This window comes from Electrona antarctica, assembly GCF_951216825.1.
Source record: "Electrona antarctica genome assembly, chromosome: 8".
NCBI lineage: Eukaryota > Metazoa > Chordata > Actinopteri > Myctophiformes > Myctophidae > Electrona > Electrona antarctica.
The window spans coordinates 10042910-10187088 of NC_136789.1; positions in this window are offsets into that span (position 1 = coordinate 10042910).

A 144179-nucleotide genomic window follows, 5' to 3' on the forward strand; every position below is an offset into this window, starting at 1 on the left:
CATGTGATTGTTTGGGGTTCAATTAAATTATGTTAATTTCAGATCCAGGTAGATCCATATCACAATTATACAACACAACGGTAACTATCGTTTTATTAGGATATAGGTGCAGTACACTGTATCGTTTTATATAGCTTTGGTTTGTACACTATCATTTTTGTGTCTGGGTAGCTCAGTCAGTAGAGCTCTCGCCTTTGGACCACACGGTCATGGGTTCGATCCAGGGCACCGCCAACTCAGCTTGGTGCAGCAAGTCGTGCGGGAAGTACTGGGAGCTGATGGTAGGTGTGGCGCTCCACTTCAGCAATCCATATCCCAGGGGTCTAGCACATTGTAACGAGGATAGACTCCTGCGTGTTACCGGCTGATACCGACTATAAGCCATTCCAGACCTACTTCTTCTGTATCATTTAATTAGAATATCAATATACAGTACACTGGGTTGGAAACCTTCCATCCCATATGGCATGAGGCTTTGCTGTAGGATTTACCTACGGCCCAACGGATAGAAACATTGTTCAGATACTATTTTGGGCTGTAGACTAATGATCCTAGATTGTATTTATCTTTGAGAAATAAGCAGCTTGTAACATGCTATCATTGGTAATCCCATTTATCATGTCACTCATGCTGAAATTATTTCTTGTTTTGCTTGTGCCTATATGTGTATTCATGACTTATAAATAATGTCATTCCATTTCATGACATTTTTGAGTCCATCATCAATGTCTTTTAGCAAACATTAAACAAGAAGGGTCAAGGGACTGCAACAGTACAGCATTAAAGGGACACTTCACCCTTTTTGCAAAAAAATATGTTCTTTTAAGTTGTGTTCGCGAAATATTTCACTCTATGGAAGGTTTTCCTTGCAAAACCGAGGTGCAGAACTTCATTTTAATGAACTTCTGCCCTGTGGGTTTAAGAGATGTGTGACGTCAGACGCCAAGACCCTCAGGGCTTAAAAGGGGCGTCTACGTCACCGGCTCTCATTCGCTTTCCTTCTGCCAAGAGGTACCGCAAGAACTTTGTTAGCCAAGTTTGTTTGGAGTGATTAACGTCTCGAAAATCGGGCAAGAGAAGGCCTCGAGCTCCGTGAGACTCTCCGAACATCCCTGGATACTGAACTTAAGTACAGAATTGCAGAAAGAAAAACTTTTACCGCTTTTTTTCCCTAGCAAGTTATTTGTTTGACGCGCTTTGGAAACTAGTTTTCTTCACAGCTAGCTTGCCGCTCGAGCGGGAAGCTAACTAGCTTTTAGCTAACAGTTTAGCTCGGGCTGCCACCGCCGAAGCTTCACTTATTAGCTTTTATAGCTTTTCCAGCTAACTTTGTTAGCCTAGAGCTCCGGGCGGCCAACGCCTGCTCTCTCAGCTTAGCTTTTTTCGCCGGGCCGCCAACGCCTAGCGCCTAAACGCTAGCTTTTTCTTCTCCGACAGAATGTCCAAACGCCTGTCGAAGACCAAACACACTTCTGAGGACCGCCGTGTTCGTCGTGGACACGAGGGAAGACCCCAGAAGAGATGCGCCGTAGGAGCATGCGGCAACACGATGTCCGGACAGGACGAGCACCAGGTCTGTCTCTACTGTCTGGGCGTCGCTCATGCCCGTAACGCGGTCAACGGGGAAGGACCGACCTGCTCCCCCTGCGACCACACCAACGACGCCACCAAGAAGTCTCGTCTCCTCCGGGTCACCGAATACTTTGCTAAGTTCGAGTACGAGAAACCCGCTGACCCGTGGCCGTCTGCAGTCCTGGCAACCGGAGGACAGCCACGCGCAGCCCCGAGAAAGAGAGTGGACTTCCCGCCGCTAGCACGCAGCACCCCGGTGCCACGTGCGAGCGACGCTACCCAGGAGCAGCCTGTCCCGGCCCCACGGACCCGCACTCCAGCCACCGCCACCTCCTCCCAGGCCTCGACAGTCAGGGCTGCCAACGCCCCCGACTACGAGGCTCTTGGAGCGAGGCCTAAAGTGACAACCAGGCCTCGCCAGCCAGCCAACGGGAATAACCTTCCTCCAACAGGGCAGCCAAAGCCCGCGGAGGATTTTCCTCCCGCTCCAGTGGCCAGACCTCGCCAGCTGCTCGTCAGAGCCACGGTGGAACCCCCGCCTAAACGCGCAGCACCCGCTGTCACGGCTCGCCTGGATCTTTCCCCACCACGCTGGGCCGACGAGGAGGAGGAGGAAGAAGGGGAATATGTCCCTTCCTACCAGGCGCCCTATGACGAGGACTTCCTTATCGTCGACGAGGCTAGTTACCAAGACTACGAGTACTACAACGACGATGAGGAACATGATGGCCATGACGACGACATGCCCCGTCTCCCCTTCGACGAGGATGACGACGGCACCATGCAGGTCGAGCAGCAGCAGCAGCCAGAGGCACAGGACCCCACTGACATGCTCATGGATGACTCCAACGTCATGGGCATTTACAAGAAGGCGGTCCAGCGCTGCAACCACGAATGGCATGAATCCACCACCAAAAGGCTGAAGTGGGAAGGTAGGAATGAGAAACATCTCAACATCTCAGCAGAGTGCTCCTCCCGCAGCACCAGGGGTGTTATGGATGTGGTGGGCATGGAAGACATGTGCCTGAATTCTATGCCTCCCATGGACAAGGCCGTGGCTTCCTACCTGGCCAACCCTTCAGTCCCATGGGTGGTCCCCATGGACAGAGAGCCTACTTTCTCCACCACAGCAGATAAAGATCTGTCCAAAATCAACAAATGGCTGCATGGCCACCTGTGCTTCGTGGCCAAAGCAGTTAATGCTGGAGCTCTCCTACAGGGATCTGCAGAGAAGCTCCTGCTCGAGATGGGGAACAAGTCCGAACCAGAGCAACTGGCTGAGCTCCGCCGTCTCAATCATGAGATGGCGTCTCTGCAGTGCGAAATAGCGGACCACACAGGGAAGGCCCTTTTGTCCACCATCCTACAAGAGAGGATGAGATGGGTCAACCTGGCCCCCCTCTCCGACTCTGTCAAGAGGGACATGGTGGCAGGCCCCATCGCCCCTGATAGCCTTTTCCACGGGGCCCTTGAAAAGATGTCCATCTCCATCCAACAGGCCGAGACCTCCAATAAAACAATGAAGGCTCTAGAACCTCTGGCCACCCAGACCGCTTCCAGCCGCCCTAACAAGGCCAAGAAGGCGCCATGGAAGGCCAGGACGGACAACAACAAGGCCCCGCCCAGGAACCAGGACCGTGGCGGGGACAGACAGCAGCAGCAGAGAGGCCCAGGACGTCCCAAGGCCGACAGCCGCCGCTCTCCCCCGCCCTACAAGAAGGACGTTCCCAGAGGACGTGGCTATGGGAAGCGTAAATGATCCGCCCGGCCGGGTTCAGAGGGGGGTCAAGGCCGCACCCCCCCTTCCTCCTACAGTTCAGAGTTCAACGGCGAGAGTAGTGGTCTCGGACCTCACTCTCGAGCCGAGACTCAAGTGTTTCAAGAGGGACGTACATGCAGATGCTGCCTCTGTACTAATCCCTCTTACAAATGTTGTAATGTGCAATTCACATGTGTCTGTTTTATTGTCAATAAAGAAAAAACAAAAAAACACAAAAAACAACAATGAAACAAACTCTGAAGGGCATAGGCCCAAATGTGGGAGGCATAACCCGCTCTGTGTCAGCTTTAAAAGCTGTCACAGGCCAGAGCCGTCACGCCAAAATTTTCTTTCACTCTCTCACAAAGATAAAAATAAATATCAGGCCATGCCTCTACGCGCCCAAGCCACTAGAGGGCACCAGAGCCTCACAGACAGAGCCTCCCTCGAGAACAGGGAGCCCTCTGTCCTGTCACCTGTCACAGTGGCAGAGCTGTGGGACTTCCCCGTGGATCATGCGCACTATAGCGACAGGGTACAGGCTCCAGTTTGCCTCGAAACCACCCACCTTCGAGAGGATTATTTTCTCTCGAGCGAGTGGAGAGATGGTGCACATTCTGCAGGAGGTAATCATTTCCCTCCTACAGAAAGGCGCCATTTCAGAGGTCTCTGCCAACCAGTCTCTCAACGGATTTTACTTCCCGCCGCTAGCACGCAGCATCCCGGTGCCACGTGCGAGCGACGCTACCCAGGAGCAGCCTGTCCCGGACCCGCGCTCCAGCCACCGCCACCTCCTCCCAGGCCTCGACAGTCAGGGCTGCCAACGCCCCCGACTACGAGGCTCTTGGAGCGAGGCCTAAAGTGACAACCAGGCCTCGCCAGCCAGCCAGCGGGAATAACCTTCCTCCAACAGGGCAGCCAAAGCCCGCGGAGGATTCTATCCATCACAGCATGTCACGTCCCGGGTATTCTAAACACAGGGGCGGACCTGCTGTCCAGAGGACCCCTCCGCTACGCAGACTGGTCGCTACATCCCCAGGTAGGTTCGGGACACCCGAGGCGGACCTTTTCGCCTCAAAACAGAACAAGAAGTGTCCTCTCTTTTTCTCGATGGGGGGACCATCGACGTTGGGGCTAGACGCTCTAGCACACCAATGGCCCAGGTCTCTCCTCTACGCTTTTCCCCCACTGAATCTCATTCTTCCCACTCTGGACAGAGTGAGAACTCGGGGTCTGATGGTACTACTAGTAGCACCAGCCTGGGGCGTCTGGAGGTCGGAAATAGCCCCCCTCCTCTACAACCAGCCATGGCAGCTCCCTCTACGAGCAGATCTTCTCACGCAAGCGGGACGAGAAATCTTCCACCCTTGCCCAAAGGATGGAGGCCGGCCTCCCTCCGAATGTTGTTGCAACAATTCAGAGAGCCAGAGCCCAGTCAACAATGACCCGCTACGAAACAGCTTGGCGTATCTTCGAGCAGTGGTGCTCAGAACGACCTAACCAGGTTATCCCATTCCAAGCTTCAGTAGTCGACGTCCTAACATTCCTGCAGGAGTTCCTAGACAGAGGACTAGGCCTCTCCTCAGTCAAAACCCACTTGGCAGCTATCTCAGCCTGCCATGTGGGTATTAACAACCAGACTGTATGGAAATATCCTCTGGTTTGTGAAGGGCGTACGCAGGGAGCACAAGGTCAACAGGTCCCTGGTCCCTTCATGGGATCTGTCTCTGGTCCTCAGGGCTCTAACCAAGGTCACCATTAAAGCAAACCCAGCCTTCTTACCAAAGAACACTTTTTCAGTTTGTGTACCGGTAGATCTGCAGGCTTTCCACCCCCCTCCCTTCGCTACCGAAGAAGATAGGAGGCTGAACTGCCTCTGTCCAGTGAGAGCCCTTCGCACTTATATGGACAGAACAGGCCCCTCCAGGATAGGTCAACAGCTGTTCGTATCCTGGGGCGCCAGAACCATGGGAAAGCCTGTCACAAAGGTTACTATCTCAAACTGGATAGTGCAGGCCATTCGCCTGGCCTACACTACCCAGGGAGTGGAGCCCCCACTAACACTGAAGGCTCATTCCACAAGAGGTATGGCAGCATCCTGGGCACTCCACAAGGGTGTCTCAATCCAGGATGTCTGTACAGCGGCAAGCTGGTCCTCCTCCTCGACCTTCGCCACATACTATAACCTAGATGTGGCAGCGCCCTCACTGGCGCATGCGGTCTTAGGAGCTGCGACTGCCGCACCCTAAATGTACTTCAGGTAAGTCCATTTCATAAGAGCTCTAGAGGAAATAAGGCAGTACCCCCCCCCGCCAGCTCCCTCTATAAAACCCAAGCTGCCCAGGGCAGACTCCACCCTGCCCTATTCAGCCGCTCTGGAAAGACACGTGACAGTCTAAGACTGGCACCTTTCCACCCTGTGGGACCGGGCTACGAACCTAAGGTTCCCTAGCCCTTACTTATCCTAAAGTCCTAGGACTCACTTGGCTAGTTCAAGATACGGGAGTTCATAAGGTCCCATAGAGCGAAATATTTCGCGAACACAACTTAAAAGAACATGAAGGTTACTTTAGTAACCATGGTTCTTTAAGTAAGTGAGCAAAATATTTCGCTGAACACCCTTCTGTCTTGCTCTTGGCAGAAGGAAAGTGTTCGAATGAGAGCCGGTGACGTAGACGCCCCTTTTAAGCCCTGAGGGTCTTGGCGTCTGACGTCACACATCTCTTAACCTGTGATGAGTTCATTTAAATGAAGTTCTGCACCTTGGTTTTGCAAGGAAAACCTCCCATAGAGCGAAATATTTCGCTCACTTACTAAAGTAACCTTCATGTTAATGACGTTTAGAAGATTTAGAACACTTTCCTGGAGTCTTTGTGTGTAATATGTAATATGGGGTTTTAGTTATTTTAGATTTTAGACACTGGTCTCACTTCCTTCCTGGACTACATGTTGTCTCAGTAAGACAGCCCTCCCCATAGAGACACACAGGGACTACAAATTTCACGCCCCCAAATGAGACAGCGGCCCCACTTCTGGTCCATTTCAACGGTGTACTGCAGCTTGTTTGTTTGTGTTCTAATAAAGTTTCCCATATGTTTGATTTGTCCTTTTCAATGTCACATACCTTCCATCTGAATATACAACCCACAATGTACTATAATATACTCCATCAGAGATTCAAAAGTGCTAGCATTGTAAATCTCAAGTTAAAGGGGTCGCACGGTATATACGCCACGGTCGCATCCCTTGAGGTTTTCAATACCCAGATATATTTGTTGTGTTTCGTTGTATATGCTATGTATTTGAGGAAAATTATCTAAACAGCATCTTGCAAGACTAATTATTAATACTCATCTGGAGAATTCACTAGTTGAAAATGTCAGGATATGCCACTCCTCCATTTAGCTGGGTTATTTTCCAAACTATTCAGCCAAGTTAATTATAGTTTATAGTCTACAACAAGTTGACAATGGTAAAACACACCGTCGGAGCTCCGCAGTAGGAGAGCATATAAGCCCATGACATACATGTTCAAAATATAGACATGAATGAACAAAGTCAGTTGGGATCGGGGTTTATTATTGAGAATTCCACTTTTCAAAGTCGGCGCTCGTAGCCTCGAAAAGGCAGTGACGTCCCTTAAAAGCGACAGGTTCTCTGTCTGCCGTCTCCCCTCTGCTCTGTTAACATTATGGGTAACTCATTCAAGTGGTAAATTAAATGTGAAATACATCCTCTATTGAGAAAACGTAATAGAGGATGTTAAAAGTAGGCTAACTACAGTTGAATTTCAATGGACTTCTATGGGCTGGCCTGCAGTACACTGTTCTAACGGACCAGAAGTGGGGCCGCTGTCTCATTTGGGGGCGTGAAACTTTATACCTCATACTTTAAATGCTTAGTATGAGGTATAAAGTACAGCAGCCTTGTGTTCATAAAACAGAAAGATTGGGTATTTGGTAAGACTGACGTTCTGTATCTTTCAGGACCTTTCACTGCTTTGTCTCAACCATTACTCTATGGCTCTGCTCTCAGCCACCGCAGTGGATATTTTGACATTTCATTTTTTTCTTTTTGGAATGTTGCCACTACTGTTGGAGCAGCCATAAACTACACAGGTTCATCCCGATGTTCTGGGCATCTTTGTAATGTTAGTGTTAGTAAAAAGCAGGTAAAAGAGTAACAACTGACTACATCAGTCACCTTAGTAGAAGAGGTTTTTTAAGGCAGGTTTACCCCGCAGTTATGTCGGCTCCGCCTACAGGAAATACGTAAGCTGCGACCATGAGACCCATTTCTGAATTCGTCTATAAGGAGGAGCAGTGCAGCAAATAATTATGGGAATTGTAGTCCAGGAAGGACTCTGGCTGATTTCTGCACACATTTTGAGGCCCAAAATAGATTGGGCTACCCGTCATATATGTCTCTATCCGTCAGACACAGGTAGACAGGCAGAAACAGACATCTACATATATGGTGTGGCGTCTCGGTCCGGGTCCGCGCGCCACGGGTAGACCAACCCGGAGAGAGAGAGAGGGAAAAGGAGGCGGAGTGAAGCGCTGTCAACTTGGCTTAGTCCTGGAAGGACGCTACATACCTAATTACCTCTTCATGGACCAAATCAACGCCACAGGCTTGAAGCCCAGGCTTTCATTTATGAGCCGAATGCAAACGAAAATAAAGTCCTGGGTACCGGGCAGTGCGATCAGCATTGTGACGTACATAGCAGTAGCCTACTGCAGTGCATATTTGGGAGATGTGTCAGTCAGAGGATGCAGTCTGCTTACCTTGGTAAGATTTTAAGCCAAATAATGCGATAGTGTGATAATGTAGCATCACTCTAGACATTGTGGAGAAATGCTCTTGCGTGAACCTGGACCATAATTGTAGTCTAATTGGCTCAGTGTGATGTGAGGGTCACAGATGGCTGACTGCATTGCCAGTTGATAAAGCAATGTTGATGCAAGAAGATCAATCCATTGATCTTATCGATCTAGCTGTCTTAATAACTGATTGAATATTCCTGTTTGCCTGCCAGTCTAATAATAGAACATAGATCATAGAATATAAATACATAATTCTACATTTTACACACACACACACACACACACACACACACACACACACACACATATATATATATATATATATATATATATATATATATATATATATATATATATATATATATATATATATCCTTATCAGACAGCTGAAGACCTCTATAGGGAACATGAACTGTGATTTCACGTTGCTTTATTGCTAAATAAAATCATGTGTTTATCACAGATATGGCAGCAGTGTGATGCTACTGAACTGGAGCAGAGTCACTGCATTCTGCTGGAAGATAGTCACAGCTGTGTCTTTGAACTATATAGCTATACCCCTTGCTGACTATACATATTTATGTAATCACATTATCTTTTTTGTCTGACCAAAATAGTGCACCCATTGGTGTATTTGAGGACAAGGAGCACAATCTATTTTGCGCCTGAAAAACAGAGGATCTGTCCTATCTCTCCCTTTTCCAATCTTGATCGCTGCAAATGCCTCATAATGTCATATCCACTACTGTTATGGAAGATATTTCATCATTATTTCATACAAAAGCCAATGCAAATGATTATAAAATGGCCATTTCATAACAAACATCCATTATAGAAGCTTTATTTGTTCATGTACACATTATACAAGCAGGGCAAAAAATAACCTAATTTAAATGCAAAAGACAGAATAAGAGCTTGCTAGTGTAAACGTGAAGCTGCTATCAATTCTGTTTCCATCTGTGGGCCTATTTCTCCATTCTGCCAGATGTAAAACAAGACAAAATGCACTAATGTCAAGATGCCCAATAATTATTCTCTTAGTTCTCTTAATTTTGTAGAATTCTGTTTTGGATATTTACTCTTCAAGTGTACACGCACGCTCGCACATGGAACATTTACAAAATAATAATTGGAGCTCTGAAAAAAGCAATTTAAAAACAAAAGGAATGTTCATTTATCACTTGCTTGAAGAGCTAATTGTATTTTTATTGATTTAATTTTTTTGCTTGTTCCCCATGCATGAAGAGTGGCTAAACATGTGGTTAGTTTATTGAGACAACATGGACTAGTGTATAAGAAGAGAGGTGCTGAGCCAAGGAGCGGCCACTTGGTAAAGGGAAGGTTCCCGTTCGATCCCTGGCTCATGCACCCAGAGTTACTGTGGAATTTCTCCCGATGAGCAGGTTGGTGACTTGCAGGGTTTCACCTCTGCCATCAGTGTATGAATTGGTGAATGTAATGCTTTGACAAAGATACTATATAAATGCACCATTAGGCCTGAGATCCCACCAGTGCCTAGCCTTGTTCTACTTAAACTCAGCATGGTTAACAAGGCATCTGTCAGAGAACTGGCTATGTCTTCATTCACTGTATGACCCATCAAGAATACTGCCTCTGAGCAGCAAAAACTAATATAAAGGTAAAGTGAGCTGTGGCTGCTTTTATTGCTATCTCTAGAAAGAGAGAGAGAGAGAGAGAGAGAGAGAGAGAGAGAGTGTTAAACAAAGCTAGCGTATCGCGTCAGATTCAACAACAACCAAAGCTAGCCGGAAGCATTACAGAGGGACAATAAGGAGACTCAGAGAGCAGATGTGGGTTTGCTTCCTTAGACCATGGCTGAGAGAAGCGAGTGTTTATTTTACTCATTATATACACAATTGGCACATCCGGCATCCGGTTTCAGTATAAAAGCATATATAAATATACATACAGTGACAATGATATATTTATATACACAGACAATTAATGATCATTTTTAATACATCTCAACACCCCCACTTGATCGTGAATTGGTAAACATAAAGATAAATAACCAAACAAAAAACAAAGAACCCTTGAAAAAAAAACTTTGGACTGTGTGTTATTCTCCAAACATGAAACCCTCAAAATGTCTCAATTGACACAGCCGGGCTGGTTTTGTCATAACATCGGCAACCATTTGTTCAGTTGGACAATACTCGAGAATCACTTTACCATCATTGACAGTTGATCTTACAAAGTGGTATTTTATGTCAATATGTTTTGACCTCTGTCTCTGTACAGGATTTTTAGCTAACGCTATTGTACCTTGATTGTCCTCGTAAAACTTTGGCTGCATGTAATGAAATTCATCAATACATTGTAACAATTGAATCAAATACAAACACTCTTGTAGAGTTGCCGCTAAAGCCATGTACTCAGCTTCACAAGTTGAAAGTGCTACGGTGTATTGCTTTTTAGACCTCCATGAAATCAAAGGGCCCTCTGGGTTTAGGCTGACACAATAACCACTAGTGCTACGTCTGTCACTTGCATCCTCTGCCCAGTTTGCATCACTATATGCTATCAAGCCTAGTTCCTCACATTTCCTATAGCATAAGGATTTTTCCCTGGTTCTCTTCAGATATCTCAGCACATGTTTCACTGTGATCCACTGCTCTTCTGTTGGTTTAGAAAAATATTGTGAAAGTTTTCCCACTACAAAACTCAGATCTGGCCTGGTACAAGTAGTCAAGTATATTAGACTACCCACAACTTCCCTGTACTTTCTCACATCCCCCAATGACTCACTGCTGTCAGTGTAGTTCAATTTTGCCTCACAGGGTGTTGTTCTTGGCTTGCAGTCCTGCATGTCAAATCTAGTCAATATTTTGTCAACATATTTCCTTTGTGACATAGTCACATAATGTTCACCTTGTTCAAAATCAATACCAATGAAATGTTTCAATTTGCCTAAGTCTTTCATTCTGAATTTTGCTGTAAGCATTTCTTTGACATCAATCATCACATTGTCATCACTTGCTGCAATTATTATATCATCGACCCAAAATAAAATGAATACCTTTTGATCCTTCATTTCCCTTGTGTAAACACAATAATCAACTGGGTTCTGAATAAATTGATTTTTAGTTAAAAAATCATGCAACATCTTGTTCCAATTTCTCCCTGATTGTTTTAAACCATACAAAGATTTATTTAGTTTACACACCAGCATGTCCCCATTCTCAGATGTAACTTCATATCCCTCTGGTTGTCTCATGTAAATCTCAAAATCTATTGGTGCATGCAAATAGGCCGTTTTGACGTCCATTTGGTGTAAGATCATATTCTCTTGTGCTGCCTTTTGCATCAATACCCTCACACTAGTCTGGTTTGCCGTTGTTGAAAAAGTCTCTTCATAATCCACCCCTGGTTTTTGATTGAAACCTTTGGCTACATAACGTGCCTTGAATTGTTTAGATTCATCTGCATTTGTTTTTAAAGCATACACCCATGTACCCCCCACTATTTATTTGCCTTCTGGCAGTTTAGTCAGGGTAAACGTGTCATTTTCCTTTAGTGATTCAATTTCCTCATCCATAGCTCTTGCCCATAACTTAGAGTCAGGTGATGCCATTGCCTGCTTTACTGTGTGTGGCACATCACAAATGACTCTATAACAATAATCAAAGGTTATGTCATCTAGGTCATCAGATTTTACTTGACACTCATAATCCTCCAAATACTGAGGTGGTTTCACTTTTCTTCTGGGATATGTTGCACTCTGGCCACTGTCACCTGCCTGAGCACTGACCAAATCATCCATCTCCCCTGCTTCTTGTTCCTGTATCTCACTGGTTTGGCCATCTTCACCTGCCTGAACATTTGCCAAATCACTCATTTCAACAACCACCTCTTGTTCTTGTGTCTCGTTAGTTTCCCTATCTTCAGGGAGGTGGTTTACAGTCCTTCCCCCACTGCAATCATCATCCCACTCTGTTTGGGTCTGAATCTCAATGACATTCCTTTGAATGAACTTTACCAATCTGTGCTTAGTTATCTTCCCAGTGTCGGGACAAAACACTAAATAGGCTGGGCTATTCTTATCATATCCCACAAATATCCCTTTTTCACATCGTGAATCCAACTTTTTCTTATTTTGTTTATATGCATAGCATGGGGACCCAAAAGTTCTCATTCTTGAAAGGTTTGGCCTCTTTCCTGTCAGCATGTAATATGGGGTCTGTCCTACACGCTTATTGAAACATCTATTTCGAATAACAGCAGCCGTCATTACCGCATATGTCCACAATTCCCTTGGTAATTTGCACTCAATCAGCATACATCTGGCCATCTCAAACAGCGTTCGCCAATTTCTTTCAGCTGTCCCATTCTGATGGGGTGAGTATGGAGCTGAGGTCTCATGTCTAATGGACTTTCCGCTTAACAATGCCTGAAAGTGACCAGAAGTATACTCAGTACCATTATCCGAACGAATACACTTAATTTTCCCATAAGGTGAAACATCGGCAATGTACTTTAGTAGCTCCTGAATAGTCGTCAGTAAATGCTAAAGCATATTTGAATCCGTCTTTAGCCGTTGGATCAATTGGTCCAGATAAATCAGTGTGTACAAGTTCTAATGCTGCTTTAGCTCTTTGGTCTGGTTCTCTATTTCGGCTCTGAGCAAATTTACCTTCTATACACACATCACATGACAACTTGGAAATATCAACCTTGCCTTTAATTTCCATACCATCAGTTACATTCTGCAGTTTTAACACATCTTCATAGTTGCAATGTCCCAGAATCTCATGCCACGTCTTGATGTCATAGCATCCATTACATTCATCAACATCAATACTCTCATCAACGGTGTTTACATAAAACAACCTGTCATGTACCTTAATGTCGAATGTCGTGCCGTCTCTCTGGATGAACTTGTTCTGTCCCTCTTTGAAGATGAATGTGGCTCCATTTGATGTTGCTGCGTTGACTGAGAAAATGTCTTGGGGAAAGGATGGAACATACAGCGCCCCCTTCAGCATCGTTTCCACCTCTCGTCCCTTGGTATCTCTCAGGTAAAACACTGCAGTACCTCTCTTCAGCGCTACGCCAGAGGCCCTCACTCCATCAGCCATCTCCAGAACATTCCTCCGTGGCTCGAAATTCTCATCGAAGTTTCGGAACTTCTTCACGTCGGTCACAATATGTGACGTAGCCCCGGTGTCGACCATCAGCCCTCTGCTCAGAGTATTACTCCGACAAAGTCTCTGCTTCGGTCTTCCGGCGCCGTCCGAGTCGCGGTTCACCTGGCCCACCTTGAAGGCGAACGCGTGCTCCTCTTCATCCTGCGTCACATTGACGTTGTCTTTCCGTCTTCTTCGTCTGCAGTTGGTATCATTATGTGTTGAACTTCTGCAAAGACTGCACCACTGTCTCTGTTCTTTCTGACCAGCAGCATCTCCGCACTCAAACGATTTGTGCCCTCTCTGGCCGCAGTTATAACAGGACAGTCTCACGTCGTTGTCCTTGCTTCTTAGTCTCATCACGCTGTCATCCCCGGAACTGCTACTGAACCTTTCAGTGATCTCGTAACTCCTCAGTTTGGACTTAAAGTCGGCGAAGGTGATCCTGTCATCACTTTGTGCGATGTGGATGGAAAATGGCTTATAAGATTCTGGCAGCCCCTTCAGAACCATTGCTGTTAGCAAGCCATCACTCAAAGTCTCTTCCGCATTTCTCAGTGCCGTGATAGCTGTTTCTGCTCGTATAATATATGCTGTCATTGTTTCATCTGCAGTTTTCCGGAGCGACGTCAGCTCTGTGTACAAACTGATCACCCTCGGTTTCCCCTTGCCCGCATAGTGATCTTTCAGAATCTGTAACGCCTTTCTTCCGTCATCTGCTGCCTCACGCATAACTAACGACAAACTCGTATCATCGAGCACTTGAACCAATTCAGCGTAAGCATTTTCATTTTTCTCGGCGTCCTCAGCGGCTTTTACCTCGGCTGCTGCGTCTCTTACTGCGGCCTCATCTCCATCGAGTATTTCTTCGTCGATATCGGGCTCGTACAGTATGGTGTCTTTCAGCCCTTTCAGCCGGAGGTAACCGAGAAATTTCACCAACCATAATTCAAAGTTCCCTTCATCTCCGTCAAAGCGAATACGGTTCCATTGGTTGTTGCCTCTACCACTGGGCTCCATGACCTGTTAAACAAAGCTAGCGTATCGCGTCAGATTCAACAACAACCAAAGCTAGCCGGAAGCATTACGGAGGGACAATAAGGAGACTCAGAGAGCAGATGTGGGTTTGCTTCCTTAGACCATGGCTGAGAGAAGCGAGTGTTTATTTTACTCATTATATACCCGTCAACACAATTGGCACATCCGGCATCCGGTTTCAGTATAAAAGCATATATAAATATACATACAGTGACAATGATATATTTATATACACAGACAATTAATCATTTTTAATACATCTCAACAGAGAGAGAGAGAGAGAGAGAGAGAGAGAGAGAGAGAGAGAGAGAGAGAGAGAGAGAGAGAGAGAGACACACACACACACACACACACACACACACACACACACACACACACACACACACACACACACACACACACACACACACACACACACACACACACAGAGAAGAGTCTGTGTATTTGACAAGGAGATAGAGCAATACATTGACAATGGCAAAATGACTGAGGATCCCTCCTCTCTGTCTAATATCTCCCGGAGCAGAGGGTTGGGATGGGGATACCAATTAACATCTGGGCTCCAACGTGCAGTCCCACTGCCCCGGGCCATTCCAAGCACTCAGGTTACCATCTTTAAGGCAATGTAGCCCGCTGAGAAAATTTAATTTTAAAGTTTGAGCAGCCAATTAAAAATTACTCACATGGGGTCTCTTTCTTATTTATTTATTTATTTATTTATTTATTTATTTATTTATTTATTTATTTATTTATTTATTTATTTATTTGGGGGGGGGGGAGTGGCTAATAGTGGTGGAGTTGTTCCCTCTTGAGAGCTCATGAGGCACAGGCTGTGGCCAGTGGTGACCATGAACAAATGGAATGACTCAGTACCGTATGAGTCTCGACCTGAAGCAAGCGTCATCATCGGACACGATGGACAGCTAAGAGAGGTGTGCGCGGACTGTGCGCATGCGTGCATGAGTTCAATACAGTATGGCCTAGCATAGGCCTATAGTCATTATACATGTAAATAACAGTTCATTGGTGAGCCAGCATGGTGCTTTATAGCATGCCTTTCCTCTCAGCGTGGGACCCTTTGCACATTCTCTATCAGTGTGGGTTCTGTTTCTCACCATTTTAATGACTTAGAATGGTGACACGCACGCACATGCACATGCACATCCACACGCACACGCACACACACACACACACACACACACACACACACACACACACACACATACACACACACTGCATGCACTGTTCGTTTCAATCAAAGGCAGTAAATCAGGCATTTAGGAGGGGCATGCTAGACTCTGTCTTCTCGGGCCTAGTTCACACGTACCAAACACCAATCAAGCAAATATTTGGTCGTTTTTTTGTTTTTTTGTTTGATCAAACCATGTGACTCCCAAGCATTGTGGTGGCCCAAAAAAACAAAAAAACGACCAAACATTGCTTGATTGGTGTTTGGTACGTGTGAATGAGGCCTCGCAGAACTTCACCTCATCAAGGTGAGAAGAGCTCCGGCCCACCGTGCATGCTCTCCTGTGATGGGGGGCCTCCCCCAACACTTTAATCATCACCAGTGACCTCACTCATCACCGCCAGATTAAAAAATCAATCATGCCTCCACCTCGCCACTGCTAATAGCTCCCCTACACTTTTATTTGTTCACTGCTGCTAACTATGATAATATTTTCATGTGTCCATCATGTCCATCAGCAGCCATAGATATTGGCACAGTGAAGGCCAATAACAAGTGGCACAGTGCAACTCTCAAAGGAGCTAATACACTTGTGATTTTAACTCATAAACCTAAGCGGCCTAAGATGCAAGACAGGCTCAGATGCAATTTTATTTGAGAACGTTGACGCGTTTCGGCAGTAGCCTTCCTCAGAGGAATTTTTTTCTCAAATTGAGAAATTGAATCTGAGCCAGTCTTTTGGAGTGCCGCTTTTTCCACTTAGTTGGGTTATGAGTGTAGTTGTTTTCGGAGCTGAGCACCCACTGCCTTAACTGGGGGCAATTTCCAGAGGAAGTGCACCTGCTTTTCTTTCTTTATCTGTAACACTTTTGATGGTGTCATGAAGTTAGCTGGATGATCCCCTTAAACATATAATATTGCAATATCAACAAGGGAGATGCCAGTCACCTGTCGAAGAAAACTCATTTCGGCCGCTTGTATTCGCAAACTTATTCTTTATTATCTTTATCTTTATACCTTTATTCTAGTCATGACCCACACTTCCCTTAGAGATAGGGTGAGAAGTTCAGTCACACTAGAGAGACTCAGTGTGACTCAGTGTGGCTCAGTGTGGATTCTTTGCCTGGAAAGGAGCCAGCTTAGGTGGTTCTGGCATCTGGTTAGGATGCCTCTCGGGCGTCTCCCTATAGGGAGGTCCTCGAGGCACGTCCCACTGGGAGGAGACCCCGGGGCAGCGAAGGCGCAGTTGGAGGAAATACATCGACTCACTGGCCTTGGAACGTCTCGGGATCCCCCAGGAGGAAGTCACTAATGTTGCTCTGGAGAGGGAAGTCTGGAGCACTCTCGTGGAGCTGTTGCCCACACGACCCGACTACGGATAAGCGGTTGAAGATGGATGGATGGATGGATGGATGGATGGGGCAGACCAAGGCGCAGTTGGAGGAAATACATCGACTCACTGGCCTTGGAACATCTCAGGATCCCCCAGGAGGAAGTCACTATAATGTTGCTCTGGAGAGGGAAGTCTGGAGCACTCTCGTCGAGCTGTTGCCCACGCGACCCGACTACGGATAAGCGGTTGAAGATGGATGGATGGATCGATGGAATGCACTAATTCAGTTGTAAAAATGATCTACTACGCACATTAAAGATAGCCGTTTCAACTGAAGTCAACTTCTCAGTAATCAATTCAGACCAAAATGCTCCTACTTTCTGCCTGTGGGATAGAGTCTAGAGTCAATGCTTTAGGCAGAGCTTTTGTGGTATTTACTTGCGGTTGCTTGGTCTGAGAGGCTTGGGGCATATGAAGGGGAACAGGACGCTTAGGATAGGATTCATGAGCCTTCTTCTGACTGGATTTAGTCAATCCGTAGACATGTGTTTTTCCTCTACAGCCTACAACTGTAATGCAAAATGTCTTGTTTTATTTATTTATTTATTTGACATTATTTTATTTAACTTATTGCCTCCCCTATGTTTTGTGTAATTGTAAATGATGGCATAAAGAACAATCCCCTGAATGGGGTGCAAATCCCTACCTCACTCCATTTCAATAAGGAGAGATCAAGTTGAGTTTAAAAACTCATTTAGGCAATTAGATAGGAGAGAGAACCCCAAAAACATTAATGATTTCTTGCTGAGGCAGAGATGAAGCTGAATGCTGAAGAGAATACACATAAATTATGATAAATGCACTACATGAATAAAGCAAATACAAACAAATGAAAGAACAAAACATTTTAGTAAAGAAACGTCAAGGTGGTGGATGTTAAAGTGCGAACGAAGGACAGCGTAAATATAACCGCTGTGTCGAAATGTTAAAGGGCCATCGAAATGCAAAATGTCCATCCAAAATGTCTAAATGTCCAAGGCCTGCAATGAGGTGGAATTGCCAGCATGGAAGGCTAAATGGTTGTCAAACACCAGCAGTAATTAGAATGTATCCAGTGATAGAAGGCTAAAGGCCACCAAGGCCTGCATGAATTCAATTAAACAATGACATGAAGAATACCACCAGACAGAACTCGAGCCTCGAGTATATGAGGCATATGCAGACTAGAGAAAGACCATTGTGTCTGAAATTCAATGCATGACAGCAGAAGTAACAGCACCTATTCTAAATTAATTAATGAATACAGTTAACAGTAAGCCCAGGAAAGTATAGTTCAATACAAGGTCTGCTAAGAGGATTTAACCCCAAGAAAGCCTATTGGCTTGTTTCCATTGGGGTCCCATTCAATTCATCGAAAGTGAAGCATTAGTGTCTATGAAGTCCTATGAGATTAAGACATTTTCACCATGGAAGCGTATTGGCTGAATGGGGAGTTGAAAATATACTCTCCAACAAAGCATTAACATGGATTATCAAAGCATATTTGAAGAATGGAAAAGGTCATGAGGAGTCTACTGTCAGAGACAGGAGCGGGTGCTTGAACTATACCTTTAACTCATTAAAAACAGGAAAGCATCTGTTGTCATTCTAGATTTTAGTGTTGGCAGTTCAAAAATAGCAAATATGTAAGCTCACAGTGTCTGCAAGCTTGTGTCTGAAAGCTTTTACATCTGGTCTTAATGGTTTAAATAGTAATTTTAATTGAAGGATGAGAAAAAAGCCTAAAGAAGGAAGGATCATTATGCCTAGCATTAAATTGAACCCCAGCAACCAAGCTTTGAATATATGAAGGCCTTCAATTCCTTGCATCCTTGCAATAACAATTGAAAGCACAAACTGTAGAAATGAGAACAGATTGAAGTAGCATTATGCTAACAGAGAGACAGAAAGAGGCAAATGTTTTCCAAGCGAAATCATATGAGGGTTGATGCAGCTAAACCTTTCCTCATGAAACCTGGCTGACTCTAGAAAATTGCCTATGAGAGGATTAGTGCTGTGTTGAACAGGTGTAGGCGCTGAATTGGCATCTGGGGCACAGCCCCCTGAAAACCTGAAATTTAAAGTGAGAAAAAAAATGGCTATTACACTCACCATGTGGCCAGGAACATGACGAACTGTAATGATGAAATTGGATTGACAGATGGCCAGGTGAAGGGCCTCACGGACAATAATATCCTGAGAAGCAGAACACCCTGACTACGACTTATTTGTCACAGAGAACTGCTATGTGCTTATATGACACCATTGCCCATTGCGGACCCCAAACAGAACATGCCATGACGATAGGATCAATTTAAAAAATCACCTGTGTGAAGTGAGGGGCGCTCTTATCATTATACATCATCATAAATCATCTTATCTCATTTGGTTGGTTAAATCTACGTCATTTTTGGCAGACACTAATTTCTCCTTTCATTGTCAATGGCAAATATGAGCCGTGTGGGGAGAAGATTTATGTCATATTTGGCGGACATTTGACCTAATTTCTCCTTTCATTGTCAATTGCAAATATTGAGACGTGTGGGGACTGGGGACAAAAGCTGTATATGACGTCTACATATGACGTACATATTCCCTTCATTGTCAATGGTATTTAATGTTTGTGTTGCCAAAAAGTTATGTCATATTTGGCGGATATTTGACCCAATTTCTCCTTTAATTGTCAATGGCAAATATTGAGATGTGTGGGGACAAATATAGGAGGGGCTAGCGCCCCTCAAACATCACACCTGTGTGAAGTGAGGGGCGATCTTATCATCGTACATCATCATACATCGTCAGAATTTGCGTCCTCACCGTCGTCTTCAATGTTTGTATTACGCAATGTTTGTGTTTATACAAACACTCAAAATTGTCAATTCATTGTCAATGGGATTTAATGTTTGTGTAGGACGTTTGTGCACATACACCAAAAGCTGGACATACGAAAAAATGTCCAGCAAAAAGAGCAGAAAGTGACATATTGTCAGACTTCTATCCCAGGTAAGGATCCAAAATGCAGAACTCACAAGGACACAAGGAATAACTTAAAGTCTTTACTTGGCAAAGTAGAAATCAGGTACACCTTACAAGGCAAGAATACAAGGCAGGAATAAACTTATAAACCAACAACCACATGAGAGCATCAAGGGCTATATATAGACTAGGTTCAATAGGGAGCAGGTGAGGTGAGACACACAGGTGGGGCCAGGTAGTCATCAGGGCAGTGGATGAGTGGGTGTGGCACAGACTGTGGCCAGGGCTGTGACACATATGGTGAAAATGTGAAAGTTGAATTAATAATACATACAACCTAAATAAAACCTAAATGTATGTAGGCTATTGTGCCTGTGGCTATTTGAGGTGATGGAACACCTTTTTCTTTTCTTGAAGATTTATTGAAGTACAGCAGGCAGAGCTGGGCTTTGGTCAACACATTAAGCCCTTGTGGTGGCCCTGTGGGGCTTCACGCCTTACGTACTTCCAACGGAAACTGTCTGTTTTGATCAATCACAACACAGATTTCATGCACAGGGAATGTAAACAGATCTGTCAAGCCTCAACGTAACTTCCTTGGGCATGCAGTACTTACTGTACAGTGTACACCAAATTCCAGTACTTCCATTTAGACACAACGTTGTTATTGACAGATATACCTAGCTCTGGTCCATAGCTCTAATGCGTTGCATTTAGAGCTATGTTACTCTCAACTTCCACCGTTCGCATGAATGCAGATCAGCCTCTCATCTTTAGCGTAAATAAAAATAACGTTTTTGCTACTCACCAAAACAAAGGCGGGTTGTGTTATTAGAAAGCCTACTTTCCTTAGTGAGAGCACTCTGAGCCCCCCACCACACGTATAAACGGTACTTTTTGGCCAAAAGAGGATTTTCTTTCCACCGGGAAAAAAATACTTTTAGTTACTCCACTGCGCCTTCTACCGATATTGCCCAGAGAATTGCCTCATAGAGAATATTTTTCCTCCGGTGAAAGAAAATCCCTTTCTGGCAAAAAAAAGTACCGTTTGGTTACCGTGTGGTGGGGGGCTTCCACTAAGGAAAGTAGGCTTTCTAATGACACAACCCACCTTTGTTTTGGTGAGTATGTCGTGTATTATGGACACGAGACCATACAAACTTAACCAAAACGGGAGAGCAAGAGAATTGTGACGGCACGACAGACAGCAGATTAGATGTTCCTCAGAGATGTTTTATTTCGGAGTACACAGCAAAGCATACAGGCTCCTCCGGCGGCCTTACGCCGTCCCAGACTGACTGACTGACTGACATAGAAATCAACTAGCTTAAGTACAGTTTTACACAATACACATAGCTCCAAACAGCTGGCCCCCTAGATAGGTAGAGACCCTTTGAACCATTTACCATTTGATCAACCATTCTGTTCCTTCATGTCACAAACTCCTTTTGTCATACAAATAGCACAGGAAGGCAAATGGCAAGGCCCTCACCACATGGGATCGGGTGTGTGGGAACCTGAAGTGGAGACGAACTGACTAGTGCAATTAATTATACCTAAACAGTTGTCGAGCATTTGTTCACATAGCCTATGTTCAAGAGAATTATTGATTCATAATTCACCACATTCCCCCTTTGACAAACTCAGTCTGTCACTATGAAATATGAAACCATAATTCTCTTCCCAGTTACCACCCCCCTTGATCCTCAGCTTAACAATACATTCAAGACACCAGAATAACAGCGTTACCCCAACATGGTTTTCAAACAGACATTCAAGATTACACAACTCGACATAAATGATTTCATTTACAGTAAGTACAAATACAATTTCGTATCAGTGGAGAATTCATAAATGGTTTCCATTACAGTAAGTACAAATACAATTTCGTATCAGTGGAGAATTCTCTTTGCGTTATTTCAAACTCTTATGGCTAAAAATGTTACAGAATAACATACAGGATAATTTCCCTGTTGTTACTCAAATCTAGGATAACATGTTTATAAGCACCAGATCACATGAAACTCTCTTTGGAGTTTCACAGGACCGAAATCAAAATAAGTCTTAGACTTATCCTGACCATAACACACCAAATCACATAAACCCCTCTTTTTGGAGATTCACATTAAAAAATAAGAAAAAGTAAGGAAGAACACGTTACCCCAGAAGCCAACAGAAATTTTAACCCCTCACTAATAACTCCCATCCCGTAATTTAAATCACATTTTAACCCCTAGAGAACCACAAAAAGTCAAATTAAACCCTCTTTAAACACTGTCGGCACTACACGACTACCAATTAATTACCCTGTAATTTAATCACTATCTGACTTTTAACACTGTCGGCACTAAACGGCTGCCAATTGCACTATCCTGACAAATAAATAATCCTAAACAGTGAAAATGATTAGTACAAACGAACGTGACGCACAATTGTAATCAGAAAGAAGGAATGTGCATCCCCTCCGATATATGGACAAAGGAAATTCTTCTGCATTCTGCATTCCGTTACCTCAAAGTTCGCTTCAACCGCACGGACCAAGTTGAGAAAATGTTCACCGCTGTTTTCGCTGAAAGTTCTCGAAGCAAACGCTCTCCATCATCATCATCTCCCCCCCCTCCCAGCTCTGAAACAACAGAGATGGGAAGACGAGAGAAAAAGGCAACATCCTCAACACAGACCCCTGCTCAGGTCCGTGAAGGCCCTCAGCTTGTGTTGTCAGCCGGCCATGGAAAGCCAAGCCACCGCCGCCACGGAGACGTGTCCCTCTTCGGCCCGTGTCGTGTGTGCAATGTGTGATCAGTACACCGCATATCACACGGCCGCCGTTTGACACTGTTCTCCTGTCCACTCCGAAATGAATTCTCGAAAGTGGAAACCGCCGCGCCAAGCGTCGAGTGGTCGCCTCCCCCCGTCGTGGACCTCCGCTGGTGTCCCCGTGCCGTGCCCCGCTGCATCGCTCCTCTGCTCGCCGTCCCCAGCGTAGAGTTGATGATCGAAGGCCCCCGTGTGGCTGTTCGCTCCCCGTCGACCGCTCCCCTTGTCCACCGGCCGGTTGGAAAGAGACGCATGTCGCCGCCGCGCAACACTCCTCATCGCGGTGGTCCGCCGCCATCATCGCCGCTGGAACACGTCGTCGTCGTTCACAATAACCCGCTGATTAGACCGAATAAAAAAGCCGCTGATTCTTCCTGTCTGGCGCTGGAACGCACCAAAGACACCGGTTTCGTCGCACCACATGTCGTATCTTATGGACACGAGACCATACAAACTTAACCAAAACGGGAGAGCAAGAGAATTGTGACGGCACGACAGACAGCAGATTAGATGTTCCTCAGAGATGTTTTATTTCGGAGTACACAGCAAAGCATACAGGCTCCTCCGGCGGCCTTACGCCGTCCCAGACTGACTGACTGACTGACATAGAAATCAACTAGCTTAAGTACAGTTTTACACAATACACATAGCTCCAAACAGCTGGCCCCCTAGATAGGTAGAGACCCTTTGAACCATTTACCATTTGATCAACCATTCTGTTCCTTCATGTCACAAACTCCTTTTGTCATACAAATAGCACAGGAAGGCAAATGGCAAGGCCCTCACCACATGGGATCGGGTGTGTGGGAACCTGAAGTGGAGACGAACTGACTAGTGCAATTAATTATACCTAAACAGTTGTCGAGCATTTGTTCACATAGCCTATGTTCAAGAGAATTATTGATTCATAATTCACCACAGTAGCAAAAACGTTCTTTATATTTACGCTAAAGACGAGAGGCTGGTCTGCATTCATGCGAGCGGCGGAGGTTGAGAGTAACATACTGTAGCTCTAAATGCGTCGCATTAGAGCTATGGACCAGACCTAAGATATACCCATCTATTTATTAATAACCATACCGCCAAGCTCAAACTTGAGGCGGCCATTCTCCAAAGAAAGAGATCCCATTCTGGAACGGAACGGAACGGAACGGAACGGAACGGAACGGAACGGAACAGAACAGAACAGAACAGAACAGAACACTTTATTGGCATACAGGTGAAACACTGCCTCTGTGCCTTGGTGGTGGTGGTGGTGGTGGGGAGGACTTGTTGGTCCTTTTTCTCCCCAGAGATGGCCTGGAACAATCTGGGCTGGATCCAGCATGAGCAGCAGTGGTCGTCAGCAGGAGGAGCAAGGCCATGTCGTGACACATCATGAGCCTGGGATTGGTGAGTGAAGTTAGCAAAGCCTTGATGTGGGAGGCATAGCCGCAGGGCCACATTAACATTCTGCGCTGCTAACTGTTGATACAGCGATCCCATATCAGGCCTTTGCAATTGCAGAGCAGATAATAATACTCTATCAATCCTCCTAGGGGACCAGCCGACAACACGGAAGTATAGGATCCTTTGCCCTGCACTGATAATTCTTCGTCTGCGATCTCATAGTCGGAGTCAGACGGCTATACAAGCACACTTACAACTAATATGAACTGATTGAATGAAAGGTTTTGAAGTGTGAGATAGAGGAAGTGACACAGAGAGATGCCCCAGCAAGAGACTTAAGTGCAATGAAAGAAAGTGTGACAGAAAATATCTTATATTAGGGTTTATAATGCGTTATGGCCACATTTATAATGCATTATAATGTGCTTAAAATACTTTATAACACACAATGTTAATAATAATGCATACCAACTTATAACAAAGACACTTTAAAACTAATAAAGTTAAAATGTTAGGAATCCCCGACTTTATGTGCATATGCACCTTCTAAAATATAATGATGCCCCTGGCAAGCTGATGATGTGGGCCCTGTGATTGTGCTAGAAGATAGTTCCAGTCCACGTGAGTCAGAATGAGCCCAGTTGTATGATTTCACTGGATGTTAGAAAGAGAAGATTAGAGAGATTGGCTCTGCATCAGAAGATAATTGATTTATAATGCATTAGCCAGGACAGCAGTGGGCTGCTGAATACATGACAGAACAGAGGGGTGGATAGAGGGCGAGTGGAGGTTAGAACCAGGAGGCCTACAGGTAAAATCTGTAGGGAATACTGCATGTTTCTGCTGCCAACAGAAGCAGACCACATGAAATAATTACAAGCCTTGCAATTTTAGTATCTATCCTGCCTTTATCAAGTCTGCGAACAGCTACCCTCAGAACCGATCAGCCTGAAACTGTGCATTCACAATCCCAGTAGACCAAGGAATAACATCCACCCCCAAACTTTTCAAATCAGTCTTATGGCTCGCACACACTGCACGATATTTGCTCCGATTATGCTGTCGGGGACCATTTTTGGCGCGAGCGCGTCCCGAGAATGAGAGCACTCACTGACACTGTCTGTCTGTCTACTCTGTCCGTCGGTCGTCGACTGTAGATGATCAGATGGTAATAATATATATAACCTTTATTCCTTGGGTAAATACCTGTCCTGTGTCGTACAATGGTAGCTATATTAGCCCAATGTTGCTGTAAAATAAACCAACTAATTTCACTTGAATAATGTTGATAAAACCGCATCGGAGCAAACTTTTGGACCTCGTGCGCTCTCTCTCTGTGTGTGTGTGTGTGTGTGTGTGTGTGTGTGTGAGACGGAGTTATTTTATGAAAATCAAGATTTAACGTCCTGTCTCGCTGCAGCCCACGTAGGCTACACGCTATCACAAACATTTCACCCTGTGTAGCCTGGCTATCCTGTGTGTGTGTAGCGTGCACACAGAGAGAGAGAGAGAGAGAGAGAGAGAGAGAGAGAGAGGCGTCCTGTGTCGGTCTCACACTTGCATCACGGTATCCTGCACGTGCGTGAGATGTCAAAATTAATTTGAATAAAAAACAAATGATGTAGCCTATATCGGGTCTGGATAGCATCTTGGTGAACTCTTGCAGTGTGTTATCAGCGACCAATCGTTTAGTGTGAAAGACACAAAGATATAATGACAGCCGATTTAAAAAAAAAAAGACTCCTGTAGTGTGAAATACATGACGATCTGATGACTCCTACAGGGGCCATTACGCTTCACATTTTGGCCTACAATGTGGCCTAGAATTCTTAAACCGTACACACCAAAACATTTCCCTAGATTTATTGGATCATACCGCCATTTCCTATATGCCACTGTGATATCTGGGAACCAATAATTCTCTTGGACATATGTGTGTTCCAGTGTACTCATCCTGTTGTCACCTATGGTGTCGGCCTGTCTGAGACATTCTCAGCCGGGACCCCCACTGGTGATGGCTTGTTTATACTGCCTTTTGTCTGAGTTCAGTTCCTGAGTCAAGGACAGTGGATCAAAGGGCTACAGTGATCCCAATTCTACCTTCCAGGGGGGTGGGTAGTAGGGGTGTGCTGAAATATCAATATTGCGATATATATCGATACGTCATCCTGCGATAAATAATCGATATCGATTATTAAGATATCGATATCGAAATAAAATAATCTTGTTCATAATGAAGTGATGAACAACATGTTTAGAAAAGGAGGAAATGACAGCTAAAATAAAGCAAATCCCACTCTCACATTCCACAGCAACCAGAAGTACTGAATTACTGGATGGTGATTTGTCCAAACAGCTTTGTGGGAATACAAAATGCAGAATGCATTTCCCCAGCAGTGGACAAGTCCACTGACACCAGTGATAATGGTCAGTTGGTGGTGTTTGTGAGGTATTATAATGATACCAGTGATAATGGTCAGTTGGTAGTGTTTGTGAGGTATTATGATGAGGGTATGAGTCAAAGGGGGAGTTTATTGAGTATTAATTTAGTGTTTGAGTGGTGCAACCACTCCTATAGACAGCTATGTGTGTGTCCCTCCCTGTGTCCGAGCACGAAAATAGCGTTTTTTTCAGTTCCAAGTATTTTGTAGTTGCAGATATTGTGATATATTATCGTTGATGAAATTTCATACAATATATCGATATATCGCAAATATCGCAATATATCGAATATCGTGTTATTATCGTTATCGAGGGCCTACTATCGCGATATATATCGTATCGTGAGGTACCCATATCGTCCCACCCCTAGTGGGTAGTGGCCAACTGTCTGGAGTAAAAGTGTATTGTAACTCTTTATAAAACAGTTAGATTTCAATGTAACTTGGTCAGTCAGTTGGGCTGGTCACTGTACCGGTGGCCAGCTGGCGCCTGTGTGAGCCTTAACCTGTATGTTATGCTGTGCTGTACTACGCTGAATAAACACATCGGAACATCTCATCTGCTCTGTCGTGCCGTGTCACAACTTTTCTCGTGCTCTCCAGTTTTGGTTAAGTCTCCGTGTACAGTGTATGGTATAAAACCAGATACCACACCACCATGGCCATTTCCCCCTTCATTTGCGGGAGGGGCCTGTGCGAAATAAAATACAACAAATTAAGTTAATTTGATGGTTCATTCATGACCCCCTTTAAACTTGATGTTAACTCAGGGTCTTTGTCTTGAAGACGCTTGTCTGTACCTAGGACCTAGGATTAGGAGTCGGACTCAACCCATTGAGGTTTACAGCCTTGGATAAATAACAGTGGTGCATGTTCAGTCTGAGTGAAATAACTAAACGGATCATGCCGCGAATAATTAAACTCTCCGGGTCTTTGACATGCTCTGTAAACACTGTGGTGGAGTGGTTTAAACCCACAATAAGCAAGCTGCTCTAAAGTCTAACCATGCGGCAACCCTGTTTATCTCTGTGTTTTATGGTACTGTAGCTGTGCTTGAACAGAGACACTGTTTATTTATTCCCCAATAAATAATGTTAACATGGTCCTTTATTTAAGTAATGTGTTTAACTTGAATGTGATGTAGACCTAAAAAGAGAGTGCAGTTAGTCTTTTGGGACTGTCATTGCCTCATATAGGTCACGTTAGCTTTTAGTATCTATATCACTCTGAATATTTCACTTTTCCCAAAATTTCACACCAGGATATTCTCGCGTTTGTTTATGTAATGAAACTTTGATCTTGACCGGCTTCTTCATACAATCAGAATTGCTGTTTTTGTCTTAAAGCACAAAAGCAACAGATAAAGATGATCAATAATATTTGAACTTATTCCACATCAAATTTCAAAATTGCTTTACCTGATTTTAATCAGATTCCATGCGAATCTTTAACACGGACCAGCTGTCACAGTCTCAAACTCGAGTGGGATATAAAGGTATTTCTTCAAGGCATTGCACATTGTGACGTTATATTTATGAGCCACTTAAATGGCCAGTGACGGATCAACCCCTCTCAAGGCCCTGGCGCTTCACCAAATCAAAAGGCCCTACAGATTCAGCCAATTAATTCATTAATTAATTAACATGCATGCGTTTAGCGCATATCCACTACTGCCTGCGCTGCCCGCTGACACACAAGCCACAGCCAGGCACTGCCGTACTGGGCACAGCCTTTCCAACTTCAGTCTCTGCTAAACTATTATGTAAGGACTAGGAGATTACTTTATGGTTATTAATACAGTCATTAACAAGAAACATGCATGGCAATGATGGATGGGGAAAAAACGATGCTGTTTCATGTATTTTTGTCTCCACCAGGCCGAAGGCATGGGGAGAGAGTATGTTTTGCACTCCGTCCGTCCGTGTGTGTGTCCGTCCGTCCGTCCGTCCGTCCGTCTTTCCGTCTGTGAACAGCTAATCTCCGGCACCGTTAACCCGGTCGATGCCAAATTTTGCACACACACTCCCTGGATGCCAACGATGAACCTCTGCCCCAAAATTTCCAGAACGGCCTGTTATAGCGCCACCAGGAGGCCGCTTTGTGCAAAACAAGTTTTTGGACAGTACACCTACAGATTTTGTCACATGTTAGAATGCTTTAAAAGAAAACTCTGCTCCACTAAGGTAGTACATAATAAATGACAATAATATAAAAATACATTAACAGGCCAGAGTCTAAGCAGTATTTAACTAATACTCTCTACACGTCTCGAGGAAAAAACCTCATTGATTCATAATATAGGCTACTCATGAACCAACTTATCTAATCATACGACAAAACACACAATCAACATGATGCCTTTTCATTCATGTTGAAAACAAACGCTGACGTACAATTTCGAAATCAAAGTGAAGGAATATCCATCTCCCCTCTGATATGAACAAAGGAAATTTCTTCTGTATGCTGCTTTTCAGTTACCTCGAAATGTTCGCTCAGCTGCACGGATCAAGTTGAGTGAGTCTGTTCGCCGCTGTTTGTCGCTGAAAGTTCTCGAAGCAAACGCTCTCATCATCATCTCCCCCCCTCCCAACTCTGAAACGACAGAGCTGGGAATACGAAGAGAAAGGCCACAACGTAACTTCATCACAGACGCCGCACAGACGACTGCAAGGCCCTCAGCTTGTGTTGGTCAGTTGGCCATGGAAAGCGTAAACCACCGCCGCTGCCGCGCCATGCGTTGCGTCGGGACGAGTGGTCGTCTCTCCCCCGGGGAACTCCGCTGGGGCCCCGCTCGCTGTGCTGCTCTGCGTTTAGTTCCATCTCCCCGCCGTCCACCGCCAGTGCGCTGATGCAAAGACGCAGGTCTCCGCCACCCGCAGCCGCACACCGCTCACCGTCTCCCCGCTGTCGATGCGACCGCTTCTGTCCATCCTCTTGCAGGGCAGGGCTGTGAGGCAGCCCGTAGCTGGTGAAGGCCTCCATCTCCATGTAGACGCACAGAACACCGGAACACGTCCCCGTCGTCGCTCACAAAAACTCGCTAATTAGACTGAATGAAAAAAGCTGCTGGTTATTTTTGTCTGGCGCATAAAAATGTCCAATGACAACAGGTTTCGGTCACCATCTGCAAGTCAGTTCGTCTCCAAGGCCTGTCTTTGTTCTACTGATATTCAAGGCTCACCTGGGGACAGGAGGGTGATTTTTGTTGATGTTTACGGTTTGGAGTCTTTTCCTGGGCAATTTGTGTAACAAAGCAATTTGTGTTGATAGCTGAGAGCAAATGGTTGATCAATGGCTAAGCATCTCGTCTTCAGAGAAGCAGTGAACATGCCTATATTCTCACCTCTGTCTGTGAAATTGTACTTAAATACCATTACTTTGTATGAGACTCAGGTAAGTTGGGGCTGTGGCGAGCAGGCCCTGCGTGAGCCTATGCTGTGTGCTTTGCTGCTGTGTACTCTGAAATAAACATCGGAACATCTCATCTGCTGTCGTGCCGTCTCAACTTTCTCCGGGGCTCTCCCATTTAACAGTATTTTTGTATGGTATAATACCAGATACCACAAATGCTTTCAAGCACATGAGCACATGTGTGGAAATGCAAAATAATTTCTGTGGTTCTGCAGTAGTAGAAAGCAAAGAAGCCTGGAGGATGGAGGTACTGTTTCATATCACGCCATGTTGTATTTCTGAGCATGCCAATGTGTATGGCCTTCAGGCTGTCATCTAAGAAGAGTCATTTTCGGGCCATAGATGATTATCAAGAAATAGGCCTGACTGTTGCACTTCACGTCCATTAAAAGGCAGTCATGGACGAAATGCAGTATGCATTCACTGCATTAACCAGCTAAAACAAACTCAATAGGATGGAACGCATTTCCATTTGAGCACAATCTGCTGTTGCTCTTGAGACCAGCCCATTTATTTTCACACTGAGGTGTGTTCAAACCTCTCACTTTGACAGTTTCTGTCCTCCGTTGGCTCTTGTGCACTTATCACGCTTCCCTGTTTGCTCGCTCTCTTTGACGTGACTTAATACAGCACACTTGATTTGTTTTATTGAGGACGTGTTCAGACATGGGAAATTAATCAGCAATATAAATTCCTGTTACCTACTGTATGTCTTTCCTTTCACTCTCTGAAGTAAGAAAACCAATACAGCATGCTTGCTCGTTCATGCACAACGGACAGCTATAGTATATTTGGCATGTTACGTGTCGCCTGTTACAAGGTCATTACAAGAACAAATGTGATTTACAGAGCCAACAAAACTTTTTTTTTGTCCAGCAGCAAATGGAATGCCCATCCACATAAATGTATTGATTTCTTTCTTTTTTCAGGAAGGAAAAAGGAAAAAATGTCTCATAGGCCTTGATTGAAAACCAAACTGTATGAGCAAACACAAACCAACTCTCAGGCTTTGTGGTTGACCCTGCATGTCTCTTCTGTTTACTGCAAGGCCATCAGTGGTAAACTGTGTAAAATATCATCATTATCATGGCATTTCATGGCAGAGTCTGAACATTATCGTACCTCCTATCTTTACTGTTCTGGCTTTCAGTGCATTCAGTTTTACGTTTGTTTCATTACTTAACAAAAACACACATTTTTGACTTTTTTTTTTGACAGTATGGTAGCATCAAATACAAATAAAATAAAAACATCTGGAATCAATCAATGATTGTGGCACATGTCTAATTAGCATGTTTGTGTCACAGTTACAGTTCACAGCCGAACAAATAATTAGAACGAAGAAAATCAACAAAAAAGGTGTTGTATACCCTGCCTTTTTTTCTTCTTTCTAATTATTTGTTCGGCCCATTTTTTGTTTGTTTATTGTCATGATTTGTCAGCAGCCGAGGCTTTTAAAGGTCTTTAAATAAATACTTTCTGAAACGTCTATGGGAAAAATGAATGGGAAATTCTCTTCCGGGCCGCTCGTCAGGGGTCGGACTCTATAGGATCCACCGGCTGTTTTCGCCAACAAATTGAAATCACACATGGCCTGGACAATGCATCAGTCCAATCCCGATTTACGAATGTCCTGAATGTTCTATAGCCTACATTTAAAATAAAGGCCATAAGCTCTCAATGCACCGCAACACAGGACACATCACCGCGATACCAATTTAATTTAAAATAATCACACCGTGTGAAGTCAGGGGCGCTCTTGTAATCGTACAAATCTGCGTCATATTTGGCGGACATTTTACCTAATTTCTCCTTTCATTGTCAATGGCAAATACTGAGACGTGTGGGGACAAAAGCTGTATATAGGAGGGGCTAGCGGCCCTCAAAAATCACACCCGTGTGATTTGATTTGATTTTTATTAAGGATCCCCATTAGCTGGTGCCATAGCAACCAGCTAGTCTTCCTGGGGTCCACATAAGAATAAACAATACAGTAGACATACAATTACAAATACACATGTGTTAAAAAGTCAGTATTCAACTTACATTAGTTCTGATAAAATAAAAATAAAAATTGCTAAGATTATAAGTGAGAGCATGAAAAAAAAAAAAAAAAAGGAACACAACACTTTTGTAGATGCTTTTTAAACGTTAATTTACTGTAAATGCAACAGAGGTTTCGAGGCAGGTTATTCCAAAGTGTCAATGATCTATAAATAAATGATCTCTTTAGAAAATTACATTTTGGGCGAGGTAACACAAGCTGCCCATTACTGGAACCTCTAGTGTCATGATCATGCACAGTATTACTAAAAACAATCTGTGAAATTATGAAAACAGGAGTTTTACTACTCATGATTGTTTTGAACAACACAAGAGTATTAAAAGATAACCTATTCTCAACTGTAAGCCAGGAGAGGCAGGCATGCATACGACTCACATTTGTTCTGAAAGGGCAACCAATTACCAACTGTGCAGCCCTGATCTGGACAACAGATCAGTTAATGTGGTGTGACCAAGACAGAGAGCAGTCAACCATCACTCCAAGGAGTTTAGTACTTTCAACTTGTTGTTCATTCAGTACATTGCAAGACGGAGAAGCATAATACATCGAATCATCTGCATAAAGAACAGTAGTGGCATATTTTGTAGTCCAGGACAGGTCGTTAGTAAATATAGAAAATAATAAGTGTGAAGTGAGGGGCGCTCTCATACATCATCATACATCACATTCCGGCCAATCACAATTGCCATCTTCACTTTTCTGTCCTCACTTTTTATCCTCAATATGTACATTGCTCAGCCAATAAAATCATCGCTATGGGGTGCTCAGCCAAATCATTGCTATGGGTACACACAAACACACAAAGCTGGGCATAGGAGGGGATGACCCCATAATGCCAAGAAGCTTCAACAATAATATTTTCTTGTAGTAAGAGAAATCTATGAAAATCTGGGAACTAAATCGTTACCAAGAAATTTCTTCACCAATGTGTTTCTAAATGTGTCTAATAACATGTACTAAAAGTTTGAAATTCAACTCCTGTGGGAAATTGAGTTATTAGCATAATATGTGACCATACCCCTTAACATCCTATATAATGCAAAAAAGTCCAAATTTCATCATTCTTTAAGTAGCATGTGACATATGAAACTATAGGGTTTTCATGATTCTGAATCCATTCCAAGCATTAGTTTTGCACAAAAAACACTCCTTGGGAGGAAAACGGCCTCACAAACGTGATGAGGTCAGCACATTTGGTCAAGTGGATATGGCCTAATTTAGCCCAAGGAGTGTTTTTTGTGCAAAACTAATGCTTGGAATGGATTCAGAATCATGAAAACCCCCTAGTTTCATATGTCACATGCTACTTAAAGAATGATGACATTTTGACTTTTTTGCCTTATATAGGATGTTAAGGGGTATGGTCACATATTATGCTAATAACTCAATTTCCCACAGGAGTTGAATTTCAAACTTTTAGTATATGTTATTAGACATATACATTGTTATTAGAAACACATTGGTGAAGAAATTTCTTGGTAACGATTTAGTTCCCAGATTGGTCAAATACCTGATAAAATGCCCTTACTATTGGCAGTTGTAGAACATCAAATATAAACACGGAATATGAGAGAGAGAGAGAGAGAGAGAGAGAGAGAGAGAGAGAGAGAAAGACAGAGAGAGAGAGAGATGGCCGTTTCAGCACCATGGACAGCGACACAGTGGGCTGGGCTTACTGTTTGGCAGTAGGTTATTAATAGATAATAAATAGATAGATAGGTAGGGAAAATGGCCTACAGCACATTGCTAATTCTAGGACACAACGTATGTCTGTGTAGTCAGAAGAATACCTCAATAACAACGTTGTGATATTTGCATCCAGTTCACAGCCATCTGTGTCACCTGCTTAGATTGTTTCATTCAAACTCTGTTTGTTGACTCCATGCTGTGCTCCTCCATGCTGCAACTACTGAATGCTCCACCATACATTGCATGTTTCAAGTGCTCTATTTCCTGGTCACGTTGGGGCAACACCTAAGCGGTCGAATGTCTAAACCGAAGTACTGAAATTTGGTGGAAGTACCACCTAAGGAAGTTACGTTGAGGCTTGACAGATCTGTTTACATTCCCTGTGCATGAAAACCATGTTGTGATTGATTGAAAAAAGACAGTTTCCAGTGGAAGTACATACGACGGAAGTCCTACCCCAGGGCTCAATTCTGGCCAGTCCTGCACTGTTAGAAAAATGGTTGTGCCATTGAGCTGGCTGATCTGACTCCTATATGCTAACTATATTTTAGTTGCAGAGGACTCCGCAAATAACGCGAAGGCCCCGCCTTCCCCTCAGGTATACATTAGATAAGCAAGCTTTGCTCCTCTGAGATCAGGAAAGCCAGGGAACAAGGTTACTGCCAGGTTATTGCAGAATAATACTTTAATAGTACTTTTTTCCCACCCACAGCAATAAAATATCAGCCACTCCCGTGGGATTTGAGTTGGATCCCAGACAGAAGTGTTTCCAGTAAGAATGGATGGTGATTTAATGCTAGAGGTGATTTTCAGTCAAATTCTTCTTGGGTTGAAGCAGCTCTCTCTAGATCTCTGTTTTGACATCAGTGATCTCGCTGATGCCAAGATGAGGGAATTAAGATGTGCTTCTTCCTTCATCCCTGCATCATCCTTTTTATGCTGCAGTGCCAGGAGACTTGAACCCCTCTTCAGAGTCAAATCTCTGAGCTACATTCCACTCAGTTATCTTCTCTGTTGTGAACTTGTTAAGAGAGGAAAACGCATGACTGACACCGGAAAACAGAAGTCCCCAACTAAGGGATGAGCGATAAAAATAACATTTCACACAATATTGTTACCCCAAATACCTCAACATCGATTTTGAGGGAACACTGTTGGTGCCTTCACAAAATGTGCACACAGTTTTAATACAGAATCATCAGTACTGCTTGTAATAAACCAGAACAGTTAGGTAAGTTTATAAATTGATATCCCTTTACTGTAATGCAGCCTAAACCAAGTGGTGCATGGGAGGAGCAACACTCATTTCACAGCTAATTGTATTACAGCACATTTATTTTATATACTCTCAGTGATCATGGCTAGCCTTGGTCAAGACTGACTGACTGCGTTCCTGTGGGTATGGAAGTTCCGGGGACCCCCACATGGAGTTGCACCACTCAGTTCACACAGGTGTGATTTCCAGATGATTTCTGGGTCGTTTTTGACATTGTATTATTCACTTTGGTTATTCCATCCATACTGATTATCCCTGTGTTCTGATTTTGACACGTGCAGGGAAAGAGATATTGTTATCAGTCATTATTATGGATTGAATATACAAGCACAGTAAAAACGTTGCTACTGTATCCTCAGACACAAACAAGGATGTTTGCATTGTGTTCACATTGAACTATGCGATACGTAAATAAGTAAAACAATAAGCATATAGGTTTGGATTGTTTGAGTTTTCATAAGACACATTTCACAAGTGTGGGTTTTGTGGGACATGCATAATAACATCTTTCCTGGGGCAATATACTACCAATATGCAAAGAGGTTTCGAATAATATTACCATGTCTGGGAACCAGACAAATGTTCTCCTTTAAACGTAGGAAGTCAGTAAAAGTGGACAGTGGACTTTACAAGAAAGAGGGCTCGGTAATACAGATTTTTGCACCATGCACTTTCTCATTAGCCAGCCACTGACCTCTTTATTGTCTTGTGTAGCCTATAACAACACATTAAGTGATAGCACATCTGGGAAGGCAGAATTATAATGGTGCTCCTACACAGCTAACATTAAGACAAATTCCCAGAGGAAAAGAGTGTATCAAGGCAGTCTTATCAGAAGCATGCTTTACTCACTTTTAATGTCTCATGTGAAGTTGATAGCTAATAGAACATGAATAACCAAATCACACAATGCACATGCATTGCATATACTAACAGAGTATCTTTATCCAATGCAGGATGTGTTTTGTTGTGTTTAGAGCTGGTAGCACAAGAAGAAGAAGACTGTTAGGGAAGGGACAGATAACTGGGAAAAAAGGTTGACATGAAGGAAGCTGAGCACTAAAACCAATGTAATGTTATCACCAGCTCTCATCTGTAGTGAGTATAAGGACCTCCTCTTAGGCAGTCAGAGATCGACCCTGTTTACACCTAGTATGCATTATGCAATCTGTATCTGGATATGTTATCTGGAAAGTGAACAATCTGATTGTGTCTTTGCATTTATTTGTATGTATGTGTTCTTGTTATCAGCATTGTGATTTGATCTCATATTCCCCATGCACTGTGTGAACACCAGGCAAGTGTTTTTTTTATTGTCAATAGAAACAAACATACATGGTAGGTGTACAGTTGAATATTTAAATGCTGCTACAGTTTTAAAATTGGATCCCAGTGTTCATACGAATGTAATTGTGTGTGTGTGTGTGTGTGTGTGTGTGTGTGTGTGTGTGTGTGTGTGTGTGTGTGTGTGTGTGTGTGTGTGTGTGTGTGTGTGTGTGTGTGTGTGTGTGTGTGGGCTGCATGTGTGAATGCGTGCGGGTGTTTCTCTCTTTACGGTAATTTTATGCCTTTCTTTTATGCCTATCTTTGCCTCTACAACTGGTTAATGGATATAATAAAATCAGAATTTGGTAAGAAAATGGCTACTCCTGAATTGTCCTTTAAAGTAGCTATAAGCAATAATATGTCAAAATGCCAGCAATGAGTTTTCGCTACCAAAAATGTTTTTGTCTCTGTGACACATCTAGGTAGCCTGGTGGAACCACTCCCCCTGCTGGACAACATTTAAATTCTGCCAGAAGGGAGAGTCTGGTCTCTCTCGGGCAGAGACGATGTACTCCGATCCAAATCAGACCGGAGCGATATGCGGCCGTATGCGGCCGCTAGAGGGATCAACGCGAGACTGGTGACATATTGAAGCTGTGCCACAGCGCAAATGAAAACACAACAGGACTACAACTCGAAATTATTATGGAGATATCAGATATTTGTCCCGCTGCTTCCTGTTTATTGTTTCTGCTTGAGAGAGCCCAGATGCAGGCAGGAGGAGAGAACTTGTGAACTCAATACTGCCGCAATCTGGCGGAGTCAGGTTAACATCTAGGGGCCAAAATCTGCATTCAAAGATTTTCCTAAAGGCTTTGTCATTGGGCGAAAAAAAATAAAAAACAGGTCGAAATGACTAACCAATCAGGAAGTACACAGGCAAATCGACCAATGACAAAGCTTCTAGGAAAATCTTTGAATGCAGATTGCGGCCCCTAGTTGTGTCACAGACAATAACATTTAACGTCTCTTTATTATTAGTCATCTAAAGTCTCTATGCTGGTTTATCTGTCAAAAAAAGGTGAGGCTGGACTATGAAGGTGTTCTTTTTCCAGAACAATTACAGTAATGCTCATGCTTGACTCATATCCAAAATCCAGGGCTAGCTCTATTTACTGTAGTTTACAATACTACATTTCTAATGCAATAAGCTGTGCGATAAGCCTGTGGATATCAGTCTGCAGCAGGGGATTGCTGCTTCATCATCTGAATAGAATCTAATTGTGTGCTATGGCGAGAAGGTTTTTTAAATACCATTTAAAAGCTAATCAAATCAAGGACTTGCCAAAAAGGCATCTGTGGAGCAGCTTCTTATTGGGGCCTTTGCGCAGCTGGCCGTGATCTGAAAATGCAATTTCACCAAAGCAGTCTGTTATCTTGTAGTGTTGTGCATCAGTGCTCTTGTCCTCGCTGGAAATTAAATTGTTTTATCTTGCCTTTAATATCAGTAATCTTGTGTATGAAATGGCAAGTGAAAATACAAATGATCTGGGAAATAGAATGAGTCAACATAGACCATGAATCCTGGCAGGTCTCAAGTCTTGAATCACAATCAATACAATCTATAGGAAATCCTTGTATTACTTCCTGTAGACCTGGGTGATTCAGAACATTAAGACCTATTATGGATTTGGTTTTGTTTGGGTGTTAGAAGTTATCTGATTTTCTTTTTTCACCAATTACAAGCCTACCCTGACTGTGTCATAACTATAACATTCACATTATAATTGAACTGGCCTAGATGAAAAGCAACTTAATTTTGAATTCTGTTTCATGGTGGATTTCCCCATTGATTCTGTCAGATCACAGTTGTGATCCCAGAATCAGACTTGTTTACTTTCATTGTTTTACATTAGTTTATTTTTCATGTTTGCATTCACAACTTGTTGTTGTCTCTTAGTAGAGATTAATTTAGTTTCGTTTTTTAGATTACATCCCTGCAATTGCTGGTCTTACAAGCCTCAGCTTCTGCAGTTTCTCTCACAAAAAAGTCACACGGTACCATCCAGCACCACAGTGCACGGCAGACCCACTTAAACTAATGAACTAAAATGTTTAAAAGATTGGCACAGCGGCCAAACAGTTCCAAGTACAAGCACTATTTGAGGGCATGATATAAGCAGTGAACTTCGATTAATAACATCACATTCTTGCAGGCAGTGACAGTAGGCTACTGTACTGTAGCCTATACCTGTTAGGCCTGACTCACACCTTCACAACAGATTGATGTATAGCTGATGCATGAGACTTGTTTACTGATGCAAGCTTGCAATGCATTTCCAATGGGAGTCACATGGTTTGACACAACATTTCTGTTGTATGAGGGGGAGGGGGGCAGTCGAAACACAGCCGAAAGCCGTACAACAAAAATGTTGTGTCAAACCATGTGACTTCCATTGGAAATGCATTGCGGCGGCCATGACACTTACCCTTTGTTTACATCTAGCATACATCAATGTTGTATGCTAGATCGAAAGGTGTGAGTGAAGCCTTAGTGTTAATGTTTTTTTTTGGGCAGCTATTGTTGACGATGATTTTACCAATGTGAGTCAGCATGAGACTTATACAATTAACTACTCACCTAATGCCGCAGAGGTTCCATGTTTAATGTACATCCAAAGTGTGTACATTGTTTAAGTCACAGATGCATGGTTTTCATATTGTAATTCTGGGTGCCTGCCATGCAATGGCAGAAACACAGGTTGAAATCCGCAACACATACTTAATTCTGGGTGCCTGCCATGCAATGGCAGAAACACAGGTTGAAATCCGCAACACATACTTAAGGTTGAAATCCGCCATACTTAATTATAATACATGTTCCGAACTTTGACGTATATGGCCGGCCGCACGGTTTACCAAAGCCCCGCAATATATACATCAAAACGTGCGGCTCGGCATCAACATCATTTTTGCTATAACATCATTTTTGCTATAACGTCATTTTTGCTATAACGTCATTTTTGCTATAACATCATATTTGCTATAACATCATATTTGCTATAACATCATTTTTGCTATAACATCATTTTTTGCTATAACATCATTTTTGCTATAACATCATTTTTGCTATATCATTTTTGCTATATCATTTTTGCTATATCATTTTTGCTATAACATCATTTTTGCTATAACGTCATTTTTGCTATAACGTCATTTTTGCTATAACATCATTTTTGCTATAACGTCATTTTTGCTATAACGTCATTTTTGCTATAACATCATTTTTGCTATATCATTTTTGCTATAACGTCATTTTTGCTATAATGTCATTTTTGCTATAACATCATATTTGCTATAACATCATTTTTGCTATAACGTCATTTTTGCTATAACGTCATTTTTGCTATAACGTCTCGCTATAACATAATTTTTTGCTATAACATAATTTTTTGCTATAACGTCATTTTTGCTATAACATCATTTTTGCTATCACTATTCTGAGGGGAACATTAGCAAAAACAAATCAGACCTACAAGCTCCCCTATAGCACGCCGTTTATCTACATTTTTGAGGATTTGAAAAAAAGACGAAAATCACTCCGAGACCATGGACTATAGCCCATGGTCTCGGAGTGATTTTCGTCTTTTTTTCAAATCCTCGTTTTTCATCATTTTTGACTGTGGGCTATAGCCCATCTCAGACGGCATACTATAGCACGCCGTTTTTCATCATTTTTGAGGATTTGAAAAAAAGACGAAAATCACTCCGAGACCATGGGCTATAGCCAATATCGGACAGCATACTATAGCACGCCGTTTATCTAAATTTTTGAGGATTTGAAAAAAATACGAAAATCACTTTTTCGTCTTTTTTTCAAATCCTCGTTTTTCATAATTTTTGACCGTGGGCTATAGCCCATCTCAGACGGCATAATATAGCACGCTGTTTTTCATCATTTTGCACTCCGAGACCATGGGCTATAGCCAATATCGGACAGCATACTACTAATAGTATGCATGGCCCTCGTGATTTTCGTCTTTTTTTCAAATCCTCAAAAATTGTAAATAGTTTATTGGTGTCTCTGTTCGTTCAGATACGACATAGTGGTGCGAATTCCCGATCCATGTTGGTTTGGGATTAACATTCCTCTCCACTGGAAGTGAACCAGCGGCCTTTTTGGACAATTCTATCTGATTTTCGGCAACCGGCGTTCAGTCTACAGCGGGACCAAGTGATCTTCTCTTCAGCGGGGAGGATGGACGACAGCGGCCTGCACTCGGCGGCGAAGCGGCCCTCCACAGCGCGTCGGCGGGGATCTGCATCTCTTCACGTCTCGGCGGAGGGCAGCGGGCCCCGGCGGGATCTCCGACCCGAGGGGGTCCCCGACCGAGCGGCGGTCCAGGAGCGTTTGTCACAGCGGCGTGCACCGGGAGTAGAGCCCTGCTCGGCTCGATTCAACTCGACAGCGGCGAGGTGGCCACGGACGGCGATGTGGCTGCATTCATTCATTCTTCAATACGGTAGATCTGCAAGCTCATTTTGCGTCACGTCTCTGTGTTTCGACCGGGCCTGTAGCTGCACAAGCGTTCATATTTCTCTTTCCAGTCATTATGTGATATTTCATATTCATATACTGTCTGTAAGGGGGGAGGATGGCTCCTGTGTTTGGACAGGCAAGGGAGGACAATGGAAACAGAGCGATGTGGTGCGCAAGAATATTGCAACTTCACGCATGCAGCCTGTTTGACCCACACATGGCTGAAACGGACACGAGGTGAGACCATGAAAAGAGCGACATTATGATAAGTTTTATTAATAACAGATGAAGAGATTCAACAGTCTTTATCTGTATTCAAAAAAGTGTGTCTAAATGTAAGTTTATTCAGCATATATGTAGGCATATGTTGATGTCAGTGTTTTGTCAAAATTAAATTAGTTAAAAAGTTGATTCAAGAAATAGAGCCTATGGGGAAATGTGGAGATGATTAAATAATTTTAGCTTTATTGAATCAATTGATGTGGCTGTGTCAGGCGGACGAGAGTGCTCCTCTCACTACGCGTCAGTTTGTAATTCGTCTAGGAATTAGTAAAGCTAATTATTCTTTTTTCGTGTGAAATTTTGTTTGCAATAATAGAGTCAACTAAAGGCAGTTAGTTGCCACTTGACGTGCAAGGTTTTTTGTTATTATCGAGAAAACTATGGCCTTTAAACGTGAGGAAAGTAACCCGGTAGCATAGATGCTCTTTACCGTCTCTTGCTACCTGAAACGGGCATTGACGAGGGAGGTCGCCGCGTACTGGCATCGAGACTGAGCCTTGGGAGGATTCGTTTTACAATATAAATTAATTATCAAACATGTCCGAAAAACGTATTTGAAAATGAATGTTATCGGCTATATGTTGGCATAAGAGGATAACATGTTTTACTCTTAATATCATACTAAACTGGGTGTTTAGATATTAAGATTGAAGGCCAATAATTATTCCATAAAAGTGGGTGTTTTAAAGTGAAACAAAGGGGTTAAGACGAAATTGTGTTGTGTTTTAATGTCAGTATGTGTAAAGTGCAGTCATTTCTATCATTGATCGATAAGATTGTGTGAAATTCGTTTTAAAAGTGATTTGAAGTTACAGACAGCGGAATTATGTCTTAATGTGTTGATAAGTAATGCAAAGTGTACATTGATGGAATTGTGTGGATGTAAAGAGGAATCGTTTGAAGAACGACAACATGTAATCTGAATCCAGTGTAACATTTTGGGTACTTTTTGTAATGTGTCGCTTTTTGTTGTTTTTCCTAATGTTTAGTAGGTCATATGAAAGGGCGGTAAGCAACAGATATAAATATGGACCATATACATTGAGTCTGTTGAAAGGGGGGAATGGGGGGAATGTGGTCTCGTGGATATAGTCCATATTTGCAATATTATATGTCAAAGGGTCAACTATACATTTCTGTGCATATAATCATCATGGTTGGTGCTCCAACATGTCTCTGAAAGCAATCAACTCAGAGGCTACCCTGCAGTGGGGGGAACTACCCATAGATCCGAAGTCCCGTTAGTCCGAACATGCACTGCTCCCGTGCTTGCGGTTATGTTTAGGTTAGGATTAGAGATAGGGATAGTAATTTCGGAACAAGGAACCTTCTGACTAACGACACGGCACCGCAGTGGGTAGTGTTTGAGGCTCTGTGAGGTGTGAGAGAAATGTAGCATTCTTTTGTCTTAAAGAACCTTTTGAGATGTACCAAATGCTGTATGTAAAATCAACTCAGTCTTAACCTCGCCCAATCTGTATGTTTCATGCTTAAAAACCTAGGAAAATGCTATGTTAAATCAGTCTTAGCGGGCTGGCTGGCTAGCACGGTCAGGCAGTCCGTGTGCTCCTGTGGGCCGGCATGGCCACGGAGAAGATCTCTCTGTCTTTGTCTTTGTTTCAATAAATACAACTCTGATGGGATCTTCAGTTCATCTCCTTTTTTTTTTTTTTATGTTTTTTCTTTTTGGCTTTCACCTTTATTTTATATATTTTATGGAGGGACAGACAGTAGGCTGACAGGAAATGGGGAGAGAGATGGGGGGGAAGACATGCAGTAAAGGCCATCGGGATCGGGAGTCGAACCCGTGGCACACTGCCAGACTGGATTACCAGCCAAGGTGCCTGGACCACTGAGCCATGGCCCAGCAGTTCATCTCTTTGCCTACATTCTTCATATGATGCTTTGATGACAAGGTTTTCACAGTCTACAGCTGCACAAGCTCATTTCTCTATAGTTTAGTGGTGTCTCTGTTCGTTCAGATACGACACTAATTTTTCATCATTTTTGACCATGGGCTAAAGCCCATATCGGACAGCATACTATAGCACGCCCTTTTTCATCATTTTTGAGGATTTGAAAAAAAGACGAAAATCACTCGAGACAATGGACTATAGCCCATGGTCTCGGAGTGATTTTCGTCTTTTTTTCAAATCCTCGTTTTTCATATCTTTTGACCGTGGGCTATAGCCCATCTCAGACGGCATAATATAGCACGCCATTTATCTTTTTGAGGATTTGAAAAAAAGACGAAAATCACTCGAGACCATGGACTATAGCCCATGTTCTCAGAGTGATTTTTGTCTTTTTTTCAAAACCGTGGGCTATAGCCCATCTCAGACGGCATACTATAGCACGCCGTTTTTCATCATTTTTGAGGATTTGAAAAAAAGACGAAAATCACTCCGAGACCATGGTTTCACCAAAAACGCAATCTGGGAAAGAATCTGAGATAAATGCATTTTTCTAGTTGGCGTGATGGCAGGCGAAATTTTCACTGCCGGTTCATTTCCGGGTGGTATCGGTTGCTTAGCAACCTAGAACCATTCATATATATTGTATACTGTATGTATATCATAAACCACTGACAAGACCACATCATCGGCGGTGAATCGTTGGATTAGACTTGACGGAGATCTCCGTCAGCGGGAGGGAATGTGTTACGTATACATTCATCAACATAGATTTCCATCCCAGGAATGCACAGCTTGAGATGTGCTGCTCATCTCCATCACGCAACATCAAGGTTGGAATGTAGGAGGAGAGGAGAGGAGAGGAGAGGAGAGGAGAGGAGCACGAGCATGTGTCTCAGGTTCAAATTAAGTCTCACTATGCTCTGTCGCAGGCCGGCCTAAGGGTGTGAAACTGTAAACAGCATGGGATGAACAACTAGGAACTTTAAATATAATAAATAAGAGTAGGAAAAGGGAAAGGGCATGCAAATGTTTGTGTGTCCTTAAAAGATGCATTGGGGAAATGTTAAATCTTGAAGGCCTCTAGTTTGAGTGTAGTTATGTTCATGTTTATCGGGTTCAGAAGTTTGATGCACAGCAGTGGAATCGCTATAGCCGGTGGTAATGGACAAAAAAGTAGTCATAATGGAAAGAGACAACCCACCACAGTGGCTCTTATTGCATTTTATTTCATCATGGTATTATCATTCTGTCCAGTCGACGCCCCTCTCTGAATAAAGGGGAAGACACGTAATATCAGTTTGCCCGTTAGATATAGCTGTCATTAATCAAACTTGCACATTGTCAGTGGAATATTGCAGACCCTCGCATCAAGAACACTATAGCCACTACAGTTTCAGTTTGCAATACTTAAAGGGCCACTTCACCCCTTTTGCAACCAGATGTGTTTTTAGATATTTCAGTAAGTGTCCATGGGCTCCATGATGTCATGGACACTGCAGGGCTCACTTATTTCCTGGACTACATGTTGTCTCATAGTAAGACAGCCCTTCCCCTATCCACAAGGAGGAGCAATGGACCAAAGCATTATGGGAATTGTAGTCCAGGAAGGAAGTGAGCCCAGTGTCCATCGCCATGACATAATGGAGCCCATGGACACTTTGAAATACTAAAATATCTAAAAACACATATTACCCACGTAAAAACCCCAGGAAAGTGTTTTTCGTCTCCCAAACATCATTAAAATAAGATCTGGTTGCAAAAGGGGTGAAGTGGCCCTTTAATCTCAACACTGATGCCTGCATGAAACTCTGATAAAAAATACTGCACTAGGTAGATAACGTAATCAAGCTAGAGGCCTTGAAGTGGTTGTGGTTCTGTTAGTGTTATTGCATTGAAAGGGCAGGTTTAAATGCTTTATACGGTTCAGCTGTTGGCCCTATTTGGATTTTATTTTCACATCTCAACACTGACATAATAGTCCTTTTATCATAAGTGATCATGCTAACTTGTTGGAAACAAGTATAGGTAAGGGAAACGCAAGTAAAGTTTGACAGTGGAACAGAAAGGAAGACAGACAAAGAGGCGCTTTAAGCCTTATATCCAGCAGAGCCCACTAAGGACGTTTTGGTGCTGGTGTGCCAAAGTATAAGACAATATTGACCATTGCAGTAAGACATATAACTGGGGGCACAAACAGAGTATTTTTCAGAAATTGCTCCTTCCAGTGGTCTTTTGCTTTTCTGTAATCAGTCTGAGAGCCGCCTTGCTGTTCTTGCTGCAGAGATTGCACTGTTTCATTAGCAGCACAGACAGCCAGTCAGGAAATTGTTTCTCAGTGTGAATTAAATGCCAGCAGGGGCCTCAGAAGCTGGGAAGCCAGGCTTAAGCTCTGTCCCTGATTTAGCTGCAAGCTATTAAATACCACTGACATCAAGAGGAAGAGGAGGGGGGGACTGAAGAATGGAATAAAATATATCCCCCTGAGTGATATATGACGTTTTTTGACTACAAGAACTGACACGTGCTGTGCTGTGTAACATATCTCATGGGTTCTGGATTTGTTTTTGCACTCCGACAAGTGATGTGCCTATTCTATTATAGCTTTTCTGCATTTGTTTCCATAAATTAATTTGTGAATGTTTTTCATACTACAACCAATATATGTGACTGAGAGCCTACCATCATGCAACCTCCAGCTTTTCACCAGAGGAGAAAAACTGAATTTATTCATATTTTATCCAAAATGAGTTAATAGCACAGGCAGACTCTTCACATACTAGAGCATGTCTGAAATAAATATCAGAGCTGAAATCGATATGTAAATATGAAATAAATGCTTAAACATGTAGCTATAGGTGTAATGTTAGAGTCCACAGAAGTGAACCTTTCAAGCCTGTTTTCTCAACTCGTTGTTTTCTGCAAGACAACTCTATAAGCCACATCTCCAAAACTGGTGAGTTTGACTCAAACTGAACAACAAATATGTCAATTTGAAGCTGATTCCCTGCTTTCATATGACATGAAAAAAACGAAAATTCAAAAAAATCCAAAGGCAGTCAAATTTGGCCACATTTGTCGTAAAATGTACTTCTGAGAAAATGTACTTCTGAGAACATTTAGAAACTAGAACTGCACTCTGTCGAGTGCCTACTTGCTTGTTGCACACAAGTAGGCCATAAATGGCCTACTAGTGCGCAAGCAGAGCGTGCAAGTGCTTTAGACCGCTATAAACTTTCAAATCTTAGTCTCACATATTGAATTATTAGATTTACCTATTTGCTACGTACCTTGCTTCTGAAGGAAAAAAAAGTAGTATTTTTAAGTATGGTAAAATCATCGTTACGTCACCGTCAACTATACCCTGGCATTGGTACATATATTCATCACGTCATATGCTCATATGTCCATATATGTATATGTGGTTTTCTGAGTGGTTGGTGGTATAATGTGATCGGCTGGGTGGTTTGATGCGTATGTACTTGACACTGAAACGTATCATCATTACGTCACCATCGTCAACCAATTATACTCTGGCATTGGTACATAATCTTCATCACAATTCACGGAAAACATACCTGCACGGTCAGCTTCCGTATGTCCGTATGACATCATATCACGTGCATTCTAAGGGACATTGGTACATATCTTCATCACGTCATGGGACATATGCTTCGTAGAATGACAAAAACACACCTGCAAGCTTGGGGCCAGCATATGACGTCATAACATGTGCTGGCCCCAAACACACGCATCGTAGCACCTGACATGACTTGCACGCTCTGCTTGCACAAGTAATTATGACCACAAGAGCAGTGGGAATTGGTTTCACTTTCACAACTCATTGAACAAGAGCAGTGAAGTGAATAACCCCATCCAAGCATATTTAGAAAATATCAACTAATTCGTAACAATAAAGAACCACTTAATGCACACAGTGAGTTAGCCAGTTGTAGTTGGAGCCATTCTGCAATTCAGCAATACAGTTATGTTATTGGTGTTAAATTAAATGCTTGATGATTATTATTATTATTATTATTATTGTTAGTTCTGAGAGGAACGCACGCAGAGACCCCCGAAACAGTATACAAATGGTGCCACATTGGAGATTAATGTGTAGATTATGTACATCAAACTGTAGCATCAAAACTGTGTATTATCCCACTTAAACCAGGAGCCTATAATAAATATATATAAACAGATTTGCATTCCACAAAAAAATTGGAACGCCCTACCAACAGTCATTAAGACATGCAAATCCCTTGACTCCTTCAAAACCACTCTCAACCGCCCCCGTAAAATCTGAATCCCCCCCACCACGCACCCCTTTTTCTTTTTCTTAAGTGAGTATGTGTGTGGGTGCCTGCCTGCCTGGGTGGCTGGCTGGGTGCGTCTGAGCACGAAAACAGCATGGTTGTTTTTCACCACCTGTGCGCAACCTAACACACACACAAACACACACGCACATATTAACTGTATATATGGTTATTTTGGGTTTGCCAGTACAGTACAGTACAGTACAGTACAGTACAGTACAGTACAGTACAGTACAGTACAGTACAGTACAGTACAGTACAGAAGAGGGTACAGTAGAGGGACCCCCACACGGTAACTCTGTCATTTCTCAACCATCTCAACGTGGGGCGGCTCGCCGGAATTCGGCCGGCACCCTGGGTGCGTTCCTGTGGGTCTGGAATATTTCAATCAATCAATCAATCAATCAAAAAGCCTTTGTTAAAGACGAAATAAAGTGGCTTTATTTATACTTACATGCTAAACTTAGCCCAGAAACAGAGGTGTCAGACGGGTTAGGGTTAGCCCACCTCCAGCAATGGCATAGCGGAGGTCTCATAGCAGCTCAGCTGTTGGTTGTCTTGTCTTGCAGTGGGCAAACAGAGAGCTCTGTTGACTGCATTTTTATGTAGCGCATTGCTTATTTCTCACCTCATATGTTTTCAGATACATATTTTAATGGACTGTTTAGGTTTAAAACGAGTATATGTCTGGCCGTCACCTTGAGTTGGATAAAGAAGCCCAATACTGATTCAGGTGCAATTGGAACAATGTGATGAGCTATGGGAATCACACATCATATACAGTATACTATACATCAAGTTAAATATAACCATAAGAGCCTATCTATTCCATCACAAAGTGTGTTTGCGTTTTCAGGAGGTAATTAGGGACCTTTGAAAGTGAAAACCGTATTTTTCATTTCACCACGTCTTTAAATATTCTCTATGACAGCATATTATCGATAGAGCCCCTCATGGCATGGAATACTTTGCAGTGATTGAGTAAGTAGGTGCAACATCAGCCTGAAGGCTATGGCTGTGTTACAGTGCATCCCTGTACTGTGTCCCCCAGGGAACCCCATGACGACTGCCTTCCCAGGCAGCTGTCAATGTCATGCACGCTCTCGCCACAGAGGGAAACTAGCTTTGTGTAGAGGAAGTGACAGGAAGACAGGGCTCCAGTGATCTGACCAATCACCACGCACACAGACATTGACAATTGAAATTGGCCAGAACATCACCCCACAAGTACGCTTTAAAGGAGAAGCAGGCATGTCCATTTAATCCTGCTAGCATTGCCTTCCACACAAATGTCTGTCTGTCTGTCTGTCTGTCTGTCTGTCTGTCTGTCTGTCTGTCTGTCTTGGGCTATTGCGTCTCCCTTGAGGTTGTCCTCATTTACTCTTTGGAAGTTTTTTTCTCAACTTTCCTCCTCTGACTGTGGTTTTCAGTGGGGGATTTAAACATCATCCTCCATGCCACAATTAATCTTTCTGTCTGTTTGACCCCATGACACTGCTTCCCGCTGTCTCTGACTCCATGTTGCTCCTCATATTTCTCACTCCTCACCACTAATAGATTCACTGCATCTTCTCTAGTCTTTCCATGTCAGTGCTTTCAGCATACATTCATCGTAGGAGGTGCCCCTATGTCTGCCTGGACAACTCAAGCTCAATTGGCATGCACAAGCAGTGCTAGCGTATTTCCTCTCTCCTCTCTTTTCACATACTAGAGCATGTCTGAAATAAGTGTCAGAGCTGAAATCGACATGTAAATATGAAATAAATGCTTACATGTAGCTAGGTCACGTTAGAGACCACAGAAGTGAACCTTTCAAGCCTGTTTTCTCAACTCGCTGTTTTCGGCAAGACATTACTCAATAAGCCATATCTCCAAAACTGGTGGGTCAAACTGAACAACCAATATGCCAATTAAAATTCAAAAAAATCCAATGGCAGTCCCTCAGTCAAAATTGGTCACATATGATCATGCCTCATGACATCACGCCTCGTGACACATCATCTCCATAATATGAAGATCACAACACTGACCTCATCTAACCATACATGTAGAAGACTGGATCATCACCTAGATCTGCATATATGGAGTCGGCCAGCAACTCTTGTTGATCTGACCTCATCAAACCCTGTACACTCAAGACAGGCTCCATATATGGCCAGTACAGAATTCATTCCATTTGTTGATCTGACCCAAATACTCCTCACACATTAGTCTCCTTGTCATATGTGGTGCTTGTTGTTATTTATCCTCCTCCTTTTGTCCTGTAACCAGGGAGCAGGATTTGGGATTTATGCTGTTTGCGGAACTTGTATTTTGTATTTGATACTCTTTATATGTTTTTAAAGTATTTACTATTTAGCAATTCTGTATATATTTGTATCGACTGACCTGTTACATGTCGATGTTGTTTATATATATTTTATAAAGTTATAATTGTTGCCAGCAACCAATTACCCACTTTGGGTAATTCAAATCATGAAATAAAAACATTTCCAAAAATGTGCTTCTGTATGGTGTTATTCTTCAAGGTTCAAAACCTTATGCAAGATCATCTTCTGCTAGTCAGGGCAGTAATAACCAGATAACTGGCTGCTGCCACTATAAGGACTGTTCCGTCCAACTTAAAGACGGAGTATGACTTTGCATGGATTTTAGTTCTTCATGTGTTTATGAGGTGACAGTACTTCATTAGACCCCTTGGTGTGGTTGTTACGTGCAATGCTGTCTTCCCTTTGTATTTAGGGTGCTGAAACCTTGACAGTCAAATGAAAAAAATCAATGAAAAAAACAGTGATATAGTGACAACACAATATCATCTCCTCCTGATGATCATGTTTTAGGGTGGGAAAAATAATTACGGCACAAAGATGTCAGCTTTGTGTGCAAATTATTCTGTATTCAATTAAAGGGCTCACCAGAGAAAGCTCTGAGATTGAGGGTGACATTGAGTGGGATGATTTACTGTATACGATGTAAGTTTCCATCTCCTTATTGCATCAGACCTCTGAGGGTTGAAAGGTCTAGGTGCAGGGCAATAGTATTATAATGTAATATTTATTATCAATAATGCAACAGCGTTATTTATGTCTCACTCTGAAACCATGGCTAATAAGATGGAATGAAGCTGGACTCTGGGAGCAAGAGGGATAAATATGGTATATTACTCATATTGGAATAGCAGGAATGATTGAAATGATTTAAAGTGCATTAAGCCTGCTTATTTTTTCATGAATAAATCACAGTTGAGCGCCAATCAGGGGATGGAGGTGTCAACTCTATTAATAGTCTGTAGGCCCCTTCAAAGATGCAAGTAGTGGAAATGAGGTTAAAGGACCACTTCACCACTTTTCAACCTATCTTCATATAATAGGTCCTCACTAATAATCATGAAAAAATAGCGCTCGGTCTGTGTCTCATAGGAGGGCTGTGGGCAGTTCAGAAACCCGTCCACCAGTGACATCATCGATGGGGAATACAAGCTAATAGAAACTGCAGGCTTTCTAGTCCTGAAAAGTTGCAATGCGAAAATGGAAGCCATCGTTCTCATAATAATGAAAATCTAAACATTTTTGTTAAAAAATCTTGTTTAAAAAACATCTGCCTAATGATGATGTCACTGGTGGACGGGTTTCTGAACTGCCCACAGCCCTCCTATGAGACACAGACTGAGTAGGAAAAAATCGTGCCATTTTATCATGATTATTGGTGAGGACCTATTATATGAAGATAGGTTGAAAAGTGGTGAAGTGGTCCTTTAATTTATAGCTCTACAAGAATGTACATCGCTCTCAATTTTCAACAGAGCTTCTATCATTTGTTTGTTCTTTCGTTCATTCGTTCGTTCGTTCTTATTTTATTAAACCCTATGATTGTCGAATAATTAACTTAATCATGCTCTCTGTATCCTAACATAAAAAGTCTGCAGTGTACCCTACCCAAAATGCACCACATGGTTTCTGAACAACTTCAAAGCAACCAATTTCAACAGATAGAAAGTTTAGATAACATTGACAGCTGTTCTCCATTCTCTGTTGTTCTCCAAGTAAACAATTACACTTACAAAATCTTGAAGAAACTTTTAACTTAAAGTTATTGTTGCTGGCTCCACACAGCCCCAACAACCGACCACGCCACAGCCGGCGGGGTCGGGGGTATAGGGCTCCAACTCCTCCATGTTTGTAGCATCTCTATACCCAGCCCGAATTCCAATTGATTCTTGTCACAAACTGCAAAGCAAAAGGTACAACATTTGGCTCAGAAAGCAAACACAGCGGGGTCTCAACTGATTTTGTGTATTGGACCCCCACTGCAGTTCTGTATTTTTGAGTGGTGCAAACCACTCCAACAACTGGCTTTTGTAGAATAGATCACATATCAACTGAGCTGCTTTCACTTGCTGTCAGATTAATTTGCTTCAAGTCCAAGTTGTATTCACAATATAGAACACACTATACACTTCGATCATTTCCTGTTTATTAACATCAGGTGCTACAGAATTTAAACACCTCCTCTCTACTGACATTTAGTCTCAGGAAGCACAAGCTTTTAGTCTGCAGTATGAGCTCTGCCATGTGTGTTGAGCTAGACAGACATTTCTCTCTCTCTCTCTCTCTCTGTGTGTGTGTGTGTGTGTGTGTGTGTGTGTGTGTGTGTGTGTGTGTGTGTGTGTGTGTGTGTGTGTGTGTGTGTGTGTGTGTGTGTGTGTGTGTGTGTGTGTGTGTGTGTGTGTGTGTGTGTGTGTGTGTGTGTGTGTGTGTGTGTGTGTGTGTGTGTGTGTGTGTGTGTGCGCGCGTGCGCGCGTGCGTGCGTGCGTGCGTGCGTGCATGCGTTGTGCGTGCGTGACATGTGCGTGTGTGTGTGTGTATACGTGACATGTGCGTGTGTGTGTGTGTATACGTGACATGTGCGTGTGTGTGTGTGCATGTGTTGTGATGGATGAAGGTATGCTTTGTTCTGTGCTCCCTGACACATCCCATCTGCTCCCTCTTCCTCCTCTCAGCCCTTGTTTCTGCACTCTGCCCCCCCACTTGTCTCTACAAATAGTTGTTGTCATATTTCCTCCAACTGTAACAAATGAGAGATAGCTGAACTTAAGTATTCATTAGGAACATGGGGTACCCTGTAAAGCCTATTGGATAACACTTCCTACGAGCCCATATTGCATTATAAATATTGAGGCACATCGGACATGAACTTTGTTCTCTCTATTTATGATGCCAATGCAATATGGGCTATTGGGCAAGTGCAATACTGATTCCCCATGGTCCCCCCTTACTTATGTTTTAAATTCTGTATTTTAATACTCTTAATATTCAACACTTTTCTTATATGCATCATGGATGATTTTATTGACAACAGATTGTGATGACTTGACTATTATATGATGGACTAACAGTTAATGACATGGTGTTGCTCCATCATGTGTTACTTCTGTCAATACTGCTGTTTTTTTTGTCAATACTGCGTAATTATAGTTATAGGTACTCATAATTATCATAACAATACTCATATTATAAAGCATTATGGTCAAGTGTCATAATACTAGGCCTACATAATTACTGGACACTTACAAACATGTTTTGGCTAGCGTTATTGTTTCTGTACGGATTCCGCCATTTTTAGCAGTTTTGGCATTTTCCACAAAATTCGGAATATGGCAGAGGGCCGTGAGAATCCCTCAGAAACTGAAGCTCACAGTCATTTTGTCAAAAGATCTCCCAATGAGTAAATTTTATGATTTGCTCGATCCACATTTTCGGACGTCGAAAAAGCGACGTCAAAGAATATCATGGCCTTGTTAACCACTCCCCTTGAAAGCGCATTTCCATTCATGCGAGTGGAATCTCGAATCTGGTTACGGGACTACAGCGTTGACAGACAACCTCTTCAGCCAATCAACATAACAAAAAATCACACCCGTGTGAAGTGAGTGGTGCAACTCCGTGTGGGGGTTCCCGGGGGGGGGGGTTCCAGACCCCCAGGTTCCGGCGTGCCGCCCCGCGTCCGAAACGGTTGAGAAATAACAGTTACCATGTGGGGGTCCCAGGGGTGGGGGGGAGTTCCAGACCCCCAGGAATGCGGCCAGGGGGGCGGGCCGGTTCCGGCGTGCCGCCCCGCGTCCGAAACGGTTGAGAAATGACAGAGTTACCGTGTGGCGGTCCCTCTACTGTACACTCTACTGTACTGTACAGTAGCATCATATATACAGTTAATACGTGCGTGTGTGTTTGTGTGTGCGTTAGGTTGCGCACAGGTGGTGAAAAACAACCATGCTGTTTTCGTGCTCATCAAGGAAAACCTACTTAGAAGTGATTCATAGCACAGTATACGAGCAAATGATAGGCGAGAGTGCTTTTAAAGAAGATAAATAAGTTAAATAACTGAAGCCACCCAGCCAGCCACCCATGCACCCACCCACCACCCACACACATAGCTCCGTAAGGGAGTGGTTGCACTACTCAAAAAGAACAACACTAGCCCGGAACACGGAACCGGATTGCAGCTTTCAGCAAGTATCATGCCATGTTGGGGACACATCACAAACCCAAGAACCCCATATTGTTCGTTATTAAATGTAGAAAGCCTTTATGTTTAATCATTCTATATTATTTCCTGTTGTGGAGAAATAACCCTTCAAAGGCAGAAACGGCTAATTTGGAAGACGATTGTATGATGTTTTCAGAAGACATCATGCCTCTGTATTACGTATAGCTCATTGTGTATATTGCTTGTGTGTATATGTGTATATTTTCTTTTTGGGCTTGACCCCGTCTTATAGCTGCTTGCAGCTATATTTATTATTATTTTTGCATTAACCACTTGAACCCGTAGCATCCCTATTCTGGGGGAACATGCACTGAAAATAGCAGAACGCATCACAATGCAACATGTTGTGAGCTTAGACCGCAGTTAGGGATGCACAATATAATCGGTAGCATAATCGGAATCGGCCATATTGGCCATAAAAATGACATATCGATATCGGCTCGGTCTCAAAATGACAAGTAGTAGTTATATCAAACAATGAAATAGACATCTCACACACCACAATACTGGCATAAGAGAACACTATTTAGCCTACTGTATACTGTATGTTGATTAATTAATGAATCTGATGTCAGCCATGCAGTATGAACTCCTGAACTCTACGAGGAACGGGGCGTGTCCCAGTTAAGCAGCAAAGGAGAAGTTAGTCTAATTACGTAAGTGGCAAATTGCTTTTACCGCCCAAAGCCTAAAGGATGTATTCGTGAACCAACTAATTTGCTAAGAGGAAATTAGTTTTGTTTGTTTTTATTCGAGGGGAATAGCTTGGCTTTTTGCAGTTCAAGAGTTTCATTCCAAAATGAGACAGGGGGGGCGGGGCGTTTCCGGCGTGCCGCCCCGCGTCCGAAACGGTTGAGAAATGACAGAGTCACCGTGTGGCGGTCCCTCTACTGTACCCTCTACTGTACTGTACTGTACAGTAGCATCATATATACAGTTAATACGTGCGTGTGTGTTTGTGTGTGCGTTAGGTTGCGCACAGGTGGTGAAAAACAACCATGCTGTTTTCGTGCTCATCAAGGAACACCTACTTAGAAGTGATTCATAGCACAGTATACAAGCAAATGATAGGCGATAGTGCTTTTAAAGAAGATAAATAAGTTAAATAACTGAAGCCACCCAGCCAGCCACCCATGCACCCACCCACCACCCACACACATAGCTCCGTAGGCACTCAAAAAGAACAACACTAGCCCGGAACACGGAACCGGATTGCAGCTTTCAGCAAGTATCATGCCATGTTGGGGACACATCACAAACCCAAGAACCCCATATTGTTCGTTATTTAATGTAGAAAGCCTTTATGTTTAATCATTCTATATTATTTCCTGTTGTGGAGAAATAACCCTTCAAAGGCAGAAACGCCTAATTTGGAAGACGATTGTATGATGTTTTCGGAAGACATCATGCCTCTGTATTACGTATAGCTCATTGTGTATATTGCTTGTGTGTATGTGTATATTTTCTTTTTGGGCTTGACCCCGTCTTATAGCTGCTTGCAGCTATATTTATTATTATTTTTGCATTAACCACTTGAACCCGTAGCATCCCTATTCTGGGGGAACATGCACTGAAAATAGCAGAACGCATCACAATGCAACGTGTTGTGAGCTTAGACCGCAGTTAGGGATGCACAATATAATCGGTAGCATAATCGGAATCGGCCATATTGGCCATAAAAATGACATATCGATATCGGCTCGGTCTCAAAATGACAAGTAGTAGTTATATCAAACAATGAAATAGACATCTCACACACCACAATACTGGCATAAGAGAACACTATTTAGCCTACTGTATACTGTATGTTGATTAATTAATTAATCTGATGTCAGCCATGCAGTATGAACTCCTGAACTCTACGAGGAACGGGGCGTGTCCCAGTTAAGCAGCAAAGGAGAAGTTAGTCTAATTACGTAAGTGGCAAATTGCTTTTACCGCCCAACGCCTAAAGGATGTATTCGTGAACCAACTAATTTGCTAAGAGGAAATTAGTTTTGTTTGTTTTTATTCGAGGGGAATAGCTTGGCTTTTTGCAGTTCAAGAGTTTCATTCCAAAATGAGACATATCCCATCCTTAGAATGAAAACAAATACGTAAAAGGAACACCTACTCTTTAGAAGTGATTCATAGCACAGTATACGAGCAAATGATAGGCGATAGTGCTTTTAAAGAAGATAAATAAGTTAAATAACTGACGTGCTTACTCATCAAAGTGATTTGTTCAGAGTGAGTCCACTATATATCAGAGATGCCTGATAAACAAAAATTGCTACTGTGTGTGCCAAAAGGGGGGGGGGGGGGGGAGACAACATGCAAGGATGGAGTCAGTCTGGAGCAGATCCATGGCTTGCTTGGGTTGACTTTAGATTTTGTAAAGTGCCCTTTAGGTAAGCTCTTCTTGGATGAGGTGTGGATCATTGTTTTGTTCCACTTCTGTGCTGAATTGGCCGACTTCCCAGTTGGCTCCAACACAAAGGCACTGCACTGTACTGCACATGGGCACCATTATGTATATTTCATTATTTTCTGGAGATGCTGTACTGCACCATGCTAGGCTAATTTATCTTGCAAGATGATTGTATGCATCTGTATACTTTTGTGATATTTGTTTACGAATGTCTATTGTGATGTTATTCTTCTTCTGTACCTAGTGTACTTCTTTCCCTGTATCAGTAACTTTTACTGCTGTGCTGTCTCTGCATGGTGCCTGCATTTCCCTGTGGAATCAATGTAGGTAGGTAGGTAGGTAGGTAGGTAGGTAGGTAGGTAGGTAGGTAGGTAGGTAGGTAGGTAGGTAGGTAGGTAGGTAGGTAGGTAGCACTATCGCCTATCATTTGCTCGTATACTGTGCTATGAATCACTTCTAAAGAGTAGGTGTTCCTTTTACGTATTTGTTTTCATTCTAAGGATGGGATATGTCTCATTTTGGAATGAAACTCTTGAACTGCAAAAAGCCAAGCTATTCCCCTCGAATAAAAACAAACAAAACTAATTTCCTCAAATTAGTTGGTTCACGAATACATCCTTTAGGCTTTGGGCGGTAAAAGCAATTTGCCACTTACGTAATTAGACTAACTTCTCCTTTGCTGCTTAACTGGGACACGCCCCGTTCCTCGTAGAGTTCAGGAGTTCATACTGCATGGCTGACATCAGATTAATTAATTAATCAACATACAGTAGGCTAAATAGTGTTCTCTTATGCCAGTATTGTGGTGTGTGATCGATATGTCATTTTTATGGCCAATATGGCCGATTCCGATTATGCTACCGATTATATTGTGCATCCCTAACTGCGGTCTAAGCTCACAACACGTTGCATTGTGTTGCGTTCTGCTATTTTCAGTTCTGCTATAGGTAGGTAGGTAGGTAGGTAGGTAGGTAGGTAGGTAGGTATAATACCACACATGTACACATTGAAAATACTTTAATGTTTTCGCTGGAGGAACCACAGTTTGGCAGGCAGTTGAATGTGGACTATGGGAGTGGAAGTACCACCTCGGAAAATATCTGTCTCTCAAAGTACCACCATAATAATTGATGTTAAAATACAGGAGCATAATAGACCTGCCCCATCCTATTCAGCTATGCACAGTTAACACAAGAGGGAAATGTAATTTATTCTTTGTTTTTTTGTTCCATTGCTAAGCCAATAATGCTGATATTTCTAATTAATTGATTAATGAATTGATTAATATTGAGTATATACTATTTCATTCCACACTTTTTTCTTCGTTTTTGGGCGACTGCGTACTACCAGAGGGGGGGCTCAAGTACCACCAGTGGTACACGTAGGCCTACTACAGGTCGAGAATCACTGGACTAGTGTATATAATAAACAGCATACAGTATATGGAAAGCAACCACATAATAACACATACATTTTGGGTTTTCGCTAAAACACGGTTGCCACCGGGAATTCTTTTGGAAAACAACACAAAAATTAGATCCTGTCCCAGTGCGTGGTAACAACATGAGAGAAGTATTACATAAACATTCCCAGTTCACTCCTTTATGCCAGGGAAGCTCACAAAGGGATTGAATCATGCCTTATGAATGTCATGTGTGTCATGCATTGCACCACTGTCATAGGCCTATCTCACAGCCCGCTTTCCACGCCCACTTCCGGTAAATAGTGGTGTCATTTAACATTAGCATTTACACGTTTTTTTCTCTGGAGAATCTAAGTACATTTTCTAATGTAAAAATGTGACAGACCAATATTATTATGAAGCAAACAAGATGGTAAATCAGCTCGAACAGATAGAACAAACCTTACCTTGAAAAAACAAAAGTTGTAGACTTCTTAAATTACCTCTGTTAACATGTAGCGTCTATGGAGTGACGTCACGCTATCACCACTAACCCCGAAAGGGGGCGTATTAAGGGGGCGGGGAAATTCTGTGAGATAGGCTTATTATGCTATTGTTGATGAGCGAGAAAAAGGAAAAAAAGTAACTAGAAGGAGATACACGGGCCTGGAAGATGGTAGACTACATTCACCCACACTACTCTACCCACATACACACACATTCCAACGGGTTGGCTCTGTTGTGTAGCCAAGTGCACAGAAGCTGTTGAGATGAGACTAGGGCTTCATTCGCAGTTCGCACCTCGCCTCCCTGTCCACCCTCACACACATTTTCCAGCTGGTCCTGGATGAGCTCCCCATCTCCACTTCCCCAACACACACGACCGTGTGGGAGGACATGAGAATGGCACAAATAATGGAGTCTGCTTGCTAGCTGTTGCTGCATACCTTAATTTCCCTTTTGTATGAAATGTGCTACACGTTTTTTTCTTATTCTTAGTTTGTTTTTTCCTTTTGAGATAACCCGCCACCAAAACCTCCAGCGCTACACCACCACTCTATACAGTACTCTATTTTATTTTGAAATAACTTACGTTTCCCGTCCCCAAAAATCAGGAGATAGAAACAAATATATATATATATATTTCTCCCCAGAAGCGTTAATATTGCAACCGCGATGCAGCAACAAATCAGAAATGTGTTAGGTGTTAGGCTACTGTGTTAGAAATGTGAAAAGTGTTCAAACACGCGGATGCAGCCTACATTCCAAAAAAAGGGTCGTGCTTAGATAGTGCTTATAATGGCGGTGGACGGATGGGGAAATCCGGAAAACAGCCGAAGCGAGTGTTGCCTAGCAACGCGGCTGCCGCTAGAAATTGGATAATAGCGAGCTGATTCTGAATCAATAAAAAACCCCAAACATGTTAAATAAGTACTTGGCAGTCAATGAGTTTAATGGGATTAAAGGGATTCAAATACAGTACAGTACATTATTGTACAGTATCATGCAGCATAAATATATAGGAGTTAGAATAATTAAGAAATATCATCCTTAGTCCGTCCATCATGCAATGAGAAAGCAAGCCACACTAAGGTAGGCTACTACTGTGCAGCATGGTTTGCAAAACCATACACTCTGATTCAGGACAGTCAGAGTTTATGTTGTATTCCTAAACTCTGAAGCGCTGTCCTCTCTGTATTTCTAATAAAAAACAGGTACAGCTTCAGTCCCGCTGCTTCGGTGTTTCCTGCAGCAACCCAACAAACAGAGCACATCTTCTGTGTTTTCAAAGACAAGAATCCACCAGCTGTTCCATTGTAAGTGCACTAGCTTGCATTTTTCGCTGTCTCCCACTGACTACCCGCTCATCTATCTTTTTCTTCCACCTGAACATATGAATAGTTAAGGTGATTAACATCCAAATCAGGAAAGATAGATATTGACTATAGTGTGTATCATACTGTAAAATATGTTTTTGTTGTTGCTTTACCTTTACAGCCAAAATATCTTCCTTTAATTAGTAAAGAGCATTTTGACACATTTTATACTAAACAAGTGACATGTTTTCTTGCGGAGAGACATTTGACTCTGTGTGCTGGTCACATTTTACACTTAAGTTGACAACTTATAGAAGCAGGTCTAATTTTATACTTAAGAAGTGACACGTTTTCCTGTGGAGACATTTGACACAGCACACCGTTCTCATTTTATACTTACAAGTGACACATTTTCCAAAGTATGGAGAAACAAAGAAACTCATTGGTTCCAGTTGCACTTTTAGAACTTTTAGATATGTTGCTCCTGATTTTCTGTTCTGCAAAACAAATCCCACATATCATGGGATGTTGTGAACGGTATGCCTCCTACTAGGCTACTACTTAGTGGTGAGTGCAGCATAGCTGACTTGTGTGTAAGCACTAAGCAGTGTCAGTCCTCCTGTGTGCGTAAGGGTGTGCATGTGCGTGTGTATGTGTGCATGCTGCATTGTGTTCCAACTACTGTATCAAGTTGGATGTAAAAGAGAAAAGCGTGTCAGAGCTAGCTGCTCAAAATGAATGAACTCGTTGCCAGACACGACTGATGCTTAGCCTCTGCAGCTTTTAATTATTTATTTATTTAATATCTCCATCCATTTAGGTCTGGTTGATGTGTTGTTGGCTGAGGATTCCTGTTCTATTTGTGAAATTAACACATGAAGTGAGGTAAAGAGTGTAAGAATAGCCTACGAATAACTAACGAAAACCAATTCCTAGTGTGTAACTGATATTTATATAATGGAACCATAACTTTAATACAAAAATATAATCCCAATTAACCAAACGTTTCTGATTTCTGAAGACGAAATAAGAAAGAAAGGAAGAAAGAAATGAAGGAAGGAAGGAAGGAAGGACGGACGGACGGAAGGATGGATCACTCTCAACGTATTTGTCTATCTGTGCAACTACAAGTCATTTATGAAAACCTTTATCAAAATGAAAGATTTTCACTGAATTATTACACACAAATGAGCTCAGCATGGGGCCATACTGTATAGCATGACCACCCCTGCTGAGATGCTATTCCCAGACAGATAAAGACATTTATTGTGTCTGTTCACTATGTTACACAACCACGACTTTCTGTTAACTAATTGCTCCCTTCAACATGTTTCTTTAAAGATAAAAAGCCCAGCACACGTTTTATCCCACTTCTATATTTGATGTACAGGCAGGGTAGCAGCTCTTCTTGGCTCAAAGTGCCACTGTGTCATTTGATCTTGGCAGATCCTCGATACCTGATTGGGTTAAAAAACTGTGACTTGACGACACTGCTCTAAAAGATGTGCCGGCCCTGTCACAACAGTGTCACGTGATCCTTTCGTAGTGTGCCAATCAATTAGCACTGTCTGGACTTGAGACGTTTAGTAAGCAACGTGCATTCAGTACCAGTCTGTGTCAGACACTTCAGAGATTATGGTCCCTGGGCTTATCTGATGTAAACTGTAGGCAATGGCCCATCAGTGGCGCAAGCTGTGGCAATATAAATCTGACGTAGAAACTTGCCTCTCAGCTGTGTGTTGCAATTATCCCTTGTGACCTCTTCTTCACCATGTGGCTGTTTGTAATATGTACAGTAATTGGTTTCGTCTTTTTGGCACAGAAGCGGGTTGGTTTGTGTGGCACCTCTGAACATTTAGTTTGATCTAAAAACAGGACATCCCAGATTTCTGCCCCTTAATCAATATCCCAGACATATGCCCACAGAGAGTGCTGATCACTTCTAACACTAACCCCCACAGCACACTACAGTATATGACTTGTTTAGCACAAGCAAGTTCAAATGATTCTACCCTCCCCTCCTCTCCTCTCATGTGACTTCCCTGATGAGCTGAGGTGTACTGGAGAAATGGAGGGTGGAGAGAGAAATCACTTGTGGATTTAACTGAATGTACAACCGTGGCATATGCATGCAACCCCCTCCAGATAGATTATCTTGAGGAAAAACACACATCAGCACATTATGCAAAGTAAGGTGTAAAGAGGACACTTTCCTTCAACCCAGGCCTTAATTCAACAACATTTACAGGCTCCTGCCTCCCTTTTTTCCACCACCGGCCTAAGACATATATTATAAATTATAGATTACCACCAAGGTGCAGGGTGTATTACAGTATATTGCAGGCAAGATGGGAGGCTTCTGAAAGCAGTGGAATGGTGGATTGTTTGTCACTGCGAGTGACGAATATGAGGAGCTGACACATCAATCAAGGTTGGCATTTTAATGTGGCGCCATTCAACCGTCTGGATTAGCCACCCACTGTGAGGAACTGAATTTCAGCATCACTTGTTATTCTGAGAAATGTGCGGCGACTCAGGTTTTTTGCTCCCTGTTTCTCTCACCGTCATCTCAAATGAATGATCTGCCAATGAGCAGAGCTTTGTTTTTCCCCTCCTGTCTGTATAGGCGCTGCTTTCAATGGTGTCTAGAGTCTGGCAGCTGCTCTGAGGGCAAACGAGCCAATCAAAGAAGATATTGTATTGAATGCAGTAAAACTTGTGGAGCAAAGGTTTCTGTCAGCTCAACATCTGATCGATACCTCTTATGCTCGTCTGCTTTGTCACTCCCTCCAGATGAACAGTTCACTGACTTGAAGGTGGTAAGTATAGGCGAGAGCAGAATATAAGCTCGTGAACACGATGTCTTCAACTCAGTCCCGAACAATGTATTTATCCCCTCATGTAGAGGAAATGGAACCTGAACACTAAAGATGGGCTCATCGCTGCTGCCACCAAGACCTACAGTCGGTGACGCTTAGGCAGCCATTGGCTGCATGCCATGGCATTGGCAGGAGTGACAATGTGACATATAGTATAGCTAATACACGTTCTTAGCTGTATGAGGTGATGATACATGGATTTATTAATATAGAAAGCCTGAGAGGTGGGACGGGTCGACTGCTTGGACATTTGACATCTGAGGTGTTGATGTCAGCCTCCAGAGCAAAGGCATCCAAACATCGAAAATGGTGCTCCTGTGAAGTATAAGACAAGGCAAATGTCTAGAAGCACTGGGACTGAGACAACTCGATGTTTGATTGTGTGGAACGACTGAATGACCTTGTGTCCTTTAGATACCGAAATGCCAGCAGCACAATGGATGAATCAATTAAACATGCATGTCAAATGTGTTTAGTGCTTAGACACTTAAATAATTCTGCTGTGTGTGCGTGCGTGCGTGCGTGCGTGCGTGCGTGCGTGTATAATACTGTATATAAAATGTATCCCGTGGCAAATGTGTTATGACATTACCTGATGAATGAACCCATTTTTATTTAAATAGTGCTCCCTACCGGAACAACTGCCAATTATATTTTCACAGTCCACATGGACAAATTTGGCACTCAATATGTGTTGACAGCCCAGTGCTATATCTTACTTAGCCCTGGAGAAAAACTCATCAGCCTTATACTTGATCCTGAACACGAAAGCTGTTAACCAGGTCAAATGCTACGGGGGAGGTTATAACTCCTTGATAAGTGAGACGTGTTTTGGTACAGGGAGGAATGGTATTGGTGGTTTTGGGTGATGGGGGATTTGCATAAGCAATTGCATGTTGTGAGTTGACATTGACAGGCACTGTTGTCTTCATGCACACCCAGTATTTGAGACAATTGAGTAGTAACACGATAATGATTCTTGATGGTTAACATACCTAAATACCGTCTAGATTCTAGACTCTAGAAGCACTGGGTCCTTTCCGCCTGATCAGATTTTCGGCCAAATAACTACAGATTGTGTCACAAACAAACGCAAATCGGTATATATGATCTTTGTGGTGATGTGGTCCTTATGTATCTGTCTGTTATTTCAGGTTACCGTCTGACTGGCCATGGTTAGCTTTCAAGGTTTGCAGGAGGGGCCCGTTTTGCAAAAAAGAAAAGCATGATCGCAATCATGATCACAGTGTCCGATTGCCATGATACTTTACACACACTCAGAGTAGGACAAGGAAGGGATACACCAATCCTTTCAAAGCGGCCTCATGGTGGCACAATATCAGTTCGCTTCACATTTTGGCCTATACCTCTTGAACTGTAGGTCGTACAATTAAAATCATTTTTTTTCTGAAGGAACCGAGGGAGTTATTATGTGCATATATTGATGACATCAGGGATGCACCGTCTGACTGACCTACTTCAAACTCGCCGTGCGTGTCACCGAGTACCCGAGGGAGTGTTGTGCCCAGCATGAATTTGGTTATCCATCCGACCTTAATCCAAAGGCATATGCCTCCATATAATATGGAGATCCGGTTTTCCAGAACCACCGATCCAACACATATGCCCATATATGGTGTCTAGTGAAGTAAAATGTGTCATTGTGTGACACATTAACTGTATTTGTCACTACCGCCTCTCCCTAAGCCACCATCCTATTCACGGTTACTGCCTCTTGCCTCCAGCCTGTAGCCATGAACTGATTTGATCCCTAAATGCAAACAAAAGGTTAAGACAACGTATATACTGCCTGAGGCTGGGAGTGTGTGTGTGCGTGTGTGCGTGCGTGCGTGCGTGCTTCCACACATTCCTGTTGCCTCAACTTGCCTGCATTGCATGTGTAGTGTAGGTGCGTGCAACGATTAGGCTATTTGCTCTCAAGCATGAGTCAAAGTGACAGGTGAGTCTTGGCATCATGATGACCCAGTCTCTTGCCCTTAAAATATGCATTGCATCTGCTTGCATTATGCACAGCAGATTTAGGAGAAGGCTCATAACGAAAACACACTGGCGAAACGAAAACACACTGGCTCTGCAGCTAAGTGAAACTGACGCGTGAAGTGCTGCCCGTAGCACAAGCAGGCAGCGCCGCACAGCCACGCACAGCAGGCACAACGCCATTGAGAACACACACAGCGCGGGGCATTTGTTGTTTCTGAGCAGGCTATTGCAGGCAACTTGATTCGTCACCCCAATAGCCAATCTCCAGAGCTCACCACATTCTCTTGCACATGCCACAACTCTGTATATTTCTGTATTTCAACGATCAATCTCTCCTCATCCATCCATTGTACCTCGACAACAGCAGGTGCATGGTGACCTGCTGTTTGCAGGTTGGGAATATGTTATGCGGGCATTCCCTCAAAAGTTGTCAGTCACATTATAAGTGTAGAAAGAACAAGAAAAAGTATTTACACACCGAAACATCATGCAATTTAATAGCACAAATTGCCTCCCAATCTGTTATATCTCAAACAAGCTCCTGACAGTGTTAGCTATAGGGAAAAGTAAATAGATGTAGGCCACAACGTGACGTCACATCTTACCCCTTCATAATTGTTTTGTCTTTCCCTTCTAAAGTAGTCTACTTTTAAAATGCATCCTTATAATCTTCATGGTTCTCAAACAAACTGCTGTCTGTACTAGCTCTGTTTACCTGTTGCAACATAAGCTTCCTTGAGCTTGACTAGTGAAACAGGAAACCAAGTGAGAGAAGATGACCACAAGTCACCCTTTTGGTAAGAACATAATGCAGCAGTATTAATGCTCACAGCATTCCAGTCATAGCCAAGACACGATGGGCCAGAATGACTACATTTTAATGATGCCAATCCCACTGACCCGACATGGTCCGTCCAAACTGTCCTGCATTAAGAGCAACTAAGAAGACGTGTGGTCATGATCACCCTGCCGACATGATTTTCATGTTTTCTTTGAAGGGCCACGCATGGCAGGCACATAAATATTTAAATTCTAATCTCATGACAGCTCATTAAGATCTTCATTAACATGAATAAATTTCTGTGCACATATATACGGAGGTAAGACACATTGCATTTAAGAGCAACGTGAGGTCTCGTGCTTATTCCCAGGTGTTGTAATTAAAAGTCGGACGATGCTGCATTAATAAGTCCATGTATCATCACCTCATACAGCTAATTAGCTGTTATTTTCTCGTACTTAAAAAATCACACCCGTGTGAAGTGATGATTTCTTATCCTGTATCCTCATACGTCATAATTTTTCATCTCATTCTGGCCAATCACAATTTGCGTCTTCACTTTTCTGTCCTCACTTTTTATCCTAAATACGTACATTGCTCAGCCAATCGAATCATCGCTATGTGGTGCTCACTCAGCCAATCAAATCATCGCTGTATGGAGTTACACACAAACACACAAAGCTGGGCATAGGAGGGGTTAGCGCCCCTCAGAAAGAACAATATTATAAATGTTTTGTAAAGTGACTTTCCTTCTACGTAGGCAGTTTATGAACAAGTTTATTTAATCTCATTCCGCTCAGAGGATCGCCGATGGGGAGCGCCATCTAGTGGTGTGAACACAGAAGTACATCCATACCCTCACGATCAAATTGATTTGATTTGTCGTGCCTTTTTTACGTGACGTTGCGTGGTCTTTGATCCACCCCCCAAGGTGATAAATATCACCTCCACGCTCTGTCACGTCATTCCTACGCTTCTTCAGCCGTGGAACACAGTGTCCTTGTAAAGCCTATCACTAGCCTTGAAAACCTCGTATCTCCTTTGACGGGCCCAGTGCTTGTACACTGAGATTTTTCAGAGCTTTGATGACTTGACTCCTCACTACAAACCTTCGCTAAAGAAACCTCGTATCTGAGAGCTTCTCAGACCTCATTTTTGCATTTTGTCACCCGACTATTTTTCTCCGCGAGGCCGCAAAGCCTCGCCTGTTATTTAGCCGGGTACAACAACAACAAGCTAGCTAGTTCTTCTCACTGAGGGGCTCGTCGACCCTGGAGATAGACACGATGGCCCATCGCTGGCCCCGGGGTCTACTGTATGCGTTCCCTCCCTTAGACCTGATTCCTCTCGTTCTGGACAGAGTGAGAGCTCAGGGCTCGAAGGTGCTCTTGGAGGCACCGGCCTGGGGGTCATGGAGACAAGAGATATTCTCCCTACTATACCACCAATCTTGGCAGCTCCCTCTGTGGAGGGACCTGCTGTCCCAGGCAGGGCACGAAATATTCCACCACCAGCCACAAGACCTGGATCTGTGGGTCTGGCCGGTGAAGGGTCGAACCTAGAAGCTGAAGGCTTACATTTCGACTATCCTGGGTGCTAGAGCTCTTTCGACTAGACAACATTACAACACAGCCTGGAAGGTGTTTGAACGTTGGTGTTCATCAAGACCTGTCAGGGTTATCCCTTTTCAGGCATCAGTGATGGTCATTTTGACTTTTCTACAAGAATTTCTTGATAGGGATCTTGGAAAATCTTCGGTTAAAGTCAACCTGGCGGCCATTTCGGCCTACCACGTAGGTATGAATAACAGACCAGTGAGTGAACACTTGCTGATCCGCCAGTTCATGAGGGGCGTCGCACGTGCCAGACCGATAACCAGGTCACTGGTTCCGTCCTGGGACCTGACACTGGTACTGGACGCCCTATCTCGGGATCCTTTTGAACCACTGGACACGGTGAGCTTGAAGGTCCTCACTTTGAAAACCGTTCTGCTGGTCGCTTTGACAACGGCAAAACGATCCAGTGATATTCATGCACTCTCAGTGAACCCGAGCTGCATGAGGTTTAGTGGCAATGGTTCCAGGCTGTCACTCAGGCCAAACCTCTCTTTCATGCCCAAGACCTTCCCTTCCGGAGGGGCCCCAGTAGATCTCCATTCTCTTCAGTGGAGGACAAGAGGTTGAATTGTCTGTGCCCGGTTAGGGCCTTGAAGTTCTATGTGGACAGGACTGCCTCCTTCAGGAAGAATGATCAGCTGTTTGTGGCGTGGGATTCCCAGACCAAGGGGAAACCCATAACCAAAGTACGGCTTTCACAGTGGCTTGTGGAGGCCATACGGTTGGCTTATACAGCTGGAGGCATGGAGCCCCCGGAGGGCCTGAGGGCCCATTCCACCAGGGGCATGTCGGCATCCTGGGCGCTATGGTCGTCTCCATCAACGTTTGCCGCGTACTATAACCTGGATGTGGTGCCGTCTGAAATGGCTCATGCCGTTTTGGACGTCGCTCCCAGGTAAAGGGTAGGTTGGGTTGGCCGTCACAGGTGAAAACCTGTGACACAGATGCTGGGGGCCCGTTGGTCCCCTCGTGCTTTTCCAGGCAACTAGTGGTAGTCATACGGGGGGTGTATGATTCCCCATCGGCGATCCTCTGAGCGGAATGAGATTAAACTAGAAAAAGTGCCCTTCCGGGCACAGGTCTCCACCAGGAGGATAGGACTGTGTGAGATGTTTGGCAAAATGTTTAGGAGTAATATAAACATGTTTGTTTGTTTGTTTGTTTTTTGCAACAATGTTCTTTTGTTGAGGAAATGCAGAGCCAGATCACTCATAGCATCTCTGAGGATAGAATTCTGGATGAGCAGGACATGTGCAGCATTTTGAACAAAACGGGCCACTCCTGAAAACTTTGGAAGGCAATGTTAGCCAATCAGTGTAGAATCTGAGAAATCCAACAGACTGTCTTGTTCACATGACTACAGAGATCATGTGTACCGATTTGCGTGAGATTTGGATGAAATCTGTGCGACTAACATAAGCAATGTGTTTTGCAGAAATCGCCCTCATGGTGGCGCTATAACCGGTAGATGTGGAGGGATGCAGAGACAATGTTTTTCCATGGCCTCTAGGGAGTGCGCATACATAAGTTGTATACAGATCGATGCAGTTATAGCTAAAAACAGGAATTGGCCTGTTATAGCGCCACCATGAGGCTGATTTGGAAAAGAATGAGTGGCATGTCGTCCTCGGCCTAGTGGAAATGTGCGTGTATAATTTCACGGAAATTGCACACTGTGTTTGTGATTTGCGACATTTTGTTCGAAACGGACCAATCATGTGAGCTTTGGAAGCCAATCTTAGCCAATCAGGATGGAAGATGGGAAATGGTGCAGATCCGTGTTGATCACATGACTATGAAGATAGTGTATACCGAATTGTGTGATGTATGGATAAAATGTGTACGAGTAATGTACAGAAATGTGTTTTGCCTAAATCGGCCTCATGGTGGCGCTATAACAGGCCATTGAAGAATATTTGGGGCAGAGGTTCGTTGTTGGCATCCAGGGAGTGTGTGTGCAAAGTTTGGCATGGATCGGGCCAACGGTGCCGGAGATTAGCTGATAACGGACGGACGGAAGGACGGAAGGAAGGAAGGAAGGAAGGACGGACACACGGACGGAGTGCAAAACATACTCTCTCCCCATGCCTTCGGCCTGGTGGAGACAATAAACTCTGGGTTACTTTAGTAACCTCAGTTTATTAATCGAATGGAGCGATGAGGATCGCCCTTACTACCCTTCTTGCTTAATAACGGCAGAAGAAGCTGGTTGTATAGGAATGACGTGACAGAGCGTGGAGGTGATATTTATCACCTTGGGGGGTGGATCAAAGACCACGCAACGTCACGTAAAAAAGGCACGACAAATCAAATCAATTTGATCGTGAGGTTATGGATGTACTTCTGTGTTCACGCCACTAGATGGCGCTCCCCACCGGCGATCCTCATCGCTCCATTCGATTAATAAACTGAGGTTACTAAAGTAACCCAGAGTGCATGCCACCTGTTTATCATGAGCAAGGAAAGCTCTTAATCATGGTCTGCGAGGGTGGAACGAGGCCGGATTAACTTTACAGGCTGGAATTGTTCCAAGAAAAGGATCAGCTACTGTAATTCTCATGCCTGATATTTATATTGTGCACCAGAGAGACAATACTATGAATGCAGCGTGGATCAAAATAAATTAGTGATGCATGATATAATCGGTAGCGTATCGAAATCGGCCATAAAAATGCCATATCGGATCGGTCTCAAAATAATCGTAATTATTTTCACAGATATTGATAACGTAGTAATAATGTAACCGTCAATGGCTTTGTACTCACAGAGCAGCCAGTCTACCTGTCTCTGTCTCTGTCTCTGTCTCTCTCTCTCTCTTTCTATCTCTCTCTCTCTCTCTCTGAAATAAAGACACAATGGCAACCTGGCAAGTAGCAATGGCAATTCAGCACCCTGGCAAGGTAGTGAACTCATGAGAGAGGTTTCCAAAGCAGCTTGGAGCTGTCAAAGAATGGAGGCAGTCAAGCTGCTGCAGATCTGCCTTCTCATTTTGAATGAAAGCAGCTGGGAACTACTCAAGTGTGTCGTAACAGGTTGGATGGCCTTACTGCTGCACACTTGTCTCTGGTTTTGGTCTGCTAGCTTGTCTAGCTTTGTTGAGAAAGTGGAACCGAATTTGGATTGTTTTCTGTAGGACCGTGCTGACGTTATCTCTGATGACGTCACATGCCTTAATTCTCCCACTCATGAGTTGTTGTGTGGGACAATCAAAGTAAATGTGTTAATGAAGCTAGTTATTCGAATGGTGAAGAATACATGAGCAGCATGGTATTACTGAGTTTAACAATGTTCATATTATATGCATGAAATGTATTTGTTTGCCTGTCACCCACAATACAGCTACATGTCAATTCCAGACATGTCAGGCTGCCAATGTTATGTGCAAAAAGTAATTTCAAAGGTTAGCCTCCCAGACACAACTGTTAAATGCAGACAAGGTCAGTCTACCAACCGTGTGTGGATAGGACCAATCTATGGCTGTATATTTGGAATACATGAAATGTAAGATCAGACATTCTAATCTAGGGCTATTCACTTGTAAACTGAGAATATTCATATAATATTCAAAGTAAACATATATTTACCAAAACCAACTTACTTGATTGAAAATGTATTTGTGTGTGCTCGTGCTTCAGATATAGTGTGATTGGGATATAGTGCATAGTGTGTGTGTGGGCTCTGCTCGCAGGGTCTAGTGATGCGTCTAGTGCAGCATGCTCGTAAACTATGTAAACCCTGAATGAAAAATCTGTGCTCCGGGGATTCACATTGGGCAGGATACCGACAGACCGGATCTCTGGCAGTCCCCTGCAACTCCAAACAGTAGAAAGTCGTGTGGCGATGGGGAAGGACGGTGGGTGCAGGTCAGGATGTGACTGGGAGCACCTAGCCCAACCCTACACACAGGCGGCATGGGAGAGATGGTCGTTGAGATGTGGGACGGAACCGCATGTCTCTTCGGCAGCTTCCTATGCGACTGAGCAGCCCCGCTCTGCTCACCCCAAAGTGGGAGAGGCCTGAAAAGGTGCCCCAAAAATAGCCTGTTCCTCCTCAACCTGGACCGCCTACCGTCGGGTCATCTATCTGCGGTCGAAACACAACGAAAAGCAGTTACACTCATCTCCCACAAACGTCTGAAGAACATGGATGGGGTCAGCATTAGTTTCCGCCTGGATGGAAACCTATTCAACATCCGGCACCTCCAGGCATCCACCAAGACTACTGCCCTCCAAATATGTGAACTCCAGTACGCTGATGACTGCACGCTGATTGTGCACTCCCCTGAGTCCCTTCAGCATGTGGTAGCTGCCACTTACAGAGCTGTCAGTCTTCAGGTCAACATCAAGAAGACACAAATAGTCCACAAACCAAGCTCCACACACACTCCCACACCAGACTTTCACATAGACAACACCCCTCTGGAAACGGTATCACATTTCAGGTACCTTGGCAGCATCCTCTCAGACAGTTGCAACGTTGACGCAGACATTCAATCTCGCATCAACCTAGCCTCCGCCGCGTTTGGTCACCTAAGATCACGGGTCTTCAGCAACAAGAACCTGAAGGCATCAACCAAGGCAGCAGTGTACCAGGCAGTATGTGTGTCCACACTACTGTATGGCTCTGAAGCTTAGACACGATACAGACGGCACATCAAATCTCTGGAGGCTTCACATTCGCTATCTGCGGGGGATTGGGATCCTGGGCATCACATGGGAGCACCACATGACCTACGCAGAAATGTATGAACGCACTAACTCATCCAGCTTTGAGGTGTTTCTTACATGCAGACAGCTCCGCTGGTTAGGCCATTTGATTCCACATGCCTGCAGCTCGTCTACCTCGACAGGTCCTCTATGGCCAACTCCAATCCGGCCAGAGGTCTGCAGGAGGCCAACAGAAGTGCTAAAAGGACCACATGAAGGTGCTACTTAAGAGCTGCAACATTCCACCCTCAAACCTGGAAAGGATAGCATGAGACCGGGACACTTGACGCTCCTCCTGCAACTCAGGTGTCTCCCGCATGGAGGCGAAGACATCCCTGAGACACGCAGAGAAGCGCAGGCAGGCAGCGGCATGAGCGTGCTGCAGGGACTATCCAACCAGGCTCAACACACATCTGCTCCACGTGTGGAAAAGTGTGCAGATCAACAATTTGGCCTGACAGCCACATGAGGGCACATGAACCCACCAGACGCTGAAAACAAGCTTCGGACAAGTGACTTTTGTGCCCGGTTAATGGGAAATGTACTTGTCCAAAGGACAAGTGCCTCAAAAGGTTAATGTCAAGCCCTGCGTTCTGAACTTGTAGGTCAGCTATTTTCAAATAGAAGATGTACAGTATACCCTAACCCTAAAATGATTACATGATTATTATTTTTATTATATAAAAATAATATTTAAATATTTCTGAAAAACCCCTGGAATCTCTTCCAAGGACCCCTGGAGGTCACGGGACCCCACTTTAAGAAACACTGTTCGATTATGTTTTCAATTGCAAGCAATTCTGAGGGCAAGCATCAAACAAGCTGGAAGAAACAAAACATCGAAACTAAGTTGTACGAAAGGGGTGTAAAGACCCACACAAAGAAAGAGGATAGAGAAACAAAGAATAACTTTTGCCCCATAATTAGTATGCCCCGTTTCACGGGTTCCGGTCCATCATAAAATATGTATAAAAAATAAAATGTCACAAGCAATCAGATCTCACCCGAACACATTTCATGGGCTTGTTTGGGTTCAGGCCTGGGCATATTTTGGACTCGTGAATAGGTAATAAATGGAAAGCGTTAGTGGTCTTTTTTGCAGTTGTTGAGTTAATTTCAAAGGGGACAAATTTGAAAATATGAAAATACCTTGGGGCCAACTGCATCTTCTATCCTACTGCATATGTGGACCATAACAAAGGTATCTTTCATTAAAATAAAATAAGCCTTTCTTTCACACCTTGAGAATAAGACAACAAAGCAACAAGCAGTTAGGAATCCTTACAAACGTCCTTACAAATTCTACTGAACCTGCTGTTTCTGCCCTCAGGTTATTTTCAAAACACTCAGAAACTTCAATGTATGAATTTATCATGACGAGCCATAAATAATCCATAATAGGATGGGGGGAAAGGGCCATATAACATCTGCCCTTGTGTTGCCCCAACGGCCAGACTTTGGGCATGTCTAGCCTACAGTACAGTATATTAGCTTGAGGCGTATGTTTTTTCTTTTTTTCAGCAGAGGATACAGCCGATATCACTGGGGATTTAAGATCCAACTGTCCTTGGTCTGTTCTAAAAACTGGCCTGTCCAGATATTTGGGAGATGGGTACATTATTTCTTTCTAGCCATCAACCTTTTGATGAATCACAATTGAATTAGAGAGCCCGAGATTAATGTCTGTTAGATCCATGGATGAGTTAGTTATAGCTATAGTCATATCATGAGATTCATGACGTTATGATTTGTCTTGATTTGTCAATGGGTTTTGTACCTCATTCTACCTGAAGAGTGTTTTGGAAAATAGCTCCATGTATCTTCTGCTACCAGTCCCGCACACACAAATGCATGCGCACTCGGACGCGCACATTCGCACGCACACGCTCAGTGTGGCAGACACGCCCAATTCCCCTTTGACGATTGTTAAAAGCTCACATCATGGGGGACCCATATCCTTGGCAGTGCACATAAAAAGGCCATTATCATCAACCCTGTCCGAGCCCGACGCTCTGGCATACATCTGAGCAATTAGGCCAGATCTTTGGCAACATTCCATGGCCTCACCCCATTATCAAGACCACTAATTACCAGCCACTAAGAAAGTACACTCACTGCTACCATGCTATCTTAGCTGAGACATGGGAGAGGTGGCTGCAGGCTCAGGTATGAGCCGACCATTAAAAAGAAAGGAGGCAACAGGAAGAAAGAGGCGTGACATGTATAGGGAAAAGGCGAAGGGGTTTCATTATCGTTCATGACACCTTCAAACTGAGACGTGCACGTGTGTTTGTGTGTGTGTGTGTGTGTGTGTGTGTGTGTGTGTGCTCCCACCCCCCCCCCCCCCCCCCCCCCAACTGTAAGACTGAACTGTATATGTAACTGTGATTAATGTAAAATAATTTAACAATTATGCACTTGGTAACTACTCTTTGAATTTTGTCATGCTGTTAGGTATGGTCATAAGGTTTTCAAAAACCATCGCAAACTAATTTGGCTCGCCCCCTAGTGGTCGGTTTGCAACTTTGGAATGAAACAGGCATTTTAAGCTCCCGGCAGCCATCGTGGACGCCATCTTGAAAACGATGCCTTTTAAGTTGTTCGTTTTCCGTACAACTTTATGTTATTTAGCACACCCAATGGTAACAGAATCCATTGAAAAATCTCTTCTATCAATTATTTGGGGTTCCAACCATATACTGACATATCTAATAGTGGTTTCATTGCAAACCGACCACTAGGGGGCGAGCCAAATTAGTTTGCAATGGTTTTTGAAAACCTTATGCCCATACCTAACACAATACCAAAATTCAAAAAGTAGTTACGGAGTGCTTAATTGTTATGATTTTTTACATGTTAAATCCCAGTTTCTAGGCATTTTAGCTCATTTTAGCCACCGTGGACGCCATCTTGAAAACGATGCCTTTCTGGTTGTTATTATGTATGTTATTTAGCACACCCAATAGAAACAGAATCCAACACAATCTATTTTATCAATTATTTTGGTTTACAACCATAGCTATACGTATCTAATATTTGAGTCTGTGCAAACCGACCACTAGGGGGCGCGCCCAACGCGTTTGCACATCTTTTTGAAAACCTTATACCCATACCTAACACCATGCCAAAATTCAAAAACTAGTCACCAAAAGCCAAATTGTGGTGATTTCTTACGAGTTCGCCCCCAGCTAAAGTACAAGCAAAGGACATGATATAAACAGGCTAAGTGAACTTCAATTTAAAATCTCATTCTTGCAGGCAGTGATGTACAGTAACAGTACTGTATCCTACCTGTTAATGTTTTTTTGGGCAGCTGTTGTTGATGATGATTTTACCAGTGTGAGTCAGCATGTGACTTATGAACTACTCACCTAATGCCGCAGATGTTCCATCTTTAACGTACATCCAAAGTGTGTATACATTGTTTAAGTCACAGATGCATGGTTTTCATATCGTAAATATATGAACTGAAAATAAGAGCAACTTATAATGACTAGTCAACACTATTTCTAAGTCTACTTACAGGACATAGATAGACATTTGTAGCACCCTGAGTCTGAGATAATGCTTTGAAGGGGGCTGCCCTAAAATTTGACCTCCCGTTAGTTCGACCGGATTAAGGTTGGTGAGGGATGCGTTAAAACGACCGGATTAAGGTTGGTGAGGGATGCGTTAAAACGACCGGAGTAAGGTTGGTGAGGGATGCGTTGCTCCCGTGCTTTTGTAATTAGTCATGATTTCAAACTCTCCTTGGTGATTGTAATCTGTGGAAAGTATGTGTCTCGTACAGTGGTACAGTGGACGGTTGGGAAATGTAGCTCAGTTTCCACTTCATTTTGTGTGCAGTATGTGCATAGTCTGTCTTCTCTAGGGAGACAGGTCTGCCTACAAAGCCTTTCTTGATCGCAAGACTGTTCTCTCTGAGTCTGTACCTAGTTTGGGGTTTTGGGTCTCTCTGTCTCTGTCGCTTGCACGCACGCACGCACGCACGCACGCACGCACGCACACGCACGCGCACACACACACACACACACACACACACACACACACACACACACACACACACACACACACACACACACACACACACACACACACACACACACACACACAGTCGCTTCATAACTACCTACTATGCAGATGGGTTAGACCTCACTATGACGACCTGTTAAATTGCAATGGAAAAGGTTTGAGTCAAGGTGACTTAGTATAGAAAAGCACCATAGTCATTTATGACTAAACAAATCTTTAATCACTCTAATGAACTTTAGGGTATGGATTCACAAAGCCATTTAAGTGAAAAATGACCCACAGAGGGCTCTGATAGCAGGATAAATCAAGGGGGGGCTGGGTCTTCACTGTCTGTTTACCAAGGCCCAGCTGATTTAAATAATTGACATGACAGCGGCTCAGGAGAAGTATGCTGATAAGCAAGACGAATAAGCTCTCAGAATTTGAATCACAAAAAAAGAACATCCTAACAGATTAATGTACCTCTGCTGACATACCTTATTCTGTCTGTCTGTCTGTCTGTCTGTCTGTCTGCCTGCCTGCCTGCCTGCCTGCCTGCCTGCCTGCCTGCCTGCCTCCTGCCTGCCTGCCTCCTGCCTGCCTGCCTGCCTAATGGGTTATTACTCCCACTGTTGGTGCAGTGATAAATATGATTGTGAATGACTCGGCAGTATTGGTCCCTGTCACTGCTCACTTTGCTTAGCTTTTGGAAACACCAGGCTAAGGTCAAACACTTTACCAACTTTATATTTTATTGTATTATTATTTGTTAGCCGGACCAAAACAGCACTCACCAAGTTTAATACCTTTACCCATTAATCATTTAATGTGTCTTCACTGCGCACAGCAAAATATGAAAGCCTTATTTATGTCACTCTCAGCAGTCGTGTGTGTGTGTGTGTGTGTGTGCGTGCGTGCGTGCGTGCGTGCGTGCGTGCGTGCATGCGTGTGTCTGCATGGCCTCATTTCGAATCAATTCTCATATTCGGGTGGTATGAGATTGTCTTTCTTACCTTAAGCGTGTCATTTGCATTTATACTTTGACAAATGCTGCAAATATCCGGTGGTCAGCATGGCTGCTCATGCATGGAATGTGAACAAGACCAGTGGTCGTGTTTGCCACACTGGATTAGCGGGGCTATGGTGTACGCTCTGGTTTCTGCTGCCTTGTAATGTGCCGTCAAATGAGCCGCAAAATGAGCATGATGCTTCATGGTTATTGGCACCATGGAGGGGAGGAGGGGGAGGGGGGGGGGGGAGACAGACACCGTCCCATACACACCATCAGCTTAGTGGCCTTATTTCACCCCGCTCGCAACACTTCTCTGATGCAATACAACAAAGCACAACTCGCTGACATTATGGAACGTTCAACATTGATTTTTATCCTATGAATGTACAAATATTCCTGGAAAATGCCACTTCTCGAGCTTTCTCCTTCACATTTTTATTGACTTTGTGCATCATTTTTAATATAAGTGAAAACAAACAAACACCTGCTGGTTGACAATGTCATTAAGGGACCAAGAAGTCCCGAAGTGACATTGGTCACTTATTGTTTTTGTGGGGTTTTTTTCTTCTTCTCCTTCTCCTTCTTCCGCCAAAAATAGCAGTTCTGGCTTAACCCTGCAGTCGGTTTTCGCGAAACGCGGGAATCTGGTAGAGGGCCATGCCAAACGGTGACTATGCGAAGCCCATGACCATTGGCCAAAGGGTGGCGCTATAGCACTCAATTGAAAATGCAAACTTTGAACGTGCATAGCTCATGAACTGTTTGACCATTGGCAATGACACTTTGATACACATTATGTGTATCCTCATGCCGAACAACTTTCGTGTACTGACTTTTGACCTCTGACCTTTAGATCACCCGCCATTTTGAATTATATGAAAAACAATTACAATGTATCTCCTCCCAGGATCTTTGATCAAAATGCACGAAAACTTCTACACGTGAACTTTGGATATATACGGACAAAAATCGTAGTACATTTTTTTTAAGTGAAAAAAATACGTTTTTATGAGCCAATGAAAATTGCTGGTTTGTGAAAATTATTCTTTTGTCCCAAATACATACATGCAGTGTCATATGCTTTTGCAACTGTACAGTATGGTAGAGGGTCATGCCAAATAGCACTGAAAGCAGTCTTACTCCAATAGGTCAAAGGTGGGCACATTTTTTAAATGAAACCTTTGAACAGGCATAACTCATGCCTCGTTTGTCCAAAAGTCATGGCACTTGTTTCACTTTGATCAGTAAGCTCCGCCCTCAGATTTTCTGCCACTTTGAGCAGTTTAAAAAACGCTTATACCTGATTTTCTTCCTTGTTTTTTGAGCAATTTGCATGAAATGTTCATTGTCTCCGTGTAGCTCAGTAGAGCTCTTGCCTTCGGACCACAAGGTTTGATTGATTGATTGATTGATTGATTGAAATATTTATTAACAGTTTGCAGAATTACAGTACATTTCAAGCACAAACTCAGTACAAAGACTGTTAACTGTGAGTAGACGACCCAATTATTATTACCACATTATGTCCATGTGGTCTAGGGTATGTTGGCAAGACCAACAGGGCGTTAAAAACACGCATGAGCGAGCATAGAAGTAGCATTCGCAACCAAGATCCAAAAAGCCCGGTTGCAATGCATTTTTTGTCCGCTAAACATACTGTGGCCACTCTGAGATATCAGGGGATTGAACATGTAAAATGCCCCAGGCGAGGAGGGGATCTAAATAGACTATTGCTACAACGTGAATCCTTTTGGATTTACACTTTGAATACAATGTCCCCAAAGGGAATGAACGAGGACTTCCCCATCAGCCATTTTTTGTAATTTCTTTATTGTACACTGTATATATTCGAATTGTTGCGTAAGTAATAATACCTGATTATGTGAATCACTATCCTAGATTCTATAATAATCATGATGTCCTTTTGCTTATTCCACGGCTGTGGATTTGAGAAATGTGTAACGACCATGTTGTGTTGGTTCCACCCACACTAGTAACGTGACCCGTGGGTGTCTACTTAAGTGGGTGGATCACTGACATCTTGAGTTTGACCAGATGAAGAGCCTTGGCTCGAAACGTCGTCAATAAACTTATCCTTCGGAGCATATGAGTGTGCGGCTTCCTCTCTTTTCCTATGTTACTTTTTGAACCCAGCACCTCCATGAAGTGATGTGCGTATTTTACTATAGTTTCTAGACGACCCAATTAAGCATTACACTTGTTTACAAGAGGGTCTACCGTGTTCAATTCATCAAAACATTTAGAGACGTACAAATAGACACTTCTATATAGTCAAAGAACAGAACAGGAATTCATCATAAAGGAGGTAAAAAGGGAAAAGAAACATATACAGTGAGGGGAAAAAGGGGTGGGGGGGAGGTTGTGTGTTCAAATCCGGGTACTGACAACTCAGCTCATCAGTCTTATTTGTGCATATTGTTGCATATACTCACCATCACCTACAAGACCCTCAACAACCAGGCCCCCCTCTACCTCTCTGAACTCATCTACCGTCATGTCCCCTCTCGCTCCCTCAGGTCAAGCACTGCCAACCAACTGGAACCCCACAAGTCCAACAAGCGCACTTGGGGAGACAGGGCCTTCGCAGTGGCCGCCCCTTCTCTTTGGAACTCACTCCCAACTCACATCAGATCTGCCCCCACCTTCGAAATGTTCAAAAGCACACTCAAAACCCACTTTTTCAAACTGGCTTTCCCTACATAAACCTCCCCCCCACACACACACACACACACACACACACCCTTCTTGTTTGTCCTTTTTTGATTTTTGATTTTGATTTCTAGTTTTTAACCTTTTAAACCTTTTTAACTAGTTTGACACAATTCTAATAAAAATGTCTGTATTAAAATGTCTGTAAAGCGACTTTGGGTACCCAGAAAAGCGCTATATAAATCGTATGTATTATTATTGTTCTTATTGCGTATTGTCTTCTTTCTTGGTCCCGCCTTATCGCTGCTTGCAGCTATATTTGTTGAAATTGAAATTGCCTCTCTGTGTCTGGAAATAAAACGAGCCAGAGTCACAGATTGCATGCACTACATCAACGGTGCGAGCACGACTCCAACTCGCTTCAACATTTTGGAGCTTTCTTAGTATGGGTGCAAGGTCTGGAAAAGTCACTTTACAATAAATCTCTAAGAGAACACCAGCACTCACAGAGCTGTCCTTTAAGGCACTTACAAGTTAATTTGGCATGGTATACTGCAGAGCAGACAGAACAACGTACGTGTTTCGGCATCAAGCCTTCATCAGCGTTGTATCTATTGCATGTAGCCTGAAAAGAAACTGCACCTAGCTTTTTTCTTTCTCTTTATTTCCTTTTCTTTTTCTTTCTTTCTTTCTTTCTTTCTTTCTTTCTTTCTTTCTTTCTTTCTTTCTTTCTTTCTTTCTTTTATGCAAAGCCCATTAAACCTGGCAGAAGCGCTAAATTGGACTCAACCAGGGAGCTTCTAGACTCTAGAGCCAATGTTTTCAACAAGATATTTTTTTTGCCACCTGCCTAATTCCCTTTGGGGAATTTTTCTCTCCCATTTCCACCTCAAAGGCATTTGCATGAAATTGTATTTCTACAGTGCTGCACATATGGATCGAAAATGTGTCTGTTTCCCTCCCACTCCGTGCTCATTTGAGCCTGTCTTTGTTTTAGTTACAGGTGCCTCCAGCTATCAGTGGCATGCTCTTATTATGTGCATTGGGTCAAAGTAAACCTATGTTTACTGACAAGGCTATAAACAAAAAGGCTTAATTGCACACCGAAAGATGAAATCTGAGGCTCTCTAGATGCAAGAAATGGTCCTTTACTTATAAAAAGTGTAAAAAGTGACATGGTGAAATAAAGTGAGAGAAGAGAGTGTGGACGTTCCGGTCCTCAGACCATCGTCCACACTAAATGCAGATTGCCCATATTGGCTATACTGTAGGCAGTAGGCCTATTTGAGGTAACCAATGGTAGAGAGGCTGGATCGAAGGAACAGAGTGTCAACAATCAACCCATTACCACTGTTTGGCATAGACATAATACATACACTGAGCTACAGCTTGACTCAAAGTGAGGAACAACAATGGCGAAGACAAAGCAGAGACAATAACGCTGGGGCAAGAGCCTGCTAAATTCCTGTTACTCAGGAGCTGTCATCTCACCAAATGTTGAACATCGCAAGGTTTTCTACCTGTCGGAGAGTTGACAGACTGAGTCGATCGCATGAAGTGCCGTGTCAGTCGGACAGTTTAGCAACAGTGCAGGGTATGGGCTCATCAGACATCAGAGTTCACAGATGTTACAGAAGGAAGAGATGATTGAAGATTGCCATTAGCTTGGTATAAAAAATGTCAGGTTTTATACTGACTATTTGAAGGGGAAAGAAAATAAATAAATGTAACATTATAAAAAAGCTGAGGAAGGATTAAATAACACACACACACACACACACACACACACAAATCATGCCCTGCAAATCATAAAGGGATTTATACATAAATTATCTTTGAATTGCATATTTGTTACTTTGCTTATAGTGCTTATAGTTAGTTGCCTACAGTCAGTGGCGTAACATCATGGCGATAGGCCCCACACGAGGCCATGTTCACCAGTTTCAATTGAAACGGGACTCCGCGCTCCGACAGAGCGTCAGGTGTCAGTCAACCCAAGGCCACCCTTGGCCTTCTCTCTCTTGCTCACTCGCTGCCTTGCTCTCTCCCATGATGTTAAGTTACTCCTATTTCCTGTTAATAACCTGGGTAAAATGTGCGGCATTGGGAGGTAAAGAGGATCGGAGACACTTTATTGTGAAGGGATGGCATGATGAGGAGAGGTATTGTTGTTGCGTAATTGTCTAGAGTAATGTCTGCGCGCAATATTGAACATAGCAGGGGGCGGACTTGTAAAGATTTGGCTTTTGGTGACTAGTTTCTGAATTTTGGTGTGGTGTAAGGTAAGGTAAGGTTTTCAAAAAGCTGTGCAAATGCATTGGGCACGCCCCCTAGTGATCTGTTTGCACAGATCAAATATTGGATACGTACAGGTATGGTTGAAAACCAAAATAATTGATAAAAGAGATTTTTCAATGGATTCTGTTACTATTGGGTGTGCTAAATAACATACAAAGATTTTAGGAACAACGGTTTTCAAGATGGTGTCCATGGTGGCTAAAATGAGCTAAAATGCCTATAAACTGGGATTTAATATGTAAAAAATCATAACAATTATGCACTTCACTGTTCACTACTTTTTGAATTTTGGCATGGTGTTAGGTATGGGCATAAGGTTTTCAAAAACCATTTCAAACTAATTTTGCTCGCCCCCTAGTGGTCGGTTTGCAATGAAACCATAGGCCTTTTAAGCTCCCGGCAGCTCCATCGTGGACCCCATCTTGAAAATGATGCCTTTCAAGTTGTTTGTTTTCCGTAAAATTTTAGTATGTTATTTAGCACACCCAATGGTAAGAGAATCCATTGAAAAATCTCTTATATCAATTATTTGGGGTTCCAACCATATACTGACATATCTAATAGTGGTTTAATTGCAAACCGACCACTAGGGGGCGAGCCAAATTAGTTTGCAATGGTTTTTGAAAACCTTATGCCCATACCTAACACCATGCCAAAATTCTAAAAGTAGTTACGAAGTGCATAATTGTTATGATTTTTTACATATTAAATCCCAGTTTATAGGCATTTTAGCTCATTTTAGCCACCATGGACGCCCACTTTGAAAACGCCATTTTGATTTCAAACTCCATTTTAACAATGTTAGATTCATTGAAAACACACATTTTTGATTGACTAATATTGTCCTTCTAATATGTGTGGACCATGTTTTTCAATTCATTTTTTCATTTATTAAGTGTGCCTTAAACACTTATTGCATTCGTCCATACTTCTTTATATAATATTCTTCCCGTGTTTTTTGGTGCCTAAATACGTCTGCAGTCTGCACGCTTGAGAAAACCGGCTTGGCAGGGACTCAAGTTGTTTGTTTTCCGTAAAATTTTAGTATGTTATTTAGCACACCCAATGGCAGAATAGACGTTAAAATGACCGCAAACATGTTTGAATGTAAATATCCCTTTAAGTTATACGATGGTTGTTGACTCCATTTCGTTTGTCATTCAACCCTTGAAGTGCTTCTATGACACGTTGATCATTATTTGTTCAATGCCAGGGAACGTGTTTACATGACTGTCATTTGTCCAATGTCAGCACACACATAACCCTGCTAATTTAGGGGCGGGGGACTGTCATTTTCATTCTGCATGAAGACATCTAACCTTGATAATATCCATCCAGGCCGTGGATTCCCATCTGCTTATTATTCAGCCCATATAGACATAACAGCTCTTTACAAAGCTACTACTACATCTGATGCCTAAGCATGTGATCACTAGACCTTATCATAATGCAGCAACGTTCGCCTGCGGCATTGCCAGAGATTACATGTCCCTGGCCCTGAGTATCCAGTCTACCTGGCTGCTTGGTTGGTTGGTTGGGGATGTATTAGTAAGGAGGACACTCTCTTATTCTGCCCATGTGTGGCTGCATCTGGACTGTAGTTATAATTTATAACCTTGCTGTGGTGGTGGAAAAAGTCTACTCTGTTACAACTTAGTAGAAGTCCTGTATTAAAAATGTAGAGTAAAAGTACAAAAGTATCGACATAAAAATTTACTTAAAGTACTAAAGGTAAAAGCACTCATACTGCAGAATGTCCCATTTCACAAGTTCAAAATGTGTGCAAAATCCTTTGAAAATAGCATATAGAAGCTCACAATGCGTTGCGATGCTTGTAGATCGGCTATTTTCAAATGGTCGAAATGTATAGGGTTAATTTAAGTGCTTAATGTATGTTTTTATAATCTAAATCTAAATCTCCAAAGTAACTTTCAAACTTTCAAATAATTGTAGTGGATTAAAAGTAAAATCTTTGGCTCTGAGATGTAGTGGAGTAGAAGTAAAAGTATGGAAAATATTTGGAATTTGGAAATACTTAAGTAAATAATTAAGTAAAGTACAAATACCTCAAACATTGACTTACCGGTAAGTACCGTACTTAGTTACTGTCCTAGCCTCGCGTAGCCAGCCTTCATCTGCCTTTGCAATGCATATTGCCCCAGGCAGAGGGGTACTCTCAATTGTGGGAGGACTTCACGGCCAAAATGTGACGGCCAACCAGATTTGTCTGGAACCAGGCTATAACCAATCGGGGTCCCGTATTCAAATATGGGGCGGGACATTGCGAAAAAGAAAAAATAATCTGAAAAAAACCCACTGAGAGCGACGAGACTAATATCCACGCAGTGATATCGCTACGCGAGGCTATTACTTTCCACCACTGGCTGCGCATGAGGGTACAAGACAGACACATGCATTCACTGGACTCCATCAGTGTGCTGCTGGCGCCTGTGCACTCATATGACCTGAGACAAACTCGCTGTCAGCTGCATAGTAAGAATACGGTCTAAAACTACTGATCTCTCAGACGCCACCCCTCCTTCCATCCTTTGAACTTGTGCGCATATATCATTCATAAGCATCACGTGTGGACAGGAATAAATGCACACACACACACACGCACGTGCGCACACACAGACACACATGCATGCGCACACACACGGGCACACACACACACACACACACACACACACACACACACAGATTTTGATTGTGGCTTCAGATGCCACATGCGCATGACTGCTGGCATGGTTTTTAGCAGAGGATTACTATGCATGGTTCGGGTCCATAAATGATGAGGTAATTCTGTACAGCACAATTATTTAAATTATGCCTATTCAAGTTTGAAATAAACAATAAAGTAACCAGCGCTTGAAAGTCATGAAACACAGACATCATGCATTGTACACATACAAATAAATAGAAGAAACCTTAAAGGAGCATTCAGAGATTTGGAAAAAAAAACCGGTCCGCCCCGGTAACAAGATGTGCACATGCACACGCTCTACAGTGGGGGGACACACAACAGGCCAACAGCACGTGCACCAAGGCCCGCCCCCACCCGATCATGATTGGAGGAAGGACCCTCTCATCCTGATTGGATGAAGGCTGGCTAACCCTAACCAAAAATGGTTTGGTTAGGGTTAAGGTTTTTTGACCCCAGGGGATAACTTGGGACAGGGAGGAACTCCTTATATGGTCAGCACACTCTATAGTAGGGAGGATTATCCCCCCAAAATTTTAATTAAGTGAAATCACTGAATATACCTTTAAAAGTATTCACATTGTTAAAGGACACATGCGCTTGCATATAAAGTACACGCGCACGCACGCACGCACACACACACACACACACACACACACACACACACACACACACACACACACACACACACACACACACACACACACACACACACACACACACACACACACACACACACACACACACACACACACACACACACACACACACACACACACACACCACATTGACAAAGAGAGAGAGTGACAAAGAGAGAGAGAGAGAGAGAGAGAGAGAGAGAGAGAGAGAGAGAGAGAGCAATAACATAAATGTGAAGAGATAAACGAGGCTGTTTGTTGGCATGGCAACTACTGGGATCACAAGGCAGCGGTGGAGAGACGGGGGTGGGGTGTGAAGGTGATTAGCTGCTGGGTCTGTCACAGTGAATGCAGCATCTGGTGAAATACACACCGCCTACCCACGCTCCTCTGTCATGTTTGGTGCACCGTACACTCAAGCCTGGTTCGTCACGTGCACCGCATGGACCTGCTGTAATGCAGTGTAGTTGTCAAAATTTCACAAATGTAATTTTGCCAACTATGAATCAATGTGCAAGAAGCAGCCTGTTGTTTAGCGTGTGTGTGCGTGCGTGCGTGCGTGTGTGTGTCATTCCATCCATTTTCTAACTCTGTGATAACCCAGACACCTTTACATCTCTGACAGCTAATACACCAGATATTGTTGTGGTTGATGAAGAGTCCACAGAGGTGTCTGTATTAGAGATAGCTTGCACCTTTGACCACAGCCTAGAGGAAGCCTTTATGACCAAGGTCGTTAAATACTGGGCTGGGCTATATGTGCAGATTATTTATCTTTATTTGGCAGCCTAGGGCATACACACAGACTGGCTGTTAAAGGGTTCCAACAGCCCAAAAAGGAGGCAAAAAGGCTGGCAAAGTATTAGTGTCTCTGCTATAATTGGCAGCCGTCATATATGGTGGAGATGTTGTTAATTATACCCATAGAGTACTGAGTGACATGCCTATTGTACCTTGAAAGCACATGCCATGATTTTGTAATTGTAACTCCAATGCACCTATATAATTATTTGTGCCCTTGTGTGCATCTCCTTTGTGTGGACATTAATAAATAGTGAAAATGTCTGTGTGTGTGCGCGCATGCACGCACGCACTCACGCGCGCACGCACACACGCACGCAACTTCCATGGCCAACTTCTCCACTTCTTCTGCTCACTGGCCTGCACTTAATGTGAGGCATCCTCTACCCCACAGTGCTGCCCAGAGGGGAACCGCACGCACGCACGCAACTTAACATGGATCAGGTGGCCAGACCTGCTCACTGACCATTGATGATGAGTGGCGGGGCAACTCCTCCCTCCCTCTACATCTCTCTCCAGTCCTGGCATCCTTATTAGCCGCTCCCTTGTTTACCTCCGCTGTCCTGCTGTCCTGATTGGCCCGGCCTTTGTTTACATCCAATTATAACAATCAGAACCATCGAATTGTATGTCTGAGCTAAATTAAAGAACTAAAAGAAATGAAGGTCCTGTATAATTCTTAATAATTTATACTGTAATCAAACTGTATAATTTGCAGACCAAAAGGAAAACACAAAACTGTTGCTTTTGAAATTAAATTGCAATATCTTTATCTGACTTAAACTTGATCAAACAAAACAATAATTCAATTGAAAAATCAATATTTCAAAAATACAAAAGAAAAACCTTCAAGTCAGGAGGCAACAGCAGGTTCCCCTTTTCCAAAAGCTCAGAGCTAAACATTCATAAATGTTCCTTGACCAAACTTTTCTTCTTCAGATCTCAAAGTTTTCCGGCCCTACAGGGTGGGCGCCAACATGCATCCCTGCTTGACACCACGACAGATTCTGAAGGGGTCTGAGGTGGACCCATCAAACTGGAAGTGTGAAAGGACTGAAGGATGCAGAGGAGTTTGGGGGGGCAGCCTATCCGTTCGACCAACTGGAAGAGGCCACTCCTACTCACAAGGTCGAAAGCTTTTGTTAGGTCGATAAACACCATGTAGAGTGGTTTCCTCTGCTCTCTGCACACAAAACATATTTTCTGTATACTATACAATTTGAGGTTAAATATTCAATCATATTTTGACCAATATGTTCTTGTGTTATCACCCAGTATGCTATGTTTCATTTTATTTCAATACAGGCATGTAACGATAATCGTATATCGCGATATATCGATATTATATCCCGACGATATGTATCGATTTATTAAAAATAAAAATCGATTTTCAAAAAAAGGGGGGCTAGTGTTTGATATGAAATGTGAGCTGTAATCATATTCCATCATATTCACGTGCTTTTGGAGAGAAATGAGACAGACTCCATGCAGTCACTTTCAGTAGTAGAGGCCTTTAGAGGGGAGCTGTATGTGTCTGACTGTGCCCAGGTGATGGTTGTTATTGATGCTCATTAATACATCAAAGAAGGCAATTATGTTTCTGCACTGTCAAATAGGTCTACATCTATCCTAAGATGCCACATGTTAACTCGAGCTAGGTTTAAACAAGAAAGCTTGTTTACAGTTATTTTACATGAAAAGAAATGCTACTTTTGCAATGTAGTTAAATACAAATTGTGAAAAAAGCTTGGGGGGGAAGATAAATCATTTGTCTGGAAAATAATTGTGTTGAAAATATCGTGAAAAATCGTATCGTGAACCTCATATCGTGATACGTATCGTGAGTTGAGTGTATCGTTACATGCTTATTCAATACTCATGCCAGGACCACGCTGGGCAAGACCTACGCTGTAGACGCTATCATTTATTTGGGCGGAAGTTGCAGGATTTTGGCGGAAGTACCGCTCAAGGAAATGACGTTGATGCTTTACAAATCAGTTTACATTCTCCGTGAATGAAACAAGTGTTGTGATTGGTCGGAAAAATTTCGTATCCGGGGTAAATACATCTGACGGATGTTCCGGACCGACACTTCCGCCGATAGTGTCTCTGCCTTAGGTTGTGACCGGTCTTTTCTCGATGAGTAAGGCTGGGGCCGAGGCTATACCAGGAGAGGAAATACATTTCTTCACACAATGTGATTGGCCCGGCCCTTTTTATTCCTGATGGTTTTGTCTTAGTTTGACCTCGTGACACTTTTGGTATGTACAGTATGAGCTATGGGATATCTGAATTTCCCCTCTGGGATCAATGAAGTATATATCTATGAATAGGAGACAAGCTTAATAAGAATGAGGGGCATGAAGGTAGAGGAGATGAGGAAATTAAATGAGGAATAAGGAGGGAGATGTTAGACCAGAATCAAGGGGGGGGGGGGGGGGGGGGGAGAGAGAGAGAGAGAGAGAGAGAGAGAGAGAGAGAGAGAGAGAGAGAGAGCATATTCAATTGGAGTGGAGGACAACGGCTGGAGAGAATAAGAAATTATGGCTCTAAGTGTAAGGGATGGCATGGCATGTATCTTCACCATCACCACACACATACTGGCTGAAATAGCTAATGAATTGTACGGAATACGGATCATGGATGCCAAACAGCTACACGATTTCTCTCTCTCCCGTAAAGAGATCAGGGAGGTTGGCTACTGTATTTCTGAGATATTCCGCACCCGACTTTTCTGATTCATTCTACCCTTCTGTGGCTGACACACAGCAAGTCACATGCAATCCCCTGCTAATGGCCCTCCTTTCACCCACGCTCGGTGATTACCACTTTCACAGGCGCTGCATGGAGCCTCGTCTATGCGGATGCCAAAGATTTTGCAATTTCATTTCAAAAGCAACAGTTTTGTGTTTTCTGTTTGGTCTGCAATACAGTTTGATTACAGTATAAAGAATTAAGATTTATACAGGACCTTCATTTTCTTTTAGTTCCTTAATTTAGCTCAGACATACAATTTGATGGTTCTGATTGTTATAATTTGATGTAAACAAAGGCCGGGCCAATCAGGACGGCAAGACATCGACTGTAAACAAAAACTTGGCCAATCAGGACAGCAGGACAGCGGAGGTAAACAAGGGAGCGGCTAATCAGGACGCCAGGACTGGAGAGAGATGGAGAGGGAGGGAGGAGTTGCCCCGCCACTCATCATCAAGGGTCAGTGTGTGTGTGTGTGTGTGTGTGTGTGTGTGTGTGTGTGTGTGTGTGTGTGTGTGTGTGTGTGTGTGTGTGTGTGGCAAAGTGCACAAGTTCAAAGATTGCCGGAAGATGATCAACATCCCTTTTGAGGTCAGGGGAAAAACATGCAATGAATTTATATCTTGTTAAAGAAGTCTCAGGCACCAGACACGCACACACACACACACACACATTTTAACCATTTTGTATGTCCACACAAAGGAGACACAAGGGCACCAATAATTATATAGATGCATTGGAGTTACAATTACAAAATCATGGCATGTGCTTTCAAAGTACAATAGGCATGTCACTCAGTACTCTATGGGTATAAGTAATAACATCAGTGTTGAAACGGCGTTGATTAATTTGCTTGCCTTAGTTTTCTTTTTCCTTTTTCTTTATTTCTTGCCCCTTCAGTTTAATCATTTGTGTTGATTCATGACATTTATTTTGTTCTTGGCAATCTTTCATGAACACGGCTCATGTGTGGCACAGGATAACTGATTGACTCATTGTATAGGAATGCCACACTGGCTTGGCCGTCATCCGCAAACCACATAATGGTTTGCGGAAATGACCCCCATGATAGATGTATGAATCACATTGAATTAACCGGCTGCATATTTTGCGTGAGCGAATGCAGTTAGTCTGTTGGGTCTTAGGAATGATTTTAAGATGCATTGTGGCAGCTGTCCTGTTAGGAAGAGTAACACAGTTTAAAATTAAAATGTAAGCATGACAGCTTCAGTAATAACTTGCATTAACTTCTTTAATGGACAATTACTTTTATTCGGACTCCATATTCCTACAGAGTCAGCTTGTTTTTCGATCCCATTTGTTTATACCATGGATGCCCCTGGTCCTTCCTGAATAGACATGTCCTTGTAACCAGGTCCTTTTGAAAAATGACTTTATCTTAAAATAGCAGAGAAGCCAAAATAGCCTTTGGAGAAGTGAAACCCGCCCTCCACTTTTCCACGCATGCGTGCGTGCGTGCGGGGGGGGGGGGGGGGGGGGGGGTTCATCCTGCTATTATGTTAAGATATCTTGTTAACATTTTGGAGCTAGAGGAAAGCTCACCAAAAGTAATTTGGGTTCATCCTCTGGGGTGAATGAAGATGCACACTAACTATGGGGGGAGCACCTGTCAGCAGGGAGTGTTAGGCGGGAGGAGTGGGACGAAGGCGCTATGTCCTCCCGAGTCCCGGTGGGGGGGTCCTCACTGGCAGCTGAGTCATGAGGATACAACAGCAGTGGAAACAAAGAAATGTGTGTGGGAAGGAATTAATTTGCATAACGACAAAATTGGGGAGAGAGAGCGGTAAAGACCAAAAAAAAAGAAATGCACAGCCAATTCCATGACAATACAGCCAGTGGTTTGTGACCAAGGTACTGCTTGTTTGGAACCAAAGTTGTGACTGACCAACCAGACGGACCAGACTAAAGCCAAGGACAAAAAAATGGCTACTACCACAACTCGTGGCGTAGGGGAGAGGAAGCAGGGGGGCCCACGATGCTGGAGGGGGCTAAAAGATTATTCATAGTCCAGTTTTTGGTGAAGAGGTGACAACAGAGAGATGTGTTGTGTGAGCACTGGTGGTCACCTCTTCACCGCAAACTGGACTATGAATAGGTAAGTAATTGGCAATGGTTACAAACATGGCTTGTTGATGGTTGTGAAAAATATCAAAAGTCAAGAAGAGACCCCATTGTGTAAAAATGTTAAATGTTTAAAATAATTTGAATTCAAAGAGACGGTATACCAGTTGTCGCATGACTTTGATCTTTGACATGACGTGACGCTACACGCCAGTCACGCAAACAATAGCCGGCGGCGGGATACATGAGAACGGCAAAGGAATGTGTAGCAATTCAGGCAAGTTTTAAAGGCATAAACAAACACACTTGATTGCAATAAACAAGCAACGGATAGTTTTCAAAAGTGACAATATGCATCACTTTCTAAAACCCTGTTGACCCTTGCTGGTAATTGACTATTTAATTTTGGTTTCATGTGAACGTCAAAATTGTCCGTTGGTGAGAAAAAGAAACAAAAACGCCGGTGTGGGCAGGGCAATTATCTGACATTAATCTCAGAGCTTTCTCACAAATGTCTGACTTTATAATCACACAGATTTGCGACATTAAACTTCTCTGAGACATTAAAAAATCTCTGAGATGAATCTCACAAATCTGTGAGAAAATTGCCCCGCCCCCACTAGGCCTTTATTTTATTTTTTTCTCACCGAGATGGCAGTAATAAACCTTAGTTACGTCTTTCTCTCTCTCTCCTGCTACCGTACTGTAGGCCTACCTATTTTATAAAATGAAGTGAAAACGGACTTGGGCGGCTGTAAAGACAAATTGTGTCCAGAGATGTTTCATCCGACCCGTTAGCAGAACCACAATACCCCACAGGTACCATTCTGGAGTTAATCAGTTCATCTCTCCATCGGAGCAGAGTTCACAACTGTATTAGACAGAGAGAGAGAGGGGGGGGGGGGGGGGGGGGGGCTAGCAGAGAAAAGGAGAGCAGATACTGTAACGCTATAAGCTCATCATCTCTCAAGGTAGAACACATTGTTTACAGTGAGGCTTTGCAGTTTTTTTTCAAGTAAGCCCAAACAAATGTAGGCGTCGGGGGAAATCATGTACTGTACACTGTGTAACTCACTTCTATCAATCATCGAAACTATGTTTAGCACGGGCTCTATGGATTTAAACTATGTTTAGCACGGGCTCTATGGATTTCGGACTTTTTCTAAACTCCAAAATCTAATCCGCTGCTCTCTGCCCCCCCCCCCCCTCCCCGCCTAGTTTTTTTTAGCTCCTTGAAAACATTTAACTTGGCAAGCAGCTCATCTGGGTGCCGGCACCCTTGCCACATTACACTCTGATAATTAGTTTGAGGAATTGCAAAATGCAGGGAGCCATTTCATATGCATGAGGTGTTGTCCTGCTTTGGATGTCCCCTGAAGAGTCGGTGTGGGACAAAATGGAGGCCTGTTAAATGTCTGGTCTCCCGTGGATCTTAACCAGAGACTCATCAGTCAATTTCAGTTTTTTGCAGTTTAGCACAGCATGCAATGCCATTTGTGCATCAAGGTGAAGAATTGCGATCTGGCAGAGGTTCGGGCGCCAGAGGGCTAGCCCTGTTGACCCAATAATGTCCTACTTAGTCTTCGGATTTGCCGCCCGCAGGACTGCTAAGCGTGCTAAAGTGTGCTCGCTGCTAACATACTTGATGTGCCTTTCTCGACCCCAGAATGTGGCACGCCATGGGCGACCATCAACCTTCACAACTCCATCAATTTTTACAATGGGATCAAACTGCTTACACCCAATGAAACTAGAAGCAAAGTATTATTATCTGTTTAATGACAGCGAGAATGTAAAATAGACCTGAGGAGGAATGTCACATTCTTCCCGAGCAGTCTTTGAATTGTTTTTGATTCTCTATTATTTTTAAGTATATAATGAACCTGAACAGTCTAAACAAGTACTTGATAGGCCTTTGGCAAAACCAAAGGCATTGTGGTACAGTATATACAGTACAGTACCTCTTCAACAGGCTTAGTGCGCCTGGAAGTATTATTTCTCGGCCCCAACTGTGTATTGGATTAATTAAGATGTTTACCCTGTCAGTCTGGGCGGTGGTTGGGGGATACCTGTTGCATGGGAATCTTTATGAATAACACAAAATCCATCCATACAGGTTTGCCAACAGCCACATACTGTTTGTCACAGGCCAACTGCACAGTGAACAACAGTGTCAAATAAAATATTGATGCTCAACAGCACAACATTTCTTTGATATCCTGCAAGAGAGGAAAATAAAAAGAATATCTTGTGTTGCTGCCAAGGTGGTATTGGCTGTTTTGAGGAAAGCTGCACCTCTAATTAGTTGACCTGTTTCAGAAGCCTATGTCCTCTGAGAATTGAACCAGGATTTTCAGCTTTTGCAATTTCTAGATGTTGAAATAGAAGTCATTAGGTCTCATGCTGCCAGTCAGAATGGGAAACAAATCCCAAATCATCCAAAAATAAACATTTTGAACAGAGGATTGGAACTGTTGAGAAAAAGACAGGTTTAGAAATTGATCCAGCTTGCAGTGTAGATTTTGCCTGAGTCAAGATTGTGCGAGCACGCACACACGCAATTTATGTACAAACGCATACAAGGACATAAATATTTCAGGTGCAAGTCTTTTTTTTTCTCCACTGGGCCATTCTCACATGTCCCGGGAATGTGTGGACCAAAGGACCATTTATTAAGGAATATCTTTTAAATAATACCCAAGTTTTTCAGCGAATTTTGCCCCCATGTATTTTTTTTGTATAGTCATGATGAAATATTAAAGAAGAGTAACTCAAGTTGTCATGTATTGCTGTACTTCAATAAATTGTATTGAGTGACAAAAAGGATGTTTAGTGTTCTAGGGTTAATGGTAAGCAACATGTGTCCATTCAAGCCGTTTCTAGAACCACCGCTGAGGCCCATTCAATGAAGGATAATGAAGGATGGCGGCCGGAGGTGCGGATGAATGCTTGGCACTGTTTCTGCAGTATGCGAGTGGGTCAGTGGGAGCGGTCCAGCCATCATAATGACACAGCATGACCGAGGCCCCTGCACAGTGCATAATGTCCATGTCCCTGACAATGGTGTGCACAAGGTGAACGGTACTAGAAAATCACAACTGTCAGCTTTGATTGAATAGTGAACTTGGGACACAGGACGGTGTTGGAGATGAATAAGTAACATACGGTATAATGATTTGCTACAGCTACGCTGTGCATGGCAACCGAGGGATTTCAAAGAGTAAGTGATTGGGTGTCTGGACTCGGTACGAGTCATGGAGCGTATGTGTGGAATGACAAAAAAATGTGTAGAGGACACAGTTATTGTCGGGAGCCACATTTATTACAGTATGTTATGCTTTTTATGAAGGCAATACTTTTTTTCATTTATCACAAAAGTGTACAAAACAACCCCAATGTTTCACTTTGATATGGATTGTCATTGACACGCCGAATGTCGACAATTTCAAACGGGAGCCGTGGCAATGCATTTTCAATGTCCTGCATCAAACAGCATGGCAGAAAACATCAATGCTACTGAAGGAGATTCTGCTGGACATTATATTGCATGCAAATTGAATGTGGCTGGTTATGTGTTCCGTAGAGAAGAAAGGGAAGTCTGCATACTGTTAACCCGCTCCCCGTAGAAAATATTATACAATGTTTCGACCCCAACCGGCAGGTCCTCATTAGATCTCAGACCTGATGAAGACATAATAAACACTGCAGACTTTTTCTTCACTCCAGTGTATGTATTGTTGTCCAGCAGCTGTACACATTGTTGGATACGAGCTTCGCGTCGGCCTATGCATTCCTTCTCATGATTCCCTGGCAACTCTTCTTTGATGATGTTCATTTGAACATGGAGAATCAAATGGGGATGCTTACAAATTTACGTAAGGCTACCGCTGATAATAAATAAGAGGTACAATGTTAGGGGAATTATGACCGAGGTGAAACACAAAAGTTTGGAACCCCTCTCTCCTTATAACTCCCAAAGAAATGGTAGGCCCTACCCACCCCTACCAAACCCTGGCTGTGGATATTTCCATTTCTTCACATACTACAATGAATAAACATAATGTGATGTGTTGGTAATCTGACTGGGAGAGGAAAGAGAGGAGAAAGCAGGAGTTGGTCACCAACAGCCTCTTATAACCTTCCTGGTAGGCTGCAACCAATCATCTCCCGGGCGTCACCTAATTATCAATCACCCACTCATCTGATTTACTCCCTCACTCATCTCACACAGACCTTCCACACCTCACACTCTACAGAAACACCTCACACAAGGACAAAGAGGGCCACACAGTGCAAACCTGTGCACATTCATATTAGACATAATGAAGACGCCAGGATCGTAACACAATTTTCACTATATTTGACAATATCTGACAATTTCTGAAAATGTACTTCGTAATTTGTGCTCATGAATACTCGACTATCCACTTACTTTGTCCACCACTGAGCACCTGACAATACTAGTGATAATATATTTAACAAAAACACACATTTTTGACTTACAGTATGGTAGCATCAAATAAAAATAAAATAAAAACATCTGGAATCAATCAATGATTGTGGCACATGTCTAATTAGCATGTTTGTGTCACAGTTACAGTTCACAGCCGAACAAATAATTAGAACCAAGAAAATCAACAAAAAGGTGTTGTATACCCTGCCTTTTTTTCTTCTTTCTAATTATTTATTATTTTATTATTTGTTTTTTTCTAAAAAAGTGCACTAAGCCCCTGGACTATAGGGAGGATTATCCAAAAAATAAGTGATATTTAAATTAAGTGAAATCACTGAATATACCTTTAAGAAAAATACATGGGACATGTGGACCATGTGGATCACCATGATGCATGTACTGTAAGCATCATGGAGCATAACACACCAGTGGTGTTTCACTATTCCCTTGAAGTAAGCCAAATGTCTGTGCAACCTGCACATTCTTATTTGTAGCCACTGTCGGATAATGTGAATAAATGCAGTGCTGATCGGGGTCATCAGTCCATCTTTGCCAAGTGATGAAGTGAAAGATAATCTATCATGATAGGGTGGTGGTGAGATAAGCAATGTCCCACCTGCTGCAAACGGAGGAAAAGCAATGAATCTTTAGCAAAACCACTGTTGGTGATGGTGAGTGCTTTTCTCTAGAGTTGACCTCCACTGCACTGTGCAGTGTGGACACAACCAATGTTTATCTACTATTTGTTTTTCTTTCTGTTTTATTTTATCTTTTGATTTTATATTGACAGTTAGTTTTTATTTCTTTATGGTTGTGTTGCTGGAATCTTAACTCGGATTGTACGTCACGTTATTGCAAAAAGCGATATATAGTTTATTATTGAGATTTATAGCCTGGCATGGCCAGAGACTAATATCACTGCGTAGATATTAGTCTGGAATCTCTGTGGTGAACTTGCATTTCCAAGGGGCGAATTCATAAAAAATGCATCCCGCCCCACATTTGCATACGGGCACTGAATGGTGCCCCACAACTTCGGGGACAGGGAAATCCAATTACAACCGAGTGGGGCGAGACCAAATCTTCTTTTTCTTTTTTTCTTTTGCACTGGCACATTTGTCTGGTTTCCAGGCTAGAGGATTTAATGAACACTTTGGGTCATTTTGCAGTCCAGTTCTTTGTGGTCCTGGTCTTGCAGCCACTTGCATGCACAAAAGGGAGCCTGAAAAACGAAATGTTTGCAAAACCATTGGTGGCAAAGGAATGATGGGGGGGGGGGGGGAGTCCTTTATTTCCCAGTGCTGGTATTATTTCAGATTGTATTACAATTTAACAGAACCTGCCTGGTAGTTCTTCATTCTATGTCTTATTTTAAACATTGAAGTGCATCAACCATGCAGGTATACAGGTCTACTCAAAGTAGATGGGTGAAATCCATCACTGTCCAATTATCTTTGAGAGAATGTAGAATCGGCATCAACATGATTGTCTCATTCATGCAGGTTTACAGGTCAAAAGAAGAGGTGGGTTGTGCTGTATGCAGTCAATACGGCTTCATGTTGCGGCGTTCAGTGTATGGGTTTAATGCCGTTCAGACTATGGGTTTTTTGGGTAAGTCTCCCATTGGTCTAGAGTCAGCCAATAATGAAAAATCACACCCGTGTGAACGGAGTGGTGTAAGGTCTTATATAGACTGATCAGCTGTGGTCTGACGTAATGTCTGACGTAATGAAATCACACCCCTGTGAACTGGGTGACCATAGCAACCATGCTCATTTTTTGGTACGAACAGACAGACAGACAAACTAACAAAGCCAGTTGTAGGAGTGGTTTACACCACTCAACAAAAAGTGTCTACTACGGTCGCTAGTAGAGGTATGTGAACATGTTGTCCAGCCGCATTTCAAGCAGCTGGCAAAAGGTTTATAGCGGGGCGGCATAGCTAACCTATCGTTCATTTTATGATAAAAGCGCCAAATTTGGCAGAAGTGTTGATAGATATATTGGGAACAAATCTGGATATTGGGCCATCCCAAATTCTCATGCTGGTGGGTGTTGCAGCCATTTTTTAAAATGGCAGCCAGCCGTTGGTAAAATCTTCCTAAACGACCCTCTAGCTGCTACAATATTTGCTGTAGGAGGCTGAAATGTTGCATGAAGGTCAAGTGCTTTCATACCAATTGGCTAAAAGGGGTGGGGCAATGGGAGTGGCCTATCATAAAAAGTTGCATAACTTCCAAGTAGACAACTAGACATACAAATTTGTACAGCATTTTCTTTTTTGGGAAGGTTGGTCATGACCCAAAGAACAGCTGAGTAACTGGTCGTGACGTCTTCCAAAAAAGGGGCGTGGAAGTGGGAGGGGCTTAATCGTCACAAAACAATCTTTTGTGATGTTTAGAGTACGACTCTGTCTGTAGGACGACCGCTGCAGATGATTGGGGTCGGATTCGGGTCACACACTGTTGAGCAGCCAGGCCATTCACACCGAGCACCGAGCAGTCAGCTAATTGGGGTCGCATTGGGTTACACACACACACACTCAGCATGCACTGCTCAGTTCACACAGGTGGGATTTCTTCCTTACTGTTTCACACACAAACAACAGACCAAAATATCTAATAACCTTCAGGCGTGTATGAAATGTATAATAATTGGCATAATAATGTAATAAGGGATATTCATCCCTTGAATGAATACAACAGTCTCAAACAATAGGCACAATAATTATGGCACAATGGCCATAAACAACACAGCCATACTGCATCACTGGTGACCCAGTGTGCATAACAGAGTCAGCTGGCACATTCTCACTCACAAAAGCAGAGGCCTGTGCACCGAAGAGCTGCTTCTTGCACCTGCAGCGCACATCCAAGTATAAAGCTCGGTCTGGGCGAGCCAACTTCACCCTGAGCCCTTCCAGGCTGACCCAGAGCCGGCCGTGACACACCACCGCAGAGAAAGTGCGCCCGGCAGGGGCACAGGGCAGTTCTTTTCAGTTCAAAGTTCTTTTCAACTTTCCCTCACGGTACTTGTCTGCTATCGGTCTCGTGCTGGTATTTAGCCTTAGATGGAGTTTACCACCAGCTTTGGGCGGGTGGTCTCGTCTGATCTGAGGTCGTTGGTAGTCGGTAGGGGACGTGGCTCCCCCCAGAGGGGGAGGCTCATGCGCTCAGAGAGAGGCGACTCTCCCCGCCGGTCGGCCGGAGTCCGCCGGAATGACCAACGAGCTGCTCGAGATGCAACAGTCCACAGGCAGCCGCCGCCGTGAGCGCCCGTCTCAGAGCTGGCTCCGACACGGACGCACAGGACGGGGGGTAAGTCTACGCCTGCATTTCGGGGGACGAAGCGCCAAGAGGTGCTGTGACTCCCCAGCCGCAGGGGTGTGGGGTCTCCGATTGATTGGGAAGTGACTCTTGGCCCCGGGATGGACCTGGGGCCTTAAGGTGCGTTTATAGTGTCGATGATCAATGCGTCCTAAAATTCATATTATTTCTCGCAGCTAGCTGCGTTCTTCATCAACGCGTAAGCCGAGTGATCCACCACTAAGAGTTGTATTACTCTTTGGTTCGAGGCTGCTGCCGGGTTCACGAGACGAGGAAATGGGTTTTCGAGGCGACAGAACCCCCAGGCGCACCGGCTGGCCGGACGCGACGCAGGCCCCACCTAGGCGAGTGTGGGCCACAATCTGCCGGCCGAAGCCGACGGGGCAAAACCACCGGATGCGTGTCCGTTTGAGAGTGGCCTTTAGGCCCCACGAGTGGTGAGCGGTTTGTGTCCTCCAGACCCCTGCGCGAGGGTGCTCGGACCGACGGTAATGATCCTTCCATAGGTTCACCTATGGAAACCTTGTTTCCATTTCTTCTAGATAGTCAAGTTCATTCCCTTTTTGGAAGATGACCAGATGACTCAGCTGTTCTTTGGGTCATGACCAACCTTTCCAAAATAGAAAAAGTACAAATTTGTATGTCTACTAGAAGTTATGCACCATTTTATGATAGGCCCCCCCCTATTTTAGCCAATTGGTATGAAAGCACTTGACCTTCATGCAACATTTCAGCCTCCTGCAGCAAATATTGTAGCTGCTAGAGCATCATTTAGGAAGATTTGACGAACCGCTGGTGGCCATTTTGAAAAATGGCTGCCACGCCCACCAGCAGGAGAATTTGGGATGGCCCAATATCCAGATTTGTTCCCCAACATATCTATCAACACTTCTGCCAAATTTGGCGCTTTTATCATAAAATGAACGATTGGTCTAATATACTGACCTATGCCGGCCCACTATTAGGCATAAGGGGTTTTATTGATTTTTAAAGGACCAAGCAGTCCTGAAAGCAATTGAAAATGCAAACTTTGACCACGTGTAGCTCATGAACCGTTTGACCGTCGACAATGACACTTTGATAGACATATGTGTCTCCTCATGCCGAACAAGTATTGTGCTCTTACTTTTGACCTCTGACCTCTAGATCACCCGCCATTTTGAATTATATGAAAATCAATTAAAATGCATCTCCTCCCAGGAGCACGTATCACCTCTAATACTAAGCATGTGTTGTATGGAGAATATAGGTTGCTACCTTCAGGAAGGAGATATGGTGTACCAGCATACAATAAGGTCAGATTAAAGAGGTCCTTTGTCCACCAGTCGACCTTGAGGCTTAATCAGGAGTTGTAGTAGCCACAGGATAAACTAAGCGGTGGATATTGCTCTTGTCTTCATGTCTTTATGTATGTAAATTGTCTTGTTCTTTGTGTCATGTCAAATGTGTGTATATGTGTTCTGCATACTTGGCTGCTGTGTCGCAAGACAAATTTCAGTGTGAACTGACAATAAAGTACTATATATATCATATCATAATCCACTTGGTCCAGGTGAAAGAAAATCTACAATGCGTTTCACCATGTTGTGTCTACTCTGTTGACAGTTTGCCCGTGTTGTCAGGGGCTGCCTTCTGGCCTTCGGCCACCAGGGGGGATGTACAGTAGCAACAATATCCCCATACTTGCCATGCCAATGGGAGCAATGCTAAAAGGTAAATTGACGTTCACCACTTTCATATATGGTGTATACAGGGGGGTACGAACATGTACGTAGTTGGCAGAAAAATAATTAAGTACAGTACTTGTGTAAACATAGGCTACTTAGGAAGTTAGGCCCCATTTACACTGGCAGCCAAATCCAGCCTGAATCTATAGCCTCTGTCCCAGGCTTACTTATCTGCGAAAAGAAAAGCATGGTCACAACGTAAGGCAGAGAAGCTATCGGCGGATGTATCGTCCGGAACATCCGTCAGATGTATTTCCCCCGGATACGATATTTTCCCGACCAATCACAACACTTGTTTCATTTGCGGAGAATGTAAACTGATTTAAAGCATCAACGTCATTTCCTTGGGCGATACTTCCGCTAAAATCCTGCAACTTCCGCCCAAACAAATGATAGCCTCTACAGCGTAGGTCTTGCCCAGGGTGGCCTGAATCAGATCTGTTTAAATGAGTTATGTGACATGTTAGACTCATTTAAACCAATCGGATTTCAATCTCGATGTGGCACAGATCTGATTCAGGCTAGATTTGTCTGCCAGTATAAATGGGGCCTAGTTACTTTCCACTGTAGACCAGCACGCACCTCAAAATACCACAAATTAAGACAGGGTGAAATGGTTAATTTGGGCATTTTATTTTGAAGTTTCAGCCTCAAACGGCAGGCACTGACTTTCTGAACTAGAGCGTTGCATCCCTTCAGGGATGTTGCTCCGTCTCTGCACGCACATGCAGAGTGTTGTTTACAAAGTGACAGAGAAGGGCAGCAGAGCTCATGGCTTATTTATAACATATAATGTTTTCAGATACATATTTTAGCGTGATAATTAAGTTTAAAACAGTAATACACTGTCTGGATGCTGGATCTTGAATGAGATTAAATAAATTCAATCAAGATTCATTAATATGCATGTGAACCTCTACACGTCATCACGCAGCACGTTTTGTTCAAAGGCATTTTATGGACTTTTGATATAAAAATCACACCCGTGTGAAGTGAGGGGCACTAATATATTAAAGTCTAACTCATGTTGCTATGATTAGGTGATGTAATGGTGATGCAAAACAAACGGTGACAAAACAAACATTTAATTATCTTTATTGTTAATGGCATGTAATTGCTAATTTGTGTTAGGGACAAGATGACGTAAATTTTCCCATCATTGTCAATGGCGTTTTTAAAACAAACATTGAACTAAAAACAAACATTAAACCTGTATATAGCGCCCCTCATAAATACACAAATTTAAATGTTCCCATTTTTTTGGCATCCATTGTTAGGTATGGCCATATGATGACCAGATGGATAAGGTCTACAAATGTGTGAAGTGGTGGAAGGCAACGTGTGAAAGAAGCTGTGTGTGTGTGTGCGTGTGCGTGTGCGTGCGTGTGCGTGTGTGTGCAAAATTGGGGACATTTTAATTCACTAATAAAGTAATGTTTAATGTGGTAAATGGGAAAAAGGGCTTCGTTAAGACCATATTATTATTATGGTCAATGCCTGTGTGAAAAGTGGGAGTGATTGTTGCAGGCAGTGAGGAGCAACGGCAGTGTTTCTGACAGACATTCAGACAGCGACATTGAGTTAATTATAGTATGATGATATGATGATGATGATGATGATGATATGATATGATGTATTTATATCAGCGAGATGACGTCTTACGTTGTCATTTACTGCCCTAAACAAGTTCATAGACTTGGCTGGCATAAAACTACATCAAAACTAACCTAAACAAACATCAAAGTCCAGAGACTTGGCTGGCATAAAACTACATCAAAACTAACCTAAACAAACATCAAAGTCCAGAGACTTGGCTGGCACAAATTACATCATAATTTACTCTAAAACAAACATTAAAGTCCAGAGACTTGGCTGGGGACAGGCTATTTATAATTAGGCTCTAAACAAACATTAAAAGTCTTGGCTGGCCTATGACCTAATTTTGGAAAGCCATGCATTGGAGGGGCTAGCGCCCCTCAAAACAGGACCACTGGTGACGTCATGGGTGAGCCATGTGTCTATGGACTTTTAATGTTTGCTTTAGGCAGGAACGTGCTTTAACCATACAAATCCAGTAAAAAAGGACAAAGGGTCTAGGTAAGACTTGCATCTTCATTACAGAGTGGCGTGACGCATGGAGACAGCTGTGACTGAGGAGATGGCACAGAAAGCTCTACTTGTTTTAATGCAAGAAGGGAAGGAAGGAACATGGCTGGCTGGCTGGATGGATGGATGGATAGATATGGGGTGGGTGGAGTTACTGTATGCTACATATTTGCATCGATCCACAGGAGGGCCCATCAACAGTGTTTGCGCGTCCCTTGACAGCAGGTGTTGAAAGCAATGACATTCTCCTTTGCATTGGGGGAAGAACTTAAGACTGACAGCTACAAACATACAGTACAAAGCCTACAAGAGGGAATTCTGTTTTCTTCCCGGGATGCATGCACACACACACACACACACACACACACACACACACACACACACACACACACACACACACACACACACACACACACACACACACACACACACACACACACACACACACACACACACACACAGCTTGTGCTATATTAATGGTAATCATGATTTCAAGGACGGAATGGAAGGTATTGTGCATCACTGTTTGACCTTACATTTCATATGACTAGAGCCAAGGACACATTTACACAGTATATAAATGGATACACAATTATTTAAAAGGGAAAGGCCACTCTGACTGGGTCTCTTTTTTAAAAGTTATACAACTATGCAACTTTTAACTTTAAGTGAAAAGTTGCTATAAAATGAGCTGTACATATCATCAGTAGAGCTATCCTAGCCTACTGCGCCTCTCTAAATATCACCAGTCCTAACCTATAGGCCTACTCCACAAGCTGCAGCGCCTGCTTCACAAACAACTTTATGCTTGGATTTTCGGTGAGTACAAAAAACACTTCACATTATGAAAAAAACAGGGGGGTATGCACAAAAGTGCATGGTATATATGAGAGATTGATTGGTATTATTTTATTTGAGGACCTGCAATTGTAGCCTATTATTTGGAAAATCGCTGTAGCTCTTGACTGCTGTAAATAATGTAGAACTTGGGAGTTATCATGCATAGCCCAACTGTCTGGTAGGCTACATTGATTTGTACAATATGATCCTCTGGAAATGTGGGCCGCATATTAGGCCCACACATCATTCATACTTATTTAGATTTTGCGCACACTAGCGTTGCACAAGAATATGAGAAGATGGTGGCATATTGGCCACCGTTCTGCATCATTTCAATTATGTCAAATTAATATGAAAATGTTGAAAAGATAAGCCAAATAATATGAAAATATGGAAGTTGTGTAACAGCGCCACTCTGGAGAAATTCTCATCCAAAAGACTACACACTCAACTCAACAATACACCCACTATAAGTTTGAAGTTAATCGGATGAATAGTTCTGGAAATAAGGGAAGGGCAGACAGACTGACAGAGATTTGTGGGTTTTATAGATGGATAACCTGGTGGGATCTTCATGAAGGATTCATCTGCCGCTGGTTGCCTAAAGGTTAGAGTTGTCTTCAATGCTGTAAGGTTGCTGAAAATATGATGACCAGCTGGGAAAATGTGATCTGTTAAAGACAAGAGTGACGTTCTCGCATCCCTCAGCAATTACAGATGATGTACCCTTGTCCAAGGTTCTTTGACCCTCAACAGTTCCCATGGAGATTTTCATTGGCCAGCAGTAGAAGGATGTTGAATTACTGAGCAGCTTGAATATTCCTCAATGTTATGAATGTAATGCAATACAAGAAGAAGGAAATAAACCCCCTAGAACAAACTGTAAAAAAATAAAATAATAATAATAATAATAAAAAATCTGTTCCACAGAGAGATATGTGACCTCAAAAAGTGGATTTCCCCTTTTTGATAAATTCACTACAGTAAAAAGATTGATTTCTGGGAATAGAGTATTAGCAAGGTCAGCTACCCCACTGAGTGCTGACGAACTCGTATAGTTTGTAGCATGATCCACAGACCTTGATGGTTTTGCATGATAAGACCTCAAAATACTTTGCGCTGAGTAATCACTGCCTGTTTATCCCCCGCAACCTTCAAGTGCTTATCTTATCATTTACCTATAGGTCAAAGCTGAAATTGGCTTGAAATGTGAAAATAATACATATATAGTCAGGTTTAGTCTGTCTGTGAGTCCTTCTTTCATACCATCGTGCTGCAAATGTCTTCCTTTCACCTACTCATAGGGCCAACCACTAAGAGCCTGCACTTTTTCTCACATTGGGCCCGATTCACCAAGGAAATGTACACCCATCTGTGCGTATCACAGCTGTAGCTCATTTTCGCCAGGTGACGCCTGTTGTAATAGAACATCCACGCCCATTTCACGCTATACATGGCAACAGGAAATATCAAACCTCGGGTGAAAAACATCCTAACCTGCACAATGCACAGATCTCCAAGCTTAAGCCCTAACCACACCAAAGGGTGGTTAGGGCCAGGGTCCAGTTTGGGAAGGAGTTAACGCAAAAACCGTCTCAACCCATTTGGTGTGGTTTGGGCCATTGAATTCCATGCGTTGAATCATAGGGTCAACGTGGGTCAACGTGCAACAAGACATACTGTATCACACCGCAGGGACAACCCTTTGGTGTGGTTAGGGCTTTGTACAGCGCTGAATGCGGTGCTCCGCACTGTATTAACTTGTAAATCAGCTTATTTTGGCAAGCGAGTCTCTCGCAATGGATGAACTGACTGAATGTTATAAAGTAGGCTTATACTCTCACTTATAATGCAACTCTAGTTAATGTATTTCTTTAAGTTCAACCTCAAGACAAAGGCTATTTGGCAAGGATATAATATATTATAAAAGCCCTTTTTGGGGGCACGGTGGCACAGTTGGTAGTGCTGTCGCCTCACAGCTAGAAGGTCCTGGGTTCGATTCCCGCTCGGGACGCTGTGGGTGCTGGCGGCGTGTTTCCTCCTCCGTGTCATCAGTGCCTATACCCGAGGCGGGGTTGGCGAAAGGGCCTTCCTGTGTAATAAATAAATAAATAAAATAAAAATAAATGGTGCATTTATATAGCGCCTTTATCCAAGGCGCTTTACATAGATTGTGCATTACATACACCGATTGCGGCAGAAGCCATGCAAGGTACCAACCAGCACATCGGGAGCAATTTGGGGTTCAGTGTCTGGCCCAAGGACACTTCGACATGTAGACAGGAGGAGCCGGGATTCGAACCTGCCGACCCATGGATCATTGGACTACCTGCTCTACCTCCTGAGCCACAGTGGGGAGTTTGCATGTTCTCCCTGTGTCCCCTAGGGTAGGTACCCTCACAAAAACATGCAGTAATCCTGGTCTCTAAACTGCCAGCCGGGGCGCCTGATGGAGGGGAAAGGAACTGGTTGGAATAACGTGTTCCTTCCATGCGTTACGTCCAACCAGGGAAACTCTGGTCGGCCCCATATCCGTCATCACAAATGTGATGAGGTCAGCACATTTGGGCACATTTGGGCAAGTGGCTATGGCCGAATTTAGCCCAAGGAGTATTTTCGTGCAAAACTAATGCTTGGAATGGATTCAGCATCATCATGTCACATGCTGCATTTGGAATGTTTTGCCTTATATTGGTTGATAATGGTACCCCAACTTTCAGCAGCTGCCACAAAGTTTCCCAAGGGAGTTGGGTTGGAACACATTTTTCTGTGATAGTAGACACCTTTATGAACACATCTGTGAAGAAAGCTAGTGGTAAGCATTTTTTTCCCAGATTTGCCACAACTAACTTTACCTAACTATGTAGAATCTGAGAAATCCAACAGACTCGTCTTGATCACATGACTACAGAGATCATGTGTACCGATTTGCGTGAGATTTTGATGAAATCTGTGCAATGTGTTTTGCAGAAATCGGCCTCATGGTGGTGCTATAACCGGCAGATGTGGAGGGATGCAGGGACAATGTTTTTCCATGGCCTCTAGGGAGTGTGAATACATAAGTTGTATACAGATCGATGCAGTTATAGCTAAAAACAGGAATTGGTCTGTTATAGCTCCACCATGAGGCTGATTTGGGAAAAAAATAGTGGCATGTCGTCCTCGGCCTAGTGGAAATGTGCGTGTATAATTTCACGGAAATTGCACACTGTGTTTGTGATTTGTGGCATTTTGTTCGAAACGGACCAATCATGTGAGCTTTGGAAGCCAATCTTAGCCAATCAGGATGGAAGATGGGAAATGGTGCAAATCCGTGTTGATCACATGACTATGGAGATATAGTGTATACCGAATTGTGTGATGTATGGATAAAATGTGCGCGAGTAATGTACAGAAATGTGTTTTGCCTAAATTGGCCTCATGGTGGCGCTATAACAGGCCGTTGTGGAATATTTGGGGCAGAGGTTCGTCGTTGGCATCCAGGGAATGTGTGTGCAAAGTTTGGCATGGATCGGGCCAACGGTGCCGGAGATTAGCTGGTAACGGACGGACGGAAGGACGGACGCACGCGCACACACACGCACACACACACACGGACGGAGTGCAAAACATACTCTCTCCCCATGCCTTCGGCCTGGTGGAGACAAATATGAGCATAAATTGCTTGATGAATCGGGCGGCGGGCCCCTTGAGCTCAGGCACTCTGGGGTAGGGGTTTGGCTAGAGATGTGGGATTACTATTCTAAAGTAATAGGGAGAACAGCTGTTCTGGTTTTAAAGTATCAGACTGATGGAGGATCAGGGTCTGCTTCCATATTTCAACATAATAAATAAATAATTTGGTTTGGGCTTCAGTTATGGCTGCAGCAGTGGCGTGCAGTGCACAGACATTTAGGGGGCAGGTGCTCAAGTGAAAAAAAGGGCACCTTGTGCAGCGCGTGGAACCGGCCGGTTGCCTTAATAGTGTGAGATTTATAGATTTTGGGGCCTAAATCATATATAGAATATTTTTATCAAGAATTGATCAATTTCACCATGGTCCACAATCCACATACTGTACAGTGTACACTGTAAAAAATGCAGAGCTCTAGCACCCCCTAGTGTCTATATGTGCACGCCACTGGGCTGCAGGATGTTTCATTGAAAAGAACCAGCCCGTAATTTCTCTCTCCAGTGATGTGAGATTAATAGTAAGCTTGCATGGCATTTTATTATATAAACTATCTGGCAATTCATCAAAACTATATGCAGTCCATCCATACTAAAGCCCTCACAAAATGATTAATAATCCTGATATGAGAAGCAGGGCAGCAATATTAAATATTTATTTGAATGTGTTTGAATGTGGCTGCCATGTTATCATGCAATGGCATCCAATGCATACATGAATGTGGAATAGTGGTATCTCTGGCATTGCAAATATAGCTGTCAATAAATATAGACTTTTATAATAAAGTATCCCTGTTGATTAACTTGCCTCACTATACAGAAAGAATTCATTGGTAAGTGGGTGCCTCATCACACGTGTATGAGTGGCTATGTGTGTGCACGCACCCCGCACGTGCACACGCACGCATGCGCCAAACAAAATGTGACATAATCAAAGGCAATGAGTGGATTATGGATGTTGCTTGTCATCCTAATCTAAACGGAAGAATGTTGATGCTCTTGCAAGCAGACACAAAGCTGTCAGGACAGATCCTTTTTGATGTAAGAGCTCCATAAACAAGCATGGTATAATGCATTAGGGAGTTCTGTTTGTGGAAAGGCTTATTGTCTGTAAGCTTGTCAGGATATTGTATAAATGTGTGAGGAATGTGACGTGTCACATTTCCTTTACAATAGACTGCACTGTTGTGTCCCTTAATGAGTCACTTTGGAGGCCATTTTACTAAAAGGGGCGGGAACCCTTTTGGCACGGTGAACCACCAGCTGCTCCTAGACACCCTGATCTAGGCATCGGCGGGACGGCACTAAAGTGGTTCTCCTCCTACCTAGCCTGGGGTCCACCTATGCTTTCTATGGCATACGCAGCTCCCGGCAGGATCCACCGGGAGAATCTAGACGTAGCTGCGCGACATGAGACTAATTAATTAGAGCGACAGAGAGAGAGAGGAGTGTGTGTGTACGGGTGTGCGTGTGTGCGTCAATTTAACAAAGGTGCAGACGATCAGAAATCAGCAGAGAGTGATTGACGTTTGCGCTACTCTATGCCGAATTGAAGTGGACTCTGTCCCAGACTTTTTTTTTCTCCCTGGAAATAAAAACGTCTGGGTTTCCGAGGCTACCTCCTACCTAACCGACCGGACCTACCAGATTTCTTGGAAAGGTGTGCTATCATCCCCTGAACCCTCCTAACTGGGGTCCCACAGGGATCTGTACTTGGTCCCCTCCTTTTCTCCCTATACACTAAATCTCTTGGCACTATCATCTCTACTCACAATCTATCTTATCACTGCTATGCCGATGACACTGAACTGTTTCTATCCTCCCCCCCTCTGCTACTCAGGTGGAAGAGCGCATCACTGCATGCCTGGCTGACATCTCACAGTGGATGTCTTCTAACCACCTCAAGCTGAACCCAGACAAGACTGAGCTTCTCTTCTTCCCAGCTAAGTCCTGCCCCATGCAGAAGCTAACTATTTCCGTAGGCAACGCCTTGGTAACGTCTGTCCCAACAGCCAGGAACCTTGGTGTTGTCCTGGACAGTCAGCTCTCGTTCAAAGCACTCATTACAGCTGTCACTCGATCCTGTAGGTTTACACTCTATAACATACAATGAATTAGACCATTCCTCACCCAGGAGTCAGCCCAGCTCCTTATCCAGACATCAGTCATGTGAAAACTTGACTATTGTGGCCTGGGCCGTGGCTCAGCGGTGCAGGCACCTTGGCTGGTAATCCAGTCTGGCGATCCCGACGGCCTTTACTGCATGTCACCCCCCCCCCCCACCCCCATTTTTCTCCCCATTTCCTGTCAGCCTACTGTCTGTCCCTCCATAAAAATATATAAAATAAAGGCGAAAGCCACAAAAAAATCTTGAAAAAAAAGAAAAAATAACTTGAGTATTATAACTCCCTCCTTACTGGCCTACCGGCATGCGCACTTAAAGGGGAAAACCACCCATTTTCAACATTTTACTATGTCATTAATATACCTTAGAGCTGTTGTGTGGAAATAATAAAAAAGTCCCCCCATTTTGTGTTTCCTAGAACTGTAATTATGAAAAAAATCATTAACATGGTGAAACACATCTTGACGACATCTTGATGACATCGTCAAGATGTGTTTCACCATGTTAATGATTTTTTTCAGACCTCTAGTTCTAGGAAACACAGAATGGGGGAACTTTTTTTATTATTTCCACACAACAGCTCTAATGTACATTAATGACATAGTAAAATGTTGAAAATGAGTGGAATGCCCCTTTAAGCCTCTCCAAATGATCCAAAATGCCGCAGCTCGCTTGGTCTTCAACCAGCCAAAATTCCCACATGTCACTCCCCTTCTCCATTGGCTCCCGGTCTCTGCCCGCACAGAGTACAAAACTCTGATGCTGGCATTCAAAGCAACCAAAGGTATGGCACCGCCATATCTTCCAAGTCTGATCGCACCTTACAAACCCTCCCGAGCGCTCAGATCAGCCGACGCCGGGAAGCTGCAAGTACCCTCGCTAAAAACGCCGGGACAACGCTCCACACGTCCCAAACTCTTCTCCCTTCCGGCTCCAAAACCATGGAATGCACTTCCCATTGCAGCGCAGAACTACAGATTCACTCCCAGTCTTCCGCCGCAGTCTGAAAACGCACCTCTTCAGACTCCATCTTAGCCCATAGCACTTTCCGTAGTACTTGCCTATAGCCTCGACCTCCTACAGTCCTACAGGCGTATGCAAAGGCTCAACTTATGTAATTTAGACAGCATTTTATGTAGACTTAGATGGCAGTTTAAACATACGGTAGCACTGGTATATATGCATAGTTTCATTGTATAGATATTCCACTGTTACGTTCTTATCTTACGTATGATTCATGATAACTACTTTGTATGTAGGCCTATATGATGTATTGCCATGCTTTTTGTCCTTGCTTAATGTTAATCACTCTGGATTAAGAGCGTCTGCTAAATGCCTAAATTGTATTGTAAATTGTAACCCCATGATCCATTTCATTTAGGACTTAGGCCATTTTACCAGAGGTGAAGAGCTGACTTAGGCAAAATATCATCTTCCTCAAAACATGACTTCTTAGGCCATTATTTTAAGAAGGTGACGAATGGCAATTTCACAACAGACTTGGGGCGGCAGTTACTCAGGAGATAGAGATGCCACCTGGGAAGAAGGATGCTGGTTTGATCCCTGGCTCCTACTGGCTCCATATCAAAGTGTCCTTGAGCAAGACACTGGGAGCAACTGTTTCCTGTGTGTGTGTGTGTGTGTGTGTGTGTGTGTGTGTGTGTGTGTGTGTGTGTGCGTGCGTGCGTGCGTGCGTGCGTGCGTGCGTGCGTGCGTGCGTGCGTGCGTGCGTGCGTGCGTATAAAGTGCCAGCTATTTCAGTATATGCAGTATGCACAGATTGTACTATTATTATTGTACTATTATAAACCATTGGTTTCATATCAATACCTATTATTTATTCAGCCACAGACCACCGTTTGATGTGCTACCATTAGGAGAGACAGGCAAACGTTGATCAAAATAACAATTCTTCTTCTACATTCTCTAGTTGTGTAGACTTCTGGTAAGTAATGCAGATGTTTCACAATAGCCGCATTTAACTCTTGAGAGTGTAAAATGAAAAAGAATTACACTTATGGCAGATGTTTAACAATAATTATTGAGAGTTAAAGATCTAAAATGGGTCCATTTGGTTACCAACAACTCCTTTACACTCTCAAGAGTTAAAGATAAGGGCCCATTTGCTTACAAACTCTCCATCATTTAGATGGGGACCTTGAATCCCTCCGGTCCCAGGACCACTGGTTGAGAACCATAAAAAAAGAAATAATCCTCTTCGGCCCTCCAGAATCCACCCAAATTCTGAAAGACAATCTTGCCAACCTCTCCATAAATGTTAAATCCACTGCAAAGAACCTAGGTGTTCTAATGGACTCAGACCTTAATTTTAATCCACAACTTAAAAAAGTGGTTCAAACCTGTTATTTTTTTCCAGCTTAGAAACATCTAAAAAATCAAGTCTTTCCTGTCTAGTGCCGATTTAGAAAAGGTCATTCACGTGTTTATCACGTCCCGTCTTGATTACTGTAATGCTCTCTATTCAGGTTTAACCCAGAAATCACGCTCCCGCTTGCAATTAGTGCAAAATGCAGCCGCTAGGCTTTTAACCAACACCAAAAAGCGTGATCACTTCACCCCTCTTTTGATGTCGCTTCACTGGCTTCCGTTCACCTATAGAATTGATTTTAAAATGATTTTAATCTCTTTTAAGGCTCAAAGAGGTCTTGCCCCTAGTTATATCGACCCTCCTCGCAGCCTGAGGTCTGCAGGCAAGGGGCTCCTAAAAATTGGTACTGCGAACTATGTCACAAAGGGTGATCGGGCCTTCGCCATCCGAGCACCTAAGCTCTGGAATGAGCTTCCAGAAACAATTCGCCTCACTGACTCCCTTACATGTTTTAAATCCCTATTAAAAAGCATTCCTTTAAACAACAGTTTTTTGGTTTTCCCTGCCTTTTTACTGATGTTGTGTTATCTTGATTTGCTTAATGCTTGGTTATTTCTTGTTTATTACGTTTATTATGATAGATCATGTTACTTTCTTTATTTTTTCTATTGTGACTTTTGTTATTATTCCTGTGCAGCACTTTGTGGCTCATGCCTAGAAAGGTGCTATATAAATAGTTATTATTATTACTGGTATGGACTATTTACAGTTGTTGTTTAAAAAAAAACATTATTTGTAAACTGAACTGTGAAATCGATAAGAAATGGAATCAATCACCATAATCGGAATCGATACAATCCTAAGTATAGTATACAGTCATACCAAGACCCATCCCCCCCACCCCCCTATTCCAATCTCGTTTCTCCCCGGTTACTGGTGCAATAATCCTCCTGCTTCTCTCTCATATGTATTATTGGATTCTCACCCACATTCATATCCTTTCCAGTCCATGTGATATTTGAGCAGCCTTTGTATTTGCCTTTTCAAAGTAATACAGGGACACATACAGGGTGCTTTGGTTTTGTGGGTGGGAGCAGGGTTCACTTCTTCCTAACAAAGACATAATGGTGTGTGCATGTGTGCGTGCATGCATGCGTGTGTGCATATGTACATCCGAGCATCTCTGTAGTAAACAAAGTTGCACTGCTTTCCTTCCAGGGACCCACAGGGATCAACAGGGAATGCAGAGAGAGAGAGAGAGAGAGAGAGAGAGAGAGAGAGAGAGAGAGAGTCAGTCAGTCAGTCAGTCAGTCAGTCCCCCCTCCATCCGCTCTGGAATGGTGGTTGCTAGATTGGCATGCCACCCATGTTGCAGCCAGAGAGCTCTCTGTCAGTGCCCACCCCACCCCTGACCACCCATCGTGCTGCCAACAACTCAATCTATACTGCTGCTGATGATCAACAACAGGGTGTCATGGTGTAAAAATACATCCCTCCACATCCTCTCTGCATCTCTATGCCTCTGGCTGTGCATCTCCTTGACCTGCTTCCATACAGACACATGCATGAATGATGCACGCTCCTCTTTGATTTGTGCTCACGGTGCTCTCTGTGTGGTTTGTCCTGACACACATCTTGGACATAATGAAGAGTGGGGAGGTTGAGGGGTTATGCTTCTAGTTTTGGATGCTTTATGGCAAGTAAGTGGGCTTATTTAATTTAGAGAAAAACGTTTTGCAGAGAGAGACAGAGACAGAGAAGAGGGCACATTGTGCTTTTCTGTCGTTGTCTGTTGTTTCACAAATTTCACATGGCTTGGTGCCAGTGAACCTTAAGCTTGTAGAAATAGAATCGCCCTGTCACTAGTCTGCCCCCCCCCCAGCACGCACACGCACACACACACACACACACACACACACACACACACACACACACACACACACACACACACACACACACACACACACACACTCTCTCTCTGTCCCCCATTGGAGGAACAAAACAGTATGTGAATGGAAATGATATTAATTAATTTGATAGCAATTTTCTTCAAACCAAAGTGAATTTCCTCATACAGAATTGGCCAACATTACTTGGTGTCAACGTTTGTGCATCAGTAGATGTTTTTGTCTCCACCAGGCCGAAGGCATGGGGAGAGAGTATGTTTTGCACTCCGTCCGTCCGTGTGTGTGTCCGTCCGTCGGTCCGTCCTTCCGTCTGTGAACAGCTAATCTCCGGCACCATTAACCCGGTCGATGCAAAATTTTGCACACACACTCCCTGGATGCCAACGATGAACCTCTGCCACAAAATGTCCAGAAGGGCCTGTTATAGCGCCACCAGGAGGCCGCTTTGTGCAAAACTAGTTTTTGGACAGTACACCTACAGATTTTGTCCAAACATCACGCAAATTGGTACACAGTCGCTCTAGAGCCATTCTTTCAGATTTCTCAGACTCCATCCTGATTGGCTAAGATTGGCTTCCAAAGTTCGCAGGAGTGCTCAGTTTCAAACAAAATGCTGCAAATCATGAACACATCGTGTGATTTCCGTGAAATTGTGCACGCACATTCCCACTAGGCCGAGGAAGAAATGCCACATGAACATTTTCAACTCAGCCTCATGGTGGCGCTATAACTGGCCGAAAAGTGTTTTTACCTCTAACTGCACAGATCTGTGGATAACTTTGTATGCCAACTCCCTAGAGGCCAAGGAAAACCTTTGCCTGGAATTGTTCACATCTGCTCTTTATAGCGCCACCAGGAGGCCGACATATGTAAAACACATTTTCTAATATTACTCCTTCAGATTTTATCCAAATTTCACGCAAATCGGTACACATGCTCTCCATAGTCATGTGATCAAGACGGGTTTGTTTGATTTCTCATAATCCACCCTCATTGGCTAAGATTGGCTTCTAAACTTTTTAGGAGTAGCCCGCTTTGTACCCGTTTTGTACAAATCGCCACAACTACTCAACGCAGCGTCCGACTGTGCATGCATATTCCCACTAGGCTTTGGAAGAAATGCCACTTGACAGTTTTCAAATCAGCCTCATGGTGACGCTACAACAGGCCAAGCCACGTCACACACACACACACACACACACACACACACACACACACACACACACACACACACACACACACACACACACACACACACACACACACACACACACACGTTTATATTGCTCCTAAACATTTTGCCAAACATCACACACACACTCCTATCCTCCTGGTGGAGACCTCTGCACTTTTTCTAGTTATTAACTGAAATACTCACTATAAGAGCACGAAGAGTGTGGCGACATCTGGAGAGACCGAGGACGGCCAGAGAGACGGCAACCCGGGGTGGAGAGGGTTAATTGGCAGCTCAAACCACTTATTCTGTGAACGCAAAGAAGTCACTTCTGGTCAGACAAAGGAGGAGCCAGGCCCGGAGGCAACCCACAAGTGTCCAGAGCTTCCTAGTGTCGCCATTGCCAACAACCGCTGCTAACAGCTCACCAAGAGCTCAAGAGACAGTGAGGGCAGCTGTAGCATGCCACTCGGACACAGGCCGGGGTCTGATCAGACTCTGTCGGGTCGCCTGGAGGAGGGTGTCTGTTGTAAGACCCCAAACACCCAGTAACTCCAGGCATCAGTAGATGTTTTTTTTAAATTAAACAGGATGTTTTTGTGTGTTGAATTCTGTTTGTAAAAAAGAGCATACTTATTTACACGCACCTCGACAGTGGGTGCAGAGCCAATAAAGCAATCATGGAAGGAGGTAGCCCACACACCATTCTTTTGGTAAAGGATTACTTTATTTTTCTGTAAAAACAAAAACAGTTGCAGTGAGGTTTTGTCACTCTTGTGAGTAGTGAGTTTTAATAAACTATTACAAACCACACAGTTTGCTTAATGTACAAGTCAGTGTATTATCCAATGATGAAGAACACCTCTTTCAGAAGAAGGATCTCATGCAAACTTAATACATTCCCCGCCAGCATTAATCAATGAATTCACCTCGTATTGCCAGGATTTTCCCCTGTTCAATCCTTATTTTGAAGTGCCAAATCTCCGCGACCGGATGTTATGATGACATAATAGTGTTGTCGCATATCACTACTGGTCTGCAGAGAGAGCAGAGAAAGGGCTACATGGAATAAACCTTGTTTTGACCATAAATGCCATCTGGGACAAGGAATTGGAGAAAGAGATAGAACAGGCACGGGTGCGATGCGAAATGGAGCGTTCCCGTCTTTGTTGACAACACCAGCTAGCAACCCAATGCTAATGTGAGAAGCATCTCGACTCGATCAAAAGCACTATAAAAGATCAATTCACATAAATCTACAGGATTGGCACTGGGCCAGATTAATCCAATTCACGTAGAATTACGTGAAACGTGTTAGCGGTTAATTGTTATGTATTGTTATCCAAATATGATTTTGCCGTCTGGATTTAACATGCCAAACATGACACACAGAAGCATATTAAAGCATGATTTCATTCAGTTTGAATGGAAATGCACCTGAAGCCAATAGCACTGGCACAGTACTGTATGTCTGTGAAAGCACATTCTGCAGTGGCAGATTAAACCGCACACAGACAGCACAAACTTGGCTTGTTTTCCTTCATTTTCATTGTGTTTTGAGGTACAGTATGCTTACTTCAGGCTTTCCCCCAGTCCTGTTTATCTCACTTACAGAGCCATTATGAGCTTAATGGTGCAGTTGTCTGTTGTGTATCATTGCCGATGGTGGACTGTGATCAATAGGTGTCTGAAGAAGTGTCTGTGTTGGGATGCAACAGATCCAGACATGTTTGTGTTTGCTGAGATCAGTATTGATGTTGTCTATAGGGTGGTCTGGTCTCCTACTCAACACAGGGCGGATTGCTTCCTCCTCAAAAGTCTCCAGTAACCATTGGAGCTCAAAGCACTCAATATGGTGTTACTTTTCTCTGCATAGTTCAAAACTTTACTCTTAACCATTTCAGTCCTATTTTATACATAATATAATAATAATAATAACTAGAAACAAATCGCTGCAAGCAGCGATAAGACAGGACCAAGCAGGAAGGCAATAAGCAATACGAATAATATGCACAAGAAACATGGAAGACTAAGACGGGGTCGGTTTTTTATAGTGGGGGGGAGGTAAGGGTTCTTGAAGACTCATACACAGAGTTGGCGGTGCCCAGATTTGAACCCATGACCTTGTGTTGCAAAGGCAAGAGCTCTACCTACCGAGCTAACAAGCAAAACCATTCAGTGTTTTTGTAGCAAGTTGCGCAAGGATAACTAATAAGCAAAATATTCTCCACCTGTGTCCTGTTTGCCACAGCAAGTAGCAGAAACAAATCCTACAAAATTGTCTCCTAAAAAGGTGTCCACCTACTTCTAGCAGACATGGCAACACTGGCTGTGACAACTGAATAGGAAGTGTGGATGAAGTGAAGCAAGGCATACACAGTGCTGCCTTGATCCCTCCTCTAGCTGCCGCTGATTGGCCAGGCCGTTTGGTGGCCGGAGCATCAAGTCTGCCTGAGAGTTCCCAGATGGGAGCAGGAGGGGGGAACCCAGTGTACTCTCTGCTGCCCCATCTGGCGGAGTCAGGTTATGGCCCTCTACCATATCTCCAAATTTCGCAAAAAACGACTGCACGGTTCAGCCAGAACTGCTATTTTTGGCGGAAGAAAACAAACTACAAAAACAATAAAGGGATTCAGGAATGCTTGGTCCTTTAATAATATAATATATTTGTATTATTTGTACAAAAACATGCTTTCACCTCAGGACTCAAGATTTCAAAACATAGACAACAAGGACACTCGATACATGCACGTTATTCTTTTAAACCTGGTAAGAAACTATCATAATATATTGTCACATCCAAAGGCTTGCTATGAATTATTAATAAACGTATACAGTTAAAAAGAAACTTGTCTCTAGGGCATTAGTCAGCAACCTTCGGCAGTGAATATAATACAGTAGGTTGAGCCAGTCAGCACATTTAGCAAACAGGTGTGCTGTAAATGTGTGGATACCTGTAGGCAGTGTTATACGGTGGGTCTCCAATCCTCTGCGACTGCTTCACGTGACGAGCCCAGGTGGTGGTTTTTAGCTTATTGCTGTCTTGGGAAAGAGTTCTATCTATAGATGGATTTAAATACTGCTTGAAGAAAAGCGAAAGGGGAATTGTCTGAAAATCATATACATTTTATACCGTGTGGTCTCATTTACCCACTAAGCCCTAGTGGGTAAAAGAGACCACAAGGTATAAAATTAATATGATTATGGATTAGACAGTGTGAGGGAAGACACTTTGCCTTAGTGACTAAGGCAAAGTGTTTTCCCTCACACTGTCTAATCCATAATCCTAGGTGCCTGAATCCACCTGAAGAGCTGTTACTGATCTTCAGACTTGCTGACATCAGTCAGGTACCCACACGCCTACCGATGGGGGTGCATACGTTGGTCTGACAGGCATTAGTCTGACACATGCGTGGCTGGTTAACACAATCAGCGGCGGGATTTCTTTCAAAATAGAAGCTCGGGGTGCCGGGAAGATATGGCCGATTTTACTCTGTAAGCCTTTCCGTTCCAGACAAATGAAATGAAATGATTACTATATTTACCCAGGGTATCTGGGCTAAGCTCAAGAACTTGTTTCCAGCCAGGCCCTGCTCATAGAACATTTCATCGTAGTGGTTCAATGCCTTGTTCAAGGACACGCTGATTCGAACTGGCGACCTTCCGGTATCAAGACCGCTCCGCAATCCGTTCGGCCACCGCTGCCACAAAAACCGAGAGACATATTTTTGCTTGCTTACCTCGCTAAGATTACGATATAAGTCGCTGATGATCACTCGCTTCATATTTTGAACGAGAGGCAAGTTGAAGTCAGAAATGAAGAGCTATCCATCTGGTCAAAACCACGGAGAGCTCCTTTTACGAGATTACGTGCGCCAAGCCTTTCTTTGTGAACGGTAAACAGGGAAGTGAACGACAACGCGCATGCGTGAAAAAGAGTAAGAGAAGGAGAGGCCAACTCAAAAAAAAGAGAGAAAAAAATGCAGAATATTTTTCTCTCGTTTGATATCAATGAAAATGCACTAGGACGGTGGCTCCCCTGTGAGGTTAGGGTTAGGTTTGGGGTAGAGTGTCTGTGGATCTGTGCAAAGCAATAGTGAAGCAAGTTGGAGTTGTGCTTGCACCCTTAATTTGTTTATTTAAGTATTATTGTTTTTGATGGAGGCTTGATGGATTTTCCCTGCCATATATTAACATTCAATCGCTGACATGGATTAAGCATTTCATTCTCTGGAGTGTCATGTTAAATGTGGGTCTTCTCTCAGTAACTAACTGGCCCAAATCCCTGGTTGAACACAACAAACAAAGAGGTACTGCTCTCGTGGGAAAAGCAGGCGTACTGAGGCAGAACTAGTATGGTATTTGCTTGCTTATACTTGAATAATTCCAACAGAGCAGTCTTTATAAGCACCTTGAGAAACTCTTTCACTCCAACATTAGTGATCCATTTGGTGTGGACTTTTGGTATGCAGACCAATGGATAATATTCTGTATTCCTTGACAAATTCCCTGCAATATATCATTCTCTGTACAGGTATGTCCAGGATTATCCTGGCATTGCCATTTAGTCCGGCAGTTGGTGAGTTGGCAAGGTGGACGGGTGGGAAATTTGGTATACCGGTATAGTCTTTTTTACATATATTCATGAATTCACTTGCTGACCGGCTGTCGCTATTGGGCAATTTGTTTCTTGTGACCCTACCATTAACATCCTATGGAAGGCAAAAAACAAAGCTTTAAGTAGCATTTGACATGTCAAACTAGAGGGTTTTCATGATTCTGAATCCATTCCAAGCATTAGTTTTGCACAAAATACACTCCTTGGGTTAAAAAAGGCCATAGATGTCATGAAAAATGTGATGAGGTCAGCACATTTTGGGCACATTTGGGTAAGTGGCTATGGCTGCTTTTAGCCTAACGAGTGTATTTCGTGCAAAATGAATGCTTGGAATGGATTCAGAATCATGAAAACCCCCTAGTTTGACATGTCACATGCTGCTTAAAGCAAAAGAAAAGTTTGACATTTTTGCCTGCTATAGGATGTTAATTGTAGGGTCACAAGAAACCCCTATACAAAATTGCCCAATAGTGACAGCCGGTCAGCAAGTGGATTCATAACTGTATGTATATAGACAATATTTTAGGCCAATAAAAAATAGTATATATCAAATTTCCTACTTTAAACAAAAGAAGCCTGTCGGCTGTCTTGTGTAGGCAATGTGATCAATGTATTTTCTTTCTAGTGTATAAAAAGGGTTCCTTTAACTCGTTTCCTGTGTAGTCTGCTCTCTCATTCACAAAATGTCAAAAGCCTCACCGTTTCAGAGAGTTTGGCGACAGTCAGTCACTCATATTTGATACAGTCTGTTTCTAGCGAAAGTTTTACTAATTCGGTGGCAGTAACATTAGTGTTTTCTCGTCGTCAGTTGATTCTTCATATAAGTCAAACCGCCGATCATTTGTTTATTTTTGTTTTGTTTATTTGATTTTTTTTTTTTAAGTCTATGGGAATTCAGAATGAGTAAAAAAAACAGGTAGGATGTGTAACTTACGTCAGATTTCGGTGCTCTATATACCACAGTTTCATTATTAAAATGTGTGATCATAAATAAAGTAAATTAATACTTTGTGCAGGTGAGTTAAATTACTGTACTGTACTAAAAGTGTTTTACTCATGAGTTTACTTCATGAGTTCTGAAAGCTTTATCATGAGACAGTGTCACTCATTATAATGCCTCTCAGCACATCACAATGTGAGAGTAATTGGTATCAATCATCCCCCAAGTACAGACAACTATCTGGTATTTTCCGTCTACTGAGTGAGAGAGAAAAAGCCAAGTAAACCCTTTTTAAAAGCCCACTAATCAGCAGATACTATACAGTCTTCAGACACACACTACAACTAATCCATATAAATCCACCATGACAGAGGGAAATCCCCCTCAAATCAATGTCTCTGATTGATCGCTATCCAGCTGGTGTTGCAGCGACCACCGCCGATTCCAAAGTTATTCAGTCTTATCTTCTTAGATGTTGTATTATAAATGATACCCTTCTGAATAGATGTTTTGATGACTCAGCTCCTTATTGATAAGCGATATGTTTCCCCATGATCAATGCTCTGACTCCACTGCTTGGCACTATTCAGTATTTTAGCCGTGACGTGAGCGCCCCCTCCTTCCGGGTCCCACTTTTGTGTCGCTTAAAGCTACTGGTCTCCCAAATCTGTCTGTGACAGGCCGTCTGCCCCACACTGAATACTATCGCCATTTTATTTCATTGTGTCAACTAAATCCTCATTAATGCAAACTAGATTCAACATACTCAACCCTGCACACATTCTAAATATGCCCCCAAAATATTGTACTGAGCAAATGGACTGTTACCACCTTCAATAATAATGATAATAATAGTCTTTATTGTCTCCACATCATATATTTTCTTTGTCATGGACACTTGTACAGAACATTAATAATTCTACTCGAGTTGGAAGCATTAAGACGCATTTTAACCCTCAATGGCTTCCTTTCTGAAAAATAACGTCATTGTGAAAAGATTCACGCGTTTAGATATTCTATTTACAATGAGATGCGGATGGGAGCTGGTGCCACTTGGACACGGACATAACGTAGGACTACAAAATGACGTCGGACTTAAATAGAATAGGGGAAGTTGCTGTTAAAATGTAATATATCAAGTAGAATGTCACAATACTGTTATTGATATAAAATTATCATTTAAAAGCCTAATTTTAAATGTGATGATGAACCACAAACATAATTTGCATGAATGTATTAGCCGTTATAACAAAGGTTTTGAAAGTAATGAATTAGTTAACCAGCAATAGCATAACATTAGCCAGATTGTAAAACCATTTTAAACCAATATATGACTTTGTTTGTCGTAATGCATTATTTCTGTAGGCACCCTAACACTACTTCTTGGCAACACCTCAGTCATCTTAATTATTTTACTGCGAAGTACGAATATATTTGTACCCCCCAGCTATGGGATGTTATCAGCCAGGTACGTACTGTACATGCTCCTCTCTGTAACCTCCATAACTCGGGAATCTACAAGCGCTGTCCTTGGTGATCGTCAGCCATCCAAAGTTTGGATGTCATTTGTGACTTCGTCTTGCATCGCTCCCGACATGTAAACGTTTCTGGCGACAGGTAAACAGTGTGCACTAATGCATTTATACATGTATGCTACCAGCTAGCAGCAAAAACAAAGTTAAAGTATGTGTCTTTAGTCTGCCTGTACCTTAATTGCTGTGCTGATTCTGGTGACCCCGCAGGATGAATAAAGGTATATATATATATATATATATATATATATATATATATATATATATTTATTTTCTGCTAGCTATATACTGTTTACTGTTTATATATATATATACCTTTATGCTCTTTTGTTGTGTATAAGAGAGACGCATGTAAACAGCTCTGGAAGCTGCCTCTTCCAGTTACAAAATGGTTCATACACCGATGGCAGCGGAAACCATGCAAGGCACCAACCAGCACATCGGGAGCAATTAGGGGTTCAGTGTCTTGCTCAAGGACACTTCGACAGTAACTCTGGGGGAGCCCGGGTTCGAACTGGCAACCTTGCGGTTACCATCCAGGCACTCTACCCCTGAGCCACCGCCGCTGTGCTATTTCAATGTCTATACCTGTAGGTCTCAATCAGACACTTGTCAAATCCGTCTCCTGCTGCGTGTTGATATGGAGCAGGGTTCACAATTCACAACCTGTTTCAGTGTCAGCCTATCCCGGTCTTGGTAAACTGCAGAAAAGACACACACATGCTCTCTCACTCACTCACTCACTCACTCACTCACTCACTCACTCACTCACTCACTCACTCACTCACTCACTCACTCACTCACTCACTCACTCACTCACTCACTCACTCACTCACTCACTCACTCACTCACTCACTCACTCACTCACTCACTCAATCTGCCGTGGCTTGAAGCAAAAATAGAGAGTTCTTCTGACGGATACTTTTGCTACATCCACATTCTTTCTTTCTTTTTTTCTTTCTTTCTTTCTTTCTCTTTCTTTCTTTCTTTCTTTCTTTCTCTTTCTTTGGCAGCTCAATAAATATGTGCCTTTTGGAGCATGCACACTGTACCACTGATCACTCCCATTCAACTGGCAAAGCATGAAATGACAGTCAAGACAACCATGAGGGAGTGTTCTGTTGGCAAATACGTGACAACTAAAAGCACTGTTGCATGGAAATCACGACCCCATTACATTTCACGAGAGAAAAGGTGGCCCACACAATCTGTCATTAGGCCTATTTATGCATTTATTTATTGGTATCTCTTGTATCAGCATGAGATATGACGGCTGTCTTTCTTGGCAAACATACTGTAATCATTATGCAAATAATAATACAAATTAATAGTGTAAAAGCCTGTTAGCGGCCCCTAGAGGTCATGGTGCTCTATACACCACAGTAGTTTCAATCGACCAGCCAATAATGCAATCTTATATCCCCACATTCACCCTTTTGTTAGATATCCTGTGTGCAAATGTTTGGCCTATATGGTGGCGCTAGGGGTAAAACCATGGGGTCACCAAAATCAGCATTCAGCGAGAGAATCTGAGCAGCAGGAGCGGTATTGCAGTCACTGTATCGTTCGTGCTGTTGTGAACAAAAGAGAGCTGAGTCTCCCCTGTGGTAAGATCGTGGATACAAGCAGACAAAATTAGTTTTCTCAGATGGGTGGCTGAGTAAATAGTCAGTAAAATAAAATAAAATTCTTCCATATTCCAGTTTCTCTCACGTATGCACTGTAGACTAGAGTATCTCCATTCACTCCTAGGGGTACACATACCCCGATTATAGACTGATAAACACTGATTTAGGCTACAGTATAGGCCTACAGTATGTTGATTGCCTAAATGTTGGTGCTCGACCACATCGTTGTGCACCAATTACAAATTAAACTGTACTTTATGTATTATTAAGTATGAATTGGGCTTCAGCTGGGCCTTTGTTTTGTTGTCCAAGGGGATGGAGGTTTGCAAAATCGATACCCCATCTGTCTTCTGCAAAATGAGTCAATTGTACGAACAAGCCTATTGTCAGAGGCAAAATGCAGGCGTATGATCTGTATAGCCCTCCCCCCCCCCCCCCCCCCTCTCTCTCTCTCTCTCCCTCCCTCCATCTGGGGCTCATTTGCCAGAGTTTTGACATCCTTACCTCTCCCTGTGGAAAGTTACCTGCCAGAGTCCTGACACATTCACCCTGTCCTCCATGCCAGGAGTGACTAGTGGTGCAGCCGCGGTGTCCTTGAAATGTTGTTTAAAAAAATAAAACAGAAAAAAGGATGCACATAACAAATATACACACCTCCCCTCGTCCCATCCAATCCAATGTGGCAGGGAGAGAGACAGCTACATGGCAGAAACAAGAGCAACGCCACCGGATTCTTTTCTGAAACCTATAATCTAGCCCAACTACGATGGTGATGTCTGGAACCTCGAGGCATGGAAAATATATGTGGCAGCTAACACTGTGATAGAAGGCTTCTATTCAGACTACTTCAGTATAGGGAGAAATAGAATATGTTGTCGATCCCGACCAAGATTCCCTTATAATATTTTTTTTGGTGAACTTGTCAGTTATAATTCCTAGAGTGAGGTCAGTGTATTTGCTATGAGCTTGTGATAACAGCAAGGCCATAAACGCATGCCGGTCAGGGCCGGGCTGTCAATAATAATACATTTGATGCATAACGCACTTTAAATTTGCACTTTAAAACTCTGGCCCATGTACAAACTAGAGCCGATGTACACGGCAGCGTTCCCTTCCCATAGTGGCTATGGAACACTCGCTACTGCCTTTCGTGTACATGTCTGTGCTGACTACATTTTGTCAACAGGGGGCAGCAGAGAGCCATAGTCTAGCCTACTCCAGCCTAGTAAGGAACCATCAAGGCGTGAATCTATTTTGCATCCGAGCATAGACATGGTAACGCCCCGCCTGTCTCTGATTGGCCTACCGACACTGCCCGTCTTTGTGTTTGAAATTGACACTCGTGCTTTCTAAGGTGTGATTTGGGCCCCTAATTATGACATGCATACTGCTGTACCCAGTCAAAAAACACGTTGTGTTTGAAATAGACACTTGTTCTTTCTAAAACATTACATCCTAATACTGTCCAATACTTAGATAGGAAATTATGACAGGCAGGGGATCTTAGTATAATTTAAAGATTTTTTTTTGTGGCCTTCGCCTTTATTATATATATTTTATGGAGGGACAGACAGTAGGCTGACAGGAAATGGAGAGAGAGATGGGGGAAGACATACAGTAAAGGCTGTCGGGATCGGGAGTCTAACCCGTGGCACACTGCCAGACTGGATTACCAGCCAAGGTGCCTGGACCACTGAGCCATGGGTGGCCCAGGCTATTTTAGTATAATTTGATTGAAATTAAATTTACTTTAAAGAAACACGTTTTTTTTTCCAGTTTTTGTTTTTGTTTCTGAACAAATATCAAATATAAATTTCTAGCCCACAAAATAAATCAGGACAATGCTTACATTTTCGGAACGCGTCCTTGGTATTTTGGCATAATAATAAGACAGACTTAAAGAACAGACTTAAAATAAACACATTTTCCCTGTTTTCTGATGTTTGCTTCAGAACAAACATCAAATATTGGTTCATTTTCCCAATTTTCTAGCCCCACAAAAGATCGGGACAATTTAATGCTCCAATTTTCTGAGTGTATCACTCGTTTTTGCCGGGATTTTAGATCGACAGTAGGAATTGACTTTGTTTTCTGATGTTTGTTTCATAACAAACATCAAACATTGGTTCATTTTCCCAATTTTCTAACCTACAAAAAAATTCAGGAAAATTTAATTAGTATTTTACCATTCTTTGATTTGGAACTGACAATGGTTTTTACCCCAATACAAAAAACAAAAAATAGGCCCAATATTCAATGTTCTAGCCCACAAACAAATCATCATCATCATTGTCACTTAGGTCACATGGTCTTCAACTTAACAATAAAAGCTGTAGTCAGGCAGGCAGGCAGGCAGGCACAGGCAGGCAGGCAGACAGGCAGACACTTAGAACATTGACATATAGGGCCTAAGCACACTTTAGATTCCATGCGCGGACAGAAGAAGCTGTATTTTACGTCATTTCCGAGTTTTTAGACAGCTGGTGGATGGAAAAGAAGCTCCACCCCCGCGGCTGACTGCCGCTGAGGAGAGCGTTTCCGGGAATCTGTCCGTCGCAGCAGTCAGCCGCGGGGGTGGAGCTTCTTTTCCATCTACCAGCTGTCTAAAAAGCCGGAATGACGTCGGGCGTCAGCTTCCTTTGTCCGCGCCTGTCGGCTCAAATGTGCCCACGGTGATACAGTGTTATACCTCAATGCCATAAAGAAGAAGAAGAAGAAGAAGAAGAAGAAGAAAAGGTGAAGGCATTAGCTGACCAAGAGTGAATGGATCAATAACACAAGTAGGGTGGAAGTGAATGCAGTGTTGCCAAGATCACCTGTAACTGAAATGTGTGACAGGTTTTGAAAGTGAATGATTGATTTGCACTGAAAAACAAATCGGTCTATTCATTAAACTTAATGGAATATTTAGCCAAACGTCAGCTGCTGACAGCATGACGGCAGAGTGAATACACATTCACACGTACATTATCACATCTCCACGTTTTTCATCACCGGCGCCTCCCTTCGATGCTGCTTCTTCTCTGACATTTAAAGAGAATATTATGGGCATTTCTAAGAAGAAAAAACATGCCAATCAATGTGTGGCTATTACACATGTTCCAAGAATTAATGTGGCAGGGTGTCATGGGTAATAATGTGGCAGGGTGTTATCAGGTCCTATAGAGACTGCTCTGATGTTGGCTGTAACACTCCCGTCATGCTGTGCAACACCCTGTCATGCAACATTCGGTCACAATATATGAATTTCAGGAGCTGTCATCAGCACCGCTGCTCAGAGGAGCAGTCTACTGCTACGGGACGCCGCCACCTCCAAAGTCAATTATAGATCAATCAGCTCTAATTAACAGGCCATTTTGACGCAAAGACACACAGTGTGTTTATGAATTATGCTCAAAAGGCCTGGGTCCCAACTTAATCTCAGAGAACACAGGAGAGTTGCTGCCGTGCTGAGACATAATCACAGGTGTTTGTGAAAACTGGACACAGGAGGCCAATGTCGTTACTAGAAAAGTACACTCCTGGAATTGTGAAATCGTAGCAGATTCACATGAGCGTATTTCCGAATGCACCTGATAGATATGTATGAAACATAAATCAGGCAAACATACGTGCAACTTTATAAATATGATGAAAAGAATGCATCTGCAAATTTAAGCCCTTGTATTATGTAAGCAATTTTATGAGATGGGATTTCACGCCATCGTGTCCTTGGAGATGGAGAAGGAACAAACAAAACCATAATTGACATTATAATTAACACTTAGGCCGCTAGCATTTATTGAAAAATTAGGATCTAATTCACACCAGCATTTTTTTAATTTGAGCTCTTACTTTGAAAAGCTGCCATTTCCGCTCCACAAACAGTAGTCCTAAGTTAGGAGTTTTCACACAGCTGGGTGGGCCTTGTTTACAATGTGAATCCAGGCCGGAGCTCCGGAGAGCTCTAGATCGTCAGCTCTGTGCCGTCAAAGAAACGCTGTTTTGACCAAAAATGCCATCTGGGACAAGGAATAGGAGATACAGGCGATTGAAATAAATGGATAGAATGGATTCTTATGGCGACGACGATCTAAGATGGGCGATCCAGTGCTGTGCTAACAACACAGCTAGCTAACCGGCTAACGTGAGTAGCATTTTGGCTCGAGCAATCGAACGCGCTATAAAAGCTCAATTGCCGAAGGCCGTCGGCAATGGCGTTAAGCGTCAGTATCACAATTAGGCTTCAATTGACTTTAATCGTCGGCAATGGCGCGTTAAGTGTTAAACAGATCAAAACACCATTCACAGTAGGGCTGTACATTCCAATTTGAGCATGATAAAAATAAATAAAGAAATATAACATCCTATAATTCCGAGGCCCGGCCCGGTAGCCCATGCAAAAATCCAGCACTGGAGGCAGATGTGGACCACTAGCCATGTCCGCAGGCAGGCCCGGAGGTCCAACATACAGTCCGACAGTGGCTTCCTCACAGGAAGCCATTGATTAGTTTTAACCTCCCACGGGTTATTTTTAACCGGCCACGCATGTCGTGAGCGACGGTGTTGTCGGACTAATGCCTGTCGGACTGTTAGTATATATGTGACCATATGTCATATGCAAGCAGGGAATCATATAGCTTCAAATTGACATGTTGGTTATTATTCAAGTATTTGTATTGAAGTTTGCACATGAGACAGGACAGACAACAGATACATGACAACAATTACAGAACAGATACAGGACAAAACAACAACACCAGTACTCAACATTCATGTATAAAATATAAAAGTCTGAAAAGGGGGGAGGGGGGGAGATGGCCAATGACTACGTAGAAAATACTACCGCAAAGTAGGTTAGAAACGGTTGCCAAACTCTGGTATATTTCTGAGTGGAGCCCCTGATTGTATATTTAAGTTCTTCGAGTTTGAGATGTGATGTGACATAACATCCTCCACCCAACGTTTGTGAGATGGGGGCGCTGCCTTTTTCCAATTAAATAGTATCAGGCGTCTGGCAAGTAAAGAGGAAAACGCTATAGCTTCAGCCTGATGAGTTGGTATTTGTAATTTGTATTCCCTCTGGAGGGGCACCAAACAGCACCGTTATTGGATTGGGATCTATAGTTGAGTTACAAATATACGAGAAGGTATTAAATATCTCTGTCCAAAATGCAGTCAATCTGGGACACGACTTGACATGTTGGTTGTTCAGTTTGACCCACCAATTTTGGAGATATGGCTTATAGAGTAATGTCTGGCAGAAAACAACGAGTTGAGAAAAACAGGCTTGAAAGGTTCACTTCTGTGGTCTCTAACATTTCACTATAGCTGTATGTTTAAAGGTGTAGTGAAATGAAAAATACGTTTTTCACACTTTTAGACCATATCCGTGGTCATCATATGGGCATACCTAACAATGGATGCCAAAAACATGGGCAAATTCTCATTTTTGAGTGTTTTTATATCAAAAGTACATCAAAATATATTTGTTATTACTTCCTGAAAACGTACTGCGTTGTGTGTCGAGGCCCACATCGATAAAAGCCAATAAAAATGAAGCTCACCCGTTTAATTCCCCATATCTCCGCATCTGTCCAGCACAGGCTACACAGCTGCTACTGATTACAGAAATCCTCCGTTTTTTATTTCCATTCAAGATAACATCCAGACAGTGTATTACTCGGTTTCAACTTAATCATCACGCTAAAATATGTATCTGAAAACATTATAGGGTAGAAATAAGCCACATAACAGTAAACTGGTACAGCATGGCCGACTATCTGACTTGTAAACAAACACGGACCATGCGCTGCTATAGCATAGCTACCGTCCCTAGCTACCGTCCCATCGCCTGAAGGGATGCGACACTCTGATTGGTTCAGAAACTTCATAGCGGTGTTTCAACTTGAAACCGTCTGAAACTTCAAAATAAAATGTCCACCATTTCCGTTGCACCACGCCTTTAAGCATTTATATGTCAATTTCAACTCTGACACTTATTTCAGACATGCTCTGAAATTGAAAAAAAAAAAGTTTTCTCCTCTGGTGAAAAGCTGGAATTTGCGCGATGGCAGGCTCTCAGTCAAATCTGGTCACATATGTCTAACAAACCCCCAGATGGACATAATGTGTCATGCATGCAGGGCTCTGAACTAGAAAGGTGAAGGCTGCAGTGCTGATAGCAATGTTCCAGCAGCAGTTTGTGCTGCAGCATTGGTTTAGCAGAGGTTTTATCAAGTGTGAACTGCCTTGATGGCTGCTGTGATTGGTGAAATGTGTGGCTGATTAGAAATGCACATTAAATCAATAGGCTTAAAGCCGCAACTGGGGCATATGACTCCTGTGTCCTGCACAAACTAACATGTTCTACAAATAAATAAATATTAAATAAAACATTTGTGTTTGTTTTTAATAGCCACAGCTGTATATACAAGGATATACCCATGGTTTACCCTCACAATATTGACTCATCTGCCCATTTGGGATAATGTGGTTTCAACAATGACAGGCGACTCAGCAGTGCATCACCAGAGCCTTCTCCAGCCTGTTCCTGAGAGTCTGGGACTTGATTTGACATGATTTGCATTCCCATGAGTAAAGGACTTTTTCTTTGTCTTCATTTAGAAAACACAGTGATTCATTGTAATGAGCTTCTATAGTACCTCTATGGGCACGGGCAGACATATGCTTCAAGTTCCATCCACTCCCATTATATATGGGAAAAAACGGAAAGAAGGTCCACACGCAAAAGGTTTAAGCAGCAGCGCACTAGGGTGAAGAATGAAGCGTCGGCATTAGTGAACTATCACCCGGCAGTTATACTGTAGGTACTAACGAATGGGACAGATACATCTACTACACGTCTGGAAAACCGGAAAATCTCTTTCCTGGGCTCGCATTGCACTCGCTTTCATGTGCTTGCACCCTATGGAATCCAAACAGCAGGTGGGGCTAAATACACTTTAGACTGATTAATTAGCTAATTAGACACACCTACATCAATCAAACCCCCCCCCCCCCCCCAAAACAAAATAAATAAATAAATGAAAGCCTAGTTTATACTCTGTTGCATGACAGTGTTGCTTGCCAAAAAGAACAGATTTTCAAGCAAACAAGCAAGTTGTATTGCTTGAAAATGTAGCAGATTTACCCCCGTGCGGGTCAACCGCTAGATCTCTTCATCAATCACGCATTTTTGTTTTTGAATGCATCTGTTCTAGATGATGTGGAAAACGAGTCCATGGAGTGTTGTTGTATTCCTTCCGCATCCACAACATCCATAGTTAGATCCACCTACCGTTTCTTAACTGCTTAACACCCAAGAACGAGAGAACGAGATAAACTTACCTTTGCACAGGTAAGCCATGCCCGAGATAATTATTAATTGGCGTTTATCCACCGTTTAAGATTTTTTAGCTAACCACCGCTAACATCCACATAAAAACGGCCAAAATCCACGAGTGCGCGTGCGTGCACGCCGTCTTTATTGGCATTATGGCTCAAAACGAGATGCAATAGGGCAGGCACTCCACTGAAGTCCTCTTAATTATGGTTGTCATCTGGGCCGTGGCTCAGCGGTCCAGGCACCTTGGCTGGTAATCCAGTCTGGCAGTGTGCCGCGGGTTCGACTCCCGATCCCAACAGCCTTTACTGAATGTCACCCCCCCCATCTCTCTCCCCATTTCCTGTCAGTCTGTCCCTCCATAAAAAAATATAAAATAAAGGCGAAAGCCACAAAAAAAACATTAAAAAAAATATTATGGTTGAACTTGTCATCTCAGCCACCAGAACCCCCCTCTCTCGCTCTCTTTCTGTCTAGCAAAACAAGCAGGAATCATCTGGTTTTATCATTCCTCTGAATCTTAATACCTGTATGGATTTCAAACCCAAAGCTGTTTGCTGCTTACTTTCCTCTCTAATCTGTTCTCAAACGACACAAAGGCCTCTTTCAAAACACGCATCGAAATGTTGTGTCTCTGTTACTGTTCCAAACACATTTTCACATTATTCTACTTACTGATTCATTGGAATAGACACTATTCATATTTCCCTGACATCATCTAAGCTTTTTTAGTTTTTTTCCGATTCAACTACAGCTTATGGGGAGAAGTCCGACGGGGGCTGTAATGCTATTCTGGGGTAAATTCAATTAGAGCAGTCTGTGAAATATGACAACATGCCAGGTGTAAAGTGGCCCTCTGCGTGAATAGCATTCATTGGTGGCAGCTGTGAAATCCAACGCCGTTCATTTTGGCTGTGTCCCCAAATCTAGTGGCTGCAGTATGCATACTTCTGTTACTGTACGCTCATATCGGGGCAGCGTTAACGAAAGATGAATCACCAGAGAGCCATGTGGACATGAACCAGATGTTTGACCTGATCTCCCCCAAACGCAGCCACAAACGCACAACGCATGGCCTATTTTAAACGACTGTATTGATTAATAGCACGACCTAAAAGCCAGAGATAAACTATGTGCATGCAAGGGGCATAGTAGCATCATTTCACAGTTTTAGCCCATCGGATATAGAATGAAGGGATACAAGGGGGGCTGGTGAACCTGTATAATTGACAATTATACAGGTTCACCAGCCCCTCTTGTTCCATTCATCAATGACTTCAATACAAATGAAAAGTGTCTAGTACCTCTAGTCTAGAACAAAAGCCAAATCAAATATGATGTAAAATCTTAAGTAAAAATAAAATTTACATTTTTCTACGTTTAATTTGTGTACTCGTGAGCATTTGTGCATGTCGTAGACATGCGCAGAGCAAGTTCAGTCAGGGAACCTCAGTGCAGTCGCTGCCGGCCGTTAATTGGGCCACCTCAGCGTCACGCTAATCAGAGATCAGTCATAATTTCATAATCGTACACCCCTAATAATTGTATCTGATCACGATTTATGGAAATAGCATTAGCCAAACAGGTTTGTTGTCTGTTTGTTCTGTAAAGTTAGTATAATAGGTGGATTGCCAATGTTGTCAAACAGCCCACCAGTAAATGTATTATTACATTTGAGAGAATTCCACGCCCACAATTTTGTGCCCATGGAGCGCACAACTTTGTGCGCCAGTTCAGGTGGCCAAGTGCAGAAGAGCCGTTTACGTCTGTGCTTTCTGGCCGTGATACGTCACTGACGTTACCTTTGCGTCTTCAACCCAGCTGGGTGGGTATGCTACTGGCCAATAGCGGGGCTTTCCTACCAGCAGCAGTCTGTCGCTCTGTGTTGAAAGTGAAAGTAAAAAGCCCTTTTCTGTATCGCATCAAACAAGGGAGAGGTAGCCAGCACGGACAAAAGATGGCCAGATGCCCGAAGCACCTATCAGTGGTCAGTGATGTCATGGTTAAGTGTGTTTTGAGAATGAATTGTTGTTTCCAGCGCTCTCTGATGCGTTGTTGTCATTTGATGCCATTTATCATACCAGTGAATTCATGAACAGCATAGATAAGAAGATGAATTGCACATCGTGCATGCATAAAAACATAACATCATAACTATCTTGGGATTATGTAGTGTGCTATGCATGCAGCGACCGGCAGATCGCATGAGGATGCTGACAGCCTCTGTTCTCTACAGTATGTAGACTGCCATTGTGTGGCTTTCTCTTTGATGTTTTAAGCGTGTGATGTGTTCTTCTGTCCCCCATATGCATGGCCAAGGGTGTATCTCGGCTCCTGTAAACAACTGTCCAGATAAGCAGGTCATCTGTCTTTGAGAAGCATTGTGTTTTCCCTCTCCTGGGTCTTCTCTCTTGTGAGAGAAGAGTGAACTTGCAAAAACATTTTTTTACTACCTGTGTTTATTTGTGTGTTTTTATGTGTGTACGCAGCTAGTCTTGGACAGATCAGCGACGAACCTTTCGCATACACACACTTCCAGTAGGCCAAGGAAGACATGGACACTTCTGTGGTGATGTATACAGAGTACAGTATGCACACAGCCCTCATCTAGACTGAGTGGCAAAACATTGAGCAGCATGGAGCATTGGAGTTTGGAAGCACTCGTTGGAAATGATTCAACGGTGTACCACTTGTTTCTAAATTGCACATGATGATGGAGGCAGCAGGATGTTGCGTTATTGAAAACGAGCGCTTCCAAGCCCTTGACACTAAAAAAATCACACCCGTGTGAACTGAGTGGTGTAAGGTCTTATATAGACTGATCAGCTGTGGTCTGACGTAATGTCTGACGTAATGAAATCACACCCGTGTGAACTGGGTGACCGTAGCAACCATGCTCATTTTTTGAGCGCAGACAGACAGACTAACAAAGCCAGTCGTAGGAGTGGTTTACACCACTCAAAAAATCACCTGCATGGAATGTCTTGACAGAAAGTAGCTCCTAACATGTGTATGGTGGATTGTTATGAAACAAAAACTCTGAACCGTAGGTCGTACAATCTAAATATAGCCTATTGCCCCTGCCTGTATTCCATGGATCATAATGTACTGTTTATTCCATTCCCCAAAAACGAATGCCACAATCATCATGAATGCTTTGCATATTGCGTAGTTGTGATTACTTTTTTAGGCCTTTAGAAAGAGAGATTGTTTTGAGTGGTGCAACCATAGGGTACAGCCACTCCAATGCCCAGCTTTGTCCGTCCCTCCCTATGTCTGTCTGTATGTATGTTTAGGGTACCAACAGGGGACGCTGTTGCACCACTCACTTCAGACAGGTCTGATTTTTTCTTCCACACAGCAAACAATTCCTCCCATAACCACGAGATGTTTGACAGTGTTGTATTTACCGTAGATCATGGCCAGGTAGCTACCCAGGGGTCTCGTGTCTCAACATCACTGTATACAACAATTGAGTGCAGGTGAAATAATACCACGTGTGATCCTCAGTGATGACCCGTTCTTGCTGCATTGTTTAGTGCGTTAACGTCTAGGAATAGATGTTAAACTAGAAAAAGTGCCCTTCTGGGCACAGGTCTCCACCAGGAGGATAGGACTGTGTGAGATGTTTGGCAAAATTTTTAGGAGTAATATAAACATGTTTGCCTTTGATGGCAATTGGATGACTTGAGGCATTTTGTTCCAAAAATGTGTTTTGCAAAAATCAACCTGTTGGTGGCGCTATAACAGGCCAATGTGAAAAGGGTGGGATATATTCCTCAGCCTAGTAAGAAAATGTGTGAAAGATTTCACGTAAATTGCATGCTGCGTTCATGATTTGAGGCTTTTGTTCAAAACGGGGCAATCTTGCAAACTGTGAAAGCCAATTATAGCCAATTAGGATGGAATATGAAATATCGGACAGATCCGACTTGAGCACATGACCATAGAGATACTGTGTAACGATTTGTGAGATTTTTGGACAGAATCTGGAGGAGTAATATCAAAAAATGTGTTTTACAAAAGTCGGCCTCCTGGTGGCGCTATAAAAGGCAGATGCGGAAAATGCAGGTCAAAGGTTTGTCCTTGGCTTCTAGGGAGTGTGCATGCAACGTTTCACGCAGATCGGTGCAGTTTGAGGTAAAAAATGTGAAAAGCTGCCTCATGGTGGCGCTATAACAGGCCGTTCTGGAAAATGCGGGGCAGAGGTTCATCGTTGGCATCCAGGGAGTGTGTGTGCAAAGTTTCGCATCGACCAGGTTAACGGTGCCGGAGATTAGCTGGTAACAGACGGACGGAAGGACGGACGGACGGACACACACACGGACGGACACACACACACACGGACGGAGTGCAAAACATACTCTCTCCCCATGCCTTCGGCCTGGTGGAGACAATGAGTGATGCTCTTTCTCTCTGGGTATTGAAAGTCCTTTGGTGTAGATTCATCAGTACTCACACCCACCAAACCAGGGATGCACAACCATCGGTGCTGCGATAAATAATATTTGGCCTAAAGCACTGCTCTGCAGAATTATACTTTTAGAAGGTAGAGAATTATTTCAGATAACCGCAATTCTTTTTGTATATCGTAAATCTTTTCATGTTGACTTTTTCTTTATAGCCGAAATAGAAGATCTAAAAGCTTCACTTCACTTTGTGATGTGTTGTAAGCCTGTAGATTCCACTATTTTGTCAAAAAAGAAAAAGAAAAAAATTGAAAGAAAAAATATTAAAAATAATTAAATGTGTCATTGATTTCTTTGTATATTTAAGTTATCTGTCATTATCTTCCCTGTTCAATTTGTGATACGAAGCCTAAAAGACAAACAGAAATACAAATTGTAACATTCCAATGTGCAATGCAAAAACAAAACACAATTAAATTGTTAATTGCAATTATTTGTGTAACATATTAATTGTCTACTTAAATTTGTAATCGTGCGAGCCCTAGCATTTTGAGAATACTTTTTCTCTCAACAGTAATGATGAACTTGACATGTTAAAGGTTGAGCACCTCTGCTCGAAATGGAATCACAATAGCCTATTGATATTAGACAAATTCTAAGCAGAGATATGCTGTACCTTTGACTATTGTAACCTTTTCTATCCATCCTTCTCTTCTCTACCAGGCAGTGCATTGAAGAGCTGTCGTCACACATCGCTGATCTCCATTCCTCCATTTCAAAGCTGAGTGCCCCAATTTCTGGCCAGAATATCCCAAGGCTGGTTGTGGTTTGTTAGGTTGAAGAATCTGCACTGCATGATAGCGAGTGAAGGGGACACTTTGTGCTAGTCTGCACTCAGTATGGAAAGAAGCAGCTATTGTATATGCCAGCAAACACACACACACACACACACACACACACACACACACACACACACACACACACACACACACACACACACACACACACACACACACACACACACACACAACTGTTTCACTGCGCTAACATTTACCTATGTATAATGGTAATATTAGTTGACCATACCGACACATTGAAGAGGTAGATTTATACATATCATTTACAAAGGTTAATATGTTGCTAAATATCGAGTCATAATGCAGGGGTGCACGTCCAGTGTGATGAGGGTGGTGGGGGGGGGGACATGCAAACATTAATTAATTCATATTTTTCATTCTTACAGGTGTTTTTTGAGATTCACAGGTGTCATGATGCCACGGTCATGGCCTTGTTGACCATCTCCAGCCACATAGCTGCATGCATGTGTTATGGCGGTGGTTTACAACCCTTTTAATATCAAAGCCCATTACTTATTTGGCATTTGAGCCACGGACCACCATCTGATGACATGTACAGTAGCTAGACCCAAAACTTGCTGTATTGATGTTGGTACCATTAGGAGAGATAACAGGCAAACATTGATCAAAATAACAATTCTTCTACATTCTGTAATTGTGTAGACTTCTTGTAAATTAAGTCATGTAGATTTTTTTACAATAATTTAATGGAATAATGTAATGGAGCTCCTTGAGGAGCACTGGTGGTCCACGGACCACTGGTTGAAAACCACTGCGTTATGGTACTAAGATTAGAGTAGAACTTGCAGCTCCTTTCTCCACTCCACTCCACGCTTTCTGGAGGTAAGTGGAATTTATGAAATATTTATAGCAGGATGAACATTGGTATTTTCAACACCGGTATTTTCAATAATAGATACTGTACACACACACACACACACATCTTGTTCTGAGGAAGCGGCTCATTGTATTCATGAATTGAACAGAGTCATGGAATGTTGCACTAGTTATACAACAGTGTGAGGGCTGATATTCCGTGTGGTGCAGCCAGCCTGCTGTCCCATCTGTGACAGTGACTTGAGGGATGGAGCGAACACACTCGCTACTTCCACTAATGAGAAGCTTTTATCTGGCAATTAAACCAAAGCTGGGCCCTATATATCCACCATTGTTTAAAGATCAATCATTACACCTGCTTCCACGAGCTCTTCCGTGAAACTAACAGTGTTTTTATTATTTTTGTTTACCAAGATTTATATACAGCACAAAACAACAAACTGCTGTCCATATTATTCCAAGTCTTTATCTGTCACATACGAGTATTGTGTATAATGTATTAGGATGTTAACACATTGACTACATAACCCGTTAAACCCGCATTTTATTCCATTGTCTTTCCCTGTGTAATACGCTAAACCCGCTATTTGTTTTATGTGTTTAATTCGCCGTTGTTTAATTACTTTAGTGAAAATCCAGCTTTGTCGTGTTATGATGATGTAACCGGAAATCGGCCTATCCACTGGCTTGCAAGGGCTTCTGGGAAAATGAATTCCATGCAAGTGAACGGGGTTTCACCATGAGATCCCTGCGCTATTACTGTTTGTTGTTCTTCCGCATCGCAATGGTGGATTATTTCTCGGATAGGCAATACGTCATGGGATTATTTTCAGGGGGATTTTCATGGATCAAAGGCGCAATTACTTCGGCGTATGCTCCAAAGGTAATTAAAAAATCACACCCGTGTGAACTGAGTGGTGTAAGGTATTATATAGCCTGATCAGCTGTGGTCTGACGTAATGTCTGACGTAATGAAATCACACCCGTGTGAACTGAGTGACCATAGCAACCATGCTCATTTTTTTGGTACGAACAAACACGTGGACACGTGGACACGTAAACTAACAAAGCCAGTTGTTGGAGTGGTTTACACCACTCAAAAACACAGGCAGAGACCGTATCTTGTTATTGAGGCCCTCCTATACAGGTTTTATGTTTGTTTTTAGTTAAACAAACATTAAAAATCACACCGTGTGAACTGAGTGGTGTAAGGTCTTATATAGACTGATCAGCTGTGGTCTGACGTAATGTCTGACGTAATGAAATCACACCCGTGTGAACTGGGTGACCATAGCAACCGTGCTCATTTTTTGGTACGAACAGACAGACAGACAGACAGACAGATAGACACGTAAACTAACAAAGCCAGTTGTAGGAGTGGTTTACACCACTCAAAAACACCATTGACGCCATGTTTGTTTAGTCGCTAACACAAACATAAAATGCCATTAACAATAAAGAGAGTTTAATGTTTGTTTTGTCTGTTTTACATCACCATTACATCACCTAATCATAGCAACATGAGTTAGACTTTAATATATTAGTGCCCCTCACTTCACACGGGTGTGATTTTATTAGACTATAACACACAACTGGGTGCTTTATTGACAAGGTAGAATAGAGCCGATGATCCTTGAAAGCAGGATAATGTGAGACAATGAGTGTCGTGCAAACGGAGAACATCCCTTCTCTTTATGTGAGACTGGTGGGAACGAGATGTTCTGTGCACTCAGTCAGAGAGCGGTGTGTTTGTCTTTACCTCCCTCTCTCTCCGTGACGTACAGTACCACATTAGCCCAGTCCCCCTCTCATTGTTGGGACTGCTCATCCTACTGTGAAGCTAGTCTGTCTAGCATGTGGGGCCGCACCAATTGTTCCTGCTCATAACATTCTCTGCAGATTCAATCATACGCCACTCTGGACACCCTGAACAAAAACGATGGGGAAAGAGGAACGTGGACTGAAAGTCAGTAAGACAATCTGAAAGAAAAGAAGATAGAAGTGTGGCTGGCAATGGATTGAGATGAGTGAGGGAAGGTGGAGGAAAACTGCAGCGTAATTGCAAGCTAATGAAAAGGGAGAGAGAGAGAGAGCCTGTTTCAATTCATCAGAGTCATCCATTCATGTTTGGTGTGGATCTCAGTGCTTTGGCAGACAGTCCTGTGTATGACAAACACTAGATCTCCCAAATGAAAATTATTTGTTTGTGGCTTAATAATGAACCCTGCTCTCATGTTAGACACCTCTCATCTCTGCTCAGCCACAGCTCCACACACTCGGGGAGAAAGGGTCGCTCCAGTGCATTGCAGAGGCCAATGAGGTGTCTATCTATTATATGGGCTCGAGTAGCTCTCTACTCGATGATGTATTGACCCACGACGTCACAGCCCCAGAGGGCAAACGGCCCCGGGAATAAAGACGTAGATGACATCACAGCCCAGCAGGAAAACGCCGCCGGAAATAAAGACTCGCTACTCAAGCCCACAATTAACTCATTCAATTTAAATACTAATACTCTGCTTTGCGAGTTCCTGTGAGATCTTGGGCCCCTATCCCAGACACAGCAGCTGACCTCAGGAGATCACAGAGCCTGGAGCAGATTGCAAGATACTTGATGCTTCAAGTTTTTCCCCCTCCTTTGCTTGTCCGGCCGCACTACAGACAGGCAACCCTGACTGTAGAATGCTGTACTGAATGCACACAACATGGATGCAGGAATGCATACACACAATGTTACTTTCATTGATTCAAAATGAGATTGTAGGCAAAGTTGAAACAGGCGATCCATTTGGTAATGATGGCAGACAAGCTCACAACAAACATCAACTGGATTAATAAGCAATCTAAAAATAATCTGTTTGGAATTGTCCCTCACGGTAAAACTTCCTGGGTGTAACATTTGGTACAATCGATTTGATTCAAACAAAAACATTATAAAAGTGTAAAGTATACTGAGTCTGACTGAATAGATTCCATGAAATTTTCATGTCAAGGTAATGATTGTTCCATCTCTGCACGCCACTCAGAGCGATGCATGCCTGTTCTTCGTCAAACTTCAATTAATAAATGGGCTTTTATTTTAAGCATTATATTCCCTATCCTGGTCAAATTTAGAATAACTAGACCGGTGCCTGGCTGTAGAGCACAGAGTTGGTAACGATGGAAGTTGGAGATCCATGCCCCACACGGCTATGCAATACCCGTTGTACCCGTGTCAGAGTACCCGTTCCACCCATCTGTCTGTGTCCCTTTTATGCCCATAATATGGAGATTTATGCCCATATATGGAGATTATGTCCCTGAATTCCCATATACTGTATGGAGTTCTGTGTCAGGCATGCCCAAATATGGAGTGTTTCTTGTGATGTCAGAACAGGCCAGCTCCATATATGGACCCTGGGCATTTATAGATAGATAGTATGTAGTAAAGTATGAATTTAAGTTGGTCTTGCAAGAAAGCATTTCTCATCACCAACCATGGTGCACAGAGAGAGAGAGAGAGAGAGAGAGAGAGAGAGAGATTTCTGCAGTCTTTAGATGAAGGTTTACAGCATACATTTACAATAAAAATAGATGACGGCTAACTTTGACAGCCCTAATCATGACGTGTTCAGGTGAGCCAGCTTGACCAGAGGAGCCACATGAAACATGAACAGGGAAGGGTCAGTCACAGTTTGACCACATTGTCTCAGTGAAAGACCTGCACTAATGCCATCTAGCTTTCAAACATTTAGGATCCACCACTATGGCCTTTTTATGCTCTACAATGTATAATGTAATTATAGTATTCTTATATGGTTGGTCTGCTATATTTGTAATCGCTAAATGCTCCATTTGTGACCTTGCTTAAGGTCACTGTGGCATTTTGTCAGTGACAGGAAAAATGCCATGTTTAGAAGAATACTGTGGCCCGGTCATGAATACTGTGGCTAATGTCTGACTGGGCCATTCTCTCCTTCTGTGCACTCTGATCGATCAGGATTAAAACATCCGTCTTGCTTTCCCCTCTCCCCTTAATGGTATTAGGAAAATGGTGGATGGCCTTTTGTATTCTGTTACGGAAGATCTGATATGGGTACGGGCTGATTCAATTAAGTAAAAGCAGGGAGGATGTTGGGTCGGGGGGTAGTAGTCTCAGAGTAGCTAACTCAAGATAAAGGGGTGGGTGTTGATATGGGCAGATCCATTCACCCATCCCATTCACCCATCCCATCACCCAGAACACACTTTATTTGTGATACATATTTCATAATGTTATGTCCACTGCCCATACACTGCACTATACACAATCCAATAAGCTGAAACAATCAACAGTTTGCATATAGTTCATGAAACCATAGGCTGATTTTAATCTCTGGTTAGGTTAAAACTTCAGCATTGTAAAACATGATAGTAAGCAACGCATCTGCAGCCTGCAAGCTAATCAAATTAACAATGGCTTAATGGCTAATTATGACTGATGAAGATGCAGCCTACCCAACAATCTAAGTCTCCTTTGTACTTAAATATGCACAGGAAAGCTACGCACACCAAAGTCGTTGTAGTGGTCTCGGACTCCCGGCCCACGGCAGAAGGATCCAAATGATAGTCTTCAAGGGACAATAAAGTGGTCACACACACTGGTAGCCAAAGTACCGGATATTTTATTCTGGACATAAAGTAATGAAAACCAACAGCTGACTACCTTCTTCAGAGTATGCATCCTTTGTACTTTACACCCATTACTAAACCCTTTGAGCATTAAACCATCTGAGCGTTCTTCCTTACCGAAATGGTAAATGGTGAATTTACCATTTTAGCGTCCAATTGTTCATTCACACACCCATGCATATACCAATGACGGAGGAAACCATGCAAGCCTTGTAACTTCGACACTAACTTTTGGGGAGCCCAGGATCGAACTGGGAACCTCGTGGTTCCCATCTGGCCGCTCTGCCACCCACTGAGCCGCTGCCGCCCCTACAAAATAATGGGTGTGATTAGATTAAGTTATAGGTCAAGCACAGACAGCAGTTAACAGTAGCCTATTTTAAACAAAATGACATGTCCCACAGCAGTGGCCAAAACAATGTCAATAGATGTTCAGTAGAATGCACACAAATAATAGTTTTAACTTTTGAGGCAACTTTGTCATACAAAGATTTATCTTGTGGCAGTAAGTACTGTACTGCTGCATGATGCTATACTGTAGGTACGTATGCATGTATGCAATATATTGGCCTAACCTGAATGGTATCTTTAAGATTCATAGAGGCCATTACATTGACATTGTGCACATGGTACATTTGAGATTGCCTGTTTAACACGTGTCGGCTCTTTATGATGGATAGAGCCACAGGAGTCCATTTAACCAATGTCCTCAACTCTATTTCACTTGAATTCCTCCAAATGGATTTATAATGCTTAAGACCCTCCACAAAAGTAGGCGGAAAAGCCCAAATGACTTTTTCTTCCCCGTCCCACTCCATCCAGTTGAGTGGTCAGGTTGTCACTGAAAGCCACCAGTCTGGAGCCAATGGCGCCGTTGTCTGGAGCCATTGGGTTACTACGTATATATTACTACAAATACATTCCAGTCCTTTAAAATGAATGGCTGTGGACCTTCCATGACCCCAGAGTTAAGGCTTCCCTTTTTCCTCCCCATATCACCTTAAACCCTATTCACATTTGCTTGAAATACAGGTAGTTTACTGGTATATTTAATTTTAGTGTAATTTTGTAAACATGCATCGGTTTTGTATGTTGGCATTCAGTGATGAATTTGCACCAATGTGCAATGCAGAACGCTCTTCTCAGAATGTAGCCAAGAGTCGACGTGTATATACAATCTACGACAGCATTTTGCCATATCCCAGAAAAGACACGCTGTGATATTTGAGAACGCTTTTAAAAGCGTTCTCAAATAGACTTGAGAAATTGCGTCTGAGCCAGTCTTGCATCTTTTATTTTGGAGTGCAGTTTTTGAGGGGCGCTAGCCCCTCCTATATACAGGTTTATTGTTATTTTTTAGTTCAATGTTTGTTTTAAAAACGCCATTGACAATGAAGGGAAAATGTACGTCATCTTCTCCCTAACACAAACATTAAATGCCATTAACAATAAAGATAATTTAATGTTTGTGTTGGCAAAAGGCAGATGCACACCTCAAGGCTATTGACAGGTGCGTAGGGCAATAAAGCATACTGAAAAAAGGTTATCTTTGAAAAACAAAGAAGGGTCCCGCACACTGTCAGAAAACTTGCCAAACATGTTGCTCTTTATTTCAACGTTTCGGTCTATTCGACCTTCATCAGGACAGACAATTGTCTGTTTTTTCAATGTTTGTGTTGGCACCATTTGTTTTACATCACCATTACAACACCTAATGTTGAGTTAGACTTTAATATATTAGCGCCCTCACGGGTGTGATCTTTTCCACTTAGTTGGTTTATGAGTTAAATTGTTTTACCAAGCCTTGCTGAAAATATAATGATATAATGTACCCTGTGCATCAGGTCCAATAACAAGTATACATTATTAGAGTCAGGATTATTGGACCGGGTCTAACAATCTTGAATTATCCTCTGGTCAGTATCAGACCCGTATTTCTTAAAATTAGCAGCACCTCTTATTGTAGAGCAGATCAAAACTCCTTAAAACTGAGCTCCCTGCCATCCTTCGGTCAGTTCAAAGGAATGCTCCAGAATATTTTTCACCGTGATTGCTCCTGCTTCAATTGATTTATTTTACTGATGGTTGTTCTGTATAAAGTTCCTTTGTAATTTACCCTGATTTATAATGTTGTTTGATGTATTAGGCCTATCCTGTGACTGTATTTTATGTATTGTAACCTCGGCTACGTTGAAAATGAGGGCTTTCCCTCAACTGTATTCAGACTCGAGTATAAATAAAGGTGAGAAAGAAAGACCGGGTCCTTGGCCCTGTGGAATGCTCTACTCTGAATGTTGGACTGTGATATTGACGGAATTAAGCAATATTACACGAGAGGGGGTGGTTTAACGTCATTAATGCACGCCTGCGATGCTGCAGGAACGAGCCCGCAGGGCGAGTCGTGAGTGTAATATTGAGTGTAATATTGCAATTATACAACAGTTACCTTTAAAACTAAGAAATCGCTGAAAAAACATTTTTTTAATGACAGATGTAGTCACTACGACCACAAATGTCCCAAGAAACTAGCTAGCCTAGCCACCGAGTTTCCTGCGCTCTGGGAGAACAGAGCAGCTGAATTCTTTGTTTTGATTAGGTGTGGAGTGGTGCTAGTTTGAACCACGACTAGAAGGCCTGTTGACCTGTTGTATAATGGCGATTTTACCATGCCATTTCTGGTGACAGAAACAGTGGACAATGTGCATACTACCGGTATCTCTCTCCATCTTGTTGTGTCTTTCTCAGACCCGTTCACAAACCATTGTAGCAAGTAGCCGTGATTCCATTCTGGAAATATTTTATTTTACAATTACAAATGACGAAATGAGACATACATTTGAAGCTGGTGAAAATACACAATTACCGGTAGAAGCTCATGAAGCTCATACAGTATACGGCATCTGTTTATTTGTATTTATTTTCTCTCTCAAATTGATCTGACAGAAGGGGATTTGGGTATTGCAGTGATCATTGCATGATAATTATAGTGTAGGAAGTGGGATCAGAGAAGGAAGAAGGACATATATTCAGTATAAGATCATTCATAGAAATTATTTGATAGCAACTAGATTAATATTAGATTACTAGATTACTAGTTCCAACTATGTTGGAAATGTAAAGAAGAAGTTGGAACATAGATGCATAATTATACTGTACACTTTCTGTTGCGTTGAATTTCTGGAGAAACGGATGGGATTCACTCTACGTCCACATTACCTCTGTCTCTAAGGTGACAGGACAGTGGTGCCTGGTATATAACAATGAATTCACCATTGTAGAAGTTGGACTTGTTACAGCTGCAAGAATCCTGCTGCGT